General features: G+C 43.4%; 2 protein-coding genes across 10 annotated transcripts; one reads left to right on the top strand and one right to left on the bottom strand.

The window, feature by feature from the left end:
* Window positions 1–14,703: 14,703 nt before the first annotated feature.
* Window positions 14,704–80,128, top strand: cers3a (ceramide synthase 3a). Of its 7 annotated transcripts, none has more exons than XM_052040493.1 (11): window positions 14,704–14,809; window positions 31,959–32,132; window positions 35,985–36,102; window positions 40,190–40,308; window positions 43,472–43,529; window positions 46,668–46,718; window positions 51,705–51,797; window positions 56,750–56,878; window positions 59,131–59,237; window positions 63,329–63,482; window positions 74,518–80,128. In XM_052040493.1, exons 2-11 carry the CDS (start codon window positions 31,960–31,962, stop codon window positions 74,635–74,637), a joined length of 1,122 nt encoding a protein of 373 aa, XP_051896453.1. In that variant the 5' UTR covers window positions 14,704–14,809; window position 31,959; the 3' UTR covers window positions 74,638–80,128. The 7 variants fall into 7 exon arrangements, with proteins under 7 accessions (XP_051896453.1, XP_051896460.1, XP_051896459.1 ...); XM_052040500.1 differs by lacking the exon at window positions 74,518–80,128 and adding an exon at window positions 72,175–72,503; XM_052040499.1 differs by having other exon boundaries at window positions 14,749–14,820.
* A 1,999-nt stretch (window positions 80,129–82,127) lies between these two features.
* Window positions 82,128–119,196, bottom strand: spg21 (SPG21 abhydrolase domain containing, maspardin). Of its 3 annotated transcripts, none has more exons than XM_052040640.1 (10): window positions 119,157–119,196; window positions 114,742–114,922; window positions 111,353–111,450; window positions 107,702–107,863; window positions 104,417–104,497; window positions 101,965–102,110; window positions 93,126–93,234; window positions 92,121–92,228; window positions 85,648–85,788; window positions 82,128–85,381 (listed from the first exon to the last, which is right to left on the bottom strand). In XM_052040640.1, the coding sequence occupies exons 3-10, from the start codon at window positions 111,413–111,415 to the stop codon at window positions 85,262–85,264; spliced, it is 930 nt and encodes a 309-aa protein (XP_051896600.1). In that variant the 5' UTR covers window positions 111,416–111,450; window positions 114,742–114,922; window positions 119,157–119,196; the 3' UTR covers window positions 82,128–85,261. The 3 variants fall into 3 exon arrangements, with proteins under 3 accessions (XP_051896600.1, XP_051896599.1, XP_051896601.1); XM_052040639.1 differs by having other exon boundaries at window positions 114,742–114,968; window positions 119,157–119,176; XM_052040641.1 differs by having other exon boundaries at window positions 111,353–111,446; window positions 114,742–114,968; window positions 119,157–119,176.
* Between the last annotated feature and the right edge of the window lie 13,926 nt (window positions 119,197–133,122).

The raw sequence follows: 133,122 nt of genomic DNA, 5'->3' as shown, positions 1-133,122 counted from the left end.
ATTCAGAATGAGGGAATTCCATTTCAGACAGAGGTGAAGAAGAATTTCTTCTGAGGTTTGTGAATATTTGGAATCCTATACCACAGAGACCTGTGGAGGCAGTGTCATTGAATGTACTCAAGGAGAAGATTGACAGATAGTTAAACAACAAGAGAGTCAGGAATATGGGGAAGTGGTATTGAGGCCAAGGTTAGATCAGCCGTGATCTTATTGAATGGCAGTGCGGGCTCGAGGAACTGATTTTAAATATTTCCTGTGGTTCCTACCAATGTGAATTCCTGTGCCTCTCTCCACACTGTATTCCCCTTGCTTTCTTGCTCACCTTCTAACAGTTCTTTTTGTTTGCTATTGCTTTGTATTATCAGCAGATTTAGATATATTACATCTGGACATTTTATCTAAATCAGAAGATAGATCAAACATAGTTGAGGCAACCGTATTGATCTTTGCACCATTCTTAATAATAAAAACCCGTTGACCACTCTTTTTTTAAACTCTTTAACCAATCCTCCATCCATGCTAACTTTGTACCAAGTATCCCATGAACCCTTCCCTTCAATGAATGCCTTTTGAAAGTTCAATATCCTATTCACTGGATTCCCTTTAAGGTGAAGACAGATACAAAACATTTAATTACCCTTTTAGCCATTTCCTTGTACCTTTTCCTCTGTCTGCCTCTAAGGCACTGACATTTTTGCTAATCTTTTTTATTACACCCGTAGAAAAAGTATGTGTCTATATTTTTTGCTAATTTACCTGTTCAATTTTCTTACACTTTGTCAGTGTCTTGATCATCATCGTCTTGGCAAGGTTATACATTGTTAATCTTGTGCCGTCTTGAACCAGAAGTGAATTGTCTTTATTGTGGAGTTTTTCATTTGAGAATTGGAATTTAAAATGATCAGGAGTAGAAAGTTTAAAAAGAGCAGGAAGAGAGGACCAGAGAGGTTAAAAGGAGGAGGGGGAAACAGGTCCAGTAATTGGAACGTGAGAGGGCAGGAAGAAAGAGGCAAAGTCACAACTTGTTCCTGGCTGCCTGTGCCAAAGTGTGGCATCACAGGACAGCAGTAAGGTGATTGTTGGTTATTTCCTCCCAGTCTCTTCTATTTGGCCAAGAGATTTAAATCAAGGGACATTAGTACAGCTAAGAAGTGCATGTTTAAAATAAATTAAAACCAATAAATAGAACAAAGATGGCTGGGTAGTTGTGTGTTGCTGCCTCAAGTAGGAACTGCTGGACCCCATTTGTGGTTCATGAGTGAGACTGGGGAATTAATGGAAACAAGGAAATGGCAGAGAGTTTAAACCAATACATTGCATCAGTCTTCACATGGAGGGTACCACAAACATCCCTAAGACAACCAAGGGGCTGGTTTCAAATAGAAGGGAAGAACTTGTAACAATCCCTATCAAAAGGGCTAAAGTATTGGGAATACTAATGGAACAGGTTGTCAGGACCTCAAGGACTACAGCCAAGGGTTTAGGCTGCAGAGGTAATAGAGCCATTGTTTGAAGTTTTTCAAAACTCTTAGTTCTGGGAGGATATTGGCAGATAGGAAAACTACAAAAATGATGCCCTTGTTCAAGAAAGGAGGGAGACAAAAATCTGAAACTATAGGCCAGTTATCTTAACGTCTGTTATTGGACAGACATTCAGATGAGAGTAATTCAATCAAAAACAAATCAACGTAGTTTTTTTTAAATTTTATTTACAGCATGGTAACAGGCCCTTCCGGCCCAATGAGTCCGCACCGCCCATTTTAAACCCAAATTAACCTACCCATATGTCTTTGCAATGTGGGAGGAAACCGGAGCACCCGGAGGAAACCCACGCAGACACAGGAGAATGTACAAACTCCTTACAGACAGCGATGGGAATGGAACCCCGATCGCTGGTGCTGTAATACCGTCGCGCTAACCGCTACGCTACCGTGCCGCCGTTTTAAAAGAGCGAAATTATGTTTGACAAATTTGCTAGAGTTACTTGAGGAGTAACAAGCACAGGTTATAGAGAGGATCCAAAAGAATAATATATTTGTATTTCCAGACGGTATTAGATAACTTGCCACATAAAAAGCCAAATGCACCAAATAAGAGCTTGTGGTATTCAGGGAAGTGTGTAAACATGGACCGAAGATCGGTAATTATATAGAAGACAGAGTTGGAAGAAGTGGGTCTTTTTCATATTGGAAAGACGTAACCAGGAGAGTGCCCCAAGGATCAATCCTTGACCCTCAATGATTTACTATATTACTGAGTTGGAGGAGCGCTGTTGGCACAAATGTAGGTGGAAGGGCATGGTGCAATGAGGTGATTTGGACTCTGTAACCGGATATGGATAGGTTGAGTGAGTAGGTGAAAACCTGGCAGATAGAGATTAGGGTGAGAAATTGTGAAGTCATACATTTCAGAACAAGGAACAAAAAGGCAGATTTCCCAAACCGTATTAGTCAACTTGCCTCACCTGCCTGTGTAATCTAAATCAGTGCAGTATTTCTAATGTGGTATTTCCAGCATTTTCTGTTTTTACCTTACACCTACGATTATGACTCCAGTTTTGGATGTAAGTACATTAACTTCTAACTCAATGCAGTGCCCTTGCACATTAAGATCACCCTTCCTTTGAAGATTTTACCATGAAATTAATAATTAACCCTATTCCACTTCAAAAGAAAACATCTAAAATAGCCCAAAAATAAAAAAGAGCATTATTCATGCTGGAAATCTGAAGTAAAAACAGAAAATATAGGAAATACATACTAGGTCAGGCAGCATTGCATGGAGAGATATATGACATTAATATTTCAGGTCAATGTTCTGATGAACTGTAACATTAATTCTGTCTCTCTCTCCACAGAAGGCTGCCTGACCTGCTGAATATTTCCAGTGCTTCCTGTTTCATGGAAGTTCTGCAATGAATTATTCTTGGAAACTATCCCAGATATATTACATAATAGTTATACTCGAAACTACTTTTAGTCATTGTATAATGATTTATCCACAGTGTATCTACTGTTAGAGATCTATATATTACACCAATGAGTATTTTCTGTGCTTTATTATCCACACACACTTCTAGATTTTTCAGGCTTAGATTCTTCCTCACCACTCTCCTTGTGTTTTCCTTTATTACCTGTGTGTCTTCTTGGAATTTCAAAAATCCTCAGTATTTCGTTTTTAGCCCTTAATGAAGACCTGAACCATGAACTCTGTCTGTCTCTTCACAACCGTAGCTTGATTTGTTGAGCATTTTCTGCATATTACCTTTATATTTTAGTTCCCAAACTTGTTTCTCTATAATGGCTATTTATGCCCTTTAACATTAATTTGTTCATATTATTACAAACACTTGAAGCATATAGATAAAACACCTGTAACACCAACTTTTTGGCATTTTGCCTAAACTGAACGTATTGATTGGTACATGCTTATTGCTAAACTCTGTCCCTTCCTATTATACTCTGTTTACCCAAGTTGCTTCACAGACCGTGGCCTTGACTTCCCTGCCTAAATGTATACAGTTCCCTTCAACTGATTGCTACTGCTATTCCTACATTATCCAGCCTCACAACCTTCAGGTTAAAAACCCTATCCATAGCCATTGTTATTTAATATAGTGGTTCCAGCCTAGTTGTCCCATCCCATCCATAATGATGCCAATGCCCCATGAAATGAAACCCCTGTGGTAGAAGCAGACCATGTTTGTGGACATAGGAATGGAGGGTCATGGAATCAATAATTTAGCACAACAACCCAAGATACATTCTCATACAGAGTTCTCATTCTCATCTTCGTATACATAGAGTCATATAGTGTGGAGACTAGCCCTTTGGCCCACCCAGTCTGTACTAGCCATCAAACACCCACTTCAAGTTATCCTGCACTAATCACATTTTATTCTGCCCACATCCCTATCAACTCTGCCCAGATCCCACCTGCACTCCAGGGGCAATCTATGGTCTCTTTCTATACATTATGGAAAGAGGCCATTCAGCCCCTTGAGTCAATGTCAGTTCTCAGAGAGCAATCCCATTCCGTCACTTATTTCCCTGCAACCTATTCTCTCACACATGCCAATTAATACCCCTGATTCTTCTGCCACTCACCTCTAGCAGTAATTTACAGTAGCCATTTAGCCCAACCAGCACATGTTTGGGGTGTGGAAGGAATCCAGAGCGCTCCATACAGACAGCACCGGAGATAAGAATCAAACCTGGGCAGCTAGAGCTACGAGACAATGGCACTGCTCACAATGCCGCTGTGCTGTTGCAGGCTCTGGGATTCACTGCCAGAGTTACTGGTCAAGGCAGAACCTTTATCAACGTTTGTAATTATTCTGGATAGGCTGAGGAAGGAAATATTGAAGGAAAGGGAGAGAGAAATATGTGGTTAGGATTTCCACATGAAGAGTAAATGACTGGTTGGTCTTCTCTTGCAACTTTGTGTATTTCCTTCAAAATAAAAAAGACACCACAACATCAAAGGTAAATCAGAATGAACTGGTGACATCCAGACTGGAACCCGACGTAACAGTGCACACTTAGTGCCAGCGACTCACCTCAACCTCCCTGACTCAAAATGCAAAAAATAGTCTCAGTAACACTCAGTGCATGTTAAAGAATAACCCAGTAGAATTCATCACAAAATGACTGAAAAGTTTGTTCTCGAATTTGCTGTTGGCTCAACTGGGCTTTTTTGTGACGACATTTAATTGATTGAAAAAGAATTCTGGGAAATGAACCTAGCCAAGGAGATCAAGTCACAGAGTCATACAGAACAGAAACAGGCCATTCAATCCACCACGTCCATGCTGACCATCTCAGCTAATCCCATTTACCACTACTTGGTCTGTAACCTTCGATGCCTTGGCAATTCAAGTGCTCACCTAGATATTTACTAAATATTGTTAGGGTACCTGCCTCCCCTCAGGCAGTGTGTCCAAATTTCAACCACCCTCTGTGTGAAAAGTCCTTCTCAGATCCCCTCTAAATATCCTGCCTCTTATCCCAACACCAATGGCCTCTAGTTTTAGATACCTCTGCTGTGGAGAAAAGTTTCCTAGTATCTACCCGTTATAATTTTGTACACCTCTATCGGGTTCCTTCAGCTGCCTCCACTCCAAGGAAAACAAACCCAGCCTATCCGGTGTCTCCTCATATCTGAAACGCTCCATCCCTGGCAACATCCTGGTGAATCTCCTCTGCACCCTCTTTAGTGCAAACGTGCCCTTCCTGTAATATGGTGACGGGAATTGGGCGTAGTACCCCAGCTGAGGCCAAACCAATGTTTTATAAATTTGTAACATAACCTTCATGCTCTTACGTTCTGTGCTTCATGTGCCTTTTTCACCATGTCATCCATCTTCAGGAATTGTACACTGTGGTTCCTCAGTTCCTCAATAGTCCTTAAGGCTCTTCCATTCACTGTTTATATCCTATCCTTATTAATCGTCCCAAAATGCATCACCTTGCATTTATCAGAATTAAATTCCATCTGTCATTGCTCTGCCCACATTACTGGTCAATAGCATCCTTTAGCATGACACTGTCCTCCTCACTATAGGCTGTCCCCAGGTAACAAACAGGTTATGTCTTTACTAATTAAATCGATTTTGTCCATAGATCGGAAAATACACACAAATCACATGATATGGCAACCGGACCTCCACAGTATTGTAATGAATGGCATCATAAACACATAAGACTGATAAGAAAGAACAATTAATAAAAGTGGAGGGAGAGAGGAAACTAGTTTTGCCATTCGTAGGAATGAAAGTATGTAGGTATGTTGGACTTTTGAATTTAATAATATTATGGGAGCTCATTTGTATGTAGAGTGTCCTCATTACCCAGGGGTGGCCTGTATTAACAAAGACCAGCAACATTTGTGTCATCTGCAAACTTACTAATCATCCCTCCTACGTTTATATCCAAACTTCTAATGTATATAACAAACAGTAAAGGGTCCAAGTAGTACACCACTGGTCACAGGTTTCCAATCACAGAAACAACCCTCCATCTATCTGTGTACTAGCTCAAGAAGTTCTCTGGGATGCACTTTAAAAATTCCACCCCCTCTATGCCTTTCAGACTCTTTTAGTTCCTAGCTTGACCCATATGGTCTCATTCGGAAAACTTTCTGGAACATCCTCCTTCACTACTGTGGTAATGGACTCCTTAATCAATACTGCAATGCCACTTCTTCTTTTGTATCTCCTCTGCCGTGACTAAAGATTCTACACACTGGAATGTTGAGTTGTCAGTCCTGTCCTTCTTTCAACCATGTCTCAATGATAGCAGCTGATGGGAAAATATACAGAAAACAGCAGATTAGAATTATTATGGAAAAGGACACAGACACTTAAAGATAAATATGATCCATTGGAGAAGGGCCCTTTTCAATGGAATGTGAACGGATTTAGCCTGATAAATTGGAATCGAAGCTTGGCAGGAAAAACTACCTTGAAGTTCAAGGTGTTTTAGCTACAGTCTGGGTACATTTCCAGGGGGGAGAAGGGGAGGCAAATTAATACAAAAGTCCCAGAATGACCAAAAAGATAGAGAGTAAAACAGAGATGGAAAAAAAGAGTATATGACACCTGGAAACCAGGCTGATTAAAGAAAGTTCAGAGGACAAATGATAAAAGGACTGAGAGGTAAAGCAAGTTCCTGAGAAAAAGATTGGCAGCAGACATAAGTATTCTGTGGGCATGTGAAATGGGAAAGGGTTTAATGGGGAGGGGTGGGACAGACTGAAAACCAAAAGGGATACCTACTCATGGAAACGGGCATAACTGAGGTACTAAATAGGTATTTTATGTCAGTTTCTTGAAAAAAGGTGATGGAATCTCAGCAAAGGAAGATGTAGTTGAGATTCTGGATGGGCGAAGTAGTGAGAAAGAGAAGGTACTAGAATGGCTAGCAGAACTTAGAATGGATAAATCACCCCACCCAGATGGAATGCCGAGGAAAGTGAGGAAATTACAGAAGCCCCGACTGTAATCGAGATTCGGGGTGTTGCCCAAGGACAGAAAATTTTGCAGATGTTCAAAAAAGGATAAACACATTAAATATAGACTGGTCCATTTAGCTTCATATTGGGAAAGTTCTAGAAACAATAACCAGGGATAGATTTGTTAAAAGCAAAATGTGTCTAACTAATTTGATAGAATCTTTTGATGAAATAACAAGGAAAGCTGATGAGGAAAATGCAATAGATGTGGTATATACAGACTTCCAAAAGCATTTGGTAAGTTGCCACATAACCAACATCATCAAAGTGAAAACCATGGAATAAAAGTTACTGTAGCAGCATGGATAGAAAATGAGTGAAGGAACAGAGAGCAGAACAGTAGTGAAAGGTTGCTTTTCACACTGTGGTGAAGTGCACAGTGGGAATCCTTTTGCTGTTCTTAATATATGATTAATATATAGTAATGACTTGGACTTGGGTACACAGGGCACAATTTCCTAATCTAAGGTAGCACAAAATTTTGAGGAAGATAGTCATAGGAAACACAGAGCGGTTAATGCAATGAGCAGGTAGGTGGGAGATGAACATAAGTGCTGAGAAATGTAGTGTTACATTTTGGGAGAAAGAATGAAAAGAAGCCACATGAACCTAGGGTACCATTCTAAAAGTGCTGCCAGGAGAGAGGTCTGGGTTCTATGTGTGTGGTTGTTGGAAGTAAGAAGGCAGGTTGAAGAAGTAGGCAGGATCCTGGGCTTTGGTAATTGAGGCACAGAGTACAAGAGCAAAGAAATCATGATTAACCTATATAAAACCCTGTCAGGTTGTAATCATGTTTTGTATTGCCCTTACTAGACAATACATGGTGGGAGAATAACTGACAATCCAAGTGCCTGTTGGAACCAATGACATATATCTTGAAGTACAATTGAAACCGTGCAGAAGAAATTTAAGGAGATAGCATTAAATTCAAAAATAATTAATCAAGGAAGATCAATGCTGAATTAGTGCAAGAAGGAAATATTCACAGCTTTTGTGCTTTAATAGAGGTATCGAGACATCCGGCATAGAAACAGACCCCTCTGCCATCAAGTCAGTACCAACCATGGAGTACCCATTCACATTAATCCTACACAGATCCTGTTTTATTCTCCCCACATTCCCATCAACTACCCCCAAGATTCTCCCAGTCACTTACATGCTAGGAGAAATTTATAGCTGCCAATTAATTAACCAATGCATGTCTTTAGGACATGGGAGGAAACCGGAGCACTGGAGGAAACCCACGTGGTGATGGAAAACGTGCAAGCTCCACACAGACAGCACCCGAGGTCAGGATTGAACATGGGCTGCAGGTGCTGCAAGTAAGCAGCTCTACTAACTGTGCCACTGTACCTTGTAAGAGAGATTTCTAAAAGGAAAGGTTGTACCCAATGGTCAGCCATTTCCTGAGCCTCAATGGAACAACATGTAGAGGGTAACTCCAATACTAACATGCCAAAGTGGTTGATGAAGTTATTGTCTGAGACCCAATGGGGACAACAGAGTAATGAAGCTGTCAAATCAAATTGGCTGAAGTGATTGAGAAAATATTGTAAGGAGAAAAGGAATAAAATGAGATAAAATATAAGAGATAGAAGCTTTTAGAGACAAAGTATATCAAAAGAGAAAGCATGGAAAATGATTAAGGTTTGGCAATCCAAAAACTAGAATCTGGAATAAGTTTCAAAACTTTCAAGACAAAACTAGAGAGTTTAAACCATTGATAACTAGATGGTGGTGATAATGATGTTGGAAGTGTAATGTTTCTTGTTTTAATTGTTTTGAGGGAGTTGTGTTGGACAAAATGAGTGGGACGTATGGAAGGAATTTCATGAATCAATATGGATAAAGTTAAGAAATAGTAATGGCATAATGCCATGTCTACATTCTGGGCCATCAATCACTGGAGATGTGTTGGGGCATCTGCAGAAAGTTCAGAGAGATTTAACTAGAAACAAGTAATAGTGGGTGACTTTAAATATCCTGCAATGGTTTAGAATAAACACATTGTATAATGCCAAAGAGAGAACATATTTTTGAATGTACCCAGAACTGCTTCAGAGATTAATCTGTTTTTAGTCAAAAAGAGAATGAGGTATTGCTTAATTTTACTTGTCAGGCCATGTAATTGTTGTGAAAGTAGAATGATTGGGAAATATCAACCAAGTAAGGTTCAACATAAGAAAAGATAATGAAGTCAAACATAAGCAAAATACTGTGGACACTGGAAATCAAAAAAAAAATTAAACAGGAAGTTGAAGTGCTGGAAAAGATTTATCAGCATTTTCTGTTTTGATATGAATATAAGTGGGTGTGATGTAAGCACATTCTAGCCTGGTGCTTTTGCACTTACCCCAAGAACCACTGTGTTCCCAGTTTCAGACCTGGAAACGTGTTCCTAAACTCCATCACAGAAAGTTAGTCTCGGCTCCACAAATTTCTGTGCCAACCTTGGGACTGTTTGTGTTCCCAGTGTCAATCCCAGGAATCTATTCCTGATGTCGGCTACAGGAATTCAATCTTGGCTCCAGAATGGCTGTGTGACCTCACTTTGTCTCTGGAACATCTCTGTTCCTAATCTTAACCTTGGGAATGTCTGTGTTTTCAGCCTCAGCCTTGGGAATGTCTGTGTTCCCATTTTTTTAGTTCCAGTAGTATCTGCATTCCCAGTCTCAATGCATGAAACCCTGTGTTCCCAGCTTCAGCTCCAGGAATGCTTGTCTTCCTAGAGGAAGGTTAGGAATATCTGCATCACCATCTTTGCCCCAGCCCTTTCAAAGACTAAACCATCCTTGCTGTTCCATGAACTCTGATGTCTAAGTGATCCAGCTATAATGAATATACATAACAGCATTTACCAATAAGTACTGTAGAGTTTGTTCTTTCTGTGGTAATGCCCCTACTTAATACGGCAGAGAGTAGAGGTAGAGATACCTGCAGACCATCTTCTTTCGAAGGCAGTCAACCAGCTGCAGTGGCTGATAAAGCAGTGTATAGAAAGCCAAACCACATGGTACTCTCAGTTCTCGAGGGTGCACTAACCCTCAAATGAACTACAGATACCAACAAAATCACTTATTATGTTATTGTGCCCCCCACTTACATTGGCTGTCTTGTTCCTGCTTCTACTGCTGAATGGCACTGCCTGGCTGAGCTGAGGTGGAACAACGGGTGGTGTGAAGGTTTACTTGGACAGGAACCTAATGTGTCGTAGAGTCATACAACAGGGAAACAGGCCCTTTAGCCCACCAAGTCCATACTGACCATCAGTCACCCATTTACACTAACCCTACATCCATCTTATTTTTTCTTCTCCCCACATTTCTTCGGTGGTGGGCAAGCTGTTGGAAAGGATTCTTAGAGATAGGATCTATGGACATTTAGAGAATCATGGTCTGATCGGGGACAGCCAGCATGGCTTTGTGAAGGACAGATCATGTCTCACAAGCCTGATAGTGTTCTTTGAGGAGGTGACCAGACAGATTGATGAGGGTAGTGCGGTAGATGTGGTCTACATGGATTTTAGTAAGGCATTTGACAAGGTTCCACATGGTAGGCTTCTTCAGAAGGTCAGAGGGCATGGGATCCAGGGAAGCTTGGCTGTATGGATTCAGAATTGGCTTGCCTGTAGAAAGCAGAGGGTTGTGGTGGAGGGAGTCCATTCAGATTGGAGGGCTGTGACTAGAAGTGTCCCACAAGGATCGGTTCTGGGACCTCTACTTTTTGTGATTTTTATTAATGATTTGGACGAGGGGGTAGAAGGGTGGGTTGACAAGTTTGCAGACGAAACGAAGGTTGGTGGTGTTGTGGATAGTGTGGAGGACTGTCGAAGATTGCAGAGGGACATTGATAGGACGCAGAGCTGGGCTGAGAAGTGGCAGATGGAGTTCAATCTGGAGAAGTGTGAGGCGGTACACTTTGGAAGGACAAACTCCCGGGTGGAATACAGAGTCAATGGCAGGATTCTGGGCAGTGTGGAGGAGCAGAGGGATCTGGGGGTTCATATCCACAGATCATCGAAAGTTGCCACACAGGTGGATAGGGTAGTTAAGAAAGCTTATGGGATGTTAGCTTTCATAAATCATGGGATCGAGTTTAAGAGCCACGAGCTAATGATGCAGCTCTACAAAACTCTGGTTAGACCACACTTAGAGTACTGTGTCCAGTTCTGGTTGCCTCATTATAGGAAGGATGTGGAGGCGTTGAAAAGGGTGCAGAGGAGATTTACCAGGATGCTGCCTGGTTTAGAGAGTATGCATTATGAGGAGAGACTAAGGGAGCGAGGGCTTTACTCTTTGGAGAGAAGGAGGATGAGAGGAGACATGATAGAGGTGTACAAAATATTAAGAGCAATAGATAGAGTGGACAGCCAGCGCCTCTTTCTCAGGGCACCAATGCTCAATACAAGAGGGCATGGCTTTAAAGTAATGGGTGGGAAATTCAAGGGAGATATCAGAGAAATGTTTTTTACCCAGAGAGTGGTTGGGGCGTGGAATGTGCTGCCTGGGGTGGTAGTGGAGGTGGGTACATTGGTCAAGTTCAAGAGATTGCTAGATAAGTATATGGCGGAATTAAAAATAGAGGGATATGTGAGAGGAAGGGGTTAGATAGTCTTAGGGGAGGTTTTAAAGGTCGGCACAACATTGTGGGCCGAAGGGCCTGTTTTGTGCTGTATTGTTTTAGGATTCTATGATTCATTTCCATCAACTCCCCCCAGGTTCTACCACTCACCCATGCAACAGGGGCAATTTACAGCAGCCAATTAACCCATCAACCCACACCCCATTGGGATGTGGGAGGAAACCAGAGCACCCGGAGGAAACCCACACGGTCTTAGGAAGAACGTGCAAATTCCACATAGACGGCAGCCGAGGTCAGGATTGAACCTGGCTCTCTGGTCCAACTGTGCCTCTGTGCTGCCCGTCTTCACTGCAGGGAAGCCTGAAAAAGCATCACTTTCTTAAAGAAGTCAATTCTGTTGATGTAGGATATTTCTCATTTTCTCAGTTGTTCACCCAATGAAAATATCAGCTGACCCACTCGGGTGGTGCCTCGGCCGGTGAGAAGTTGACAAGGAGGTGGTGGTACTTGGCTGAGTAGATATTCACTAGCATGTCTTCCTCCAAAGCACTCCTCACAGTGAAGACTGCCTGCCTCAAGTGTCCCAGGAGCCTGTCAAAGTCATCTTCTCAGGCAGCCCCTCAGAACCAGGATGACTTCCTTCAATTCTAGCCAATGTGGAAACCACAGATGGGGCAGGAGGTGCCTGATGTTTGTGTGGCGATGCACATTGAAACTTCACAGTTCCCAAAACATTCTTAAATCCCTTCAGTAGCTTTGTGTGCCTTTCCCTTCCATATGCACTGCTTCTGACTAACCTATATCTCCTCTGGGGTAGACTTACTTTACAGATGTATCATTAAAGATCCAGTACCAAAAGATTTTGCTTTACAAGTTACAGCAAAGACTGGGGACTGACACGTTCCAGGCTGCAGGAGTATGTGCTCAGGGACACACTGAAGCTCGGTGCAGCTAACACAAAGGCCTTGCAGGGAAGGACTGCAATCTAGGGTCCTGCTGCCAGTGGACACTGAAGAGCTCTGTCCTGTGTAACAGCCGCTCAAACGCTTTTTGGGGGTATTGTTCAAAGAGGTTACATGTCAAATACCAGAGGGCATAGGTTTAAGGTGAGAGGGGGAAGATTAAAGGAGATTTATGAGGCAATTTTTTTTTATGTAGAGTGGTAGGTGCCTGGAACTATAAGACATAGGAACAGAATTAGGCCATTCAGCCCTTCGAGTCTGCTCCGCCATTCAATCATGGCTGATTTATTTTCCCCTCTCAACCCCATTCTCCTGCCTTCTCCCCATAACCTTTGACGCCCTTACTAATCAAGAACCTATTAACTTCTGCTTTAAATATACCCAATGACTTGGCCTCTACAGCCATCTGTGGCAATGAATTCCACAGATTCACCACTCTCTGGCTAAAGAAATTCCTCCTCATCTCTGTTCTAAATGGACGTCCTGTTCTGAGGCTGTGCCCTCTGGTCCTAGACTCTCCCACTACTGAAAACATCCTCTCCACGTCCACTCTATCAGGCCTTTCAATGTTCGATAGGTATCAATGAGATCTCCCCCCACCATTCTTCTAAACTCCAGCGAGTACAGGCCCAGAGCCATCAAATGCTCATCATATGTTAACCCTTTCATTCCCAGGATCATTCCTGTAAACCTCCTCTGGGCCCTCTCCAATGCCAGCACATCCTTCCTTAGATATGGGGCCCAAAATTGCTCACAATACTCCAAGTGTGGTCTGACCAACACCTTATAAAGCCTCAGTGTTACGTCCTTGTTTTTATATTCTAGTCCTCCTGAGATGAATGCTAACATTGCATTTACCTTCCTTATTACCGACTCAACCTGCAAGTTAATCATTAGGGAATCCTGCACTAGGACTCCCAAGTCCCTTTGCACCTCCAATTTCTGAATTCGCTCCCCGTTTAGAAAATAGTCTACACCTTTATTCCTTCTATCAAAGTGCATGACTGTACACTTCCCTACGCTGTATTCCGTCTGCCACTTCTTTGCCCATTCTCCCAACCTGTCCAAGTCCTTCTGCAGACTCCCTGCTTCCTCAACACTACTTGCCCCTCCACCTATCTTTGTATCATCCATAGACTTGGCCACCAAGCCATCAATTCTGCCATCCAGATCCTTAACATATAACGTGAAAAGTAGCGGACCCAACACCGACCCCTGCGGAACACCACTAGTCACCGGCAGCCAACCAGAAAAGGCCCCCTTTATTCCCACTCTTTGCCTTCTGCCAGTCAGCCAATCTTCCATCAATTGCTGTATCTTTCCTGTAATACCAGGGGCTCCCTATCTTGTTTAGCAGCCTCGTGTGCGGCACTCCTGAAAAGGCCTCCTGAAAATCCAAGTAAACAACATCCACTGACTCTCCTTTATCTATCCTGCCTGTTACTTCCTCAAAGAATTCCAACAGATTTGTCAGGCAAGATTTCCCCTTAAGGAAACCATGCTGACTTCAGCCTATTTTATCATGTGCTTTCAAGTACCCCAGAGCCTCATCCTTAATAATGGACTCTAACATCTTACCGACCACTGAAGTCAGGCTAACTGGCTGCCAAGGGAGTGGTGGAAGCAGATATGATAGTAACATTTAAGAGGCATTTAGACAGACAAATAAAATCAAGCTCATTGAAACATGCACAAGTGCGATGAGGTACAGGTACAGCGAAAAACTTGCTCGCAGCATCACAGGCACATAAATTCAGGCAACAACACACAGAACATAAGTTATACATAAATTATACGTATGACAGGTAGGGGATGGGGGGATATAGAACATGTGCAGGCATTTGGGATTAGTTAAAATTGGCATCATGGCCTGCACAGACACTGTGGGCCGAAGGGTCTGTTTCTGTGCTGTATGTGATTGGCATTGGTGCTTTGTACATAGAATTTATCAACAATGACAACACTATGAATGTTTAGACTGGACGACACCACGAATGCAAAGCAAGCCATGTATTGATTTGTTTTTCCTGTACATAGTTTATTTTAATAAAGTTGAGAAATAAAAAGTCTTGGTAAGGCGGGGTGCCTTTAAGATATTGCGAAGTGCACGCACCAGATTTGGAGTAACAGTTACAGAGGGCGTGAAAGCAAACTTCCAAGCAATCTGCCTGTTTGCTGGGCAGGACACGTGCACAAAAGGTTCAACCAACCCAGCGCTCCTGAGTTAAAATACTTGTGAAAGCGAAGTCTGAAAGGTGAGCTGCAGGTTTGTTTGTGTTTTCTGCCCAGAAACCGTGTCCTTGTGTTTAAATGGTAATTGGTGGCTGGGTTAATGTTTGATACTGTTCGGGGGAGGGGGGCAATAAGGTGGTGTATGTGGAGGCTCAGAGCCCCAGGTACAGCTCGGTCTTTGGCGAAGTGTGGCGAGCGCCGGGCTGCGGGCTCTGCGATCAGGAGTTTCTGATCGCCGGCGGAGGGGGTTACACTCGTCCTTCGGTCTCCACGCCGAAAAGGTGAAGCTACCTCAAGGTGCCTTTAAAATCCAGGGCGTGTGTTGGTTCAGGTCGTGCGATTTCGCAAGGCTGGAGGGAGCTGCAAGTTTCTCCCCCCCCCCCCCCTCCTCCTCCTCCTCCTCCTCCTCCTCCTCCTCCTCCCTCCCTCCCTCCCTCGCCGAGTGCGGAGGCAACCTGCGGATTCCGCAGCCCAGGAATGCGGTGACAACCCGCCGAACCAGTCGCGGAGCGGGGAGCGAGGCGCCGCCCTCCGCCTCGCCGGGTTCCGGGGCTCCTGGGCCGGCTGGCTGTCCCAGAATAAGCCCGGGCGTCGGTAGGTTTGGTAGGGTACGCGCAGCCCACCTGCCCCGGTCCCCAGTTGGTGATCCCGGATCGCCCTCCTGTACCCCTGGAGGTGTTTATTGATGGGACCTTGCCCGACGTTGTGGAGGACCTCCCCGGATCACTCTGGGATCATCCTGTGCAGTCCAAGGAGTCTCTGGAGCTGCGGAGGCGACCCCAGGGGTCTGCATTCCGGTCTCGGGGGTCTTGCCTCCCATAGACCCTTGGTGAGGCCATTCTGCCTTTCGAGCCCAGCCTGCTAGCAGTCGGAAAACATGGCTCATCTCTGCTGTGACTTCATTTACTCGCCACGGACTTCTAACGCTTAAACTTGCTAACATAAATCTGGAAACTGAGATTATTAGACTTTCCATTATCTTCTCAGCCCCTTAGCTGTGTGGATAAAGGAATATTTCCGGACATTGTCCTGGAATGGCCTTGCTCCTTGTTCTGAGGAAATAGTGCAGTTACCTTCTACCAACTTTTGAACTGTGTGCATCTTAATTCTCTCATCTTTTAAACTTTCTGTGGTTGTATTCAGGAGAATGAGCCATTGAATCTGGCTTGATTTAACCTTTTATCTCTGTAGCATACACTGAGGGTCTGTGCGTATGTTCATAGTGCTTCTAAGGTAAGGTGCTCATCTAAGTGGTCTGGTTTAAACACCAGCTTGTACGTACCCCTACTCCGAGCTGCAGTCTCTGAGGCTAAATTATCCCTCCTGCCCTACGTTGCTCAGAATGGAACAAAATACTCCAGATGGGGCAAAAAAACAAACTGCTGGAGGAACTCAGTGGATCAAGCAGCATCTGTGGGGGGGGGGGGGGGTGAGGTGGGAAAGAGTTATCAGTGTTCATTTCCCCTCGCAGATGCTGCCTGATCCGCTGAGTTCCTCCAGCGGTTTGTTTGTTGCTCTGGATTCCAGTATCTGCAGTCTCTTGTGTCCCCATATTCTAGAATGGGGTCTAACCAGAAATCGGCACAGTTGAGAAACAGATCCCACCTCTTTGTACTCCAGCCCTGCTAGATAAGCATCAACATTTCATTAAGCTTTTTAATATGGTTGTGTAATTGGTGGCAGAGCTGCTGCCTCAGCACCAGAGACCCAGGTTCAATCCTGACCTAGGCTGCTGACTGTGTGGACATTCTCCCTGTGATCGTGTGGGTTTCCCCAGGTGTTTCTGAGACACGTGGGTTGGTAGGTTATTTGGCTGCTGTAAGTTGCCCCTAGTGTGAGGGGTAAAATCTGAGGGAAATTGATGAGAATGTGCGGAGAATAAGAATGGGATTAATGTAGGATTAGTGTAACCAGGTGATTGATGGTAGACTTGGGGGCTGTTTCCACACAGTATGACTTTAGATCTTTTGGACCAATGCACTCGCATTTGTCTTGCTGGTTAGAACTGGTCATGGTGTGCACTCTCTGGTTTGGTTTGATCATTGCTCCCTGTTACTTGTCTTACATGTTTCTAACTACATTGTTTGACATTAAGGAGACACAGGAGACTGCAGATGCTGGAAATTTGGAGCAACACACAAATGAGCTGGAGAAACTCAGCGGGTCAGGCAGCATCTACGAAGGGAAATGGACAGTCGATGTTTTGGGTCGAGGTCCTTCATCTGGACTGATGATGGGTCCCGACCCGAAATGTTGACTGTTCATTTCCCTCCATAGATACTGCCTGACCCACTGAGTTTCTCCAGCTCATTTGTGTGTTGTTCAACATTGGCTCACCAAGCAAGGCAGCCCTAGTAGATTGAACTTTTCAGCATTTTCTTCTCCCAAAAACTCATTTCTTCCTCTTGAGTTTTTTTTTCCCCATTTACATCCACAACACCATAGACACCTGCCCTCATGTTAACAGTTTCCTGGTCCAACTGTGTTATTTTCACTACGAACGTCTCATCTCTATCCCTTCATTGCTCACACCAGCAGTTCCTGAGGCTCGCTTTGTGCCTTGAATGGACCCAGGTAGACTCCACCACCCTCCCTCACCTGGCAGAACTACTACTTGCATTGAATAGCTTCTCCTTTAACTCCAGCGTTGCTTCTTCAAATTAAAAGGTGATGCATTGGGAACCCAAATGGCGCCAAGTATTCCTGTGGGACATGTGGAATGCTTTCTACTTCTAGTACCTGAGTACCGTTTGGGTACTCTGATCCCTTTCCTTGTCTCAGTCCAGTACTTCATGGCTATTTCTTGTCTTGAATGGAAGATGTTGCCCCCTTTGGGGACAGATTCCCGCCCTGTCCTCCTCCTCTTGGACTTTTTCCTTCCTTGACTTCTCTATCTCCATGGAGAGGAATGGCTGATGACAAGAGTGCACAAAAAGCCCACACATTCCCACGGTTGCAATACACTTCTCCCCATTCCTTCTTCCTGAAAGGACTCTATTCCTTCCTCCCATTTCACTGCCTCCGTTGCATCTGTTCTGATACACCATCTTCCACACTAGGGCTTCTGAGACCAACACACTAAAATCTGCATGTGTTAGAAGTCGGAAATGAAAACAGAAAGGGGCAAAACAGAGTTAATGTTTTAGATCAACGAGCTTTCATCAGACATTCTGAAAATGTTCCCCAAGCCTGGGATTTCCTCATCTGTAGTGGCAAGGCCTCTGACCACATTTTTTTTTCTTATTTCTGGCAGTCATTCCTTGTTTTGCAACTGATTTAAGATAACTGTTCTTCACTTCCTCCAGTCTGAGCTTTTTGTTCCATTTTCACCACAGTCATTCAACTCTTGCTTTTTAAATCTATCCTGAGTGAATTCTATTCCAGAGCATCCTCTTTTCCCCCACCCTTCCCCTTTCTCTGCATTTTAAATCTTCCCTCTCTATTCCCAGTTCCAATGAAAGATCCTTGAAACGTTAACTGTTTCTCTGCACGGATTCTGGCCAACCTGCCAAGCATTCACAGACTTCTGTCTTTATTTCAGGTTTGTAGCACCTGCAGTATTTTGCTTGTGTTCAACATTAAATTGGTTTTCTTTGGATATATCCTTGGAGAGCGATGTCCTGCAGGGCTGCAGACCCAGTGCTGAAGGTGGTGCTAGACAGTAGAGTCTATTGTTGACCACGTGGACATGGTAGACTAAATGGCTTTCTGTCGCCTAAATTTTCTTTGATTGCAGCTAGGTCTTGTTCAACTTTATTCTCTGTTATCTCTGCGTGATTAATAATGTATGTTCCATGGAACTTGTCTCTGTGACACATGGTTCTTCACTTTGTGCCCTGCTGGATTTTGTAGCACCTTTGATCCTGGCTGCTTTTCCTGCTGCAGTGCTAAAGAAGTACTACACTGCCAGAGGACACAGTCTTGTGGATGAAATGTTACACTGAGTCTGTGCCTGATTTTGAGGGACGTGACACTGTTTAAATAAAAGCCAGGGGAGGTCTGACCTCCAAATGGCACCACAGGAGCAGATTTTCTGGTCATTCATCTCATTTGCTGTCAGTGGGATTCACTGTATGCATATTGGTTGCCACATTCCCCTCATTACATCAGTGAGTTCACTTCAAAAGAAGTTCTGATTTGGTTTGAAGCACGAGAAACCAGTTGTATACGCGTTAGCCTTTATCTTCCATTTGTCCTCTTTTCCATTCTGAAGGGAATAGCTGTCTCCCGATAAAATGGCACAGAATGAGATTGTTGAGCACGAGATATGGGCACCAGAGGGGAAATGGAATAGCCCAATCTCAGATTGTTTCATGAAGGTCGGGGAAAGCCAAGGCCAGGCTCCTGTTTGTTTGCATAAAGGCAGCAGTGAACATTAGTGCCGCGCAAAAGAAAGATATTCACAGTGGGTCAGTCAGTGCCCAAAGTGAATTAGAAGTCAGAGACTAATGGAACTGCTATGTGTTTCTGGCTCTTTTTTTTTCCCCCAAGTTTTTCATACTGATACCTTGCAGACTTGAGGGAGAACCTTGAGGCAAACCCATTCCGAGAGAAGGTTTTGAAATGACAGACTTGCACACACGGGATACAGTCACATTAGGTAGCAGAACATTACCTATGTATCTCACAGGACTCCCCAATGGTTCCCTGCAAAGGCCCCTTCTGGTCCCAATCCCATTGACCAGGAGATATCCTTTACCAAATTCCATTCATCTCTTGCCAACCTCCTTTGAATCTCTGAGTCACAACCTATTGCATTCCAAACCCTTGTTGTCATGTACAGATCCCTGTGTGGAGTCACACCACACAGTCTCTGAAACATCCTCCCATCTGTGTTTCCCAAGGTGTGCACTTTGCCTTCCTCTCGTCTCCTCTGCACCTTGCTCCCTCCCTTTCACCACTGATGACACATCATTCAACGTGCCTTACCCCCTGGAATTCCTTAAATTCATTTTCACACCTGTTGTTCCTAATTTTGTTACTGTACCCACTTCTGCTCTTCCTCTGCCGGGGTGATTGTGAACTGTGCTTCCATTACTCTGGCAATGACTTCTAAATCCATTCACTAAGCCAAGGTGTGCCTTGGTTTGGTCATCTTATCAGCCTGCTTTTGTAATATTCACGCAGACTGTGGTTCCCATTTGTAGATTTTCCCAGTACACAAACATCTGTATGAATTGTGGGAATTCTACTTCTAGTCAGTTGCCTTTTGTAGTACATCCTGGATTTTTTGTTGTATTGCTCACTGTAAATCTTATCTTTTACAAACTTTTCCCCCACATTTTTTTTTGTAAGAGACCTACAGCACAGAAGTGGCACTTCAGATCTACACCAAGCACCCATTGACATGAATCCTACACTACATGGAACATAGAACAGTACAGCACAGAACAGGCCCTTTGGCCCACAATGCTGTGCCGACATAGCTAATCCCTTCTACCTACAGAATGCCCATATCCCTCTATTTTCCTCTCGTTCATGTGCCCATCCAAGCCCCTCTTAAAAGCCCCCAAAGAATTTGCCTCTACCACCCTATCAATCAACACATTCCAGGCATCCACCACTCCCTCAGTAAGAAATGTGCCCCTCACGTCTGTTCTGAACCTACTCCCTCTCACTTTAAATGCATGCCCTCTGATATTGGATCGCCACTTCATTTTCCCACATTCCCATTGAGGGTCTACCATTCGCCAACACACTGGGTGCAATTTACAGCAGCCAATTAATCTACCAAACCACACATCCTTAGGATATGGGAGCGCCCAGGGGAAACCCACAGGGAGAACATGTAAACTCTACACAGGTGGCACCAGAGGTCAGGATTGAACCCACGTTACTGGAGCTGCCTAGCTGTTATTTTTCCTTCTGAATAATAGTTGCTTTAATTAGCTAGACACAGAATGTAAGAGCAGGGAGGTTATGGTGCAACTTAAGAAAACATTGTTTGGGCCACAGCTGACCACTGTGTACAGTTCTGGTCACCACACTAGAGGAAGGACACTATTTCAATGGAGAGGGTGCAGAGGAGATTCACTGTGCTGTTGATTGGGATAGAGTGTTTCAGTTAAGAGGGGAGGCTGTGCTTGTTTTCCTTGGAGTTGAGGAGGCCAAAGGGGGACCTGAGGAGGACAAAGAGGAACCTCTGCAGTCAGAGATTCCTACCTGCTTCAAAAGGGCATCAATCGCATAGGAGCCCAAAAAGAGCAGGGTGAGCTACCTCAATGACTATCGCCCCGGAGCACTCACATCTTCAGTGATGAAGTGCTTTGAGAGTTGGTCAGGGTAGTATTAAATTCTGCCTGAGCAAGGACCTGGACCTGCTGCAATTTGCCTACTACCTCAACAGCGGATGCAATCTCACTGGCTCTTCGCTCTGCTTTTGGGGCACCTAGACAACAGCAAAACATACATCAGGCTGCTGTTTATCGATTACAGCTCAGTGTTCAACACTATCGTCCCCTCAGTACTAATCAACAAGCTTCAAAACCTGGGTCTCCGTACCTCCCTCTGCAACTGGATCCTTGACTTCCTTATCGGGAGATCACAGTCAGTTCGGATCGGTAGTAAAAACTCCTCCTCGCTGACAATCAACACAGGCGCACCTCAAGGATGAGTGCTTAGCCTACTGCTCTGCTCTCTCTACACTCACGACTATGTGTCTAGGTGCAGCTCAAACGCCATCTATAAATTCGCTGATGACACCACTGTTGGCAAAAACTCATGATGATGAGGAGGCGTACAGGAGTGAGATAGATCGGCTGGTTGAGTGGTGTCACAACAACAACCTCGCACTCAACATCAGCAAGACCAAGAAACTGATTGTGGACTTCAGGAAGGGGAAGTCGGGAGAACACACACCAGTCCTCATTTGAGGGGTCAGCAGTGGAAAGGGTGAGCAGCTTCAAGTTCCTGGGTGTCAACATCTCAGAGGATCTATCCTGGGCCCAACACATTGATCCAATCACGAAGAAGGCACACCAGAGGCTCTACTTCATCAGGAGTTTGAGGAGATTTGGTATGTCAGCAAAGACTCTTGCACATTTCTATGAACGTACAGTGAAGAGCATTCCGACTGGTTGCATCACCGCCTGGTATGAAGGATCCATTGTGCAGGATCAGAAGAGGCTGCACAGGGTTGTAGGCTTCAACCAGCTCCATCACGAGCAGAACCCTCCCACCATTGAGGACATCTTCAAGGGGCGGTACCTCAAGAAGGCGGCCTCCATCATTAGGGATGTTTGCCATCTGGGACATTCCCTCTTCTCATTACTACCATCAGGGAGGAGCCTGAAGACCCACACTCAATGTTTTAGGAACATCTTCTTCCCCTCCACCATCAGATTTCTGAACAGTCCATGAACCTATGAATTCTACGTCATTATTCCTCTTTTGTACAATTTAATTTTTTTTTGGTAACTTATAGTAATTTTTACGTCTTGCACTGTACTGCTGCTACAAAACAACAAATTTCACAACATATGTCAGTGATAATAAACCTGATTCTGATGACTGAGGTGTATAAAATATGATGGATGTAGGTAGGGTATGTTGTAAGAAACTTTTGCCTATCACAGTGGTGTCTAAAATTAAAGGGTATAGGTTTTTGAGGTAAAGGATAAAAGGTGTAGAGATGATCTGGGGAAGATCTTTCTCACCTGGAGGTGGTTGGTATCTGGAATGCACTGCCTGGGTGCCGGAGTCAGGTGATGCCAGAGACTCTCAACGGTTAAGAAGCATCTGAACAAGTACCTGAATCACCAAAGCAAAGGAGGCTACAGGCCAAGTGCTGGTAAATGAGATTAGAATGGTGGGTACTTGAGAGTTGGAATGGATGTGGTGGGCAGAAGGGCCTGTTCCTGTGCTGTCTGAATCTATGACTGTCTCTCTCCCTTTCTTTGTTGGTCTAAAATGTAGTGGTGTTCAGGGGAAATGAAGCAATCCCGGTCACAATGCATGATGGGTTCTGGTTGGCCACCAGGGGAAGAAGGACAAACAGCAATAGGTTGGAGGTTGGAAGATGAGACATGCATGAGTGTATGGGAACCCTAGGCACACCAGTGGGTTGGGACGGGGTTTGCTGTGCACCTGAACTACCTTCAGTCAGTGCTTTAGTGAGATGTCGGAGGCTGTTCCCACTCGGTCATCATCTCTGAGTCAGAAGGTTGATGTTCCACACCAGCAACCTGACCACATGTCCAGCAGCAATGAGTATGTTTGGGTGGGATCTTGCTGTGTATTTATTAACTGTAAAGTCTTTCAGGGCATCCTGTCCTTGGGAAATAGGTCTGGATTTCCTGTTCTTGCTGTGTCCCTGAATGTACACCTGTGCAGCGGAGAGAATCCATTGGTGACTGACCCCTGAGAGGTTGATTCTCTTGCGCTGAGATAAAAGCCTACCCTTCCCTTTGGCAGGGAAGGGGAGGCGGAAGGAATTCAGTTTTTCTATTCTCTGTTTTTCACGAGGTACACGTACTGGCTCAATCTGATGTTGGAGTGGGCCAGGTGTGGAGGTGCCTTGTGCCATTACAGGTGCAGTGACTTGTCCTCCACCATATAAATGACCCGCATCCCTGCAATTTATAGCGGCCAGCAAAGGCAGCTGGTGCAGCTTCTGCCACATTCATTCTTCAGCTCTTTACCAAGCTGTAGAGTTCCTCCCGAGCATCAGCAAGTGTACTAAATTTTCATAGATAGGCACGTGCAATAGGGTGGGCTGAATCTGACTGGAAGGAACTGGAGTTCCTTGGCACAATAGGAAGAGAGATGGGGGTGGCACACTGGGACGTTATGTTACAGTTGTACAAGTCCTTGGTGAGGCCGTCCTTGGAGTGCTGTGTACAATTCTGGTCACCCTGTTATAGGAAAAACGTGGTTAAACTGGAAAGAGTGCAGAAAAGATTTACGAGGATGTTGCCAGGACCAGAGGGCCTGAGTTATAGGGAGAGGTTGGCCAGGCTGGGTCTTTATTCCTTGGAATGTAGGAGAATGAGGGGCGACCTTATAGAAGTGTTTAAAATTATGAGAGGCATAGATAAGGTGGATGGTAACAGTCTTTTCCCCAGGGTAGGGGAGTCCAAGACTAGGGGGCATAGGTTGAGGGTGAGAGGGGAATGATTTAAAAGCGACCTGAGGGGTAACCTTTTCACGCAGAGGGTGGTGAGTGTATGGAACGAGCTGCCAGAGGAAGTGACTGAGGCAGGTACAATGGTGTAATTTAAGAAGCACTTGGATAGGTACGTGGAGGGGCAGGGCTTAGAGGGATATGGGCCAAACGTAAGAAATTGGTTGGGACTCGTTGGGGGGCACTGTGGTCGGCATGGACTCATTGGGCCGAAGGGCCTGTATCCGTGCTGTATTGCTCTGACTCTATAGCGCAGTGGCACTACCAGTCGTACTGCTGCATCGAATTCCAGAGACCCCGGTTCAGTCCTGACCTCCAGCCCTGTCCATGTTAAATTTGCATGTTCTCCCTGTGACCTTGTGGGTTTCCTCCCACATCCCAAAGTTGTGCAGGTTGGCCACAGCAAAGTATCCCCACTGTGCCAGTAAGTGGCAGAATCTGGAGGGAATTATTGGGAATGTGGAGAGAATAAAAGGGGATTGTTGCAGGATTAATGTAAATGGATGCTTGAGAGTCGGTGGGGACTCGGCAGCTGAAGGGCCTGTTGCTATGTTACGTGACTGTGCACCTTTGCAAAATGCTTTTCAACAGTATTGCATGTTTAACTGTGGGGTGTGGCCTGTTGTAAAATCTCTCGCATCAGTTTAATGAAATCCAGCCCTGAGCATTTCTGTCAGGTTGGTAATAATCTGGTTGCGATCTTTACCCAGTGACTAATAAACCTGTCTAATGTCCTGACATGATATTTTGAAGTCAAGTGTCATATGCAAACAAAAAGTTTTTGTATGGTTCCTTTACTTCTCAGAAGTGCTTCACAATCAATGCCAGTCACTGCAACATCTGTTGAAAGACAAAGTTGAAGGCCCTTTATCAGCAGGGTTCAGACGCTGCCTGACCTGCTGAGTATTTCCGGCATTTTCTATTTTGTTCCAGATTTGCAGCATCTGCGTTTTTTTTTTAATCTTCAATTCAGTCACCGCAAGTTCCACTTGTCCTTTAAATGTAAAGATTGGTTTCTGTAAGCATGTGATTGGCTAATTTTGCCAGTTTGTACTGTGAACGGTCTGGGTGTACTGAGGAAGACGCATCATTTTGGGCTACATATTTAGCAGTGGATGTGCTGCTGCAAGGTTTACCCTGTTCATCCTTTGCTTTGCCTCAGCAGTTCTCAGCAGTAGCAGAGTGGATGAGACTTCCCCTCCTTTAACTCTTCATGGGCAATTTCCTTAGGCAGTTGCTCATTTGACATCCGGGTGATGTAGCTTGCCTGCCCCATCCGCAGATGCTTGGAATGCCTATTTGCACGAGGACCTCAGCATGTGGGACTTAACGGGCCCACTTGTCTTCATCAGTTTCCCCCAAAAGCCCGTCTGAAAGTGGGTTTGTACCCTGTTCATATTTCATGTGATCACACAGAGTTGCAACTCAATGGCTTTGTAGACCTGTTTCCAAAGAAGTACAGGTTAGGAGCTGTGGGCATGTTGGGTTGGCACCGGAAGAGTGGCGACACTTGCGGGCTGCCCTCTGCACATTCTTAGCAATGCAGAAGAAGTATTTCATTGTGTGTTTCAATGTACATGTGACTAATAAATAAATATCTTGTATCTTAAGAGAAGCTGTAGATGCCTCTGTATTTACCAAGGAACATGACTTAATAAACTTAACGTTAGAAGAAAATGGATGTCAGGAATACCTTGAGTAGAAAGGAAAAGATAATTGATAAACTAAACCTACTGGTCCTGATGCATTGCATTCTTGAATATAAGATAAAGTTGTGGAGGAGATGGCAGGGTCACTATTACATAGTGACCTGATTAGGAAATGGTGCCAGAGGACTGGAGCACAGCTTATGTCATCACTGAAGTTATCGGAGAGGACAAACCCCAGGAAGCAAGAACCAATTAACATAAGTAGCGATTAAAACAGAAAAGGTTAGAAATACTCGGTAAATCTGGGCGATGACCTTAGCAACCTGAACTGTTACCTGTTTGCCTCTGCGCAGATGCTGCCTGACCTTCTGAGTGTTTCCAACATTTTCTGGTTTTATTTCAGATTTTAAGTTTCCGTTTGATTTTTTGAGCATTGTTCCAATGTCAGTAAACATTGGAGCCTTAAATCAGAAACAGTAACGGTAATTGAAAATATAAAGAATAGTCAACATGGAAGGTCATACTAGATCAACCTAAAGGAAAAAAACTCAGAAGACAGCGTTGTTGCATTTCCTAAAGGCATTACAGATTGGACATGATTAAGGTCGGCCTGTATACATTTATAAGATCCTAGAATTGTTGCATCATAGAAGGAAGCTGTGTTGGGCCCCGAGTCCATGCTATGGAAAGCAGTGTGGGTCTAAACTAGGCCTGTCACTTTGTGGGTTATGTAGAACCGGCCTCTTCCCTTTTTTTGCTATATGATAATTGCATTAATGCTGCTTCCTGCTCTGACCCAGAACTCCAGTCTCATCACCTTTCTTGACAATTTCCACTTTGCACTCATCCAACTTTGATTCTTACCTCAACTTCTCCCCCTCAATCTTGGGCAGCCAGTATCTACAACAAACTCACAGATTTGTACAGCTGTCTCCTCCTACCCTGCTGCTTGTAAGTTCTGCAGGCCATCCTCCCAGTTTCTCCGTCCCTGTTCCAGCTTTTCTGATGATGGCGCCTTCCACACCAGTGCTTCCAAGATGTCTCCTTTCACCTTCAACTGTGCTTTCCCCTCCCCCAGAGTTGACTGGGCTCTCAACCACATCTACTCCATTTCTCTCCTGCTGCTGTCTCCTGCCCTCCCAGCAGAGTAAGGAAAAGGTTCTACTTGTCAACACCTTCTGCCCCATCAGCCTCTGCATTCTGTAATTGCTAACGTCACCAATCAATCACCACCGCCAAACACACCTTCCCTTTCCATCCCACTTTCAGGATTCTGAAGGGACCGTTCCCTCTGTAACCTCCTAGTTCATTCTTGCATCTCCAACACCTTTTCACAGAATGCTTCTACTCTGCTGCATGAGATACACCATCTGCCCTTTAACCTCTTCGCCTCCAACCATCCAAACACATCCGAGTGAAGCAGCTATCCACTTGGACTTCCAATTGAGTGCACTGCAATCAGTGCTCATGATGTGGAAGCTTCTACAATGGAGAAGGTGAACACAGGGTGTCTGCTCTGCAGTACACCTCCGTTCAGTTGTCTGTCACTTTAATTCTCCATCCCATTCAGCCCTTTCTCTGGCTTCCTGCACCAGTGAAGCCAGGTGTAAGCTCAAGGAACAGTATCTCATCTTCCAACCTGGTGCATGGCAACCTTCAGAGCTCAACACAGTGGCACAACTGGTAGAGATGCTGTCTCATGGCATCGTCGATCAGGGTTCAATCTTGACCTCGGGTTCAGTTTGTGTGGAGTTTGCGCTTTCCCCCTGTGAGCACGTGGGTTTTCTCTCGGTGTTTCAGTTTCCCCTCTCATTGGTGCCCAAGAAGAGCAGGGTGAGCTGCCTCAATGACTGTCACCCGGTAGCACTCACATCTACTGTGATGAAGTGCTTTAAGAGTTTGGTCAGGGCTAGAATTAACTCCTGCCTGAGCAAGGACCTGGACCCACTGCAATTTGCCTACTGCCACAACAGATCTTCAGCGGATGCGGTCTCACTGGCTCTTCACTCTGCTTTGGAGCACCTAGACAACTGCAAGACATGCGTCAGGCTTTTGTTTATTGGTTACAGATCAACATTTGACACCATCATCCCCTCAGTACTAATCACCAAGCTTCAAAACCTGGGCCTCTGTACCTCCCTCTACGACTGAATCCTTGACTTCCTTATCGGGAGACCACAGTCAGTGCGGATTGTGCTTAGCCCACTGCTCTACTCTCTCTACACTCATGTCTGTGTGGCTAAGCACAGCTCAGATGCCATCTATAAATTCACTGATGACACCACTGTGACTGGTAGAATCTCAGATGGTGACGAGAAGGCATACAGGAGTGAGATAGATCGGCTGGTTGAGTGGTGTCGCAACAGCAGCCTTGCACGCAACGTCAGAAAGACCAAGGAACTGATCATGGACCAGGAAGGGAAAGTTGACAGAACACACACCAGTCCTCATTTGGTGGAAAGGGTGAGCAGCATCAAGTTCCTGGGTGTCAACATCTCAGGATCTATCCTGGGCCGAACGCTTTGATGCAATCACAAAGAAGGCACGCCAGCCATTCTACTTCGTTAGGAGTTTGAGGAGATTCGGTATGTCACCAAAGACTCTTGCAGATTTCCATAGGTGGACGGTGGAGAACATTCTGACTGGTTGCATCACAGCCTGATATGGAGGCTCCAATGCACAAGATCGCAAGAGGCTGCAGAGAGTTGTAGACTCAGCCAGCTCCGTCACAGGAACAACCCTCACTGCCAACGAGGACATCTTCAAGAGGCAGTGCCTTAAGAAGGTGGCATCCATCACTAAGGATCCTCACCACTGGGGGCATGCCCTTTTCTCGTTACTACTTTCAGGGAGGAGGTACAGGAGCCTGAAGACCCACACTGAACGATTCAGGAACAGCACTCTTCATTGAGTGGGGTTGATCCTCTTGATTGACAATAATGGGAGAGTAAGGGATATGCCAGGCTCCTGTGATGGTGGTAAACATTTCTGCTGCTGCCAGTGGTCCTCAGTACCTCACAGATGCCTGGTTTTTGAGCTGCCAGCAGGCTGGGATTGTGCTGTCCTTTGCCTTGCTTTTAAAATTTTGGAACCTGTCCACTTTTCAGAAGTGGACCTGCAAATTTGTCTCCTTCTGCATGAGTAGCATGTGTCCCAGTACAGACTATCCTGTGCCTTGTGGCGGCAATGCTCCCCATTGACCAGTGCTCCTCAGTGAGGCCTGGCACTTGCTGTCTCCGTTTCCTGAGCTCTTCTCCCTGGAGCCAGATGGGTAACCTCAGGCCCAGATGGTGCTGGGTGAACATGGAGGACAGCAAGGCCTCAAACTATGTATCAGGGGATGTGGGCAGGCCAGAATGAACCCCACTTGCGTTAACCCCTCTGATGGAAGAGCCCCGCCCCAGCCTTGTCTTCTCAAAGAGTCGTAGCACTTATAGAGTTAGACAGCACGGAAATGGGCCCTTTGGCCCAACTCGTCCATGCCAACCAAGGTGCCTTCATGAGCTCATCTCATTTGCCTGCATTTGGCCCGCATCCCTCTAAACCTTTCCTATCCGTGAACCTGTCCAAATCTCTTTTGAACGTTGTAATTGTACCTGCCTCTACCACTTCTTCTGGCAGCTTGTTCCATATACCCACCACCCTCTGTGTGGAAAAACTTGCCCCTCTCATCCCCTTTAAATCTTTCCCCTCTCACCTTAAACCTACGCCCTCTAGTTTTAGACTCCCCTACCCAGGGAAAAAGATTGTGACCATTACCTTATCTATGCCCTTCATGCTTTTATAAACCTCTATAAGGTCACCCCTCAGCCTCCAGTCCCGGCAACATCCTTGTGAATCTTTTCTGCTTCCTCTCTAGCTTGATCACCTCCTTCCTATAGTATGGCAACCAGAACTGCACAGAATATTCCAGGTGCAGTCTCACCAACATCTTGTCCAGCTGTAACAAGACATCTCCACTCTTGTGCTCAATGCCCTGTCCGAAGGAGGCATATGGCACACTTGTCTTCATCACCATCCTGTCTACCTGTGTCGCCACTTTCAGGGAACTATGTACTTGTACCTCCTAGGTCTCTCTGTTCTACAACACTCCCCAGGGCCTTGTAATTGACTGTGTATGTTCTGCCCTTGTTTAACTTCCCAAAATGCGTCACTTTGCACTTGGCTGAGTTGAATTCCATCTGCTAATTCCTTTTCCCACTTTCCCAGCTGATCTAGAGCCAGTTGTAACCCTGGGGCAACCTTCTTCACTGTCCACCACACCACAAATTTTGGTGTCATCTGCAAAGTTTAAGGACGTACAAAAACTTTTAAAATAGAAGCGGTTAACGTAACGCTATTACAGCACCAGCGACCCGGGTTCAACTCTGCTGCTGCCTGTAAGGAGTTTGTACGTTCTCCCCACGTCTGCGTGGGTTTCCTCCGGGTGCTCTGGTTTCTCCCCACGTTCCAAAGATGTACAGGTTAGGGGTTGTGGGCGTGCCATGTTAGTGCCGAAAGCGTGGCGACACTTGCGGGCTGCCCCCAGCACATTCTCAGTAACGCAAAAAGACACATCTCACTGTGTTTCGATGTACATGTGACTAATAAATAAATATCTTAATTTAAGATTGTCATCTTTCATTACAGAAAATACACTGAGCAAAAGGGCTTCCCTCTAAATTATATATCTTTAGAAAGTAACTTGCCTTGCTTTTTCCCCTACAGCTCAACCTTACCCATCCAACTGCATGTGTTCATGGATTGTGTGGCATGTGCAACCTGCAGCATGATCCACAAGCAGCTCTGTGCTGTAAATGCCAGGGAATCTCAGCAAGCTTCTGCTCCACTGTTGCACTCCATGGGGAGCTCGAGCTGAAAGTTCAGGAATTCTGTATTCCCAGACACTTGTGCTGCGGAAGTGCAGCAGCTGTGTGAGGAGCTGTGAGTGAAACTTGCTCTGTTTCGAAATGTTGTCTTTGAGCTTCTGTTTAACTTGGTCACTGGACTCAGCTCAGCATGGTACCTGGTATTTATTTTCTGATTTGGGCTTGTGTTATAGTTCAGTTGTTGTCATTTTAAAATCTAAACTTTGAATCAAAGTTCGCACTGAAGGAGATTCAGTGACATTAACATTTCCTCAAGGCAATAAACTTTTATGTATTGAGGACTGTGAAGTTAAAATCTCTGAGGATGTTACACGTGGTTAGCTGTGACTCTAGTTCTTTAGTTTCACTCTAAGCAGTGCGGAATGGGACGTTCTCACTGCCTGCGTGCTACTGTGGACCAGCCTTTGTAGTTTCAATGTATGATGATTAAACAAGGTCAGTAGCAAGTCCACAAGCACAGCAATCGTTGCCCCAAGAGTCCTGAATGAATGACCCTACCAGCCAATCCTTTTGTCCTGTTGCGCAATGATCTTTGCCATTGCAGATTTATAAATGCCTGCCTTCGAATCATCTTCCTGAGCCCAGCGTCTGATTCCTCTGGGATTCTTTCACTGCTCTTATCAGCTCCATCTGCTGTTGTGATGAGCAAGCTGGGCTGCGACCCTGACATACAGCTGAGTTCGACTACTCTTTATTGCTGAATTCTTAATGTGTATTTTTTTTTAAATAAAGATTTCTGTTTTCAATTTAAAGTCTAAATCTTAGTCAAGTCAGATGTTTTCCACTTCATAGAAACAATCCTGGAATTACAGAGTTCTTGCACAAGTGAATGTGAATTCACACGAAGTTCTGTTAATTCGCTTGGGAAGGGAAATAGTCTTCACTGCTGATGGGGTTGGAAGGAACTTCATACAGCCATTCACTGCTCACATGTCTGAGACTATGGAGCAGGTTTCAGATTGGGGCAGAGAGCGAGGTTCTTTCCCATTGACTGGCATTACAGCAGGTGTGACCAGTGAAGACAAGTTGATGGGGTCCGAAGGTAACATAGGCTTGGTTTAATAATAACGCTTGGTACAATGTTAAAGTTAATTCAGATTGGTTTATTATCGTCACATGTACTGAGGTACGGTGAAAAACTTTGTTTTGCATGCCATCCGTACAGATCATTTCATCACGTCAGTACATTGAGGTGGTACAAGGGAAAAGCATTAACAGAAGGCAGAATAAAGTGTTACGGTTACAGAGAAAGTGCAGTGCAGGCAGACATTAAGGTGCAAGGCCATAACGAGGTAGTTTGTGAGGTCAAGAGTCCACCTTATTGTACAAGGGGACCATTCAGTAGTCTTATAACAGTGGGATAGAAGCTGTCATTGAGCCTGGTGGTACGTGCTTTCGGGCTTTTGTATCTTCTGCCTGATGGGAAGGGGGAAGAAGGGAGAATGTCCAGAGAGGGTGGGGTCTTTGATTATCTTGGCTGCTTTACTGAGGCTGCTTTATGAACACAGATTAATTGTTGTTTTGTTGCCAACAGGATGTTGCAAACTCTGAGCGACTGGTTTTGGTGGGATCACCTGTGGCTTCCCCGAAATCTAACCTGGGATGATCTCCAAGACAGAGAAGGCTTTGTGTATGCAAAGATTTCTCATTTGTACATCACCGTCCTCTATGCTCTTCTCCTTATGGTCGTTCGATACTTCTTTGAAAGGTAAAATCTTTTATTTGTCTGACGTTGTAGAGTTTGTGTAACGAGAATATCATGAGGCAAATGACAGTGGTAAATGGAGTCAACAGAGACTGCACATGTTGGAATCTGGAGCAAGAAACAATGTGGTGGAGGATCTTAGTGGGTTGAGCAGCATCCATTGGGGAGGGTGAAGGAATTGTTGATGTTTCATGTCGAGACCCTGCATCAGGACAGGGTTTTCTGATGCAGGCTTTCAACCCAAAACATGACAATTTCTTTCCCTCCCACAAATGCTGCTTGACCCGCTGAGTTCCTCCAGCAGATTTTTTTGTTGCTGGAAACATTAGGGACATTTAAGAAACTCTTGGATAGATGCATGAATGATAGAAAAATAGGGGGCTATGTGGGAGGGAAGGGTTAGATAGATCTTAGAGCAGGATAAAATGTCGGCACGACATTGTGGGCCGAAGGGCCTATACCGTGCTGTTATGTTCTATGAAATGATAGATCACTGGACAGAAACAGTCGCTATTGGGATGCAGAGAGTAGGGGTGGGCTGTGTGGCAGGAGTGAGGAGACCCCTTGATCAGCAAATTTCATTTCATCTGCTGTTTGCTCAGTTATGAAACCGGATGTTGACCTGGACTGATTAAACGTGCAAGTGAAATCCATAAAGGTAACGCTTAACTCCTGCAAATACAAGAAGCGCTTTAGAGTGTGAAAGGGAAATTTATGAGAAACTTCAGCGAAGAGCTTCCACACTGCCAGCCGGTCTTTTTGCTGCTGTTTACAACATGGAGCTCTGGTCCGGCAAAGGAGGAGGAAGCAAGTAAAGGGGCAGTGAGAGGGAGCGGAGTAGTTGGGGCACAGAGACCCCAACCTGAGAAACATCATTTGAGCAGGAGGAATGCTTCCAAAAAGACAAGATGTTGAAAAGATAAGGAACATTTTAATGAACTGTTTCTCTTGGAATGAGATCAGCAATCAGATGTGGAGACAGTTACACTGAGAGTGTGACTACAAAGTGGGAACGCCACTAGTTCCTCGTTTCATCCCAGACCTTGTGAAATACTGTTCACTCCCAGAGAGCAGGCTTTGTTTTTGATATGAATTATTTTATTTTTGATTTCTCAACCCCAGAGGGTTGTGAAGGCCACATCCTTGGGGTATTTAAAGAGGAAGTAAATAAATATTCGAAAGACCAGGGCCCTGGGGGAACTGGCACATAAGAGATGAGGCCTGGGACAGATCAGCCATGTTCGCGTTGAATGTTGGGGCAGGCTTGAGGGGCCGAGTGGCCTACTCCTGCTCCCATTTTCTTGTGTTTTTGTGTAGGATCCACTATAACACCACTTGTATTTCAGTACCGATTTATTAACATTACAAAGTTCTACAAAATAGTACTATTGTAATATTCGCACAATATTATGGCTGTAAACAAAATTTATAAGCCGTGTCCATAAACTGGTGGTCTTGCACCTTGGGCTGCCTGCTTCCTTTCTGTCTCTCTCTAAACCCAAACTTTGAACCCCTCCCACACACAAAGCTCAAAAACAAGTCTTATGACCTTGACCTTTCCTTAACAGACCATCCTAAATGAACTTCCATCATCAAACATGAACATTCCATCTGGTTCCAGGGAGTTTCATCACTTTACCTCTTCCTTTCTCGTTGGACTCGACAGGGACTGATGTAACTGCTATAACAATCGAAGTGTTTGTTCACTGTGGCTCCATCTCCCCCAACCCCCCTCTGAGTTAAATCTGTGTTCAGTCTGCTGACACAAAGTTTGCTTATCTTCAGAAGCAGTCACTGGTGCCAACTGCTCAGAGGTGACTGCAAGTTAATAGTTCACTAGGCACAGCTCTTCAGCACAAGTCCACCAACACTGTATGTGTTGTATTATATCTGGCCATTTACCACAGCACATGATCAGGGCCTCAAGCACCAGACTCACATCTTCAGTGGAACTTTGGCTTTCGGGTGACTAACACCAAGGGATGCGTGGACTTGACTAACATCTTGCAATAAACCATTTTATCTTTAAATTGACAGACCATCCTAAATGACCTCATTAACCCCCTGCTGCTTTTCTCTGTTACCATCTGAATTTGGAGTGTTATATCTCTGTCAATCTCGTTCAGGGATTTATCAGCGGACTTGATTACCAAGAGGGTACCTTGTTGCTCAGGATTTTCCTAACTGGGAAAAAGCTCCCTATTTGGGGCTGGTGTCTTGAGTGGATGATTTACTGTTAGTCTGACATATTGTTCTTGTCTATGGTGGACAAGTTGGGAATCCTCTATTAACGTCAGAGCCTAAAGTATTTTAAATTGAAATTTAAATCCTTTTTGTGGCAAAATTATAAAAATCCCAATTGATGGCAGTGGCTTTCAGAAGCAAACTTCGTGACCTCTGATGCTTTTTCACTAAAGTCATAAATCATTTTTGAATAAAGCAACCTTCACATCAGCGCTCTCAACGGAAGTACGGGTGATCAGTAAATCACTAAAGCAACATGCTCTGTTCAACTCTTGTGACAAGGTCATCAAATGAAATCTCATAGAAGCGTGAAGTGATACATTTTGGTTATGAGATTGATGGAGGCAAAAATGGGGTGTAAGAGACAGAATTAATTGGATGCACAGGTAGTAACCTGAGATGCAGGTCTGAGTTTTTTCACGTATGTATTTGCCTGAATTTGGAGTGTTAGATCCTCATTCAGGGATTTATCAACAGACTTGATAACCAAGAGGGTACCTTGCTGTTCAGTATCTTCCTAATGGGGAGAAGGTTCCCTGTGAGGGGGCTGGTATCTTGAAAAGGCCATTCAAACTCATAAATTTGTGCACTGTGTAGGGTGAGAAACAAAGGGATTTATGCTAAACCTTGATAAATTACTGGCTACACCCTCGCTGGGAGTAACTAGTTCCTTTACTGGGCGCTGCACTTTTGGAAGCTTGACTAAGATGATTTACTGTAATATTACTAGGGACTCTAGTACATTGGAAGGATGTCAATGCATTAGAAGCAATGCAGAAAAATTTATCAGACTAATACCAGGAATGGGCAGATTGTTTTGAGGAAAGATTGGACAGGCTCCGCTTGTATCCGCTGAAGTTCGGAAGAGTGAGCAAATGAGATCTCAAGGAGCATTGATGGGGTTGATGTGGAGAGGGTGTTTCTCATGGGAGAATCTAGAACTAAGAGTCACTGCTTAAAAATGTGGGGTTGCCCATTGAAGACACAGATGAGGCAAAATATTTTCTCTGACATCACGAGTCTTTGGGACCCTTTTGAATATTTTTATGGTAGAGGTAAATAAATTCTTAAGCAAAGGAGTGAATGGTTACTGTGGGTAGATAGGAATGTGGAGTTGTGATTACAGTCAGATCAGACATGATTTTATTAAATTTTTGGAGCAGGTTTGAGGGGCTGAGTGTTCTCCTAATTCATATGTTTGGAGGATATAGAGATATGGAGGGACTGGAGAAAATGGGATTGTTCTGTAGAGGTGAGAAATATAGATTGTGAAAGGTTTTCATGGAGTAGGTATAGCAAAGTTGTTTCCTCTGGCAAAAGAGTCTGCGACCAGAAGGTTCACATTAGAGGCAGTTTCAGTGGTTATTGACTTGCTCTGAACTAGGATGCCCTGCCTGGAAGTGGAAAGAAAATGAGTGACAACAATTTCAAATGGAAACTTGACCGGGGAAGTGTTGTAACGCTTTGGGAAAAGAGTATGGGTGACTGGGTAGCTCATTCAAAGTGCTGGTGCAGATAGAGGATGAAGAGCTCCTGTCTGCACCAGGAGAACTTATAAGCGAGTTTGATCGTGCTTCAGTGTTTTACTACAGTGCATGTTTACACCCACAGGCTCATAGCCACACCACTTGCCAAAGTCTTGGGGGTTAAGGACCAAGTCCGGTTAAAGGCCACCTATAATCCTGTTTTAGAAAACTTTTTTGTTTCGAATTCAAAACATCCAAATAAGGTAAGCTTACTTCTTGATTTGAATTTCAAAACTGTTTTTGTTCCAAAAAAGGGGGGAAACAAAACTAAAAGCAATATCTCAATGCATGTATTCAGGCAATGAAATAGTGAATAGTGAGGGTGAGTTGGTAATTGTTTAATATTTATTATTTCTGCTAAATATTAGCTATATGTGTGTGGCGACTATATCACTGCAGTTTAGGGGATTTGGGTGTGTGTGCTGCAGTCTGGGTGTGAACCATGGGGACTATAGGTGGAGTGATGAATTAGTGGATCTGAATTTGGGAAGGTTAGAGGGGGCAGCTGTTGAAAATACCTAGGGGTTCCCACAGTGTCAGATTACCTTCTTATGGAGTAGAAAACAAATCATTTTAGCTTTTTTGGGAGAGGTGGTGGGGAGATTACAAGATGCTATAATCTGCCTGAGCCAGCATTGTCCATCACAATGTCGTGAATGTGCATTGAAGAATGGGCAAATTGAGATCTGTGTCGTCACTCTTCATACACAGATAAACAGGACAGTGGGATTGGTGGTAGGATGAAGGTCAGCCCCCGAGCATTGGTCTCTGACCCATTGGATGGATGCAGGCGGGCTCCTGTCTGTACCTGTTCAGTATTTTGGTACACTACTGTACAGTACAGACTTGAGCCCACCAGTCGCTGCATAACACTGGGGTACCGTACAGGTAGGGATGGATCTGTCACTGTATAACACTATACACTGGGTTATAGTACTGGTGGGGATGGGTCTGATACTGTATAATGGTTGGCGGGGACAGGTCTGTCGCTCTATAACACTGGGGTGTGTCCCTATATAACCTTGGGGTACAGTACCAGTGAGGACAGGTCTGTCGCTGTATAAAACTGGCACACAGTACTGGTGGGGATGGGTCTGTCGCTGTGCAACTCTGGCATGCAGTACTGGTGGGGATGGGTCTGTCACTTTATAACTCTGGGGTACAGAACTGGCAGGGACGAGTCTGTCATTGTATAACCCTGGGGTACAGAACTGGCAGGGACGGGTCTGTCTCTGTATTGCATTGCGTTACAAGACTAGAGGGGATGGGTCTACAACTATGTAACAGGTGTAGTACTGGCAGAGATGGGTCTGTCACTACTCTGTCCCTATCTCTTGCTGACCGTAACTGTAATGTTAAGGAGCTCTTTCACAGAGTTGGTGCAGGCACACTGGGCTGTCAGGATCGTTGTACTACCATCCCCATTCCCACCTCCCTCCCTGGTTTTCCAGGTGTTAGAGGCTGGCACCTCCCATGAGCTTGTGGATCCACTGCTGAAATAGAAGAGGCCAGGGTTACTGGGAGTGGACAGGGAGGAAATGTTGGCTTCTTGACATGGGGCAGTGGGGAAACCTGTCCTCCCCAGAGGAAGGTGTGAACAGTCAGCTTTAAAAAAAGCTTTTGTGTGGTTTTCTGAATGGCATGGAGTGTTGCCTCTGTCTCTAGTGCTCTGCTGGGCTCCAGTGACTGTTGCCTTTTGATTGAGCATTTTATTTGAATGATTCAATCAGGGGAAAGGCAAGTGTATTCAGAAAGAGTCATGTTGAAAATAAGTCCTGTCAATGGAGCTCCATGAGGGGGCCAAAGGCAGAACACAGCCCAGAGACCTCTGATGGAGCTCCACAATGGGCCTGGCCCTAGACGACAGCCCAGAGATGGCTGATGGAGCTCCACGGTGGGCCTGGTGATGGAGTGCAGCCCAGAGATGGAGCTTGAACACTAAACTTGGGATATGTGATCATCCAGAGCTCTCAAACCTTACTGGAACTGAGAAATAATTTGAATGCATGGCAGGAAGCTCTGGGCCAGGAAATATTTCTCTGAAAGTGCGTGCCTTTATTGTGTTCTACAGAAGCTCCGAACTTTAAATGATCGTAACTGATGAATGTAGGGCATTAGATCTGGGACTTGAGGCTGGGTGAAAGATGTGACAGAGTAAAGGTCCTCCCCAAGTTACAGCAGAGTTCTGTTCCTGTGAAACTGAGCAGTTCGCAAGTCGGAACTGTGGCCGCAAACCGCGGTCCCACAAGGCAGAAGATACCTACAGCCCCACGATAGCTGGCAATTCCATCCCGTCCGACTCCCAAACGCTTGTTTGTATGTAAGGGCTGTACCTAAGTTGGGTGTTGGTAAGCTGAGGAGGACCTGTACTTTATGCACTTGTCCTGGGCAGCAGATGTAACTATTGACAGGTCAGGTGGAAGAACTTTAGTGCAGTGTAACAACTGTGACTGAGGTTCACTGCACTGACAGGATTGATAGTTTCCCAGACATGTTGATCTATCAACCACTGGGTCTTTGAGGGGGGAAAAAGTGTGGCATCTTCATCCAGATAAGGTCGGTCATTAAACAAGATTTGCAGTTCATCCTGTGTCACGGTTTCACCCACCAGTAAAGATCTTTGCACACACATATCATCTCCACTATCAATATCACAGCATCAGTTTCTTCCAGACGCATTCAAAATCAGTAGTGATCAATCTGATTTTAAGTTTTGCATTTAATTTCTCACATGGGGGTGAGGTTGTTCACCAGTGTAAAGTTGTGACTGGGCTTATGCTGACGCTGCTTTTTTGATGGCAGAAGAAAAGTGTGTGACCCACCTGAAAGGTGAGAGTCAGCTCTGATCTTCCACAGCTCATCTTGGTCCTTCTCCGGGGGAAAGAGCAGCTTGTGTTTGACCTGGCTGGCCAAATCGCATATTTTCAGAGTAAAGCAAGAGCCAGGTGACTTTTCTTTTTCCCCACCATCCCCCACCCCATTGCCACCTGCCAGCTAGGTGTCTGTGGAGGCTCGTTGTCATTCTACAACTCAAGTGTCCGTACGCTTCAGTACTCCTGAAAGCAGCAACACTGACCCATTTCCACTGAAGCCAGGAACAGTGGATTCACACAGGCGGCTTGAACTTGATTGACCTGGTTCACAATTAAAGCAAAGAAAGTCTGCTCAATATCCATAATTGCCTTGGTTTGGCACGGTCTGATAGTACTGAAAATAAAGGCTGGCGTTCCTAAATCGTTTTCCCAGAAGCAGTGCAACCTTTCACTTTAATCCTGACAAAGTATCCACTGATAACTTCAATTAAAAATGTACATTTTTACTTAATATGTAAATATTTTAAATATGTGATGAACATTAAGAGTATCTGGTTGTGCATGGTTAAAATAAAACTCATGAGTGGCCCTCAGTAAGTCACATTGGAGGTCTGACACTCCCTGTATATAAAGTTTGGTCAAATTTTCCTTGTATGTCAACCACTTCATCCCAGGAACCAACCGAGTGAACCTTCTCTAACCATAGGCGTTTCCCTCCTCAAATGAGGAGGCCAAAGTTGTGACCGTGCACCTTATTTCTTTAGCCAGGGAGTGGTAAATCTGTGGAATTTGTTGCCACGGGTGGCTGTGGAGGCCAAGTCATTGGGTGTATTTAAGGCAGAGATTGATAGGTATCTGAGTAGCCAGGGCATCAAAGGTGAGAAGGTGGGGGAGTGGGGCTTAATGGGAGAATGGATCAGCTCATGATAGAATGGTGGAGCAGACTCGATAGGCCGAATGGCCGACTTCTGCTCCTTTGTCTTATGGTCTTATTGTCTACCTGCAATGCACTTCCCTGTAGCTGTGACACTTTACTCTGTACTCTGTTTTACCTGTACTACCTCAATGCACTCTGTACTAACTCAGTGTATCTGCACTGTGTAATGAATTGATCTGTACTAACTGTATGCAAGACCACGTTTTTCACTGTACCTTGGTACAGTGACAATAATAAACCAATGCCAATACCAAAGTTCTCTATCTCTCTGCCTCTGCACCATTCTTGCACATGCAGAATAGACCATGGTTCCAACACACCACCTTCCCAGATTGTGTAACGTATCATAGTCCCAGTCCCAGCCATGAGAATTTATTTATTAAACATTTGCCTCTCATCAGCCCAAATATCCAATCTATGCAACGTGCATTGCTTTGAACGAATATGATTTGAAACGATTAACTGAGGGGAAGTGTTATATAGATTGGCACTTATTTTTTTGTTTATTGTAGTTTTTGTAATTTGCCATTATATTCGCAGTCACAGTTAGAAGGCTTGTCAAAGAAATGCAGCTATTCTGTACGGATGGTGGAGAGATGGTTTCGAAGAAGGCGAAATCAAGACAGACCGAGCTTGATGAAAAAATTCCGAGAAGCTTGGTAAGTTCCAAACGTGGTTCTGTCAGATCCTTCCTGTGTTATCTTATTGTTTGGGAATACCAGATTGGTCGGGAAATTTAAATTGCTAATTGGTGTACTGCTGTAAAGAATGGAAGTTTCTTGTGAAAAGGGATGACCTGGTTAAATAAGGTGCACTCACTAACGCCCTGAAACCCAACGTCCCAAGCTTTACACCCCATCCCCTTTACAATGAAGTCTTAGCATTCCACTAGTCTTCGTAATTACTTGCTATAACATGCAAATTTTCTGTGCTTTGTGTAAGTGGATCCCCAGATCTCTCTGTAAACCAATAGATGTTTCTGTTGGCTCGAGGGTCAGTGATCATATTGAAAGAAACCAGAGATTTCTTTCTACATGATGCTTGTTGCTGTGATCTGGAAAGCACTGGCTGGAAAGGTGGTGGAAGTAATTCACTAATTACTTTCAAAATAAAAAATCAGGGTACTGGAGAAAGTGTCAATGAATGGAATTAGGTCGAACTGGGAGTGTACGTATTGGAGAGCTCTCTTTCAGGGCTGTCCTGAATGGCATCTTCTTGTGCAGAATCATTCTAGCCTCTGCAAGGTCCCGTCCTCTTGCAGTTCTTGCTGTCTCTAACTCTGCAGCTTTATGTGACTGCTTTGTGTATTCAAAGAAATATCACTGAATGTGACAGGGAGATCAGTCACAGGGAGGGTGCACGGGGTGGGTGGAGAGGTCATTTGAGAACAGGGAGGGGAATGGAATCCATCTCGTGGGAGGGGAAGGTGTGATTACTGATCAGAGGGCAGGGAGGGGCGAGATTGAAAGGTGGACCCATTGTAGTTGGGTGGGAAAGGGGAACCAACTGCTTGGGCTAGAGAATTCCAAAGATTCATGAGCCTCTGAGAGAACTCCCTCTATCTGAAATGGGAGAGCATGTTCAGAAGCCATATCCTTTAGATCTGGATATTGCCACTAGAGGAAACTTCCTCTAAACATCCCCAGCTGAATTTACTAGGTTTCAGTAAGATCACCTCTCGTTCTTGGAAACTCCAATGTATAGGCCAATCGGCACAACTTTCTCTTCTTGACGTCTTGACTTTTCTGCTCGCCTCACCCACCCCAACTTTGCCCTTCTGACCGTTCTGCTCTCCACTTCCTCCACACAAACCCTGACATTGTCATCAAGCCAGCCGACAAAGCTGGTGCCGTGGTAGTCTGGCGTACTGACCTCTACCTTGCGGAGGCCAGACGCCAACTCTTGGACACTTCCTCTTGCCTACGCCTGAACTATGACCCCACCAAGGACCAGGACCAACACCATCACTGACCTCATCTCCTCAGGAAATCTCTCCCCTCTTCCCACCAACCCCCACCCCCCCCCCCCTCCCCACACAGCTACCAAAATGATAGTCCCACAACCTAGGACTGCCCACTCCTATCCATCCCCCGGTGGGTCTGCTCTCCCCTCCTCCCCCACACCTGCCCATCACTATCTCTTATCTGCATCCACCTTGTGCCCACCCTGCCTCCCCTCTTTTGTCCACCTATCACTGCTCTGCTTTTCCCTCCTATATATTGGGCTTCCCCTTTCCCTATCTTCAGTCCCAAAGAAGGTCCTGACCCGAAATGTTGACCGCCTGCTTTTCTCCACAGATGTTGCCTGGCCTGCTGAGTTCCTCCGGCATCATCCTGTTTTTCATCTAGATTCCAGCATCTGCAGTCCTTTGTTTCCCCAACTTTCTCTTCAAACATTAACGCTTTATCCCAGGGATCAACCTGGTGAACCTTCCCTACATCAACTCCAATGCAAGCGGACCCTCCTCTGAATATAGAGACCAAAACTGTGCCCAGTACTCCAGATCAGCTCACCAACACCCTGTAAAGTTGTATCCTAACTCACTTTCTTTGTAAGCTAATCAATAAAAGCCAACACGCATTGGCTCTCCTAATTACTTGTTGCATTAGTACACTAACTTTCAGTGTTTTGTATGCTAGGGCCCTTGTGCAACGTTTTGTAGTCTCACTCTAATTAAATAATAATCTCTTTTCTCATTCTTTGTTCTAAAGCAGATACCCACATTATGTTCCATCTGCTAACTTCCTGCCCATTCATTTAATCTATCTATATCTTTTTGCAGCCTCTTCATATCCTCCTTGCTACTCTGTTGTATTACCAGCAAATATGGCTTGAGTACACTCGATCCTTTCGCCCAAGTCATTAATATAGGTTGGTAGTAGTTGAGATGCAAGTGCTGATCCCTGTACAACCCACTAGTTACTGGTGGCAAATCCAAAAGTGATCCATTCATTCCAACTCTGGTCAGGCTCCGGCCTATCCATGCTAAACTATTACGTCCATCATCGCATGCTCTGTGTGGTAGGGGTTTGGGTGAGAGAGGCCCTTGTCGTTTTTGAAGCGTCTTGTCTTTCCCAACAGGTTCTTTTGCATAGTGGTCCTCTGAGTTGCTTCATTAGGCTCCAGTCAGGAATGCGGCTCTCTGCTCATTCAGTGGGGCATTTGGACCACACAGTGCAATCAGTTTACCATCTTGATTTTAAACTTTAATCCCAATCCATTCGGATCGCAGTTTCAAGAGTTCAGAAGATGGGACTGTTCTGAGCAAGGAGTGAAATTGCAGCTTTCAGTTGTCCTGTATTTTTTGATCGGTACCGTCTGACCCAGTGAGGGGATCGGGCACTTCTGTTGCAGGGTGTTCAGAATCCACATTTGCATCTTTAGCAACAGCAACGTTTTCTCCTTCCTTGGGGAGAAGACCAAGTTTCCCACAGTGTGTTCTGGGCTCCTGGTTCCCCTGCACCAGCTGGCACCAGCATGAGTCTGCGACGTGGATGTAACTGCCCCAGGGATAGGGCTGGAGACTGGGATTAATTCACTTTCAAAGAGCTGACATAGGACTGGTGGGCTGAATGACAGGTTAATTGGTTACCCGTAGTCAAGGTGGGTGGCAGGAGAATTGAGGGATAGTTAATGGGAATGTGAGAGCAAGTAGATTACGCAAATGGGACTGGTGGGAATGCACTGAGAACCGGCACAAACTTGACGGGCTGAGTGGCTGTTGTACGAAATGTGAAGCAGTCGCTTTTCCTTTTGTGTGTGAAAGTGACACGTGTTCCTTCGTTGCAGTCAGTGTGAGGAACAAACTCTCTTGTTTTCCAGCTGGCGGTGTACGTTTTATCTCCTGGCATTTATCGGAGGGATCGCTGTCCTCATTGATGTAAGTATTTCACTCTACACTGTAAGTACAGTAAACTTGTGTCTACCACTTCATATCAATGAGTCTTGTACAAGTTTAATTGATAGACCATTGACATTTCCATTGATTGGTGGGAATGGGATTTGAAGTGATTTATAATCCAAACAGTACATTTACCACATACTTCCTGCTATGCGGCTACATTAACTCTGCTGTTTACATGGTTGGCTGAATGATTGTCTATCTCCAGCAGGAGTTAATGAGCAGGGGTGACACAGTGTACAGCTTGGAGAATTACTGCTTTACAGCATCAGAGCCCAGATTAAATCCTGACTTCCGGTGCTGTCTGTGTGAGTTTACACGTTCTCTCTGTGACCGTGTGGGTTTCCCCTAGGTGCTCTGGTTTCCTCCCACATCCTAAAGACGTGCGGGTTGGTAGGTTAAGTAGCTGCTGTAAATTGCTCTGGGTGTGTAGGTGGGTGGTAGAATCAGGGGATAGTTGATGGGAACGTGGGGAGAATTTAAAAAAAATGGGATTTACAGAGGATTAGTGTGAATGGACAGTCGATGCAGACTCATTGGGCTGAAGAGTCTGCTTCTGTGCTGTATCTCTCTAGAACGTAGAACAGCACAGGAACAGGCCCTTCAGCCCACAATGTTGTGCTGAACTAATCACACTAATGACATCCAATCCCTTCTGCCTGCCCATGATCCATATCCCTCTATTCCCTGCATATTCATGTACCTATCTGAGAACCTACTGTATTTGCCTCCTCCACCACCACCCCTGGCTAACTCAATGTGTGAAGCAGGGTCCAATGTGGTTGCTATTTTAACCATCCAGCAATGCAGGCACCCATCAGAGCCACTCCAAACAACACCACCCTGGGCAGGACCTGCAGGGTGAGACCAGCAGAAAAAGATTCGACCACCCCACCAGCTGTAAAAATTGGGAAATTTGTGGTGTGGTTCCAACCTAAAACCGCTGATTGCAAAATGCCTGAGGTCATCTGTTCCCCTGACCTCGGTATGTTAATGCGACTGTATTGGAACAACCCCAGAATTTACACCAGCAAAGACGCACATTGACTTCACCTGATGAAAACATCCTCTAACCACATGCCACCAAACCTTAGGCTCCTACTCAGAAACAAGTCGTGACTTGCATTTTAATGTAATAGATGTCATCGTGCTCTTGCTGTTTAGTGACTGCCTGCACCATTGGTGGCTTATGGGAGCTGGCATTGCAGACTGATTCAGCTCCCACAGGTTTAACACATTCTGCTGTCTTGCAGTTTATGGGCTGTGGTTAATGGACCCTTCAGCGCCAAACATGTTAAGGCTGTCATTACCATCAGCATAATGGGTGGTTCAGAATACACCATCTGCTGTTTCTGCGTTGTAATGATTTCATCCCACAGTTAAATACTATGTTAACATAGAAAAACAGCTTGGAAAAAATTGTAGCCAAAAATTGTCTAAAGAGGTGGGTTTTATCTTTGAAGAGGTGGGTGGGGATTGGGTTGGTTCTGATATCGGTCATAGCTGGTTAAAGGTGGGGGCTGCTGGTATCAAAGAGGAATGGATGCAGAGTCTCTACTGACTACCAGCTGTGACCCTAATCTGAAACCCACACTTCCAGCAACACACACACACACTAACATTGGAACGACGCAGAGAAGACTAGCAAGGATGACGTGCACAGTCATGAATCGTTCCATGTTTTTAGTGATCTGCGGACTATTCTCGGGGACGCATTCTGAGTTAAACCCCTGCTGCTGCTGGAAGATCATCAACTTGGTCAAAGACACACTTCAGTCTGCCTGAAACTTGTTGGCCTTCCACTGTAAGGAGGTGTCCGACTGGCACGTTCCAGGGTGCAGGGATATGTGCTGAGGAACACACTCAAGTTTGGCACGGCCACTGCAGAGGTTCTGTGGGGAAGGACCACAGTCTAGGGTCCTGTCGCCAATGGACACTGAGGGGCTGGGTGCTGTGTAACAGCCCCTCAAATACTTCATGGGGACATTGTTTAAAGAGAGAAAGATGAGTGGCTTTAACACAATGTAGGAAAATGTATTAAGTTGATGGTACAATGAATGTAGAGAAAGACATGTACCAATTGTATCTCTGGTGTATATGTTATGAATCAAGTATATTTTTGAAAGAAACCCACACCTCTCTTGTGTAATAGAAACTGGATTTGGATGTCCACCAGTACTGATACTGGCTAGGGTAGGGGAAATGGACAGCCTCCAATCTGGTGGCACTCTTCCCACACAGCCTTCTGATGAAGGGTCTCGACCCGAGACGTCAACTGTCCCTTTGCCCCCACAGATGCTGTCTGACCTGCTGAGTTCCTCCAGCAATCAAGTGGCACCTTCGCCAGGCTGTGCCCCACAGAAGGGGCACCTAACAGCCCGATACTTTGGGTGACAAGCAAATCACTTCACTGTGTTGGGTTGAGTTGCTCAGTCTGAGGCTTGTGCTGGAATCACTTAAAAGATCCTTATAATAATGCTGTTTATAAAACCCTTTTGTGAAATTGAGCACATTTTCCATGAAGGACTCTTCATAAATGCAAGTTGTTGCCCAATCTAACCCAATTAAGTTGGGTCCACGTTGAAGCGATTCCAGCGGAAGTGTCGCTCATACTCTCAACCAAACACAACCTGAATGAGCCACAGACCCAGAAGGTTTGTGGTGGGTGGACACAGTGCACAAGCCCTGATACTGTGCTCGTACTGGCTACCCTTTCACCCTCCAAACCAACAGGGGTCGGGATTAAAACTCATTCATTGATCAAGAAGCCATGTGGACCACCTAGAGGAAGTGAAAGTCACTCTTGAAAAAGGGTCTTCTGATGCCACAAGAGACTGCAGATGCTGGAATCTGAAGCAAGAACAATCTGCAGGAGGAACTCCGTGTAGGTCAAGCAGCATCTGTGGGAGGGGAAGGAATCACTGACATTTTCGCAAAACGTTGACAATTCCTTTCCTCCCACAGATGCTGCTCGACCTGCTGAGTTCCTCCAGCAGATTGTTCGGTTATAAAGGGGAGGTTTGAGTTAGGTGTTTTACTTTCATGTCCACTTTGATCATTGTGTGTTGCCAGTTTCAGTTAATTAACCTGGGCTGTATTTTTCTTGCTCTGTTGCAGAAACCGTGGTTTTATGACACGTGGGAAGTCTGGGTGGGATATCCTAAACAGGTGAGTCCGTCAGAGAGCCAGTCTGCTCCTGCACCGTGTAGGTCAAGCAAGCATTCTCTTAACAGCTCCATTGCAGAGTAAACCAGTATTTGATGCAAGCAGTTGATAAATTTGTACTAATAATTGACAATAGTGAAGATTATTAAACAAGAGCAGTGCTGGTGATAGGAGAACGTTAATGTAACCTGATGCCACTACGTCAGAAAACTGTTTATTCAGTTTCATCCCTGTCTCCTGAGATCATTACTCGGTACTGACCCACACCTGATGTTTTGCCAACACAGCCACTTGCCTAGAAATTAAACATTCCTAAAGTCTCACTGCCAGTGTGTCCTTTTTAATAGAGACAAAAGAAACAGCATTCTGAGACAGCAGTATCAGTGCTGACTGACCATGTTCAGCAAAACCAGACCTTCATGAAGCCCAGCAGCAAGTCTTTAAACCTTCCAGGCTGCCCTTACGAGTGAAGTGCCTGAAATATAATTAACAGTACAGGGAAATGCACCTCATTGATACCACATGGCTGCTGCTACTGGATGCACCATCCCCATTCACCCCAACCACTGAAATTATTCCTTCCCCCATTGTGGTCTCCTCCCTCCCCAGTCACCACCAGCGTCACAGCTGGACCTCCCCCTTCAAGGACTTGGGACTGCTGCTGAAACGGTGCCTAGGCTTTGAGCCCCCTTTTGTCACTGAGCTGTCTGGAGTTACCCGATGGATGATTGCAGCTCACTTCCTCAATGATAATGGTTCGAGAGGCTAGTATCCTGGAGAATGTCCATTCTGATGTGGATTGATTGCCCACAGTGCTGTGTTTTGGAACAATCTCTCACTGATCCTGAGAAGCTACTGTCCATGTTGTCTGTAAGGTATAGGAAGGTTTAGGAAGCTAAAATCAGACTGGGCCCTTGTGGAATATAAAGATAGCAGGAAAGTGCTCATGAGCCAAAAGAGGCCATGAAATGTCCTTGGTGAGCAGGGTCAAGGGTAACCCCAAGGCATTTTATACTTGTATTAAGGAAAGGATGATAACTAAGGAGAGGGTGGGTGCACTCAAGGATAAAGGAGGGAATTTGTTTTTGGAGTTGGAGCAAGTGGCTGAAGTACTAAATGAGTACTTTGTGTCGGTATTTACCGAGGAGAAGAAATTGGAAGATAGTGAAAGCAGAATGGGGCATGCTAATGTGCTGGGGCATTTTGAGATTAAGGAGGGGGTAGTGCTGGGTATTGGTAGTGGTATTGGTTTATTATTGTCACTTGTACTGAGGTACAGTGAAAAACTTTGTTTTGCATACCGATTGTACAGGTCAATTCATTACACAGTGCAGTCTTCTGAAAAGCATTCAGGTGGATAAGTCCCCAGGGCCTGAAGGTATATATCCCAGAATATTGAAAGAAGCAAGTAAGGACATTGCTGGGGCTTTGACAAGGATCTTTGTGTCCTCACTAGCAACAGGCGAGGACTGGAGAGGAGCAAATGTTGGGCCTTTGTTTAGAAAGGGGAAATGGGGATAATCCAGTTAATTATAGGCTAGTGAGCCTTGCATCAGTGGTGGGGAAGCTATTGGAGAGGATACTGAGGGATAGGATTCATACACATTTGGAAAGGCATGGCCTGCTTAGGGACAGTCAGCATGGCTTTGTGCGGGGCAGGTCATGTCTTACAATCTTGATTGAGTTTTTTGAGGAAGTGACAAAGGAGCTTGATGAGGGTAAGGCAGTGGATGTTATCTACGTGGACTTCAGTGAGGCATTTGATGAGGTCCCTCATGGTAGGTTGGTGCAGAAGATAAAGATGCATGGGATCCAGGATGAATTGCAAGTTTGGATTTGGAACTGGCTTGCCAATAGAAGACAGAGTAGGGGTGGAAGGCTGTTATTCCGGCTGGAGGTCCGTGACCAGTGGTGTTCCGCAGGGATCAGTGCTGGGACCTCTCTTGCTCGTGATGTATATCAATGATTTGGTTGAAAATGTAGCTGCAGGATTAGCAAATTTGTGGATGATACCAAGAGTGGTGGAGTTATGGACAGTGTAAAGGGCTATCAAAGAATACAGCGGGATATAGATCAGTTACAGATATGGGCAGAGAAGTGGCAGATAGAATCCGGGCAAGTGTGAGATGTTACACTTTGGGAGGTCAAATGAAAGGAGAAAGTATACAGTTAATGGTAGGCCCCTTAATAGCATTGAGGTACAGAGGGATCTTGGGGTCCAGGTCCATAGTTCACTGAAAGTGGCTATGCAAGTGGATAAGGTGGTAAAGAAGGCCTATTGCATGCTGCCTTCATTGGTGGGGGTGCTGAGTATAAGAGTAAGGAAGTCATGCTGCAGCTATATAAAACTTTAGTCATACCGCACTTGGAATATTGTGTGCAGTTCTGGTCGCCCCATTATAGGAAGGATGTGGAGATTGTGGAAAAGCTGCATGAGAGTTTTACCAGGATGCTGCCTGGATTAAAGGGTATGAGCTATAAAGGAGAGGTTGGACAAACTTGAGTTGTTCTCCTTAGAGCATCGGAGGCTGAGGGGAGACCTGATAGAGGTTTTTAAAATTATGAGAGGCATAGATAGGGTAGACGGTCAGAATCTGTTCCCCAGGGTAGGAATGTCAAACACCAGAGGACATGCTTTTAAGGTTAGAGGGGGGAAGTTTAAAGGTGACGTGAGGGGCAAGTTTTTTGTGCAGAGTGTGGTAGGTGCCTGGAATGGGTTACCAGGGGTAGTAGTGGAATCGGGCAGTTTGGTGGAGTTTAAGAGGCTTTTAGATAGACACATGAATATGGAGGGATATGGATGATACACAGGGGGAAGACATTTCGTATAAATTGGCATCAAGGTTGGCAGAACATCAGCATGTGGGCCGAATGGCTCGTCCAATGCTGGACTGTTCTATGTATGATCTTGTGAGGACAACTATGTCGAGCTGTTGCTACCTCTGGGATGGCTCTCTTAATTTGTTCACCACTCCCAATGTTTGTGAGGAGGACATTGCAAGGGTTGGGAGCGACTTTTTACGTTTGAATTCTGTGCCAGGGTCAACAACCAGAGGTCACTTCATTTTTGGCTGCAATGCGGCAGTTATGAAACAACTGAGTGACTGCAGCCACATTGCTTAAAGTCTGGAGTCATACACAGGCCGGACCAGGTAAGGATGACAGATTTGCTCCCCTGGCAACTATTAATGAAATGGGTTTCACTAGACAGGAAGTAGTATGAAATATTAATGACAATACAGTCATTTCCTGATCATAAGGCTAATTGTTTTCCTTTAAAATTCCAGACTAATAATCAATTCAAATTCCACAGCTCCCACATTGGGACTTGACTTCACAGCTCTGGTTTCTGAGTTGCAAGTCTGGTAACAACTCTACCCTGGCTGGCTTTCACCAGAAGTTTCATTTTATCTGACAGTGTCGGGCACTGCAGACGTAATGTGGTGGCATGGAATCTCTTTGTCCTGTACTGGTTTGTTTGGGATCCTGTTACAAACAAGACGAGCAAGTGTCTGCCTCCCTGCCTCTGCAGCGCTTTGCTTACACGCTTAAAGGACATTGTCTAATTTTCCTCTCTGTTTGGATTGTCCTGTAAATTTATTAGACATATTCGGCAGCAGGGTGGGGAATAAAACCTGCGCTGATATTGATAGCTGATAAGTCAGCTGATATTGTGCTGGCTTACTTACCCTTCCCTGTGTATCTATTCCTTTTCTGCTATTCTACAATTGCCCATTGTTTGAAATGTGGGATGGTAATTCTTAAGATCAGCAACTATCATTTTACACTGGTGGATAAGCAGACACAGTGTGAGCAGCAACTGAGTGTGTCGCTGTGGCGTCTCCGCTGTGTATGAATCGGACATTGAGTTCCAAGTGCTGTTCTAGGTGACCAGAGCATTATCCACGTCTGCCACAGTTTGTGTAGGTGCAGCAGGTCACCTCGGATCCTAGCGGAAGGTCGGGTCAGGGATCTGGTGCCTTGCATCTTTCATAACCAGGTCGGCCCATGGAGTTGTGACTTTGAGGGGTGTGGTGGGATCTTACTGCAGTCAGGGTGTCAGACAGCACGGAAGTGGGCCCTTCAGCCCACTGAATCCGCACTAACCATCAAGCACCCATTTACACTAATCCCATTTTATTCTTCCCACTGTCCCATCAACTCCTCTGCATTCTACCAGTCACCTCTACACAGTAGGGACAGTTTGTAGTGACCAATTAACCTACTATCCTGCACATCTTTGGGATGTGGGAGGAAACTGGAGCATCAGGGGGAGACCCACGTGGTCACAGGGAGAACGTGCAAACTGCACACAGCACCAGAGGTCAGGATTGAACTAGCGCTGGGAGGCAGCAGCTCTACCAGCTGTGCCACTGTCTTCATCACAGGGAAGGCTGAAGAGTATCCCTTTCTTCAGAGTGGAGTAGGTTGGAATGAGTAAGGGTAAAGGGAAAAATAACACCAATGTCGTCATCACCGTTGGTAATGAATGGAGGTGGAGAGAACAGAAGGTCAGACAGGGGTGCAGGTGGACTGGGAATTCTGAAAGCGGGAGAAAGGATCCACAGTCTGGGGTGAGCAATCCACGTCGATGAAATGGGCATCTCCTTCACAGAGATCACCTTCAGCACACTCTCTCCACCAGCACCACCACTGCTTGTGACGTTCACTCTCTCTGGGTCTCCACCCTTTCACAGACCAGACAGTGTCTTTGTTCTCACCATCCCTGCAACTTCAACTATGTTTGAAGGATTGTGAGGAAATGTCCTTATTGATCACTACAAGGGCATTATTGTTGTGGGATGCAATTTTAATCCATTTCCTTACTGTTGGTCGTAATGTGTTGAAACAGCCCAGAGAATGAGTGCAGAGGTCAAGTGGGCTGTGGAGCTGGGCATATTCTTCATTCATTCATCATGTAGACTGATGGGTTTGTAACGAGATTGCAAACTAGCCTCGCTGATGGATGTCTCTTTGTTCTCTCCACAGACATTGTTACCGTCCCAATATTGGTACTATATCATTGAATTGAGTTTCTATTTGTCACTATTGTTCAGTATTGCATCGGATGTAAAAAGAAAGGTACGTATTGTATTCTAAGTGTTGGCTTAGTGTAAAGTAAGCACCACCATTTAGATTTCTGTTTTTGACCCTATGTCTTTTGAGCACGGGGTTGTGGGGTTAATTGAAAATCTCTAACCCAACGTTACTAGATGACTGTTGCGGAAGAGAATTCCATAAGGGTTAATGAAATCAAACTTGTTTGTTGAAGTTGGAATTCGTAATCTAATTTAGTGGACTGAATGGCTTCCCCTTCATCCCCTGTCCTAAGGACACCTTGCTAGTACTCAAGGGTTTACCTAGAGGATGCAAAAGGCAAACGACTGGAGGAACACAATGGGTCAGGCAGCACCTGTGGAGACAAGAGGGATGGTAGACATTTTGGGTCGGGACCCTGAAGTCTTGATGCAAGGTCCTGACCCAAAATATCAACCATCCCTTTGCTTCTACAGATGTTGCCTGACCCGCTGTGTTAGGCTCCAGGTTCCAGCAACTGCAGTCTCTTGTGTCTCCATTTATCCAGAGGATGCTGTCATAGCCAGAGTTCACTTGACGATATTGTGTCATATTCACACCTAATTAAAGATGCTTAGTAATTCGAGATTAAATCAGGCTGAAACTGGGAAGAATTCACTGTGGCAACGTGTAAGGAATGCTTTACTCTGACAGCCAATGTTTATAGGGGGACTTTGTGAACTTCCACAGTGTGGAGCCATAGTATTGGCTATAATTGGGCCAATGAGATTTTTTTGCACAAACCCTGACACACTGGAGGTAGAGTCATGAGACTAAGCATTCTGCAAAATTAACCCCTTGTAGGATCTCAGCATGCCATTTGTGTCCCTTTCTTTATATCGCTTCCAAACAGGCATGCCTGTTTATTTAAAAGAAAATCACTGCCAGGTTAGCAGGGCCAGTCTGTCCATTTGCTCTTCACTGGGTAGTGTGATGTGACATTACTGAACTCCTGAGCTTTGCTCCTCTGGAGCTTTCAAGGTATTCATGAACTGAAGCAGTTTTGCTCCATTGATATCTGTCTGGCCAATAACGGGGGGGGAAAGTTCAGCCACACCAATCAATGTGTCACTGCTCAGGTTAGTCAGTAAGCTGGACCATCCATTGATCTGAAGGAAGAATGCAAGGCCTCTGTCTTTGAATGGAGACACAAGAGATTCTGCAGATGCTGGATCTGGAGCAACACACACAAAACGCTGGAGAAACTCAGCAGGTCAGGCAGCATCTATGGAGGGGAATAAACAGTCGACGTTTCGGGTTGAGGCCCTTCATCAGGACTGGGGCAGAGGACGAAGTGTCAGAGAGGTCTGTGGCAGATCGTGGAGAGCGAGGCCCAGAGCTGTGGCAGAGACAGAGCCCGCAGGTATCTCCTCATGGTGGCGAGGGTGGTAGGTAGAATACGGCAGGAGAAGCTGAGAGAGTAGCAGTCAATGGAACGCAGGTATCTGGGATCCTTGTTGGGGCCAAACTGGGAGGCTTGGAAACGGAGCTGGAGCCATGTGGAACAAGATGGCGGCAGAGGCAAGTACCCAGGAAGGTCACGTGGCTGTGGAAGTGAGTCTGGGTGAGCACATGGTCGGAGAGCAGCAGAGATCACGGGGGGAGCAGTGAGAGAGGGTCTCACAGAGTTCCCTTCGGAGAGAGGAGGAAAACTTCTTCAGCTTGGGCATACCTCGAAGAGACTTCGCAGTGGTGCAGCAAAATGGAGAGACAAGTGATTCTGCAGATGCTGGAATCTGGAGCAACACACGCAAACTGCTGGAGGAACTCAGCAGGTCAGGCAACATCTACGGAGAACGATGAGAAGTCGATGTTTCGGATCGAGAGCCTTTATCAGGATTGGGAAGTCAGTCAGCCAGTCCTCCGCTTTAACTATACCCAATGACTTGGCCTCCACAGCTGTCTGTGGCAATGAATTCCACAGATTCACCACCCTCTGGCGAAAGAAGTTCTTCCTCGTCTCCATTCTAAAGGGACGTCCTTCTATTCTGAGGCACTCTATCCAGGCCTTTCAAAATTCGGTAGGTTTCAATGAGATCCCCTCTCATCCTTCTAAACTCCAGCGAGTACAGGCCCAGAGCCATCAAATGCTCCTCGTGCATTAACCCTTTCATCCTCGGCATCATTAAAGCAGAGATTGATAGGTTCTTGATTAGTAAGGGCATCAAAGGTTACGGGGAGAAGGCAGGAGAAAGGGGTTGAGAGAGGAATAATAAATCAGCCATGATTGAATGGCAGAGCAGACTCGATGGGCCAAGTGGTCTAATTCTGCTCCTATGTCTTGTCATTGTCATAAACCACCTCTGGACCCTCTCCAATGCTAGCATACCTTTCCTTAGATATGGGGCCCAAAATGGCTCACAGTACTCTAAATGTGGTCTGACCAACGCCTTATAAAGCCTCAGCATTACATCCTTGCTTTTATATTCTAGTCTTGGTTCTAATCAAATCATGGTTAACCCGATGTTGTCCTGGACACTCTGAAGTGCCAGTCACCAGAGCATGCTGGTTGATGAAATGCCTGATAGCTGAGATTTTACCATCTAGAACATAGAATAGTACAGCACAGAACAGGCCCTTCGGCCCACAATGTTATGCTGACATATCTATTCCCTCCTACCTACAGAATGCCCATATCCCTCTATTTTCCGCTCATTCATGTGTTCATCCAAGCCCCTCTTAAAAGCCCCCAACGAACTTGCCTCCACCACCCTATAAGGCAATGCATTCCAGACATCCATCACTCTCTCAGGAAAAAATGTACCCCTCACGTCTTCTGAACCTACCCCCTCTCACCTTAAATGTATGCCCTCTGGTATTGGATCACTCAATAATGGGAAAAAGATATTGCTTGTCCACCCTATCTATGCCCCTCATAATTTTATACACTTCCAACAGACCACCCCTCAGCCTCCACTGCTCCAGTGAGAAGAGATCTAGTGACCAGTCACCTGGTAGAAAATACAAGGCCCTGCCAACCTGCAGTTTGCCCCATCCTCAGTGTGCCCACAGAAGTGCCCTGGGACACAGACATCTGTGCCTTCACCCTTGTGTGGGATCACCACAGTTTTGAATGCCATTGTTGTGCACAGCAGGCTCTGGGAGACTATCTCTAATAACATCTCCTTATAACTCGAGCCCTCTGGTCCTGACAACAGCTTGAATTATAAAGAGAGGCTGGATAGGCTGGGACTTTTTTCCCTGGTGCGTACGACGCTGAGGTGTGACCTTACAGAGGTTTATAAAATCATGAGGGGCATAGATAAGGTGGATGGTCGCAGTCTTTTCACCAGGGAAGGGGAGGCTAGAGGGCATAGATTTAAGGTGAGAAGGGGAAGATTTAAAAGGGACCTGAGGGAAAAGTTTTTTTTCACACACAGGATGGTTCGTATATGGAGGAAATGGTAGCGGCAGGTACAATTATAATGTTTAAAAAGCATTTAGACATGTACGTGGATAGAAAAGGTTTAGAGGGATATGGGCCAAATGTAGGCAAATGGGACTCGATTTGATGGACATCTTGGTTGGCATGGATGAGTTGGGCTGAAGGGCCTGTTTCCATGCTGTATGACTTTATAACAGTGGGTTGTCTCCATGGTCTCTGATGGCTCTGGGAGGAGACCCTTTGTTTTACTGCACTCTGTACTGCTGCCGTTATTGTAACTGGACGATGTAGTGGGTGATGCTGGGGGTTGCCACTCTGCGCTGTGACCACGGCTCTTCTCCCAGACCAGGGCTGATGAGATATGTAATGAACACAGGCAGCTGCTGCAACCAGACTCTTGCCTGAAGGGACAGTCGTTGTATGGAAGTGATGTTTGTATTCCTGTATCCAGTGGCAGGAATGCTGCCGGACAGTCCGGCACCATCCGCCTGAGGAGGCATCTACCCAGGGAGCTGCCAGTGGTTCAGGTCACTAGCTCCCTGAACTGGTGCCACCGTTAACTCATGAGGTGGCACAGCCAGCAGAGCCGCTGCCTCTCAGTTCCAGTGACCCAGGTTCAATCCTGACCTCCGGTGCTGTCTGCATGGAGTTTGCACATTCTCCCTGTGACCACATGGGTTTCCCCCAATGCTCCAGTTTCCTCCACGTCCCGAATGTGTGCGGGTTGGTAGGTTAATTGACCACTATGAATTGCTCCTAATGTGTAGGTGAGTGGTAGAATCTGAGGGGCAATTGATGGGAATGTGGGGAGAATAAAAAAAAATTGGGTTTAGTGTTGGATAGTGTAAATGGATGCTTGATAGCATGGACTCAGAGGGCTGAAGAGCCTATTTCAGTCCTGTGTGAGTCTAGAACATAGAACATTACATTACAGCACAGTACAGGCCCTTCGGCCCACGATGTTGTGGCGACATTTTATCCTGCTCTAAGATCTATCTAACCCTTCCCTCCCACATAGCCCTCCATTTTTCTATCATTCATATGTCTATCTAAGAGTCTCTTAAATATCCCTAATGTATCTGCCCCCACAACCTCTGCCAGCAGTGCGTTCCATGCACCCACCACTCTCTGTGTGTAAAAAAAATAAAAAAAATAATTGCCTCTGACATCCCCCTTGTACCTTCCTCCAGTCGCCTTAAAATTATGCCCTCTCGTGTTAGCCATTTTCACTCTGGGGGAAAAAGTCTCTGACTCTCCACTCGATCTATGCCTCTTATTATCTTCTATGGTTCCATCAATGACCCATATTCTGATTTCATTTACTCACCTTGGTCTCATAAATTCCATACTCCAACCTAATAAATTTCTGACCATCTGAAGTTTTCGGATTTTTGATCAGTTCCAGCCTCAATGGCCTCTTAGGGGAGAATTTGGATGTGACTGAAGTTGATATAATCCTCGTAGGCGGGATGTTTGATGGGGCTGACATAATTATGTCCTCAGGTTCTGTTCTGAAGTTATCTCCCAGACATTAAAGATTCTTATTCAAACTAAATACCTCTTAATTTACCAGGATTTTAAGGAACAAATAATTCATCATTTGGCAACAATCATCCTGCTGAGTTTCTCCTGGTGTGCAAACTACATCCGTGTGGGGACCCTCGTGATGGTGGTGCACGACTCGTCTGACATCCTGTTGGAGGTAGGTGTGTTAGTCAGAGCTATTGGACACTCATGTCATTGGAGGTGGAATCTCCTATTTACCTCTGATTTATTTGCCTCTGATTTACTTACCTATGTTAGCTATGGTATATTAAACTGGACCAGCAGAAAATGAGCTGCTGATTTGTTGTAGTCTGCTGCTATTTTCACCCACAACCAGTGTCAGCCCTAAGGGTTCTGTGTGAGAAGTTTGGATCTGAGTTGTCACTATGAATAACCACCTCTGAAACCTAATAAATTTCTGGCCATCTGAAGTTTTCAGATTTTTGATCAGTTCCAGTCTCAACGGCCTCTTGGGGGAGAATTTGAATGTAACTGAAGCTGATATTATCCTCTTTACTTTGCTGTTAATCACCAAGCACCCAAACAATGGGAACGACAAACAATCTCCAGGAAGAATTCTGCGGGTCGAGCAGCATCTGCAGGAGAAAAGGAATTGTCTGTGTTTTGGGTCAAAACCCTGCATCAGGACTTTCCTCCCACAGATGCTGCCTGTCCCACTGAGTTCCTCCAGCAGATTGTGTGTTGCTCCAGATTCCAGCATCTGCAGTCTCTTGTGTCTTCTGTGTGCACCCAATGGGAACTCTTTATTAATCTGGATCCGTGCTCTCTGATGCTTTTCCCTTGTTGGTTTGAGGCCATGCTAATCAAACAGGACTACAGGCCACATAGGTATCTGATCATGGATGAAGTGTAATGCAGTGAGTGTGTCTGTATACCAAACTGTTTTATAATTCTCTGCCCATATCTGTGATCCCATTGTCTTGCCAACAGATTTTTGTTACATGACATCTCTCAACTTTTCCCAAGCCTCATGAAGGGGAAAAATTGAAATCAGTTATTCGCAGTTAGATGCGACTAAAATGAAATAATCGCAGAGCGAGGCCATTCGTCCCCTTTTACATTTACTACCTTTACCACGAAAGGTTTTGGCTTGGATGTTCTTCAACGATCTCTACAGTCATGGGTGGTGGAGCAGGCAACATGGCATGAAGACAGAAATAGAATTGAAATCCCATGTTTAGAACATCCAATCCCCTTGGTTCAGCTTCCAGTACATCAAGATAGAGGATGTATGGGTGTGTTAAGTTGGCGTGTACACCTCGGACATTTATGTTTGGACTGTATAGGTCAGTGCACGTACATTTAGAGTGTAGAAGCTATGGTATGTATAGTTGGAGTGTATAGGCAAGGGGATGCAGAGGTGAAGGCAGGAACGGGGGACTGAATTTGGAGGATCAGTCATGATATTGAGTGGTGGAACAGATCTGAAGGGCCAAGTGTTTTACTTCCATTTTCTGTGTTTACAGTTCTGGGATGTATGCTTGGAATGCACAGACTAGTATGTTTGGAGTGTACAGGCCAGGGGATATACAAGTTGTTTACTGTGGTGTGGGGCTGGAATGTATGGACCAGGGAGTGTACATGTTAAAGGATGTGAGTTTGGAGTGTACAGGCTGGAAGATGTAAGGTTAATAAGTACTGGCTGAGTGGTATTGGACCATCCAGGTCAGGGATGTATGATTAGAATATACAAGTTTCTTTTTAAGAAAAGAGTGTATAAACTAGAGAGCCACATGGGACTGCAGATGCTAGAATCTGGAGCAACTAACAATCTGCTGGAGGAACTTAACAGGTTGAGCATCATTTGTTGGGAGGGAAGGGAATTGTTGACATTTCGAGTCGAGACTCTGCATCAGGACTGAGTGGAGAGCAGAGATAGCCAGTATAAGGTGGAGAGGGGAGATGGTGAGACAGGCCAGTGGGTGATTTGGTGTATAAACTGGGGTGTGTATGGTTTGAATATACAAACCAGAGGGTGTACGGTTTGCATTTACAAACCAGGGGCTGTATGGTTTGAGTACAGGCCAACAGTACAGTTAGCAGGGATGCAGTTAGAGTGTACAGGTTGGCAGTGTGAATTTTAGAATGTACAGTGAGTGTGAATCTGGTTACAATGTAGAGTGATGATAGTTCATTTGTACAGAGCAGCAGGCTGTATGTTGGAGTGTAAAGGGCAGGGGAAAGGTTCCCATGAAGTAGGTGAACATCTTTAAAGACATCCACTACCCTTTAGAATAGAAGGTGAAGGTGAATGTACCCACTGAAAAGAGGTAGTTTTCAACAAAAAACTTATTATCGTTTTATTCTGTGTTCAATGAAATGTGAATGTTTGGACGTTTTGTTCCAAGGGGGTTTGTATTGTGGTCTTCATACCCTCCTTTGTTACAGTTCGCCAAGATGCTCAATTATGCCGGGTGGAAATCCATCTGTAACTCCCTCTTCGTTGTGTTCGCTGCTGTTTTTATAATTACCAGGCTTGTCATCTTCCCTTTCTGGTGAGTAAACTATGCAGAAGAGCTCCAGTATTTCATCACTCGTAAGGAAGTGGTTTTAAGGTGATGAATATTTCTGATGCTTCCTTGCTCTAATGCACTGAGACCACTCATTATTAATAACTTCACTTTAAAGAACAGTTGAAGGTTGGAAGCAGGCAAAGTATTGGAATCAATTTTAAGAGACATTATAACCCTTCATCGAGAAAGGCACAGATTACTCAGGAACAGTCAGCATGGGTTTGTTGAGGGAAAGTCGCGTCTGACTGACAAATGAATTTTTGAAGAGGCAACCGAAAGGGTTGATAAGGGAAGTGTGTCTGATGGCTTTTGGAAAAGGAAGGCTGATCAAAAAAAAGTAACAGCCCATGAGATACAAAGGAGAGTGGTGAATTCTCCAAAATTGGCTCAGGCAACAAGAAATAATGGTTGATATATGTTCTGTTACCAGCAGGGTTCCACTGGCTTTTTGAAACATATGTTAGTGATAAGGACTTAAATCCAGGTGATCAAGAGAGATATTTACGCTTGGTACAAAATTACCAGTGGAGCTGTCCGTGGAAAAACTTATGACTGCAAGAAAATACAGATGGCCTAGTTAGTGGGGCAGAGAATTTAATCCAGGGAAGTGGGAGGTACTGTATTTGGGGGCATCAGCCCACCAAGGGAATGTGGCATAAATGGATTTTATTGAGAGGTGTGAATGAGCAGAGGGGAATATATATCCACAGGTCCTTAAAGGTAGAAGGACAGGTCAATAAGGTGGTTAAAAAAGGCACATTATTTGATTTATGAATTGAGGCAAGGAATGGAACAGCGATGAGGAGGTGCTAGAACTGTACACAATAGTTAGAGTGCAGCTTGAGTACACTTGATTGCCTCTGGGCTGGAATATTTTATCCAGGAGAAAAGTTTGCATAGGCCAGGGTTGTTCTCTTTGGAATCGAGAAAGCTGAGGGGGAGGCTTAATTGAAGGGTATAAAATTATGAGGGCCTTAGATAGAGTAAATAGAAAGGAGTTATTTCCCTTAGCAGAAAGGTCAAAAATCAGAGGGCAGAGATTTAAATTAATTGGTAGAAGGACAAGGAAAGTGATTTCACCCAGAGTGTGGTCTGGGGCTGGAATTTGCTGCCCAGAAGGGTGGTTGAGGAAGAAACCCTCATCACATTTAAACAGTAGTTGGGTGCGGGGCTGCAGACTCGGTTGTGGGAGGTGAGATGAGGCTCCTCTTTGGCTAGATGGATACAGAGGGCTGAACGGAGGGCTATGTTTGTTAATTTCCATTAATATATTGTACTTAATCGCACTATCAATCCGAAGATACTACACTCAGGACACGGAGATTATGAGTGGGACATTACACCAGGTTGCGCACAGAGATGGGGGCGATGGGTGAAGCTGAGGGGGTTTGGCCCAGGGTAACTCTCCCGACAGGGCTGGTCAAGTAGTGAATCCGCTTCCTGTCTGATGGGGTGAACAGATCGCGTCTAAACATCATCAGACCCTATCTGTATAATTACATTTCCCGTCCCTCTGTCCAATGCCCGCCTCTCTGTCTCCTCCCATGTCACCCATGCTAGTTTTCACTACCAGGACCCTGCAAACTCGTACAGATCTCTGAGGTGATCCGTAGCAGGAGGGTGCTGGGAACTTTAGTGGACTTCTGATTTCCACTGCTCATTTTGAATAGGCCTCTTGATTTCTCTCTCCCCAACTTACTTAAAATAAAAAGTGGCCAGAACTATTTGGATTGCGATAGTTTACAAGAAGTGCTCAGACATTTGATACCAGAGAGTGATCTGTCCGAGCTTTAATTGCCTCTGGGCACATCTGAGGAATGCCCAGAATTATTGGAATCCTTTCCTGGATGCTTAACCTGCCCACCAGCCTCCACGTTCGACAGATTGTTCTCCGCAACCTACCGTCAAAGAGATTTCATCGCCAGGCACGTCTTCCCTTCCTCTCCCTCTTCGACATTTCACAAGGACCATTCCCTCTGTGACTCCCTGGTCTGTCCTTCTGATCCCACCAACCACCCCACTTCTTACGACACTTTCCCTTGCACCCACTGGTGATGCAACACTTGACCTTTCACCTCTTCCCTTCTCACCATCCAGGGACCCAAACGGTCTTTCTAGGTGAAAAAACTATTCGCTTGCACGTCTTCCCATCTAGTGTACAGCATTCGGTGTTCATAAAGTTATACAGCACTGAAACAGGCCCAACTCATCCATGTCAACCAAGGTGCCTTCTTGCATCATTCCTATTTGCCTGCATTTGGCCTTATTGCTCTCAACCTTCTCTATTTGTGAACCTGTCCAAATGCCTTTTAAACGTTATAATTGTACCTGCCTCTACCGCTTCCTCTGGTAGCTCGTTCCACACACCCACCACCCTCTGTGTGGAAAAACCTGCCCCTCAGGTCCCCTTTAAATCTTCCCCCTCTCACCATAAACCTATGCCCTCTAGTTTTAGACTCTCCTAACCTGGGAGAAAGATTGTGACCATCCACATTATCTATGCCCCTCATGATTTTTGTAAACCTCTGAGGTCAGCCCTCAACCGCCTCTGCTCCAGGGAAAACAGTCCCAGCTTATCCAACCTCTCCTTATAACTCAAGCCCTCCAGTTCTGGCGACATCCTTGTGCATCTTCTCTGCCCCCTCTCAAGCTAAACACATCCTTCCTATAGTATGGCGACCAGAACTGCACTCAATAATCCAGATGCGGTATCGCTAACCTCCTATGTAGCTGTGACATGACCTCTCAATTCTTGTACGCAACGAAGGTCTGATGAAAGCAAGTGTATCTTTTTCGCTACTTCCTCTCCCTGTGGTGCCACTTTCAGGGAACTATGTACTCGTACCCCTGGGTCTCTTTGTTCTACAACACTCCCTAGGGCCCTGTTGTTTACTGTGCGAGTTCTGTTCCCAAAAAGCATCGCTTCGCACTTGGCTGAGTTAAATTCTATCTGCTATTCCTTTGCCTATTTTGCTAGTTGATCTAGATCCTGTAGTAACCTTAGACAATGTTCTTCACTGTCTGCTACACCACGAACTTTGTTGTCTTCCACAAACTTACTCGTTATGCCACCTATGTTCTCATCCAAGTTGTCAATATATATGGCAAACATCAGGGGACCCAGTACCGATCCCTGCGACACATCACTAGTTAGAGGCCTCCAATCTGGAAACACACCCCTCCACTACCACCCTCTGCCTCCTTCCACCAAGCCAATTTTGTATCCAATTGGCTACCTCACCCTGGATCCCATGTGGTCTCACCTTCTAGACCAATCTACCTTGCAGGACCTTGTCAAAAGCCTTGTTAAAGTCCATGTAGACAATGTCTACTGCCCTGCCCTCATCAATCAACTTCATCACTTTTTTTTATATAAAAACAAGCTCAATTAAATTGATGAGACAATTTCCCACTGTTGATTTCACAATGTGGTCTTCACTACATTGAAGGAACCAAACACAGGGTTGGGTGATCGCTTTACATAGTACCTGAGTGCAGCCCACAGGGGCAGCCCTAAGCTCCCCGTTGCCTGTTACTTTAATTCCCCACCCCAGTCCTACTCTGACCTATCAAGCTTAAGGGACAGCACCTCATCTTCTGTCTGGGCACATTGCAGCCTTCTAGACTCAATATTGAATTCTACAAATTCAGGTAACTTGATTTCTCGTATCAATCTGTAATTTTAGCTCAGCTTGACTTGTTTGCTTTTACCTCTTCTTATTCTCCCTGGGAGTGGAGGATGTTCGGAGCCTGACCTGCCGGGCCTGTCCTCCTGCTCTATATTTCACACTCCTACGTCCTTTTGTCCATGTTCTCGCTCTCTAACTGCTCCCGTTCACTCATGGAGCAGAGCTTATTCCTATTGTCATCCCAGGTTTACCCTATCAGGGACATCTCCCTTCCCCACCCTTCCTGCAACTTTAAAAGCTTTTGTCTCCTATTCAGTTGTGACGACGTGTCTTCGAACTGAAACGTTGACTCTGTTTCTCTTCCCACAGATGCGGCCTGGCCTGCTGAGTATTTTCAGCATTTTCTGTTTTTGTTTTAGCCTAACCCATTGTTATTGTTGACAGGATCATCCACTGTACCTGGGTCTATCCAGTTCACCACTACCCTCCATTCTTTGGATATTATTTTTTCAACGTCATGCTCGTTATCCTTCAGATACTTCACATTTTCTGGGCGTACCTCATCCTGCGGATGCTCGCAAAGTTTCTCTATAGCAAGGTAAGTTGTTTTGTATCACCTTTAGGATGTGGAGGCTTTGCAATGGGTATAGAAGAGGTTCACCAGGATGCTGACTGGATTAGGGAGAAGTAGCTATAATGAGAGTTTAGGCAAACTTGGGTTGTTTTCTCCGGAGCATTGGAGGCTGAGGGGAGACCTGATAGAGGTTTATAAAATTATGAGAGGTGCAGTTAGGGTTGACGGTCAGAATCTTTCTCCCCAAGGTAGAAATGTGAAATACTGAAGGACATTCACTTAACATGAGAGGGGAAAGTTTAAAGGAAATGTGAGGGGCAAGTTTTGTTTTTACACAGTGGTAGGTTCCTAGGACAGGCTATCAGGGGTAGTGGTGGAAGCAGGTACGATAGTGGTGTTTAGAGAGGCGTATGGATCTGCAGGGATATGGATCATGTGCAGGCAGAAGGGATTTAGCTTAATTTGCAGTTGTGTTTGGCACAAACATGATGAGCCAAGTGGCCTCTTCCTGTGGTGTACTGTTCTACGTTCTATGTAATAATGTATGGAATCCACTGTATATCACCCACAAATGCTTTACACACACAGACGTGCACACACCCTCTTTTATGTGCACACTGCCTTGTTGCACGCGCGTGCGCACACAATCTTTCTCACTGGCACACAAACACAACCCAATGCACTTGGACACATTAATGCTGACTAATATACAGATTAACTTAAGTTATTTCCAGTACAACTTAAGTTATTTCCAGTTTTCTTCTAGTTGACTTCCTTGCACACTTACAGATTTCAGCCTTTTATCACAGAACATGCATGCCATGTGTCAGTCGTTGTGTGCATTTGTTTAGAGCATTGCTGGGAGTAACTGGCACACATTATTCCAATTCAAATCAGTCATTAGTCAGTGCCAGAGTCCCAGAAGAACCACGTTCTAACAGCACTGCATTTGGTGAAGCAGTGAGATAAAAAGCCACTCGCATATTGACGAGGAGCATTGTCTCTGGGGGTGGGACCAAAGTTTTCCAAGTCAATGGTGACCTTACACTTGTACCCAATCCTGTGCAGCCTCAGTTATTGTTGGGTTCCAATGGGACATTGCGCTGATATACTTTGTGCTGTTCAGAAACTTGTGGACCACCATTTGTAATACTGCCACCATTTGTAATACTTGGCACTACACAGCAGTGCGAGACAAAGCCCGTGCCAGAACCATTGGGCAAATGCAATGCAACAGGTCAGAAATGGGGTCACTGGTGAACTTGGAAACCTCATCCATCTTTACAGATGATCTTGCTCATATGGATCACACCCTGAAGTTTGAGGTTCCCCAGATAATGGCAGAGACTTTCGGGAGGCTCAGTCCAGCAGGGGGCCCATTACAATCCACCATCTCACCCCAGACTAGAGGCGTCATGCACATTCATCTGGTGGTTTGTATGAATTGATACAGATCTGCAGGTGGGAAGGGTTTCACTATGGTAGGGCCTCGCCTTTTGGGAAACTACTTATTCAGTAGGTCAGATCAAGTGTTGGAATGATAGATGAAGGTTCAGCATTGACTTGGGCTTCATCCATCAAGTCCCTCTATCTGACTTTCCAATTAGTTTGTCAGCAACAGTTCAGGGCCAAAGGGAAGGGTGTCCCTCTGGTATGAGGGAAGCGGCTGTTAAATGTACATCTTACCTGCCGGACATGGGGCCACTGACAAAACTGTACCACTTGTATAAGGGTAGTGGAAGGCTGGCTTAGCCACGGGCCACCTGTCATTTAATGGGATCATCCACGATGTCTGTGCCATCTGCAAAATTATTCAAATCAGTTAACTTAATCAGTCCCATGAGAGAGGGTGTTGCAGAATGTACTGATCCATTTACTGTTAGACTTCCCCTTCACTCTCACCAGCCAACGAATGCTCGGCACTTCAATGATAGAACTGATTAACAACGTCATTAAATAACGAATCAAAATGAAACACCGCAGCAATATTCATAACAACCTCTCACCCTCGTGCTTGTCCTTTGTGGCTGCCTTCCTTCTCAGTTTTCTTGCCCTTCTTGCTTTCACTGTACCTGGTGGAAGGCTGCTCCCTCATGTAATAGGAAGGTGAAGATGTCTTTGATGAATGATAATTATGGACAGAAAGGCCAGCTACTATTTGCTGGTGTGGGCATTTCTCCTCTTTGTTGCTGCTTTGCTTGAACAGGGCCTGAAATGTAGACTGTTCATTTCCCTCCATAGATGCTGCCTGACCTGCTGAGTTCCTCCAGCATTTTGTGTGTTGCTCCAGATTCCCAGCTTCTGCAGAACCTCTTGTGTCTTTTGTGATTTGCTCGTTCTGTGTTTACTGATTGGCCATGAAGTATTCAGGGGAGCTAGCCTGAAGTCAAATGGCCTTCTCTTCCTCACGTTGATTCATCACACAGGTCCGTAATCGGTGCAGACTTGCCTCTTCTGACTCCGGGTACTGCATACCCAATTGAAACTTTTTCAGGGAGCCATGGATATGATATTGCCCAGAGAAACAGGAGGATGGCTATGTACATCAGCACCTGCAGAGCTATTTGCAAACTCTTTTCCAAGAATTCTCTCACCTCTTGTGTGTCTGGGATCCAGGCTGTGTCACAGCAGTCTGAGTGTTCACCAGAGATAATCTGACTGGTTTTAGGACCTGCAGTTTTCAGGATACTGTTGCATAATCCCTTGGAATTGTTTTTGCTCAGCTATAGGAAGGACATGCATAAATGCAAGCACAGTGGATATCTGACAGACAGGGAGTGTCCTAAAACATCAAAGACAAAAGAAGTGACAAAATATATTAGAATAATATTCAAAACGGAATCAAATCTAACACACAAAAATTAAATGTGTTAAGAAAAACGGAATGGGAAAAGTTAATTTTATCCCATGGATGTAGCTGAGCCCATAATGAATTCTGAGTGAATAGTAGATGTTAACCAGACATTTTAACTCTTTTTTTTACACCAACAAGGCTGAGGTACCTGGTTCAGTCCCTTCTTCATTCAGAACCTTTCAAGCTTTCTGCCTTTAACTGTGTATTTATGGGGTTTGTACTTGGAGGATATACTCCCTAAAACCACTACAAGATAAATACCCCAATAACACATGTTAGGAGTATCCCATGTGCTGCTGGGTATATGCCCCAATAATACGCTACATATTAAAGGGTACACTTCTGTTATTAAATGTTTTTGCCTTAACTAAACATGGAAGTTCCACTAGCGTCAAACATGCTTGTGTTGGATGTTTCCATATTCTTTACAACATAGGAGCCATTTTGGCCCGTCAAGTCTATTCTTCCACATTCCCATCAACTCCCCTCAGATTCTACCACTCACCTACACATTAGGGACAATTTACAGTGGCCAAATAATTTACCAACCCTCATGTATTGTGGATGTGTGAGGAGACCAGGGTACCCAGGGGAAGCCTCCCAGGGTCACAGGGAGAATGTGCAAACTCTGTGTACACACACACACACACACACACACACACACACACACACACACACACACACACACACACACACACACACACACACACACACACACACACACACAGTTGGTGCTCTATCAGCTATGCCACTGTGTTGCTGACTCACCCCAAGCAATGTCAGAAGATGTTTGCTAGTGTGTTGCATAGCACACATGCCAATTGGTATAAAGTCACACCAGCTCACCATAGACATACCCAATAAGAAGTTTACCTGTGAACAGTCAGCAAAAACTCAGGGTCAACTTTTGAATTTCTAAACTCCACCTGCAGCAGGTTGAGAAATTTGCTGTTTGATTAGTGAAGCTGATATGATTACATCTGCAAACCCTTCAAATATTAGGAATCCATAGCTCCAGCAGATTCAAAGAATTTTTTTTTTTTTTTTTTTTTTTTTTACTGCCTTTCCTGACCTCAAAGAAACCCCAAAGCAATTTTCAGCCAGTGGAATACTTCAACACGTATCGTCATGGTTATACTTGGGGAGCAAAGGAACGCAGCAAGAAACTCTTAGTGTGGATCTAGTTGTCTGGACCAGTAAGGAGTTGATGAACTCAGTGGTTGGAATTGCTTCTGTACATTTTATTCTCATTCCTTTTTTTATTTCTTGGTCTTGTCAGGAAGTATGGACTAGAAATGTCTAATTTTCTTTTAAGACAGGGTTTTGTGTAGAATGCAGTATTGTACAGTGCTATTTCCAGCAATGCAAGACCCCTGGACAGTGAACTCTGAGAATCTTACAACTCCGTAAATTCTTCTGATGATTTCATTCACACATACAAAATAGGAACAGGGTAGACCACTCTGCCCTTTGAACCCACTGCATCACTTAATAAGATCACCGCTGTGCTGCTTAACGTCAACTCCCCATCTTGTCCAATCACCTTGACCTTCCACCCTCCTTGTTTATCAAGAATCCATCTCCCTCTGCCTTAAACAAAAACAAAGGCTTTACTTCCGCCGCCCTTTAAGGAAGAGAGTTGAAAGAGTTAGGACTAGGGAAAATATTTTGCCTCTTCTCCTCCTCAAATGGACCCTTATGTCAAATAATGACCCCTCATTTTCCCATAAGAGGAAATATCCTCTCCATACCCACCCGGTCAAGATCCCTCAGGATCTTGAGGGGATCATTGAAGTTGCCTCTCACTCTTTTACAAGCCTAGCTTGTCCAGTCTTTCCTCGTGAGGCAACCAACCCATCCCAGGCATGAATGTATTAAACCTTTTCTTAGTTGGTTTGAACACATGAACCTCATTCCTGAAATAAGGAAACACAGTAGTCCAGATATGTCCTCACCATAACTGAAGCATAACCTCCCTGCTCTTGTATTTAATCCCCCATCAATAAGCCCTGACATTCTGTTAATTTTCCAAAATACTTGCTGTACCCAGACATTAGACCTTTGTGAATCATGCACTTTGAACCCTCAACATCTCAGAGCTGTGCAATCTCTCATCACTTACGTAATATGTTTTCATTTTTATTGTCAAAATGGGCAATTTCACAATATCCCATATTACTAGATCCTTGTCCACTCACTTAAGCTGTCTGTGTTTGTAGACTCTTTCTATATTCCTCACAACTTACTTTCCTACTTGCTATTTAACAACAACACTTCCAGTGCCTTCATCCAAGTCATTTATATGAATTGTAAAAAGTCAAAGGTCTCTTTGGCATACCACTTCTTGCATCCTGCCAACCAGTATAAGGTCCATTTGTGCCCACTCTGTTTCCTATAAGCCAACCTATCTTGTGTCTACACTGAAATGTTACCCCCTACACCGTGAGCTTTTATTTTCCACAGTCACCTGATAGGTGACACCTTATCAAATGCCATATGGAAGTCCAAGTATAGTACATCCAGTACCCCTTTATCCACAGCATATCACTCTTCAAAGAATTAATCAAACATGATTTCCCTTTCTCTAAACTGTGTTGACTTTGCCTGATTACCCTCAGTTTTTCTAAGTGTCCACTGCATCATCTTTACTAATGACTTCTAACATTTTCCCTCTGACAGATGTTAAGCTAATTGAGAAAAGATAACCTGCTGTTGCTTGTGTTCAGGAGGTGTGGACATCAGTGAAAATATACATTTGTTGTCCATTCTAATTACCCCTGAACTAAGGAGAGGTTAAAGAGTCAACTACTCGGTGGGGCTGGGCTCACGTACAAGACAGCAGATTTCCTTCCATGAAGGACGTCAGTGAATCACGTGAACTTTTACATTTCTGAGATTTGTTCTGTACAAATTTCACCTTTTTGCTTAATTACTCAATTTTAAATTCGCAGCTGCGGTGGGAGAAGTTGAACTCGTGTCTTTGGATCAATAGTCCAGGCCTCTGACTGCTAGTCCAGTAACTTAACCATGATCCCTGCAAACAATATTCAGCTGTATTAGCTGGTCCCCACTCCTGACTTGAACAGAACACAGAGAAGTATGTTCTGTGTCTAAGTAAGACAGAGCTCTGATCCCTAACTCTTACCCATACCCTTCACATTCAGGTGATCAATGGAGCAGAAACCTTATTATGCATTGTCTTTCTATAGGAATAAGGGGCCTTCGACTGACAAAGCTAAACAGTGGTGCAACTCTTGCCTTGACCTTGTATATGTTGATGATCTTATGTTCACTGCTAGTTCAGGATATCTACCAGACAGATAAACAAGTGTATTAGCTCAGTGACCGGCAGTGCAGACAGCGAAGAGGTAAAATTCCACAGTAAGGGCATCATTACACAAGAAGGACTTGGACAGCGGTTCCTGCTCGTGAGCTGAACACAGACTGGGATCAGCCCATATTGTGAAGGAAGCCCTCCTGGTTTTCCTTCACTGTGCCCAGCTGATACAATTAGGGTATATTAATGGATTAGGCATGTTATTGGACTCGTATACAGATCTCACCAAGACAGATTAGGAATTCAGAAATAAAAGGCTTGTACCATTGAGAGTGACTGTGATGCTGTTGGATTTTTGTAAAAACCTATTTGGTTCAATAATAGGTTTTTACAAAAACTTATTCACAAAAACATCCTTAGGGGAGCAAACCTCTCTCCTCGCCTGATCTGGCCTTCACATGACTCCAGTCATGCACCAAGCTGTTGACTCATACGCCTGAAATAGCCCAGTTGTACCAAGCTTCAAACCTATACCCCAAGAATGAACTTAACAAAATCTTCTAACTTTTTTTTCATTGCAACCACTCTAAGCCTGAGGCAGATTGTTAGAAAAATCAACGAACATCCCAAACTGACAGCTGTTGCCATCAAATCTCAGAAAACCTCTGAGAATTTTATTCTTTAAAACTTTATAAAACTTTAAAAAGTTTATTTATACAGCACAGTAACAGGCTCTTCTGGCCCAACGAGTCCACGCCACCCAATTACACCCACATTAACCTACTAATGTGTACGTCTTGGAATGTGGGAGGAATATCCAGAGGAAACCCATGCAGTCACAGGGAGAACGTACAAACTCCTAATAGGCAGCGGCCAGAATTGAACCCCGATTGCCTGCGCTGTTATAGCGTTACGCTAACTGCTACACTTCCGTGCCACCCTAAACATTCATCACTTAACATTTAGTACCAACCTTTAAATGTGTCCTTCATTTTATCTTGTGCACCTCTCTTGGATATGTGTTGATTCCATTTGGGGTAAAGTTCCATGCAAGCTCAGTAACCAGGGTACAATTCCAAGGACATAAGATCTTGGTCTTTCACCCAATCTGATACTTTTCAATGAAAGCAAAACCTTGTAGATTCTAGAAGTGTGATATAGAATAGGAAATACTCACAGTTAGTAGCAGAGGGAGAAATTCTGGGAAGAGAGTCACAGAAGGATGCAGCATGGAAACTGGCCCTTTTTGGCACTGAGAACACACCAACCATCAAGCACCATGTTTACACTAAACCTGTCTAACCTGTTTTATTCTTTCCCCCATTCCCATCAACTTCCCTGTCTCAACCACCCAAAAGTCTACCACTCATCCACACATGAAGGACAATTTAGACTATCCAATAACTTCCCACCCTTGCATATCTTTGGATGTGGGCGTAAACTGGAGCACCCGGTGGAAACCCACACAATTACAGGAAGAATGTGCAAATTCCACACACCAGAGGTCGGAATTGAATGCGGGCAGCTGGAGCCATGAGTCAGTGGCTCTGTACCAGTGTACTGTCCAGCTTTCAGGTTATTTGGAGTTTAGGAGAACAAGACAAAGGATTCTGACGGGGATTGAGGGCCAGGTTCTAGCAGGCTGTTTCAGTGAGGTGTATAGCCCAGAACCTCATTCCACAGTCTCGGGATAAGGGATCATCAGGCTGGGGTGAGAAAACATTTCTTAATGCGGAGAGTTGTAAGCTTGGAATTTCTACTTCATAATGCTTAAGATGCAGAGATGTTGAGTATATTTAAAGCCTGATTTATTTGCTTTAAACTTTTGACTCCTTTTAGTACTTGAGCTTTTATTAGTATTCATCAGAATTGTGTAAGAGGAGGAAGAAAGGGGGAGGACCCTTCAGCTGGACATGAAGGGTCTCGATCCGGAACGTCAACTATCCATTTCCCTCCGCGGATGCTGCCTGACCCGCTGAGTTCCTCCAGCATCTTGTTTGTTGCTCCTTCTTTCCACATCTCTGCTGTCGAAGTCCCTCGTGATCTTGTATCTTTCAGTAAAGTCCCCTCTTGCTGTTCTGAGCTCCAGCAGATACAAGCCTTTGGGTTTGGGGTGTTGGTCGCTGTGCTGCACAGGCATATTTACTGCCTTTTAGTCTGTGTGGGACTGGAACTCTCAATCTGACTTGTGAGGGATGTATTTACTAAACTGGACAACACCTTACACATTCCAGCTCTGGATGGGTGATGGCAGTCACAAGGGCATCATCTTTATGGCTGGCTTTTCCTTAATACTGACAGCTCTCTTGCTGCTTTTGGCAGCTGGCACTAGTTTCATCAGCTGAGACTAGTTTGTAGCCTCAACACAGCAGATCAGGTGGTGATTCTAACCACAAGGCAGAGTTCTGAGACAAGTCATTAATCCAAATGTTCATTATCAAAATAAACCCATGTTAGTGATGTACAGTGATCTTGGATTATCAGAGTCGGGCTCTATTTACTTATATCCTGGACAGGATACTTATATACATTGTTGACTTGAGTTCTGCTTTATTATTGGAACTGTCATAATCTGCTGGTTTCAGAAAGCAAGGACACACCGAAGAGGGAGAGCACAAGGACCAACCGCTTGGTCTTGGCATAAGCAGCAGTCCATCATCTGCCCATGGTCAATGTAAAGCAATCAATATTTGGATAAAGGGCCAGAAGAGCAATGATGTTGCATCATCCATGGATAAATTCTTGATGTACAATTACAATGCCAAAGACCAAATCGCACTTCATCTCCCCAGCTTCTCTCGGCCATGGTTCAAACTGTCACGGCTTGGTGGATTTCAGACGGTCAAGCATAAGGCAAACCTCTCTGATCACTGCAGCCCTACATTTACACAATCCTTAGTGCACCATTTGGAAATAAATACCTAACTGGATGAACTGTTTCCTCCAAGTTCAATTATTTTTCAAAACTTAAAATGTTCACATAGATGAAAAGAAAATGTAATGTGCTGTAGATTTTTCACAGAACCATAATCTTGGTGTGGCACAGAAGGAGGCCATTCAGCTCTGTCTCTCTCTCTGAGTGGAGCAATTCCATCAGTGATGTCCCTCGCTCTTTCTCCATGACCCTGCAACTTATCCCTCCTCAAGAGCCGATACAGTTCCTTTTGAAGACACTGATAGATTCTGTTTCCACCTGCACCAAGGCAGTGAATTCCAGATTCTAACTTCTCTCTGACTAAAATAGCATTTCTCTTCTTGTATCTTTCATCCAAGATTTTAAATCCATCTCCGCTGAAGTTTGAACCCTTCACTAGTGGGAACAACTTCTCCCATTTACCCTTTGTAAATCAGTCATAATCTTCTCTGCCTTTTGTCAAATCTCCTCTCAACCTTTACCCCAGGGGCACTGTCCCCAGCTTTTCCAGTCTAAACTCGTAGCTGAAATCTCTTAACCATGGAACCATTAATGAGTCCTTTCCGTGCCCCTTCTCGGACCTTCACGACCTCCCTGAAGAGTGGTGACTATACTGGGATGCAATACTCCAGTTGTGACCTATCTGGTAATTTGTACAGATCCAGCAAAACTCTACCCCACCACCGTCCCCTTTACTTTGTATCCCACACCCATGTGCTTCTCTAGCCACTCTCTCAATGTGCCCTGTCACTTTGGAAGATTAATGCAGATGTATACCCAGACCCCTGTACCAGTTACTTCATGTTATCTCTGCTTGTTCTTTCTGTCACCTGCCAGTCTATTACAATCTCCTCACTGAGTGACACATGCCCAAGCTTTATGTCATCTGCAAATTTTGAAATTTTACCTGACCCACTATAGTCCTACATGTGTAAATGTGAGACTACAATGATGGTGTAAATGTGGTGTGATAGTAATTGTGTAAATGTGGGCCTATGGTGATATGTTGAAAGAGTCAATGGTACCAGTGTTGATCCCTCGGGCACCAGGGGTCTACCAGCCTGAAAAACAATGATATATCTGCTCTTAAACTTAGTTGGTGAGCTATTAATCCATGGGCCTCAGTTTTGCGAACCAGTCCTTTCTGTGGAACTTTATCAAACGCCTGAAAGTCCATGTTGACAATATCTACTGCATTCCCTTCAACCTCTTCTGTTACCTCATTGTAGAATTCAATAGGTTACTCAGACCTTTTACAAATCCCTGCTGCCTCTCCTTTATCAACTCTGATTTCTCCAAGTGTCCATTATCACTTCCCTTCCGAGGATGCTGGCAGCAGTGTCTTGGAGAGGAATCTCCTTACATTAAGCAAGCAGGTCTGTTGATGGTATTCCTACAGAAAGCAACCACCATGCGGAAGGACCAGAGAACCAAGAAAGGAGTATTGTGTACAGTTATGAGTTTTGCAGAGATTTAAGAGTTTCAAGATGCAGGGAAGTTACCCCGCCTACTCATGCTCAATGGTTGCGGGATGTTACATCATACCTGAATCTCGAGAAGATTCGTTGTTCAGTTTTTGAATCTAAGTTAGACTTCCAAACCTTGTGGGGACCTTCTTCGAATTATTTGCAAAATCTCTGATTTGGTGACTAAAACACAGATATTGGCTGACACCGTTACGTTTTTAAGGGTTTTTCCTTTTTTTTTCCATCAAACAGCTTCGGTTTTTGGTAGTGGGAGTAGATTTTTTTATAATAAAATATTTCAATTTTTTTCCTTTATTAACTAACTATTACATGTGATTATTAAGTTAGAGTATTGTGATCTTAAGTATGAATGAATACACTGTATTCAGTAGTATTTTTACTCTTTCTTGATGCATGTACTTTTATCATGGATTTAATAAAAATATTGTAAAGAAAGAATTTCAAGATGCAATGTGATATCATGTTGTTTAGAAATGTGCTGTCTTGTAGTTGGTCCATTAAACAGAGCAACATTGTTTGTCTTTCAGCTGGATGGAGACGATCGCAGTGACAAGGAGGAGTGTGAGGAGAGCGATGAAGATGAGGGCATGAAGAATGGCACTGGTGCCAGAGGCAGTCTGTCAGTTAACAGCCAGCACGCTCACTGAGGCTGGGAGAGCTCAGCCCTGGCCGGACAGTGTGGACATGTTCAGAACTGGGAGTGGCACCTGTGGAGCAGTCTTTGGCAATAAGTCTCACACTGTCAGTGGACCTAAGGGAAAGCAAGTGTTACCTTCTGTCATTTTTGAGGACCACCAGCTTCGGAGCTACACGAGAAGCTGCTCTGAGTGGAAAATCTACAAGTATTTACCTTTAATACCAGGGTCAAGGACCAATGTTGGCAGGCAGAATCCACTAGCACCTGCCTGTTGGCAAGGTGTAACTCACAGGGAATTGTGAGCCAGGCTTTCTAAGAGTTGAACCCATTCACAAAATTGGCCCTTCTATCCAATTTCTTTCTGTTCTATATGAAATAGAGTAATAACGCACAGAAACAAGCCCTTCGGCCCACTGAATCCATACCGACCATCTGCACTACCGACCCATTTACACTAATCCTACACTAATTCTATTTTATTCTGCCAACAATCCCTTCAACCTCCACCATGCTCCCACCCCCTGATTCACTAACATTGTGCTCATCAGATGCTCAAGACATTTTACAGTATTCTAGAGTAATTCACGTCCTATTCATTCACCTCCCAACACACCCAGAGACCATGGCCTCTCGCACTTGTAACCTACCAATAGAGGATAATGAGTTTGCCAGCTTTTTAAAAAGTGATTAGTCCTTTCTTATTGTAAGTCATTACTTGTACCAGTAACCACCCCTCTTCCAGTCTCTAAGCTTTACAGCAAGTGGACTGTGAGAATAAGCCCATCAATTTTCATCCACTCATTGTAGTCTTAGAAATGGCCTTGTTGTGCAATATTTATGCTGACATTTCAAACAGGAGCTGGGTTCTGAGTCAAATAACAATGCCAAGTATAAAAATATTAAATACTTCTCACCTCTTAAGGTAGCATTTCTGAATCAAGACTTGCATTTATGTAGCACCTTTCACAACCTCAGGGCATCCCAAAGAGTGTTACAGTCAATGCAGTATTCTAAAATATACTTGCTGTTGTAACCTAGGAAAATACGCACAGCGATATGTGCCTGGCATTCTGTATTTGTTGGTTGGAAGAGGAATGTTCCCAAGGGCTTCATAATTAGATAGTATAATTAATCTATTAAACACAAATAATTCCTCAGGAAATTGGAGCTTTGGCTCATTAAGCCGATGAACCTGTTATGGAGATGTTAATTTGCGATTTAAAGCTCATTTAGATACTCTCCAGTATTATAGCAATCACTGTATTTCAAAATTACTTCTCTGATTATAGACTGTTTTAAGAAGAAAAGGAGGAGGGGAGCATTCAGCTCCTCACCCCTGCGCCACCATTCGATAGATCATGACTGATTTTTTACCTCAGTGCCACCTTTCTCCACTAACACCATGTCCTTTGCTTTCCTTACTATATGTACATAAATTTATTGATCTTTTTCTTGAGTATACTCAGCAACTGAGCTTCCACAGCTCCCCAAGGAGAATTCCAAAAGTTCACTACCCTCTAGGTGAAGAAATTTCTTCTCATCTCAGTCCTGAATGATTGAACTCTTATTATGAGACTGTGACCTGGGGTTCTGCATTTCCCAGTCAAGTGAAACCTCATCTCTGCTTCTACCACGTAAAACCCTGTAAGAATTACATACGTTTTAATGAGATCACCTCTCATTCTTCTAAAAGGCTACCCTGCTTACTCTTTCCTCATAGGACAATGCCCATCCCAGGAATCAATCTGGTGGGCCTCCATTTCTCTCCCTCTATTACAAATACATCCTTCCTTGGACAGGAAGACCAAAACTGTAAACTGTATTCCACATGTGGTCTCACCAGGAGTTGAGATAATTGCAATAAAATATCATTATTCTTGTCCTCTAATCCTCTTGCAATGAAGGCCAACACATTGTTTGCCTTCCTGATTGCTGTATCTGCAAGCTAATTTTTGGTGATGTGTTCCAGGACACAGAGGCCCTTCTGAACATCAACACCTTGCAAACTCTCACCGCAGAAAGAAAAGCCTGCCTTTCTATTTTACCCATCAAGTGGATGACCTCTTTTTTTCCCCACATTATATTTGATCTGTCATGCCCTCACCTCTTCACTTAACCTGTCTATATTCTCCTGTAGCCCTTCTGCCAACCCACGCTGCCATCCAGCTTAATATCATAGCAAACTTGGATATATTACTCTTGATCCCCTCACCAAATTATTGCTGTAGATTGTGAAGAACCAGGAACCCAGTGGCACACCACTAGTCATAGCCTCCCAACTCAAATGACCCCTTTCATCCTACTTTCTACTTCTTGTGCATTAACCAACCCTTAACCCAAGTCAGTTTCCTCCCCCAATCCCATATGCTCTAATTTTGTTCAGTAATCTTTTGTTGGGTACAGTATTGACCATCTTCTGAAAATCCAAATAAACCACATGCATTAATTTCCCCTCTTCTATGTTGCTAGCCACAGCTTCAAAAAAGCTCGGGATTTGTCAAAGTCCATATCGATTCTACTAGGGGCCACGTTACCACTTCTGTAGTAATTGATACCAGTATTTGCCCTACTACTGATGTCAGGGAAACAAGTTTGTATTTCCCTGTTTGGTCTCCCTCCTTTCTTAAATTAGTTCATATTTGCTACTTCCAAACTGACAGACACTGGCTATTGTTACCCTTCTTGCATTATCATATTTGACTTTTGCCTTAACTTTCTAAATTTCCCCTCACCAGAAACTCCTTCCCACTCCATCCTCCATCGCCCTATTACTTTGTTTCAAGCCACTTCAACAGCTCTAACTAGATTTGCCAACCAGATTCAAGTGAAGTCCGCTCCAATGGAACAGATCCCTCTTTCTCCAGTACAGTGTCAGTGTCCAATCAATTCAAATCCAGTTGACCGATCTCAATCTTTAAGATGCACATTCAACCCTCTGATTTTATTTGCCTTATGCAAATTAGGACATGATATAGGTAGTAATCCAGATATTAGCATCTTTGTAGTTATATATTTTAATTTGGATTCTAGCTGTCGCTCCTTCAGCAGAACTTCCTCCTTTATCCCATCAATGCCAATATCGATGACAACAACTTCCTGGGCAAACTGAGGAGCAATCCTTATCCCTGGCACCAGCCAGGCAGCACAGCCTCTGGGACTCACACTTGTGGCTGTAGAGAGTGGTATCCTTTCCCCTCACTACCACCCCCATCACAACTACAATTCTTCTCACTCCCCCAATATGAAAAGCCCCGTGTAACACAGTGCTCTGGTCAGTTTGCTTATCCTCCCTGCGTTCCCTGTTTTTGTCCACAGAGATCGCATGAACCTCATATCTGTCAGAATTTTGCAAGCTCTTCCAATTCTGCCTTCTGAATCCTCATGCCTACATCACTTGTAGTCACACCCTTCTGAGCCTCTTGACTGACCAATTCTGTAGACACAATCTAACGAGTGTGACTGCCTCCTCGAACAAAGTGCCCAGGTCACCCTCTCTCCCTCCACTCTGATGTAGTTGTTGTCCCCAAATCTCACTCTAGCTCATCAACTAGTTTGTCGAGCTGCAGACACGGTTGCCAGCACAGTCCTTTCTGTCACCTCCCACAATACATCACCTGCTGTGCCATACCTGTATAAATTTAATTAACCTTCCTCTAATTCTTTAGGTACAAGTTATGTCATTACCTTTAGCTCACTGAAGTCTCTCTTTCATCAAAATCATTTGTAGACTCTGCTAAATCAGTGCTAAAAAACTTAGCAGAACCCACAGAGTTTTTGGGATTTCCTAAAGTACCATTTTAAATGTCAAACCCGCATTCCCTTGCTGAGGATATAAAGTGCTGTCAGGCTTGAGATGAGGCTCGTTTAGAACAACCCACAGAGGGAGCAGAAAAAAACAATGTTTCACACACAGACTCAATATCTAGTTCCAATTGTATGAAACTGGGATTATTTACTAAACCAGTTGAGTGATTCCCAGTAGCTGCGCTAGTCAGTGTGTGGTGACTGGTGATCTGTTGATTATCAGACAGTGCTGCCATGTGAAATACTTCTGCCACATTTTATTCCTTTGAGTAATCCCATTTTATTTATCATGGCTGTCGTTACATCTGATCTCAGTGTTGCCCTGCATCAACCAACAGTACTGACACCTGTAGGAAGACGTCTCTATGTCCACATCCTGACCCGGAATCTCAGCAGAGCCCAGTCTCCCAAAATCCAAGCCAAACAATTCTGTACTTTTATCATTTTTCAAACCTAAAACTTGGTTACAATGAAATTCTGAGCAGCATTCAGTCAGGAATAATCCAGGCGGATTGTTAATTGTTCTGGTGGCTGTTCTGTGTAAATCCTTAGATGAAGGGTCATTGATCTGAAATGCTGACTCTGTTTCTCGGTATATAGACACTTACTGACCTGCTGAGCAGTTCCAGCATTCTCTGTTTTGACTCCTCAGACACATTTCTTCTGATTTCTTGAGGGTCTTTACACCGTTTCAGTAGGACAGCTCCTGCATACAGCTGCTGTGTCTGCACTGCTGAGTGTCAAGGCATAGTATCTGGTTAACACTAGGATTAGAGACATTGCTGCTTCAATTGGTTAATTACCATTACCAGGAATTCTGCTCTGGCATCTGACTCAGAATCCCTAATATAAACACATTAACAATTATGGGCAGCATTTATATGATCGAACAAGGCATCAAATATTTATTTAAAAAAGACATTTGGAAGCCATAATGGAGTAGAAAATATGAGCTATCAAGTTGCAACTGAGAGACTGGGATTTGACAGGAAGAGATGCTTTGAACAGCTATCCTTCATTCTGTCACCTCTCAGTTTCAACCCACAGCACTGCTATTCCAACTCTTAAGTCTGATCTCACCTGTTCCCAGTAGCAACAGTATGCATGATTTGAGCTGTCACACAGTGAGCCAATGAGTTCAACAGTTGAATGATGGCCGTGTTGACTGGTCTGATCTGAGCCTTGTCCATCATATGCAGTTAGAGGATAGCCAAGCTGTGGCTGGATAAGGAATGAAGTTCTGACCAGTGGCTTTTCCAACAGCCATTGCCCCCACTTCTGGCATGGAGGACTGTGAGGGAATTTAAATTGTCCGAGTTTTGGAGGACCATTCGTAATATTACGCAGTGAGAGCTTCTATATCTCATCCTTTGTTAGATGATTACTTGGGGACTGTGCCCCTACTTGGTTCCCCCTTGTACATGTTCCATCAGGCATGTACTCTGGGTGAGTGAAGCCCTTGTATTACCTATTGGGTTAACCCATTATACAGTAAAACACCACTGCCTAATATTTTCATATTTTGCTGACTCTGCACTTTTTTTGCATTACCTTGTCATACTGTAAATGTTCAGTTAAATATGTGCTCTCATGCATTAAGGTCAGTTGAGAATATTCTGTGTATAGGAATGTGAGAACTAAAATGACTGTTGTTATGAATCTTGTTTACAATAAAAACATTTGATTGTTGAAAAGTAGCTGGAAATCTGAAATTAAAGTGGAATGTGCTGGAAACACTCGGCATATCAGGCAGCATCTAGAGAGAAAAACTGAGCTAATGTTTTAACCCAGTTACCCTTTAACAGTTGCATTAATTGGTCATTGAGCATGTATGTCAATGTGAGTGTTAGACTGCATGTGAAAATGTGTAGACAAATATATGTACAAGAGAGGGTGTTTCAGTGTGTGAGAGTAGATGTACTGTATGTGTATTTGAGAGGTGTGTATATGAACATGTGTGACTCAGGAAAGTGTGTGTGTGTGTATAAAATGCATGATCATGTGCAGGAGGGAGGTTGAGATTAGACAGCATGGTGCTATTTTAGTCTGTGTAACGGGTGCTTGCTTGGTTGCAATACTATAATGTGGGGGCCAGATCTGACCTACTCTCACTGTTTGCTGCTGGAGTCCACGAATGTTGTCATCCCGTAAATGCTCTTATAGTTTGCCAACCCAGCCTGTCCCTCAGGCACTTCCCTCCAATCTTCATTCCTGACCCTGGTCACCTCTTCACCTGGTCCTCAATCCCCCTTCCAAGCCACCCTGGCCCTGTTGTCCATCAGACCCATCCCCACCTACTGACCCAATCCAATGGCATGATCTACCACCCCTCTGCCTCACCACCTACACCCCAGCTGATGTCCTGCACCCTGGTTATTTCCTCTGTTGGCTTCCTTCAATCAAATTTGGTTTCTTTCACCCCAAACTGATTTTTCCCCATCTTGATTTCTCCACCTCTCACCTTTTCTCAACCGTTGGACGTTCTCTGCTTCTCTTTCACTTTGTCCAGTTTCTTTCCCTATTGGCTTGCAGACACAGCAGTAACTCAATGGACCAAACCAGTGTAGGGATACCATAGTAAAACTCCAGAACTTTGGAAAATCTGCCAGTCTGGCACTGCCAGACTATTGGACGCTAGTCCTGTTAATACATCAACATACTTTTATTTCGCTTTTGTTTTAAATAGATTTTACATAGTATAAATTTTCCAGTGAACCAGCATTGAAAAGGAGTGCAGAAAATAGGATGCCAGCAAGTTTAAAGGGAGCTTAGGAAATAGAATCAGACAAGTTTAGAGGGAGCAAGGGATCAGGACCAAGTCAGTTTAAAGTGGGAACAGGAACAGAACCCCTGTGAATTTAAAGGGTGTAAGGGAATTTAAAGGGAGCCTGGGAAATGGAACCAGGTGAGCCAGATACTGGAGCACCTGGATTTCCAAAATAACAGACAAGAGATTATTGGAGTTTTACTGTACATCAAATGCAGGATACATTGTAGTGTAAAAAGCACAATTGTAGGCTCCATTAGAGTATAGAAAGCAGTATGTAGGTATAAGTTGGAAAGGCCGTGTGCAAACAAACTCTGTGGGGAACATACAAGTGTAAAACTCATCCAGATCAAGTTTTTGCTCAGCTTTCTTGGTTTGGACCTAAATTTCCATCTTTATATATTTCAAATATGAATTGGTTTTAATCAGCTGCATCAGTGTGTACAAATACTCTCAGGTATTCTTGAACCCTTTTCAAAATGTACCATGTAGTTTATGTAGGCATGCAAAAAGCATTAAGAATGCAAATACATTATTTACTAGTGTGCAAGAATTAGATGAGTTTGACAGTTGTTTAATACAAGTCTTCAATTGCTAGTACAGGTAACACTGGAGTGAAAAATAAGTTATATTGCTTGTTGTTTCATTAATTGTTTTGTAGAAAAGTATCTGAAGAGCAAGTGCTGACAGCCTTTCTCCCAGGACATTATCTGAAGCCATGGCTTCCCTGCAGAATTTTATTACCAAGAACAATTTTAACCCATGCCAAAACTTGGGTACAGATTGGTACTGTAGAAAGCACCGAGTGTGAATCAGCTATGTTTGCTGGGATCTTTGATGGTTTGTAAGAATTCCATATGTAGCAACAAGAGGTGGCAATCTCACCTTCCCCTTCCACAAGAGCTCAGTCAAAAAAATTCAAGGCTATATTTGGAAAGCCAAAACAAATACTGTATTTTATTTAGAATACTATTTGATTTATACTAAGAGAGCATCGTCGCTGCTCCTTCTGTCCAGCATTTACAGAATAAAAACAAAGTAGAGGTTTCTAATTTTATTGCACATATTCCTGGTGTACAATAAGCTGTGAATTGCCAAAAGCAGTTCTGACACTAAATGTACAAATTAAAGAGTTTCCTCAGGAAACCAGCAGAAGATATAAAATGAATTTCCTGCAAGAATCCCTTGTACATTAGAATGAAAAGTATTTTCAATCTGAAATACAAACACTTCAATATTATTTTCTTGGAATTAATCTATGCAGCATAGTAGTAAATGTCATTTCTCAGTCATTTCATAAAATTACACAGTCATAATTTACAACAAAGCCTACAAGTCTAAGTTAATAACCTATGTATCACAACGCCAGGCTACTTTCTCATAGAACAAGCATTCCAGAGTATTAACACTTGCTTCGGCTTCAAAGTTCAGTTTACTAAGCTATCATTTAAACTATCCCATTTTGGTTACCTTGGTAGCTAGAATGTCAACAAAGCTGTGACTGAGATAGAGAGAGGTTTAAAAAAAAAATCACCTGATTTATCAAAAACTAAAGCCTGTTGAAAATTAACCCATAGTGAACTAAATTTAAATTCATAGCAAACTCCTGACGACAAATTAGCAACAAATTGTTCTCTGGTACATTCTTCATAAAATGGCAGAATTTACAATGGTACCTTCCATCTTGGACAAAGGCTCTCAAAGATTCACTTTGGGCAATGCCCTGAGCTTGGCCACATTGGGTGATGTCTGAGTCCAACTCAAATTTCAATCTCCAGCTGATGGTCTAAGGACAGTGATAGTTTCCTGAGGATAATGACAATGCACCTTTGATGGATCAAAGGACAAGAAGGAATTTCAATGCTGCTCCTGAGAACATAACTATTGCTACGAAGGCCTTGAGGACAATGGATTTGGTTTGTCAATGGCCAAGTAAAATCAATGCACAAGTTTTGAGAACAATAACCTAATGATAAGATAGCCCCATGGAAAATGAGCAGGATCCTACGACAATCCCAAGGGTAATAAGCCAACTTCTACAACGGCTCAGAGAGTATTTTAGCTAATGCTACATCTGAAACAATTGGGGAAAATGTATTTGGCACTTTAAGAATTGTGAATTAATAAAGGAAGGCCGTCATGAATGAGATAGAGGTAAATCAGGTTTCAACTTTTGATTGAACTTTTAAAGAGGTAATAGATAAGGTTGGTAAAGGGAATGGAAGCGATGCTGACTACAGCAATTTTCAGAAATCGCTTGAAAAGCTAGTAAGAAAAGAAAACTTTTTATCAGTCTCTGCTCATGTGGCAGTTTTTTGTTGGGTCATAAATTCAAGTCTGATGTCTGGATCAGCTGATTTCCCTGGCAACACTTGGTACTTCCACTGCATCTGCCACCCAAGAACTAGCAAGACCCAAGTTTGTTTAACAGGGCATTCATAGGGGGCGCAGCGAGACAACTGATTCATTGCTCCCCATTAGCAAACTTGATGCCCATGATGTAAAAAGAACAAATCTTGGTGCCTGGAACGCTCTGCCAGGGGTGGTGGTAGATGCAGACACAATAGTGGCATTTAAGAGGCATTTAGACAGGCACATGAACATGCAGGGGCTGGAGAAATATGGACCATGAGCAGGCAGATCGGTTTAGTTTATTTTGGTATCACAGTCAGCACAGACATTGTGGGCCAAAGGGCCTGTTCCTGTGCTGCACAATGGTCTCAAGAAAATATACATTAGACCATTATGTTATTGCAAAGAATTCTAGCTACACACTTTAGGAAAGACGTGAAAGACTGAGAAAGGATGCAGTAAATATCTACTAAATTGGTGCGAGGGATTCAGCTAAACAGTTATATTGAAGCTGGATCTTTACAGTCAGATTATTAACAAATCCTGGTTCATTACTCAACACGAAATCCTGCAAAGCAGGGAAGAGGATGCTGGGGATGGAGAACTTACTGATGGATGGAAAGCAGTCCAGCTTCTTCAAGAAGGTCACTTAAATTTAAAAAATATTCTCAAGTCAGGCTGAAGTGGAGTAATGGAGAGAGAATCAGGTATCAAATTATATTTGACTACGAACATTTACCAAAACAATGTAATTTGTCAACTATCACAACACATTAATGCAAAGTTGCCAGTGAGAGGGCTCAGCAATGAATGACCATCTTAAAAGTAGCTTTGGACTTTATCCATTACTGTTTGCAGTTAGCTTACAGAATGCAGCAAACACACCAGTGGCATTATGACATCACAATATATTATGGAAAAGTGTATCCTTCCTCTAAGGAACTCTTTTCTTCCAATAAAAATAATTAAAGCCAAACAAGTTTAGTTATGGGTAACACAAAATTGTTTACAGCTAAACTATTAGCTTATAAATAACCAAAGTTACACACTTAAGCTTTCAAATCCTGGCTTTATATTTGGAACTGTAAACAGAACCAGTAGCAAATCAAAAGTTAATAACTATACAAAGTAATGTGCACATTTAATAGTTTTGTAATAACTTCAAAATAGTGGCAAAATTTTAAATAAATGATTTAAAATATTTTCAATTAAAGATATCATATCAAGTACAAAAAGAAACAGCCCTATATAACAATTTCACATACCTTAGTAAAATACAAGCCCAGTATCAAGAACTAGAATGTATCTGGACCACAGACAAGATGGAGATGAGGCATTTAACTGGTCCAATGTCATATCAAAGAATGAGTTGAAGTAAAATTGGGTTGACCTAAATAGAATTGATGCAAGAGCTAAATCAAGGAATACTTGCATTCTCAGTTGGTTATTTATGCATGGCTTGGAGTGTACATCATTAACTAGGTTGAAGATTGTCCAACATTGCCCACAAACCACGGCTGTTAAGCACATACCTTCTGGGGATTGAATTCATTAGTAATAAACAAATATAAACTGACATCTCAACATCTGTACTATAAAGAAACACCTTCCTTTAAAAAAAAGGCACCACTGACACTTCTTCAAAAAAAAAATCAAGAGTTCTCAGCGCAGTGCCTTCATGTGGAAAATTACTTTTCTTCGAGGGCAACGGTTACAACTGCTCTTCATTCACATTGTCAACTCTGGCTCTGTGCACTTCAAGTTCCTCAGCACTCACCATGGCCGGGTCGATTGCAGCATAACGTGTACCATGGAACTGCCGCAAGTGGATCTGAAAACAGAGGCCAAACTTTACAGATGCTGAAGTTAAACACCTGGATACATTCTATCTTTACTGGCTGAAATTACTGTGGTGTTCAACATGTAATAATGTTTTTAGAATATTAAACAAATTACACCAAATCCAAATCTAATACAAATAAATGCAATGCTGCTCCTGGGTTTAGGAGTAGCTATTAAAGTAGCGCCAAAATATCTTGCAGATAGTAGATACTGTGCCATATTGTGATGGTGGTGGAGGTAACTTTTGACACTTACCTGTACATAAAGGTTAACTTCAGCACTCCGACACAAATAGGGAAAGTTACCACCGGTTTTAAGATGTGCCCGCCTTGCATTTGGATATAGTTTATACATTTCTTCTTTGGCATCTTGAGAAAGTGCACTATGGTCAAAGACCTAAAATAGGCGATAGAACACACACCTTGAATTGCCCACATAAAGTATTCCTCTAGAAGTATTCATTGGGCATATGAAAGTGATGATTGTTGAGGGAAGGGTAGGACTAATTAGGGGCCAAAGACTTGGCTCAAGTTCCAAATAAATTTTGCACTTACCTTTGTTGGGAAAAAAGACACAAGGGAATTATTAGTGAATAAATGACACTTGATCGCTAACCTTCCATCACTTCACTGATGACAGAGAGACTGTTGGGTGCTTACTACCTAGATCTGATGCATATTGCTTTTTATAGGTCATTTCTGATATATTGCCCAGTAGATTAGTGTTGCAGCTATACTACAACAGCTTTGGTTAAGATCCAGCTACTTGTGGGGCACAAGTCCTCAGCACTACACCTGGAGTGGTGTCAATGCCCACAGGATATGTTGTGTCCAGTGCATTCAGCCTCTTCTCAATATCAAATACAGTGAATGAAACTGATTGATGACTAGCCTTTATGATGCTAAGGTCTTCCAATCAGCCCTTGCGGCTGAGGATGCTTGCAAGCACTCCAGTCTTGCGTTCTGCACAGACATGATGGTCTGGTCATTGTTAAGAATGGGGAATGTCATGGAGACATTGCTTTCTGAAAATTATTTATTTTTCCAACTGTTTAACTGGATGTTACAATATGACAGAGCTTAGACCTGACGTATCACTTCCGCATTCCACTTCTTGGACTTTAAATGCCCTGAAGTTATTAAAACCTCCAAATAATGTATGTTTTGTTTTCTCCTTTTCCAAAATAATGGCAATGGAGATAATGGAGGTATGAAGATAGGCTTTCAGGTGGAGTGTGATAGAAGTCCCACAGAAAACAAAAACTGGCCCACATTCAATCATACGAATTAAGAGCACAATTAAGCTCATCAGCTTGCTCTGCCATTTAGTAAGATCACATCTGACCTCACTGAAAACTCAACTTTGCATTCCCGGCTATCTGCAGCAATATTTCACCCCACCCTTGCTCATCAAGAATTGACCTACATCTGCCTTAAAAATATTTAAACACTGTGCTTTCAACACCTTTTGAAGAGAGTTACAAAGACACAACCTAATGAGAGAAAAATGTGCATCTGTCTTAATTGGGCAACCCCGTATTTTCAAAGAATAACACCTAACTCTAGATTCTCTCATGATAGGAAATAGCCTCTCCACATCCTCAGTATCCTTAAATGTTTCAGTCATGTGCCCTCTTATTCTAAAGATCAGCAGACATAAGCCTAGCCTGACCAACAGTCTGCCCATTCCAGATATTAGTCTGGTAAACCTTGTCTGATCTGCTTCCATCAGATCAATATACTTCCTTAAAAATAGGAGTCCAATATTGTACATAGGATACTGATGGGACCATATCTAGACTATTATGTAACGGAAGCACAAGTTCCTTATTTCTGTATTCATTCCCCCCGCAATAAATAACATTCTGTTAGCTTTTCTAATTACTTGCTGAATCCACATACTAACCTGTACACATATGAGGAATGGCAAATGGAGTTTAATGCAGATTGGTATGAGGTGTTGCATTTTAGAAAGGTAGGACTATCAAATTAAACAGATGGGCCCTAGGGAGTGTTGTAGAATGGAGGGACCTTGGAGTTCAGGTGAATGGTTCCTTGAAAGTGGTGTCACAGGTAGACAGGGTGGGACGCTAGTGTTCATCAGTTAGGGCACTAAGTATAGAAGTTGGGAGGTTATGTTGCAGGTGTTCAGGATGCCGATGAGGCTGCACTTTTTGAGTTTTGTATTCAGTTTTAGTAACCCTGTTACAAGAAAGGTGTTATTAAGCTGGAAAAAGTGCAGAAAAGATTTACAAGGATGTTGCCAGGAATCAAGGGATTGAATTATAAGGAGAGGCTGGACAGGCTAGGACTGTCTTCCGTGGAGCACAGGAGACCAAGGGGTGATCTTATAAAGCTGTATAAAATCATGAGGGGCATAGATAGGGTGAATGCACTCAGACTTTTTCCCCAGGGTTGGGGAATCAAGAGCTATTGGGCGTACGTTTAAGGTGAGAGGGGAAAGACTTATTAGGAACTTGAGGGGCAATTTTTTCTTTCGCTGAAACACAGCGGGTGGTATGTATATGGAATGAGCTGCCATAAAAATGTTTGAGAGGGGTACAATAACAACTTAAAAAGACAGTTGCATAGGTACATGGATAGGAAAGCTTTAGAAGGATATGGGCCAAACACTGGCAAATAGGACTAGCTTGAATAGGCATTTGGTCCGCATGGACCAGTTGGGCCAAAGGGCCTGTTTCCATGCTCGTTGACTAACCTTTTATAAATCATTCAGTGGGACACTCAGATCCTTCTGCATTTCAGAACTCTGCAGTCTCTCACCATTTATTTTTCCTGCTAAAATGGACAACGACAAATTTTCCCAGATTATACTTCATTTACCAGATCCTTGCATTCAATCTACCCTTACACCTTTGTAGACTCGGTCCTTTTCACAACTTCTTTTCCTACCTACCTGAGTGTCATCAGCAAATTTAACATCTATACTTTCGGAGTCTTTATCCAAGTCATTTATACAAAATGTAAAAAGTTGTTGCTCCATCAGCAACCTGTGGCACTGTATTTGTTGCATCTTGCTGAACAGAAAAAGGCCCACTTATGCCTATTGTTTACTGTTGGCCAATCAACCTTCTGTACACAGCGATATCTTACCTCCCACACCATGAACTTTATTTTCTGAAATAAACTTTGACATGGTACCTTACCAAATGCTTTGGAAATCTAACTATATTATATGAATTACTTCCTCTTTATCCTCTGAACATTGCTCCTTTGAAGAATTCTAATAAATTGGTCAACAGATTTCTCTTTCACAAAACCCATGCTGATTTTGCCTGATTACTTTCAATTTTCTACGTCCCCTATCATATCATCTTTAACCTCAGCTTCTAACATTTTCCCCCTTGGCAAATGTAATCTTAACTGGCCTGCATTTTCCTCCTCGGCAAATGTAATCTTAACTGGCCTGCATTTTCCTCCTCTCTGCTTCCCTCCCTTTTTGAATAAAGAACTTACACTTGCTATTTTCCAATCTAATGGAATCTTCCCCAATTTCTAAATTAAAACCAACACATTAACCATCTCACTGGCGATTCTTTTAGGACCATAGGATGAAGTCCATCAGGACAGCAGTCAGTCCACAGCTCCTACAGTTTGCCACGCACCACTACCCAGTTGACTGTAATTTTTCTAAGTTCTTCTTTACCTCCCTATTCCTGATTTACAGCCAGTTTTAAGATGCATCTTCTGATGCAAAATGCCTAATTCATTTGCCATCTGCTTATTTTCCATTAATAATTCTCCATTTTTTTTCTTTTAAATCCAATACTATCTTTAACTTCTTTAGTTAATCACAGGTCTCCTTGGAATTTCTCTTTCTTCCTGGCATGATCTATTCTGTGTATTCTGAAGGATCGTCTTAAATGCCCAAGAGCGCATCTCAATTGACCAATCCCTTAATCTAATTTACCAGTTCACTCTAGCTAGTTCTGCTTTGAACAAAATTGAATTCCATGATTTAAAAAAAAGGGACTGGCAGCCTGGATACTGGCTGAGGGGCAAAGTGGAGACCAAAATAGGCTGCTTGTTTTTCAAAATGGACGGAAGTATACAATGGTGTTCCTGTAAAGTTAGTAATCAGTGCATTAATCCTTTAGATTAATTAATGACCCATACTTAGGTACACAGGTCACAATTCCAAAATGAAATCTGGGAAATATAATAGTAGCAAACTTCAGGAGTACAGAGACAGACTGCTGAAATGGCAGAAAACATTTAATGCTCTGATATAATTCTAGTGCCCATGTTGGCCTGTACTTTTAGAAGTTTTATCCATTCAGGTGTTCACCAAGGTACTGTTTAAATGTGGTTAGGGTTTCTGTCTACATTCCCCTTTCATGCATTGAACTCCATTCATTGTTATTGACCTCTCCGCTAAGGGAAATAGACCATTTTTGTTTACCCTATCAAGGCCTCTCATAATTTTATACACAACATTTAAGTTTCCCCAGAGCTTAGGTGTTGTCTCCTCACAACTAATTCTCTGCACTCCTCCTCATGCTATCACATCCTTCCTGCAGTGCGGTGGCCAGAAAGGTACACAATATTCAAGCTGCTGGCTAGCTGGTGTTGCTTCTATTTCTGGTACAACCTCCCTGATCTTGTATTCTATGCTTCAGCCATTACAGGCAGGTATGCTGCATGGCTTAACAGTCTTATGACCGCCCTGCCACCATTAGAGCATGTGTGCTCAAATCTCTGAAGTCCTTCCATCCCTCTAAACTTCTACCATTACTTGCATTTCCCTTGCTCTCCCCAAGTACATTAGCTCACAGCTCGCTGGGGTAAACTCTATTTGCCACTTTGGTACCCCCTTAATCTGTCCACTGGTATTTTCCTGTATACAAGTTCCTCGCTACCAACCACAATACCAATTTTGTTATTAGCAATTTTTTTTTAAATGTCTCCTACAGTTTAAAGCATAAGGGATCTAGTAATGAGCCCTGCAGAACACCACTGCATACATCCCTAAAATTCCAACCAAACATTACCCTTTGCTTTCTGACATGAAGTCACGTTTAATCCAACCTTTCCCTTGGATCCCAAGAACTTCTATTTTCTTGCTATTGATGCTTGGCATGTGACATCTTAGAAAAATGAGCCAGCAAGTACAAAATTTAAAAAAATGCAGGTTTAAAAGGGATACTCAGGGACACAAACTTGATAAGAAATTGGTAGGACAAATTATTAAAACTATTGAGTCTGGCTTTTTTTTTGTAACAGAGGCAAATAGTGCACAGACAAGGAAGTTGTAGTTAATCTTAAACAACAGTAGAATATTTTCTCTCTCTAGGAACTCCAGGGGTTCAAAGCCATGGAGAGGGTGAAAAAAATTGTTAGAATGCGAGCAAGGATGAAAGCCTTAAGTAGAAAAGGCGAAAAACTGGGACTGTTTTCATTAGAACAAGGAAAGTTGAGTGGAAGTTTAAGTTCTTAAAATTACAAGTAGCTTTGATCACCTTGAAAGAGAAAAACTGTTCCACTTGCAGGAGGAGAACATAGAATACTGATTGATAAAAACCTGAGGGCAAAACGGATTTTTGTTTACATAAGTTGTGATCTGGATGCACCATCTGACAGACTGATAGAAGCATCACCCCAACCCATCTACTACATGTGATTTAATTATACAATCTAATTTTAAAGAGGAACATGGTAAACACAAAAGAGGAAATTTGCAGGGCAACCAGGAAGAACACATGGCTCTTTCAACAGTGGTGACATGACAGCTGAAGATATTGTTCTGTGCTGTCTGGTTAAGTAAATGCACTTAAATAAAGAGGACATCTGAAAATACTACAGATATCTAGCAAGTTTAGAAGAGCTTGAAATAAAAATAGAAAATGCTGAAAACACTCAATAGGTTAGGCAGTATATGGAGAGAGATAAATAGAGTTAACATTTCAATTTGATAACCTTTCACCAAAACTAGGAAATTAGAAATAAAACATCTTTTAAGTTTAAAAAAGCAGTACTGGTAGAGAGGATCAAGGTAATGCATTTGGTGCTCATGATGTGGTCTCCTCTACCTTGGAGAAAGCAAGGGCAAACAGGGGTGACTGCTTTGCAGAACGCTCAGTATGCAGGGGTGATCCTGCACCTCCAACTGTCTGTCACCTTACTTCTCCATTTCCATCAGTAGTGATAACTCTGTTTTCTCTCTCCACTGAAGTTGCCTGATGTGCTGAGTATTTCTGTTTCATTTTGAAGGTCCAGCATTTGCAAAGTTCCAGCATTGATTTTTTTTTCCTCCCTCCTCTTTTCCCATCCATCTCATCCAGACAGATCTGCTTCCTAAGTTCTTTCTCAGCTGGCACCACAGACATTCACTGTCTCCACCCTATCAGTCTTTGTTCCTTTACACTTCCCAATTTAAAACTTCATTTCTAACGTTTCCGAGTTCCAATGAAGGGCTTTCTTCTGATGACTTTGTTTAGTTGTGTACAGATGCCGCCTGACCTGCTGAATACTTCCAGCATTTTCTGTTCTTATTTCAGATTTCCAACATCTGCAGTTTTTTTGTTTTTCCAGTAAAAGTATGAAGCATCTTTAACTGGGTTGGGGGGGGGGTGGGGTGGGGAAGAAAACCATGAAACTACTAAAAGGGAAGTAACACCAAATGAACCAGTTAATCCACCAAATGTGAGACTACATGGGGCTGTGAGATAATTCAAGCATCCCTGTATATTAGAAATCAAACATACTTACATCCATTATTGTTACAGGAACATCTTTAATCTTGTGAGGTTCTACATAGGAGTTCTGACAATTAAGAGTGAGACGAGAGGCCAACTCACCCTGTCCCAAACTTTCCAACTGTTTTGAATAAAATGAGAGAGAGAGGTGGGAAATGTTCATGAAACAAACATTAAGTAGTAAGGCTACAACAACTCCAAGTTAAACATTTCGATCCATTGTTAAAATCCTGGTACTGAAAGTCTACTTGCTGTCACCACAGCTGTTATCCAAGAACATGATGAGTATTCCGTCACACACGTGTTCGTGCACAGTAGCTGGTTGAAAGCAGGGGAAGGTGACATAGCAGGGACGGAAAGGAAAGAGAAGCAACAAGAAAGGGGAGTGAGGGAGGACGGACAAGCAACAAGGAGAATGGCACTGAAACTGCCCACCTTCCCAAATAACTGATGTGAACACCCAACCTACTAAGATGTAGTGACAGGCAAATCCAGAATGGAGTGACTCTGGACACTACGTCTGAATGTAACCAACAGTCACAAGGGTCCATGATTTTGCAACCACCAGCAAACACTGAATTACTGAAACTTACCTTGGAATGACCTATTCCTTGTACTTGAAAGACAATATTGGCAACCTTATCAACAACTGCTCGGCCACTGCACTGAGCTCAAATCCTGTTCAGTACAGTAACTGAACTGGAACCGCTGCACGAAATCGCTTGGGCATCATCTGCTACCTGTTCTGGTTATAAGATGCATTACTGGTGGTCTTATTACTTTTGGTCTTTTCTGTGTTGTTGCTTACTGGCTGCTGGATTTTAACTGGATGTCTCTCAGAAATCTCTGCACTTAGAGAGTGAACTTCATTGAAGTATTAAATAGAGTGCAGTAGTCTTATAATTAAGGTATTATACCAGCAGCCAAAGCACTAGACTATTGATCCAGAGACTCGAGTTCAAATCCCATCTTGGAAAATCCCATCATGAACTAATAAGAAACAACAAAAACTGCTTACCCGATCAACCATGAAATCTATTGCATCTGCCATTTTTGAATCCACGGGACCAGATGTAAAGTTTCCAAGAACAATCTTTTTCAGCATAAATCCAGGCATCAGCCAAAAGCTGGAGAAAAGTTTGAGTAAAATTGATATTCATTGACAGAGAAACTTGAAGAAAATTAGCATAATTAACAAACAAATCTGAATGGGAAAAAAATTAAATTCTTTTACAAATAACTCAATGATAGGAAAGACATCAAGAAGGATCCAAAGTGAGTAATCTGATCATAAGAAAAAGATTTGATAAAACAAATGGAAAATATTGAAGATGCTGGAAATCTTAAATGAAAATAGAAAATTCTGCAGAAACGTGACAGGTCACCAAGTATCCGTGGAGAGAGGAGGTAACTCAACGAGTTGATAACTTTTCATCAAACTGATGAAGGATCACAGACTTCAACCTTTAGCTCTTCACATATGCTGTCTGAACTGCTGAGGATTTATGGCATTTTTAAAATGTTATTGAAAATATTATTAAATTTTATTATAACAAACTCAAATTGCAAAAAAAATTGTATGATATATCAGGTAAAAAAAAGAATTTTACACTTTATTGAATGGTGTGGACAGTAGGCAGAGTTGGGTTAAATTGGATAGCTGAGATGTGGCCTATTCCTGTGCTCGAACATTTGATTCTCTAATTAAAACCACTCACAAAATAAACATTAAGAGGCAAATATGACAATGCTTTGCCTCTATATTGATCATCTACTGTTGGTCGCAGGAATTTAACTTCCATATCCTTCAGTTCACATCCGCATTCCTTTAAAAATTACCTAATGGAAACATCTTCTACATCTTTCAGGAACAACATTCTAGATCCTGACAACCAAATGAAAAAAAAAATCATCAGCCCTCTAAATTGTTTGACAATGATTTTGAATCTTTCACCTATAGTCACTGATTCACTTGCTGGGGGAAAAAAATCCTTTTCTTGTGTGAAAAATCTCTGTATAAGCCTCTCTCTCCCTTCAAAAACCAAGTGGCTAACCCCTAGTAACATTCAGGTACACCTCCTGTTATCTTTGAGGCTCTTAATTTTCCTGACATGGTGCTCAAAATTGTACACAATACCCCAGCCAAGTCCTAAAATTAAAGCACGACCTCTTTATCTTTACAATCTATTCCTCTACTTAGTAAACAATACCCTGACATTTTTAATGATATACATGTTACAAAAAAACTTCTGCTCACATACACTCATTGAAATCATGGAATGCTGTTTTTCCACTAAAAGTGCATACTTCTCCACAGAGTGGTCTGCCTGCAAGACTTCTGCCCATTTCATGTCTGAGGGACATAACTATCTACTTTGCTATTATCTATGTTGCTAAGTTTTGAATAACATGCAAATTCTATCAGGTTATTTCCCAAGCCACATACAAGCTGTTTAATAACAACTTGTATGTGTAATTAACATAAAGCTGGCCCAGGGACCATCACTCCTAACTACTGCCCAGTCTGGAAAACATGCACCCTAACCGATCTTTTGACTTCTCGCACTGAGATAATTCCATACCTATACCACCACTTTTCTCCACCAAAGTTCACAGATTCTATCTGTGAAATACCTTCCAGAAAACACCATCACTTCCTTGATCAACCTTCTTTATTACCCTCAAGGAATTCAGACATCAGAAACAATGTGTCTTAGACAAAGCTACGTTGGCTGTTTTCGATGCTTTCTCCTTAAAGTTTATTTTGCCCCCGATGATTTCTACACATTTCCTTTTAGTGACGTTAGCCTAACTAACCTGTGGTTTCCCAGTTTCACTGTTCTCTACCCCCACCACTCACCAGTTTAACACTACCAATTTTTTTACTATTTCGCAACCAAAGGATTGAAGATGATTTAGACCAGTTCCAATGTTATTTATATCTTGCTTCTTTTAGCAAACTATGATATATTCCAGGTGAACTGTCAACTTCCATTAACACTAATCCTGTTAGTCCCTTGTTATCTATTACTATAGCTGGTTCTCTTCTTTTAGTGTAACTTTACGAAATTTTGCTGCATTTCAAAATACACACAGAATACTTTAGTCATCTCCTCTACCACACTGGAATGAAAAAGTAGAGAATTCAAAACTTTCCACCAGAAGGCTAGTAGTCTGAAAAATTGACACTACACTTTTCACTACGTAGATGTAGCCAAACCTGCCCAGTGTATCACCATTTATTCTTTTAAGATTTCAATTACCATTCTGAGAGAGATAATCTGAGTGCCCTGATCCCTCAGTTCCATTCACCCAATAGTGACTGCCAAAGGTATTCTCGTCAGTTTCATACATCCCGTGAGATTGTTATAAGGAAGGCAGTTTGGAAGTTTCAATTATGCAGTACAAATTGTGTTTTGAATCTTCTGACATCCTGATCAGGTCTTCAGATTTTGTTTTCCAGTTTGCATCAATTTTTAATTCCCATTGGAATATTTTAGATTAAAATCTGGATTCCCATTCGGCAGCACTACAAGAAATTAATGAGATTCAGAAAACTAACTGTTTTGGTTTCAACACAGCAGCCTATTACATACTGCTGTACTTCAAGGGTCAATGGCAAACACAGTGGAAACAAAACATTAACAAACCAGTCAGCAAAGCACGTGGAACTCTTAATAAAAGTAGAATGCAAAGCCAAAAAGCTATAGTCAACCTATATAAAATAATAGTTCAAATTGTGGGCACCATGTTTTGGGAAGGACATCAAGACTCTGCAGAACAAATTCATCATATCTTGTTATCACACCAAAGGAGGCCATTTGGCCCATCAGTTACATCCCAGGGGAGCAATCCCATGAGCCCCATTCTCTCCATCATTTCCTTGTAATCCTGCAACTTTTTCAAACTTACACATGCCCCTTTGATTCTTTGTGCCATTAACCTACACTAAGGGGCAGTTTACACTGGCCAATTAACCTACTATCATGTCACTGGGATGTGGGAGGAAACCTGTGGAGAGAATGTACGAACTCTGCACAGACAGCACCCAAGTTAAGGATTGAGCCTAGGTCTCTGGAATTGTGAGGCAGCAGCTCCAACTGCTATACAACTGTTTTAGGGATGAGAGATTAGAAGAAAGATGGTTCAAAGACCAGGGAGGCATAGGTTTAATTTTTTTGCCAAAAGATACCTCTTCTTTGTTGAGAGAATGGCTATGATCTGGAATTCACTGGCCTGCAGAGTGGTGTAAATAAAATCAGTGCAATCAAAGCTGTATGGGTAGGAGAGAGAATAACGTAGAGATAAGGGAAAAGAACAGGGAAATGGGACTGACAGAATTGCTCTTTTAGGAGTTGGCAAATTCCCTTTTACTGATGTTGGCCTAAATGACCTGCAGTTTCACATTCCTCAACCCCTCCCCCCCCACCCCCACCCCCCCTCCACATGTTCAACATTACCAGTTTTCTACTATTTTACAACCAAAGGACTGAGCCTAAACTGAGGTTGTTCTTGTTAGAGTTGAGAAGGAGAGGAAGAAAAGAGATCTTATAGAAGTGTTTCAAATCACGAAGTGAGAAAAGAAAAACTGCTGGCTGAAGAGTCAACAAACACAAGGCAGGCACTTAAAATTATTGGTGAAAGAATGAGAGGGAAAAGGAGAAAAACTTTTATTAAAAACTTAAGTGGTTAGGTTTGGCACAGACTGCTCTAAACGTGGTGGATAAAGATACAGTAGTAACCTTCAAAAGGAATTGGTATATCGATTAGCATCCCATCATCCACCCTAAACATTAATTCCCTCCTCCACCAGCTGACATTGGCTCCAGTGTGTGCCACCTACAAAATATACTACAGTTACTTGTCCAGGCTACACCAACAGCACCTCCCAAACCAGTGACATTTACCTTCAAGGACATGGGTAGCAGGCAAATGGAACCACCACCCCCTGCTGGCTTCTCTCCAAAATGCACACAATCCAGCATTCTTCAGATGTTAGCCTGTCTGCAGTCCCCAGGTCTTTTTTTTTAAGTCTCTGTCAGGAGCAGTCCCATAATCTATAGCATTTTGGAGGATGAAAACTAATGCATCAACTAATTCCATGACCACCTCATTTACTGTCCTGAGATGTAGATCATCAGGGCCTGAGGATTTATCAGCTCAGTCCCATTAATTTCTCCACTACCTTTATTTTACTATTACTATGTTCCTTTGATTCTTCCTTTTCATTAGTCATGGCTCGCTAGCATGTCTGATTTATGTTATTTTCTGTGAAGGAAGAACCAGAGTATTTGTTTAATTATTCTGCCAATTTTTTGTTCCGTGTTATAAATTCCTGTTTCTGACTTCAACGATATTTTTGTTTTTACCTACTTGTGGCAGCTTCTGCAGTCCACTTCTTAGTTCTTTGCAAGTTTTCTCTCACACTGTTTTCTGATTCTTAGTCAATCTCATCTTTGTTTTTGCTGAATTCGAAATTGCTCCTAATCCTCAAGCTTACTACTTTCTGACGACTATAACTGACTCCTCTTTGGATCGAACCTATCCTTAACTTATTTTGTTGACCATGGATTGCTTTTCCTTTTCTATTATTACATTAAGCAGGAATGTGTAACTGTCACAGTCCTGCATTCATTCCTTAAATGTCAGCCATTGTCTGTCCACCGTCGTGCCTTTCAATGAAATTTCCCAATCTACCACAGTCAGCTTACGCCTCATACCATCGTAGTTTCCTTTGTTTAGATTTAGGACCCTAGTTCCAAACTGAACTACTTCACTTTCCTTCTTAATGAAGAATTCCATCACGAGTCATTCACACAATAAGATCATCAATTAACCCTTTCTCATTGTCCAAAAAGGGGTCAACTTTCCTCAACAGGTTGTTCTAAAAACCATCTATGAATTGATCCTCCATCTTATTAATGCAAATTTGACTTGTCTATTAAGTCTTCCATGGCTACCGTATTACTCCTGTTATATGCACTGCTGATTTATGTCATGCCCGATATTACAATTATTATTTGGTAACGTATAAATAACATTCTTCATATTTTGCTTTTTTTTTAAGCTCAACACAAATTGATTCTAATTCTACGTTGTGATCTGTTGAGCCAAGATCACTTCTTGCTACTGCACCTCGACCTGAAACATCAACTATTTATTTCCCTCCCCACCACCAACACCACCCCACCCCTCCCCCCCAAGATGCTGCCTGACCCGAGTTCTTCCAGCACTATGTTAAACCACCTCCTGTTCCTTTTGCCAGGCCTTTCTAAATGTCAAATATGTTTGTATATTCAGCTGCCAGCTTTGCTCACTGTAAACATATTTATAATTTAGCAAGAAGATCATACCCATTTACTTCTATTTGTGCCATTAATTTATTCACCTTTTGTGAATGTGATTTACCAACTTTAACTTGCCACTTTAACATTTTTCCAGACTTGGGCTCTATTTACTGATCACCTTGGTTTGTGCTGTTTATTTTACTTATACTTTTCTAATTTCCCCTTCCTGTTTTGTTTCTCTTCTTCCTGAATTCCTTTCAGGGTTCCCACACTCTGTCAAGCTTGTTAAAATCTCCCTCAATGGTACTAGCAACTCCACCCAACTCCCCACAAGGATTTGTTTCAGGCCCTACAAAGGTACAAGCTGTTTAATTTGCATATATCCAGCCTGCCCCAGAAATGGTCCCAATGCCTCAGAAAACTAAATCCCTCCCTCTTGCACCTTCACTCCAGCCACATATTCATTTGCTCCACATCCCGATTTCTGGGAGTAATCCTTTGAGGTCCTGCTTTTTAACCATTTTCCTAGCTCCCTAATCCCTGCCTGCAGAACCACATCCCATTTTCTACTTGTCATCTCCTTTTACTTTGAAAGATTCAGTGCAAGTTGCGGTATGCATAACATTTCAAAACAAAGGAAGATGCTTACAAATTGATCCTGACAAGAATATCAGAGGCGTTAGAATGAACACATTTAGGTTCACAAGATCTCAATTTTGGAAGGTCAAATGCAAGAGGAAAGCATACAGTAAATGGTAGGACTATTAGGAGCATTGATGTATAGAGGGATCTTGGGTGCAAGTCCACAGCTCCACAAAAGTGGCAACACAAGTGGATAGGGTGGGAGAGAACGCGTATGGCATGCTTTCCTTCATAGGTCGAGGCACAGAGTATAAAAGTTGGCAAGTTATGTTGCAGATGTATAAAAATTTGGTTAGGATGCATTTGGAGTACTGGGCGCAATTCTGGTCGCCACACTATAGGAAAGATATGGAGGCTTTGGAGAGGGTGCAGAAGTAGTTCACCAGGATGTTGCCTGGATTCCAGTGTATGAGCTATAAAGAGAGGGTGGACGAACTTGGATTGTTTTCTCTGGAGCATCAGAGGCTGAGGGACAACCTGATACAAGTATATATAATTTTGAGAGGCATAGATAAGGGAGATAGCCAGAGTATTTTTCCCCAGGGTGGAAATGTTAAACACCAGAGAGCATAGGTTTAAAGTGAGAGGGGAAAAGTTTAAAGGAGATGTGCAAGGCAAGTTGTTTATTTTTTTTATATATGTATAGATACACACACACACACACACACACACACACACACACACACAGAGTGGTAGGTGCCTGGAACGCACTGCCAGGGGAGGTGGTAGAAGTAATGCTCAAGAGGTATTTAGACAGACACATGAACAGGCAAGGAGTGATATGGACCACGTGAAGGCAGATGGGATCAGTTACATTGGCATCGTGGTCGGTGCAGACTTAGTGAGCCGAAGGGCCTGTTCCTGTACTGTCCTGTTCAATGTTCAACCAAAATGAAAATCAAAAAACTACAGATGCTGGAAGTCTAAAATAAAAACACAAGCTTTTTAATCACTCAGCATTATCAGCAGATAGAAAAACATCTGTAGAAAAAGAAAGTGAATTAATGTTTCAGGTCAGAAACCCTTAGTCGGAACTCCTTCGTCAGAAAGTTCTGATGAAGGGTCTCTGACCAGAAATGCTACACGTCTTTCTCCAATGCTGCCTGACCTGCTGGGTGCTTCCAGCAATTTCTGTTCATGTGTCAGGTAACTAGCAAAACAATTCCCAAGTATCAATTTAGACGACCTAAAATAGGTAGATTGGAACAGTCACTGTACTGGTTGCAGAATTTTGCATTACTGCAGAACAATTTTGACCTGAAGTTGTAGGGTAATGACAGGTAAGAAAGATACGCAGCGGTAAGGAGTAATTCCAGAGTTGTGTGTACCGATAGCCACCTTCGCAGTTACTACCAGGCATCTCAACAGGTGTGGTGACTTTAGAGTAAAGGTCACCACGGAATCAGATTTAAAATTCATATTAGAAAAAAAATAACAGAATTATGTCACTGCCCAACTACTCAACTGCCAGCAAGCAACCCATTCAGATTTTAATGAGATGACAGACAACCAACACACAGTTAAATGCAGTCCATGTAGTTCTGCTCTTCCAGAAGCTGTGCAGTAACAGTATCTCACCATGTAGTTAAGTGTATTTATGGACATGTGCACTAAACTAACCAAAAAATAGTTAAGGGGATTCCATCTCAATACTAGCTCACTCAGTGAATGGTGACAGCAGGATCAGCAGTTAGAAAGATTCCCAGTGTTTGTCAGTTGGTCTATCTGATCCAAAACCGATGGGTATACTATGATCTTTATATTACTTGTGGAGAAATACAAATCACTTGCAATGCAGCTGTATACTCCAACAAAATGTACTGGCACCTCTATTCCCTAACACTAACAAGACCAATCAATGCATCCAAAGACATGGCATTATCGAAACAATGACCTGAGGGGCAAGGGCTACATCCAGGCCGAGCACTTTATTACACATGCACCAGCTGGGTTGACTGGAGGTCATAGCCATCAATGATGGAACCTCTTGCACCCATCCTATGTAACTTCTGTGATGAGAATGCACCCCATTAAGGGAACATTCCAACTATGCAAAACCAAAACGGATTCGGTTCTGAATGACCTGCATCATCACAGGCTGCCTTAAGCAAATGAATTTCAACAGCTTTTCTATCCTTTCTGAAATACCTCCTTCCTGAAATACAGCCACATTCCACAGAACTGAACAGCCAAGGAGATGGGAAACTGCAAATAAGTGGCAGTTACACATCCATTACACTATCCCATGCTTGCAGAAAAATGGCTAAAGTTATGTAGAAGCTTCCTCATAAAAACAAAGGTAGAAACACTATCGTTCAGACCAGATCCCATTACCTGTGGCAGGCACAACTTCCAGACCGTGGCTATGGGGTCAGCAATGGCATTAGAGTACTTCCTGAAGGATAACAGTCCAATTGGAACGTCCTAAGTTACCTTCGTACCCGAGTCAGCCGTTTGAGAGCCAACACACAGAAATGGGGCTTCACTACAATTAAGGTTTGAGGCAGACCATGCAACATCTTTTGGTCTACCCACTGATCGAGGACAGGCAATCTACAATACAGGATCTTAGCAAGATCAACACATAAGCTTGGTATAATACCTGCTGATGGAAAGATCTATGATTTAGGTGGATGGACACAAGAGGAGTTTCAATATATGCATTGTTAACACATGACTGAGTTTTAGTTACTTAAGAACCTCTCTTATACCAAAATACTATTACATATATGAACTTGCTTTCCTTGGGTTGTAGATTTATTAAGATTTGTTAAGAGTCAAAAGGGATATTGGAATAAGAGGGGAAAAAACAGCAGGAGAAAATTCAAGATTCTACAATCCTATCAAATTCAAATGGGTTCCTTTCGATGATATGAAGTGAATAATTGTACCATCAAAAATGAAACATTGATCTTTTTAACATCTTACCTATTGGCAGTCCAAGACTGGTTGAAGATAGATGTATCACTGAATGAATTACACAAGACAAGGGAATGAACTCTGGGTGATTTGTGCGCATATTCTGCAAACTTCTGTGCCAAAAATCCTCCCAAGGAAGCACCAAAAATGTGAACCTACACAAATGAGATTTGACTAGTGTTAGTTTATCCAGGAGTTGTGGATATTATGGCATTGAAAATCTCAGTAAATTCTAAAACCTACCATTTGAAAAAAAAATTTCATTTTATTACATCAGATTATATGTCATAGCCATTCAGCTTATCTGGTCTGTTCTGGTGTTCATCTATTCTGGTGTTGCTAATAAAAGCCTTCTCCTATCCCTCTTATCTCAAACAATTAGCATACCCTCCAATTTCTTTCTATCGTATGTTATCTAGCTTTCTCTTATACACATTCATTCTATTTATTTGAATCATGCTATTCAGTTGAACATTCCTTCTTCTCGAACAGATAATGGATTTTATTTTTATGGCCCCACTTCTCGTATTCTCCAAGAAGGGAAGTATTTTCTTTGAGTCATCAAAATTTCACTGCCTTAAAAATCTATCAAGTCACTCCTCAGAAAAGAGTCAGCTTTTCTGGATATGCAAAACCTCTCAGCTCTGATATCAAATGGCAAACCTTTTTCAAACCCTCTTCATAGCTACCATATCCTTTTATTAGAGATCAAAATTGTGCATACTGCTCCAAGTATGATCAAACAAATCTTCTCGGCAGGTTCAAATTACATCACTACCTTTGAATTCTACATCCAAGTAGTGAATTAGCATTTCTGAGTTGTTGACCTGCACTGCAACTTTTAATGAATTGTTCACTCGTTTTCCTAAATCCTTTAGTCTACTACCCTGTTCTACTTTTTTCCCTACCAAAGTGATTTTTTTCCCCAATTGCATTCCTTAGCAAATAAATCCTAGTACTTTGCATTTGCATTTTGAAGTTGTTTTATTAAACCAAGCCACAACCTTTAGTGACTTTGTTGGAAATTTACAACGTAGGAGGAGTCCATTCAATCCATCACATTGAAGTTGGTTGAAAATGAGCTATCCAACCTGATCTCATCTTCCTGGCACGATCCACAATCCTACAGGTCACTGCACCTCAAGTATACATTCAGGCCTTTATAAACACAGTGAGGTTTCTGCCTCTACCGGCCTTTAAGTCAGTGAGCTGCAATCCAATGAAAGATCAGAAACATTAATTTCTCTCTCTATACAAATGCTGGCTGACCTATTGAACATTTCCCAGCACTTTTTTTTTCCCCATTTTATATCGGTGAGTTCTGGACCTCTATCCTGACAGTACTTTCTCATTTCCCCTCAAATCCCTCTATCAGTTCCATTAAATCTCTGCTGCCAGGTTTCTGACTTTGCTCAGAGTAAACTGGATGCAATCCTCTGTCTAGGTCCCATACAATTTTATATAGCTCAATTGAGCAGCATCCTTGTTTACAAAGAAAATGCTACCAGCCTTTCGTCATTGTTGAAATGTACCATATTCTACCAACATTCTCGTAAATCTCCTCTGAACTCACTCTAGTGCAATCACATCTTCCCTTAATGTGGTGACCAGAACTGTACACAACATGCAACCTGTGGCCTAACAAGAGTTGTAAACAATTCTATCATAATCTTCCCACTCTCATATTCTGTTCCTCAGCTAATAAAATTCCCACATATATTTAACCACCTTATTTACCCACACTGCTACCATTAAGGATCTGTGGACATACGGCCCAAGGTTCCCCGTCCCTACATATTTTGAATACCCTTCCATTTACTGTATATTTCCTTCCCTTGTCCAAATATCGCACCTCACACTTTTCCTGATTAAATTCTATTTGCTACTTTTCTGCACAACTGACCGTGTATCCTCCTGAAGTCAGAAGCTATCCTCCTCCCTATCAGCTACAAGATCAACATTTGCGTCATCTGCAAACTTTTTTTTAAATCATGCCCTCAAAGTCTGAATCATTAGCATACACAGCAAAAGATACTGAGGACTGAGCTTGTGAAATTCTACTGGAAACAGTTTTCCGGTGAAAAAAAAATCCATCAATCATTACTCTCTGCTTCCTGCCACTGAGCTAATTTTTGATCCAATTTACCACTCCCCTTTAAATCCTTTACTTTAATCTGTACATCAATGCTCAGATTACTTTACTCAATTAGATTTTAATTATCCAAGTATACAATATCCTTATACTCAAAGTATTTAGAGACACTGCAATTCATTTGTCAGTTATATACTTATTCCCCAATTCTCCAAATCTACTGTACTGTCATATTCTTCCTTTGTATTAACTACAGCTACAATTTGATGTCAACAAATTTTTTAAAAATGTACTGCAATTTCTTATTTCAAATCATTAAAATATCCAACTAAATGTATCTTGTAACAAATCCAGTAGTCATGCACTGACCTTATCCAGCTGCAGATGATCTAAAAGTTTCCTGAATCCATCACAAAATTCAAGGAGGTCCCAATAAACAGGATACTGTAACTACAAGAATTTGAAAACAGTAAAAAGAGTGTGTGCAATTAATACTGTGCATATTATAAAATTTAAAGTACAAAAGGTTGCCATGCCCTTCTCTTCCCAAACCTCCAATGACGCTGGCTTTTTAAAAATTTCTCTGCATTCACTTATCTATCTTTTTAGACACCTATCCAAAATATATCAAGAGTTCTGCATGAACAGCAGAGACACCCAAACTATAAGAGCAAGTCAGATCTAGCTCTTGGTAATTATTGGTTTAACCAGCTAAAGGAAAGCCCAATATTCTGTTGTGCAGGTGTGTGCAGAAGAGTAGGCCTTTACCCTGAATTTTCTTGTCAATGCAGAGTAGGAGTCACTGAGGAAGTGGGTTGGGAAGAGGATGATAGCAGGTAGCTCAGGTCATTGATGAGAGGTTCAGGTTGTGGCAATGATCAGAGGATTAGGCTGAGGACATCAAGAGGATGTCAGCATCAGTAACAATGGGAAAATAAAGACAACTCTACCCGCAGTCACCTCAAATTCTCTGACATGGCCCAGGTTGGGTGAGTCATTAAAAGCCAAAGCAGGCCTCAATCCTCTGGTTAAGAACTGCTTCAGTGCTCTTATGGACCTCTTGTGCACAGTGGAACATTTCATAGTGACATCAAATGAGTATCAGGATCACTTGACACTTTTTACACATCATGGGTACGGAAATACCAGCAATAATTTTAGCCTGCAATCTTCTGTTCTGATCTAAAAACCACAGAAGCCCAAGAGCTTGGCATCTCTCTCTGTTTTGTGCTCAAAGAACAATCAAAATTAAAGAGCAGAGTCCATAAAGCTATGTTGCTCTGTGCCAAGATTCAGGTTATCTGCTCAGGGCTGGTGAGAGGCTTGCACTAAAGGGAGAAGATCCAGCCATTGCGGTACATTAGATATCAATAATTCAGACAAAGATAGATGGTCGGTATGAGGTGCAGAAGCTCAAAGGTTATAAACATGGTATTATTACCTGGATCAAGTGCAAACTGGCAAAGGGCAAGTATGATTAGAGAAATAAATGAGTGGCTCAAAGGTCGGTGTGGTAGAGTGGGTCTGGTTCATGGAACAATGGCAGAAGTACTGTTAAAAAGTGCCAGCTATTTCCATGGAACTGTCTACGGTGATGGAACTGGTGCTCCAACGAGCCACATAACTAGAGAAGTAGGGAGGACTTTTAAACCAAAGCATGGGGAGGCAAGGGATCAAAATTGCAGGGATGTGGCAAAAAGGCTGCACGAAAGGAATTAGTATGGGAAATAAAAATTTAACTCTGGCAAAGGTATAGAAGAGTAAGTCAGCCGATAAGTCTACAAAGTTACAAAAATAACGAAAGTGACAAAATTAAAGGCTCTGCATCTGAATGTATATAGAATTTGAAACCAAAAAATGAACTGATAGTGAAGGTAGAAATGAATGCACATGATCCGATAGCCATTATAAAAACTTGCCTGCCAGACGACATAGGCTGAGACCTCAATAGTGGCAGGTACACAATATTTAGGAGAGACGAGAAGCTAAGAAAAGGTGAAGGAGTGGCTCTGTTAATTAATAATGATCTTAGGGCATCATGCCCTGTTGCACTATGTTTAAGAATCCAGAATGTAAGCAGCTTGGCTGGAGATGAGATTTAATAAAGGCACTTGTACAAATGGTACACAAGCCCCTCAACAGTCACCACATGGAGCACAAAAGAAAGAAATAATGGGAGCTTGATAGAAAGGTACAGTGATAATCATGGGAGATTTTAAACTAAATATAGACTGGGGAAAAAAAAAATCAGATGGGCAAAGGTGGTTAAATGAGGCATTTTCTGGATAGTTTCCTAGGACAGCGTGTTCTGGAGCTAACCAGAAAGCAGACCATAGCAAACCTGGTATTGCGCATAAAGGATTAATTAACAACCTCAAAGTTAAGGCACTCATAGGTAGCAACAATTGTAATACAACTGAATTTTACATTCAGTTTGAGAAAGAGAAGAGTGACCCAAGACTAATATTTCAATTTGGAAAATTACGAGAAATCAAGAGCAGAGCTAGTTTACATGAAGTGAAATATTAAGTTAAGGCATTGGTCAAACAAGACACAGTAACTGATATTTAAGGGGATCCTTCAGAACACACAGAATAGATAAAAAAGGTAAAGATAGCATGAAACGTTAAGGAAAAAAGCAATTGCACAAAGATAGTTGGTTGGTCAGCAGATTAGGCATAATATTAAAAAAACACAGCAAGCAGTGACTAACAAACAAGTTGATAAGGAGGGGAAAATTGGAGTTTGAGACAAAGCCAGGAAGAGGCATAAAAAGAGATAGTAAGAGTTTTATAGACATTTTAAAGAAGTGAGCATTGGTCCTACATAAAGTGAGCAATGGCATCTGACCTGCAACACAAGTGAAGAACTCAAAAACAAGCTGGCCTGGGCTCTGCAACAAGCTGGCAAGTCCTCCACAGAACTGTCGGCTCGACAGCTGTACAATCCCGCCCCAAATGTCTGGCACAGAAAGAAGCCAGTCAGCTCAAAGTTCCAGTGCACTGGTCTTTCCCTTTATCCCTGCAATTCTTCTCTTCAACGTGTTCCCCTTATTCCCTTTTGCAGATTACCATTAAATCTGTTTCTACTACTTTATCAGTCCATGCCATTCAATCTTAATTACAATGAATAAAAATAATTACTGGAGTGTTTTCTAGAGCATCACTTTAGCAGTGTGCTGAAAATTTCAGTCCTTGAAGCTGAAGGCTTTTGTATTTGAGAAGCAACTGGCTCTATTCCACAGCAGAGTGGGGTAGGGGATCTTGCATGATACTCTACAAAACATGGCCTCCCATGGTATTGTGATACACGGTTAGGGCAAAGTGTTAATGAAGAGAGAGAAGCAACTGAACATTTATCAGTAGTAAAACCACTGTGGTAGGGAAACTGTTGTTTCATAGATATGGATTAGGATCAGAGTGACGCGAAGACAAAAGGCAAGCATGTGAACCATTTTAATCTCAAGAGCTTTACCAACAGAGGGTAATACATTAACAACTTGTTACATTAGTTCAACTATTAAATGCAGAATATATACACCGAGAATATGAAACGGTGGCAAAATGATCATTTAGAGAAAGCAACTAAATTTCTAATATGATTACACTTCAAAGAATGATACATCACAGGAGCTTGCTATTTAGTCATACTTACAGAAATAACTCTGTAACCCCATCCAGTTAGGGCTAAAATCTGCTGGAAAAACACATCTGCAGTTCCACTGACCGGGGGAAGAAATATAATTGGGCATCTTATATTTCTGGGCCCAGCATCATAAAGAGACCACACTTTACTGTCATCATCATCCACTATTATCTGTAACAAGTAAAATTAAAAGCAAGTTAATTCAAAACAAACTAGAACAAACTTGAAATATCCAAAAATAATGCTTGGTTCCTGTTTGGGGGACTGCCCCAAAATTCACAGTTGAGGAATAAAAGGAGAAAAATCAGATCTAATCATGCAGAAGTACTGTATACTATTTGACTTCACTAAGCATGCTGAGTAACCTCTTTGAATTATGTTACGAGCGTGAAAGTGCTGGCAACAATTCTGGCACCTGGTGGCTTAACACTGGTTCAGAGAGAGGCCACTGGATTGATAGTTAAAAAGCTTGATACCTTACTTAGGTTTCAAGCTTTTTGTTGTCATAATTACCATTACACAAGCACAGACCAAGAAAAGATTCAATCATAGGCCGATAAAAGGCAAGTAACATTTGCGTCACACGTGCCAAACAGCAACCATCTCCAACAATTCTAACCTTTGACAAACAGTATCCCACCCTCAATGTGCGTGACTTACCAGTCAGTGAGTGACTTACCTCCAGACTTCCCTAAAGCCTTTCCACCACCTACCAGGGAAAGGCAGGTGGTTGTACAGTCTTCACTTGCGTGGATCAGTGCAGCTCCTACAACGCTGAAGAAGCTCGACACCATCCAAGACAAAGAAGTCTGCTTATCACCCAACCACTGTCTTGACTGTGGCAACAGTGGGTACCTTCTAGAAAATGAACTACAACTATTCACCAATTCTACCTCAACAGCATCTCCCAAACTAGTATTATCACTACAGAAAAGACAGCAGACACATGAGAACACCATCAACATTAGTCCCTTTTCAAGTCACACACTATACTACCATTCCTTCAGAGTCACCAAATCAGACATCCAGATTCAGATTGAAACCTGAGGCACAGTGTCTTTTGTGACCTGGTCTCCAGCCACTGACTCAGGGTAGCTCCAGGCAATTAAGATTATGATATCTTTATTAGTCACTTGTACATCGAAACACAGTGAAATACATACTTTTGTGTAGAGTGTTCTGGGTGCAGCCCGCAAGTGTCGCAATGCTTCCAGCACCAACATAGCATGCCCACAACTTCCTAACCCGTAAGTCTTTGGAATGTGGGAGGAAACCGGAGCACCCAGAGGAAACCCACAGAGACACGGAGAATGTACAAACTCCTTACAGACAGCAGCCGGAATTGAACCCGGGTCGCTGGCACTGTAGCGTGTTATGCTAACCGCTACACTACCGTGCCTGGCCTCTTGCCCTGGCACTGGTAAGCCATTTCACTGTGTTCGTTTTCACTTGGATCTGGGTCAAATCTGGTGTTGACTTAGGTTGCCTGGAAAACAACTCTGGTCCATCTTAGTCCACTCAATAACCAAAAACTGTGTGTTTTGATATACAAGTGACTCAAAGATATCTTAAGTTGCCGTTATTCTTGGCTGGGATCAGACTGATCTACTTAGGCATGATACTCCTTTCTTCTTTAAGAACTCATCCAATAATCTATTTTTAGCAGTGAATTTAACCAGACTATTTGATGATAGTCACTAATTGTTGGGTGAAGAAGACTGGGGGGCGTGCAGGTAGCTGGGACTAGAGAAGCCGATCCAAGGACCATATTACTGAGAGGGTACTAAGGTAAGCCCAAACCCAGAGGGATTTGAACACAATGAAAATTTTAAATTATATCATTAGAATTATAAAGGCCCAATGTTTCCCATAATTCAAGAACATGAGTGGACAACTATTATGTGACAGTGTAATTTATGTTTTAATCAACCTGTTAACTGGTTTAATTGTTCACAACAGCCCTAGAAAAATATTAGACTTCAGGAGGAGTTGTTAAACATAAAAAGCCATTGACCTCTCGAAAAAAATTGACAGATTGTGTAGCAATACAAATTTAATGCAAATATTCAGAGGTACAAGTTTATAACTGAAGCTTATATCTATACACACAGAAGATGGCAGGATATTGAATAATTAGACCCTCAATTATTAAGGTCTCCTGATGAATTGCCTTTGATTGTTGGAAGAGTTTTAGCCAGAAGTCCCAATGTTTCCTCACTAATTCCAATACAAGGGGAATAGGATGGACAAACATCCTACAATACAACAGAAAGGAATGTGACAATACCCAATCAAAAGCCCACAAGGTGATGCTTTTATTTTTCTCTCCCACACCAGCAGTTCTATTTTTAAAGTAACCAGCCAAAAGAAGTTACATTGAGATGTTCTGAAGGCATGAGATTTGCCAATTTCAAATTCTTAGACACTGCATCTGAAATTACCCAAGAGACTTTTTTGTTTAAAGAGAAATTCTCCTCTAATTCAGAAAGAATTTTACACACCACTGCCATTAGTACTTTTTGCCCTCAACTAAATTAGGAATTAAAGTTATATATTCCTATTTTTCCATTGCACTGTTCATTTTATATTTTTCTCTGTGATGCACCAGACTGATTCCTGAGGGAGCTACACTTATCATGAGATGAGTAGGATTGGTCTTTAACAATTGAGAACAGAGATCGAGGGCAAGTGTTATGGCTGATATCAATGGATTTTCGGGGATTCAAGGGATAAGGAAGTCAGTGGATGTAAGACATTAGATTTGCACAGATTTCTGACATTTGTTTTTATTCAAACTTTTTCAGAATAAGCTCTAAAAACCTATTTGTCTCTTTAACAACTCCACCCAAAATCCTGTGTTTGTATATCCACCACTGATCTCTGCTCCAGTGTACAAAGAACTTCAGATTGAATATTTCCACAATGTCTTGTTCCTATCTCAGTCTTCTGCATTAAATTTCATCTGTCATTTACCTGTCCATTCTCAGAGCCTATATATAAAATTCGGCTTGTCTGTTTTTTGGGATCCTTAAAGAGCATTCATTTGCATCATATACACCTACATTCACTTAACAATGAGAATAAGAGTGATACCAGCATCCATTGCTGAGCATTCCTCCCATCAATACCTCTCAGTCTGATCTGAGTGACCCTTTGACCAACAATTACCGGAGGTCCAGGACATGTTTCTCCAAGTTGGAGCACTGAGGTTAACCCTCACCAAACGTAGACTTGGATCGTAGGAACAATCTTGAGCAAACAACATGAAGCACTTAAGGCATTCCAGAATACAGACACCCTCTAAGCAGCAGCATTGGAGTCAATTCAGAGCATAGACAGCACTCTCAAACTGGAGCCTTAATAACCTTGCCATCCCATCTCCAATCCCCACCACACACATGCAGCAATTCCATCACTATCACACATCACTCATCCAACCAGTCTACTACCAAGGCCCAACTCTACCACCATCAACCTCCTCCCTCCATCACTACCCATTTCTTACCAATGCCTGTGCCTCTTTCACCACTAATAACTATACTCCACCAACTTGTAGAGCAATTACTTGAATAGTTTAGATTTAAAACTTTTGCAGAGAAACACTTTCTAAAAAAATTCTCTTCAATCCCAACATACTGAATGGAAACAAACAGTACTTGCCTTTTTCAGTGGAACTGTACTCCGGAACCAATTATAATCAGGGGAGACTTTTATCTCACCCATTGCGAATGGAACACCTAACGTTGTAAAAAGTCTGCCTAAAGCAAACAAACACATGTTATTGAGATACTTAGAAATATTCTTTGAATTACCACTATTTTTTGCAAAATCTTTTAGGGACAGCAAACTAGCAAAAAACTTTTTCTATGCAAAAGAGTCAGTACCTGTGCAAAAGTGGAGGGACATAAAGATGGAAATTCACTAACCCTTAGGGGAGATGGGGCAAGTTTATATGGTTGTTACTGAAGAATAAGGAAATTTTCATAATAGGAGAGTATGCTAGATTCCTTTTTATCACTGGTCAGGCCCTCAGCTGAAGTACTGTGCAAAAGACTTTTATGATAAAAACAGAAGAAATAGCAGGAATCAGTCATTCAGAGACTTGTGCCTGCTCTACCATCCAATAAAATCCCAAAATCTATTGATGCCTGTCTTGAATATACTTAAAAACTGAACCTTCATGGACCTCAAAGGTAGGGAATTCCAAAAGACTCACCACCCTAGAGGTGAAGAATTTTTTTTCATCTCTGTCCCGAAGGCCGACACCTCATTTGAGACTGTGACCCCAAGTTCTAGACACCCCACTTTGCACCAGTGCTGCCAAACAAGTTTTGTGGGCTTCAGAGAAATAAATTCTCAATCTTCTAAACTCTAGGCTGAATCTACTTGATATTTCCTCACAGGAGAAAACATTCTCCCTCTCCCCGATCCCAGGAACATCAAAGTCTTGGACGAATTCCATGAGGTTTATCAGGATGATATCAAAGATGGCAAATATTAGTTGTGTGGAGAGTGGAAAAGTTGCAATTGTTAGCCTCAGAAGATTACTGGGAGATCTGTTAGAAGTATACAAAATTATGGGGGGTTATTAATTGAAGTCATAAGAAACTGTTGCCACTGGAAAGTGAGTTGCTATAAAATAATTGGCAAAATAATGGAAAATAAATCACTTCACTCAAATGGCCATTTACATCTAGAATGCACTACTTGAAGGAGCAATTATATCAGATTCCAGAGGGACTTTCAAAAGAATTAGACATTTACTTTGAGAACTAATTTACAGGGTTGTAGGAAAAGGGTTAAATTGTGACCAAATTGAAGAGCTTCTACAAAGAGCCAACATCCACATGACAGATCAAATGGTCTCTTGTAATACTGATTCTGTAAACATAAGAACTAGGAAGAGTAAACCATACAGTCCTACGAGCCTGTTCCATCATTCAATAACATCACAGCTAATCTGACTTTTAGCCTCAACTCCACCCTGATCCTGATACAGTATCCGCAACTCTTTGAAGCAGAGAAATCCAAATTCACAACCCTCCTCATTGCAGTTTTGAATGGTTGCCTCTTTGTCCTGAGACTTTAACACAATTCCCCTAACAGCAGAGTATCCACCCTCAGGATCATAAATGGAACAATGGCAGAAGTGCAAAAAGCCCTAAAAACAGTGACCAAACTGCACTCTTCCAAGGCTCGACTGTCCTTCATCTCATTCAACTCCAGTTTTAGCCTGTTCATTACTTACCTACTGGAAAGCATAGGGAAGTAGAAGTCATTTACAGTGAAAATAACTTTAAGATTGTTTTGCAGGGGTTGAGAAACAAATTTGTTTCAGGTAACTTGATAAGTATCCATAAGGAATTGTAAAAATATTTTCTACCCTTGGTAACTCCCATTACCAAACTCCTCCATTCCACTGCTGCCTGTTTCTGCTTGATGTCTTATCTAAGTGAACATTCTTCAAACACAAGCACAGATATAGGGTCAAAATAGCACTACTGTCCTTTCTAACCCATCAACCATAATGTCATGAACTTGTCAGTAGCAGTCCCTTCAACTACTTTCTTCAGCATTTAATGGTGTATACCAGTCAGAGTATGATGCATTCAGGGACTCCAGCACTAACCAGCTGGCCTTCCTGGTCTATCTAGAAGTTTTCAATGTTAAGTAGACGACATGTTCCAGGAGATGCTAATCCCACAGCATTTTCAGGCAGAGAAGGAATAGAGTAACTTCAGATCTTAAAGATTTTCTTGTTAACAATGCTTCCTGTGCATGCGATTGTCCAGAATGCAGACAGCATCCTGGTTATTGGTAAGTGTGGTTAGATGGCAATGTCAATGACACCTCCCAATATCCTGCTGAAGATTAACACTGATAGGATGGCAATTAGCAGGATTTGATTTTTCCTTTTTGAAGAGGAACATACCTGCTCAATTTGTCATATTGATGGATTATCTTGGCTGGAGATGCAGAAAGTTTGAGGATGCAAGAATATTACCTGCTCCCATCCCTTTCTCTATCCATTTATCTTAATCTGGGGATCTCAAGGGGAGGCTATGGTGCAGCTATTTGTCTGCCACCATTCATATCTGGAAGTGGCAGGACTTGACATGGTGCATTGGTTGTGGGATTATTCAGCTGTTTTGTGTGCAGGTACTTTGTGTAGCAGCTTTGCACTTCTGCGCTCCTCTGAGCTGGAGGTGATGCCCTGCCTTGATTGTAATGGTAAAGTGACGGATTTGTCAGGTTATGAGGTTACAGATTGACGCAATTCTGCTGCTAATGGCCCACCACACCTCATGAAAAACACAGGTAGCTACTCAAGCACATCAAAATCCACTGGACTTCCTTTCAATGGTACTATTTAATTTCTTTATTCAATTTCCAGCTATTCACTGTCCCTGTTAAACCATGCAGTAAAAAGAACTTGTTATTCATTAACACTAAGAGATCTGACCACTGATAACTTTGACGCAATAGTGGTGCTGAAATGTCACATGAACCATTTCTATACAATGGAAATAACTAATGACTGGATTACTAAATATCTGTTAAACAATAGCTGCAAAAGAACTATATCACCTTTTTAACTAATGTAAAAGCTACTAAAAAAAGCATAAATTGTATAAGGTTAAATACCAAGGAAGATTTTAAACATTTTATTTTAGAAACAGCAGTTAGCATGCATTCTTGGAAAGACAGGAAATAATTTTATCACCGCTGGAGAGTTGTTACTTTTGTGTCACACACAGAATTAAACATTTCAAGGGGTATACAAAAATGATATAAAATACCTACTCGTCGGGTATGGGCAGAATCAGTTCCCAGACACTGGCAAGAATCTGTATACTTCAATAGTCAACTGCATGCAACACATTAATAAGGATTGCTACTACAGTGCACAACCCTGAAGCACCACAGAGGCGTGGAACACCAGTTGGGTACAATTCTAGCCTGACCAACATTGAATTTGGTTTTACTAGGTCTCCTTGGCACCATACATACTCAAATGTTGCTATCTAAACAAGGAGAGTTACTCTCACCTATGTCTTAGGCAGGTTGATCATTGATGGTTTTACTGGCCATGTTTGGTGATGGACCTGAAAATCCCAACTCTGCCCATGCTACCTCTTCCAACGGGTATGCAACGTGGAAGAGCACAGATACATCGGCTGAGGGAAGGCCAGTAGGTATCAGTCAGGAGGCTTCTTTACTACGCTCGACCTGAAGCCAGGAGGTTTTATAAAAATGTATGTCAAAATATTACACTCTGAAAGAAATCAAATTTGGATTTAAATGAATCAACATTATTTTCTTCTATCTCCTTAGGGAAGCTCTTCCATACATCACTGTATACTCATTGAAATAATAATTACAGATTGATTTTAAATTTACTCTCCTTCAAGTCAGATGACATAACACTTAACCATGAACACCAGAACAGAAAACACACAACTCAGTCACGACTGAACCAGACAAAACCCGGGTCCAGATGGACGGCACCCATGGATAACCAAATTAAATCATGATGAAGAAAATACAGGATTATTTTCCATTCATAAAAATTCAATTGTTTTAAGTGCCAGAGGCTTTCCAAATGCACTTATTATTAAAAAAAAAGAGCAAAGGGAACACCGGTCAAAGTCACCATGTCTGATAGATGCCAGTACTTCTGGTAAACGATCATGTAAGATAGAACAATTCGTCAGAATTGATTCATAGGGTATAATTAACCCAGGTTATTGTATTCTTTGTGGTAGTAACTGAAAGAGTAAATCAGAGTACTGCAGTGAATGAGGTTCCCGTATACTTTTATAAGGCCTATGAGTAGGTGCTTTCTGGAGACTGACGATAAAGAACAGAAACTCTGGAGTCAGGGTCAGTAAGCTTAAAGGAGCTGCAAAACAGAAAAATGATGGCAGGGATTAAGAGCAACTTTTTAGATTGGCTGAAAGTAAAAAGTGGGGTTCCACAGAGATCTGTGCCAAAGCCATTTTTCTTTCCTCATGTGTTGGTATAATGTCAAGATGTGAAATGAGTGCAGTTGGGTAGCATACTTGCAGCCCGAGCAGATAAATGGCAAGTTTTAATTTGATATGGCGAAATGCAACAAATCTCATTATGATGGGAGTCACTTTCTTAGAAGAGAAAAAAATCTAAATGGGAATAAAAATTCATAATCACAAAAAAATACAAGGTCATAATGAATACATTAAATATACTGAACATAGAACAGCACAGTAACAGCCCTTCGGCCCACCACGTTGTGCTGAACTAATTAGTAATCAAATGCCCAAATAAACTAATCCCTTCTGCCTACGCAATGTCCATATCCCTCTATTTCCTGCACATTCAAGTGCCTATCTCAGAGCTTCTTGAATGCCTCAATTATATTTACTTCCACCACCACACCTGGCAGCACATTCTAGCACCCACCACTGTGTAAAAAAAACTGGCCCGACACATCTCCTTTGAACTTACCCCCTCTCACCTTAAATACATGCCTTCCGGTATTAGACATTTCAACCCTGGGGAAAAGATGCCGGCTGTCTACTTTATCTATGCCTCTCATAATATTATAAACCTCTATCAGATCTCCCCTAAGCCTCTGCTGCTCCAGAGAAAACAACCCAAGTTTATCCAACTTCTCCTTATAGCACATGCCCTCATACAACATCCTGGTAAACCTCCTCTGCACCCCCTCCAAAACCTCCACATCCTTCCTGTAATTGGGCAATCAGAATTGGATGCAATACTCTAGATGCAGCCTAACTCAAGTTTTATAAAGCTGCAACATAACTTCCCAGCTCTTGAACTCATTTCCTCAACTAATAAAGATAAGCATGTCATACGCCTTCTTTATCACCCTATCAACCTGTGCAGCCACTTTCAGGGAGCTATGGACTTGGACCCCAAGATTCGTCTACACATTAACACTGTTAAGGGTCTTGCCATTAACAGTGTCCTGTCCCTACTGAGTTTCATTTCAAGAGGAATAGGATATAGAAGCAGCGTTATAATGTTCAATTTTTATAGAACTTTGGTTAAACCACACTTAGGAATGTTGTGCACACTTCTAGTCTCAATACTAGAGCAGCTAGAGGTACTAGAGGAAACAGACAGAATGGGAAATACATTCATTCTTTGGACAAATGTGCTCGAAGAAAAAAAAACTGTAGATACCATAAATCTGAAATTAAAACAGAGAATTTTGGATATAATCACTAAGTTACATAGCATCTGTGGAGAGAACCAAAAATTCTGATGAAAGGTCACTATCTCTTTTCACAGATGATGCCTATCCTATTGAGTATCTCCAATATTTTCAGTTTATATTTATATAAATATATTAATCACTAGATCAATAAGAAAATGTAGACATATTTAAAGCTAGACGATACATACACGAGGTAGAGTGACATGCAACTTGTGTGCAGTATGGACATCAGTTAGCATCAAATGAACCATTTACATGGAATAATGCACATTCATTGCCTTTAAAATTGTAAAATGTCCCAATGCTTTTCAGTAAAAATACAAAATCTGATACAGGGCCAAAGGAAGAAGCATTTCTACTGGTGACCAAATGCTCAGTCATATTACATTGTTTAAAATTCATCTTCAAAATAGAAAGGGTTTCATGGAGTGACCTCTACAGCTTAAAGCCTGGCAGCTGGGTGGCACAGTGAGTAGAACCACTGCCTCATATTGCCAGAGACCTTGGTTCAATCCTGACAGGTGCTGTTTGTGAAGTCTGCACATTTTCTCTGTGACAGCATGGGTTTCCTCCTGACATGCAGGCTGGTGGGTTAATTGGCCATTGTAAATTGTCCCTGGTGTGTAGGTGAGTGGTAGAATCTGGGTGGAGTTGATGAGAAAGTTTGGAGAATAAAAATGGGACTAATGCAAATGAGTGATTGATGGCTGGCATGGATTCAGAGGGCCTGTTTCTCCACTGTGGGAGTAAACAAAGCGGGTTGCACATGAAGCCAGAACTGGAGTACAGAGATGGAAGGATTAGAGGTGGTTTTAAAGAAAGCAGCAAACCCAAAAGAAAATGTGAATGACTATTTTAAAAACACAAATTTTACTGAATCAGACATGGATGTAAAATCATGGGTATACAAGATGACACATAAGGCAGCAGAATTTTGAATAAGGTGATATTTCTAATGGACAGTTAGGATACTATTTAAAGCAGCATCCCTAACTTCTCGCCCATTCCCCAGTTTTACCACACCTCTCAATGCCTTTCACTTCCTGTTCCCTCCCTCTTACTATATGTCCCAAGCCCCCCCACCCCAATTTTCCTATCTCCTTTTAAATACCTTTATTCTCTCATCCCTGTCTTTAGCTCCTCCCAAACCCCCTTAATCTCTCCACTTTAGTCCCTCCCCTAACCTTTCAACCCTTCTGCTTCCAACGATGCAAATTGCACCATCTCGTGAGCTCACGTTTACAAACCCACATATCCAGCACTTACACACCATCCCTACTGTAAACCTTTCATCTAAAATCTTTCCCTAACCTCTATTTCCTTCTAATTCCTCCCACTCTCCTTAACACCCCCTACTCTTTCCTTACCCCACCTCCACGCCTTACTGTGTCACTCAGCTTCTCCCCTTACCTTCAGTTAAACCCCTCAAACCCTCCTCACTTTACTATCCCTTCTCCTCACCTTCCACATGCACAACCACTCCCCTTTCTCCCTCACTTAACACACCTCCTCTTCGCCTTATCCTTACCCTTAATCATTTCCCAGCACCTTGTTACCCCCTACCCCTTTACCAACATCTCCCTTCACCTCAACTAAACCCACGCACATCTCTCCCTCACACCAGTGCTTCCTCCCTCACCTGCTTCCGCCTCCTCAGTCCCACACCTCCTACTCCACCTCCAACCCCCACACCTTCACCTCAACCCCCATGCAACCACTCCACCCACTATCCCCCCCATACCACCCCGACACCCCCAACACACCTCCACCCCCTAGCCCCCCCACACACCTCCACCCCCTACCCCCCCACACACCTCCACCCCCTAGCCCCCCCCCACACACCTCCACCCCCTAGCCCCCCCCCACACACCTCCACCCCCTAGCCCCCCCCCACACACCTCCCCCCCCCAGCCCCCCCCACACCCCTCCACCCCCTAGCCCCCCCCCACACACCTCCACCCCCTAGCCCCCCCCCACACACCTCCACCCCCTAGCCCCCCCCCACACACCTCCACCCCCTACCCCCCCCACACACCCCCCGTTCCCCCTCACGGACTCTCACCTAACGCCCAGGTCGTGTTGTCACTCACGCCCCCGGACCACCAGCTCCTCTCCTCTCCTCCCCCCCCGTCTCCCGTCTCCAGCCCCTCTCTGCTATCTGCTATCTGCTATCTGCTGTCTCCCGTCTCCCGTCTCCCGTCTCCCGTCTCCCGTCCCGCAGCCCCCGGCCCCTCCGCTCACCTCCACAGACACCATCTCCGACCGGAAACAGCCGGCTCGTGACCAATCAACGTTCAGCCCATCCGGGCACAGCCAGGGGGCGGTCCTTCCGGCGGGGTAGCGAGAGGGTGGTGATGAGAGGGAGGAGGGGGGAGATGAGAGAGAGGGGGAGGGGGGAGATGAGAGAGAGGGGGAGGGGGGAGATGAGAGAGAGGGGGAGGGGGGAGATGAGAGAGAGGGGGAGGGGGGAGATGAGAGAGAGGGGGAGGGGGGAGATGAGAGAGAGGGGGAGGGGGGAGATGAGAGAGAGGGGGAGGGGGGAGATGAGAGAGAGGGGGAGGGGGGAGATGAGAGAGAGGGGGAGGGGGGAGATGAGAGAGAGGGGGAGGGGGGAGATGAGAGAGAGGGGGAGGGGGGAGATGAGAGAGAGGGGGAGGGGGGAGATGAGAGAGAGGGGGAGGGGGGAGATGAGGAGGGAGAGGGGGGATGAGGGAAGGAGAGGGGGGATGAGGGAAGGAGGGAGAGGGGGGATGAGGGAAGGAGGGAGAGGGGGGATGAGGGAAGGAGGGAGAGGGGGGATGAGGGAAGGAGAGGGGGGATGAGGGAAGGAGAGGGGGGATGAGGGAAGGAGAGGGGGGATGAGGGAAGGAGGGAGAGGGGGGATGAGGGAGAGGGGGGATGAGGGGAGGGAGGGAGGAGGGGGGAGATGAGAGAGAGGGGGAGGAGGAGAGAGAGAGGGGGATGAGGAGGGAGAGGGGGGATGAGGAGGGAGAGGGGGGATGAGGGAAGGAGAGGGGGGATGAGGGAAGGAGGGAGAGGGGGGATGAGGGAAGGAGAGGGGGGATGAGGGAAGGAGGGAGAGGGGGGATGAGGGAGAGGGGGGATGAGGGGAGGGAGGGAGGAGGGGGAGATGAGAGAGAGGGGGAGGAGGAGAGAGAGAGGGGGATGAGGAGGGAGAGGGGGGATGAGGAGGGAGAGGGGGGATGAGGGAAGGAGGGAGAGGGGGGATGAGGGAAGGAGGGAGAGGGGGGATGAGGGAGAGGGGGGATGAGGGGAGGGAGGGAGGAGGGGGGGAGATGAGAGAGAGGGGGAGGAGGAGAGAGAGAGAGGGGGATGAGTGGAGGAGGGAGAGGGGGGATGAGGGGGGAGGGAGGATGAGGGGAGGGAGGGAGGATGAGGGGAGGGAGGGAGGGGGGATGAGGGGAGGGAGGGAGGGGGGATGAGGGGAGGGAGGGGGGATGAGGGGAGGGAGGGAGGGGGGGATGAGGGGAGGGAGGGAGGGGAGGGAGGGGGGGATGAGGGGAGGGAGGGGGGGAGAGAGGGGGGGGGAGGGGGGGAGGGGGAGAGGGGGGGGAGGGGGAGAGGGGGGGGAGGGGGAGAGAGGGGAGGGGAGGAGAGAGAGAGGGGGATGAGGAGGGAGAGGGGGGATGAGGGATGAGGGGAGGGAGGGAGGGGGGATGAGGGGAGGGAGGGAGGGGGGGATGAGTGGAGGGAGGGGGGAGAGAGGGAGGGAGAGGGGAGAGGGGGGAGAGAGGGAGGGAGGGAGAGAGGGGGAGAGAGGAGGGAGAGGGGAGGGAGGGAGGGGGAGAGGGAGGGAGGGGGGGAGAGAGGGAGGGAGAGAGAGGGGAGGGAGGGGGGGAGGGAGGGAGAGAGAGGGGGGAGGGGGGATGAGGGGGGAGGGGAGGGGGGATGAGGGGGGAGGGGAGGGGGATGAGGGGGGGAGGGGAGGGGGGATGAGGGAGATGAGGGAGGGGAGGAGGGGAGGGTGGGGTAAGGAGGACAGAGAAGGGTGGGTGGGGGGAAGGAGGAGGATGGGGGTGAGAAGGAAGGTGGGAGGAGGGGCGGAAAAGGTGGGGAGGGGACAGGGAGCAGGAGCTGCGATACTTGGGGAAACTGGGTGGAGGGAGGGTGTCGGTTGGGATAGAAGGAAGAAGGCGGGGATGGGGGAAAGTGGAGGGCATCAGGGAAATGGGGAGATGGTGAAGGCAGAGAGTCAAGAGTGGAGGATTGGAGTTGGGATGGGAGAATGGCAGGGAAAAAAAATGTCAAAACTGAGACGGAATCTTTGGGTCACTTTCCTGCACTAATCCCTATAACTTGATTCCCTTAATATCTATTGATCTCTCTCTTGAATGCACTGAGTGACTGAGTCACCATAACACACTTTGATAGTGAATTCCAAAGAATCAGTACTCTCTGGGTGAAGACATTTCTCTTCATCCCTCTCCTGAAAGGCCAAACTCTTATTTTGAGACCATGGCCAGTGGCTCTAGATATCCTAAATTGGAAACACAACTCCGCATCAACACTGTTCAAGCCCAATAAGAGTTTCATGTCCTTAAATGAAAGCACCTCTCGTTCTTCTAAACCGGAGAATAAAGGTCGAGTCTACTTTGATTGCTTTTCTAATGACAAACCCACCATTCTACAAATCAATCACATTCACTGGTTCCTCCTTATTTATTCCGCGAGTTACAATGTCAAAAAAATCCAACAGATCTGTAAAACATGATTTTCCTCAATCTGATTATTTTCCAATTAAAGATTAACCACAGACATTGGAAATCAGAAATATCACTGGAAAATACCGGAAACGCTCAGTAGGTCGGACACCATTGTGGAGAGAGAAACAGAGTTGTCATTGCAGGTGGAAAAACAGTTCTGATGTCAGGTCTTTGACTTGAAACTTTAACTGTTTCTGTTTCCACAGATGCTGCCTGACCTGCTGAGTGTTTCCAACATGTTCTGTTTTTATTTACAAGTGTTACTACTTCCTTAATTGATTCCAGCATTTTCCTGCTGCTGATTTTGGGCTAACTGGACTACCCTATTCTCTCTCCCTGGTTTCTGAAATAAGGTGGCACAATTGCCACTCTCCAATCTGTGGGAATTATTTCTAGAATCCATGGAATTGTGAAAGACCACAACTTGTACATCCACAAGCTGTAGCCACCTATCTAAAACTTAAAGGGGCAGGTCATCAGGTCCTGGGGATCTATCAACATTCAAACTCTTTAATTTTATCAATAGACTTTTTTTTAACTGAAGCTAATTTCTTCAATATCCACTGTTTCCAGAACATTTTCTGCACCTTCAGTGAAAATGGACACAAAATATTTGTTTAATTTCCTTATTCCCCATTTTGAATTCCCCCACGTCTGTTTGTAAGGGACCCTTTTGATAATCCCTTCCTTTTCCTACTCTTGAACTCTACTTTCCATTCTCTTATCAACCCCTTAGTCTTCCTTTGCTGTAAGAGGGGGAAGAAAGCTGAGGTGACACTTGGAGCGTGGAAGGGATGGGGAAGGGCAGAGTGGAGGGTGAGAGGAGAGCAGGGTAGAGGAGGAGTGACGGAGAAATGAAAAGAGAGGGTGAGGTTAAGGGGGTTGCAGGGTGGTGGGGGCAAAGGGAGGTTTGCAGGAGGAGATGGGGTACAGAGCAGGGATTAGGGGCAAGGGTGGGAAAGAGTGGATGTGGGGAGAGGAGTGGGAGGTTGGTATGAGGGGAGGGAGAGAAAGTGGGGCAGGGGCTAGGTGGGGAGTGGTGCTAAGAGGGGAGAGGGGAGGCAAAGAGGGGAGGGGTTGTGAAAAAGAAGAGGGAGTGGGAAAACAGATAGCTAGTGGTGGAGGGGAATGGAGGGGGAGTGGGGGAAAGGTGGGGAGCAGAATAGGAGCGTATGAAGGGGGATAATGAGAAGAGGGGGAGTGAGAGAGAAAACAGAACAAGATGGAAAGGGAGCTTGGTTACGTGTCTGGACCCCAAAATTCCAGCTTGTGTGCATGCAAATGAATGACTGTACCAGAACTCAGGGCGGTGTGTTGCGTCACCTATGGGAAATACAGGTCTGGACCCCCGTGAGCACACCCTAAGGCAAACTGCAACATGGTCCTTACCAACACTCCAGCAGTTTAGCTGCTAGATTCCAGAATGCCATGGTGAGGACCAGATCTTGGTGCAGTTAATAAAGATATAAACATCAAGAAGTTACATTATGATTATGATTGGAATAATTCTGCAATTTAGAATTCTTCTTGCTCTATGAGATCAACTGAGTTGCACCTGCAATGCAATAAAACAGTGATCAGCATTCAATGGAAGCATAATCAAGCAGAACTTAAACCAAACTACAGAGACAAGAATTAGGAGAGCAAAAAGCTGGAACGAGTGCAGAAATTGCTGGAAGTATCTAGCATTCCTGACGAATATCTGACACGTTAATTGTTTCTCTCTTCTGCCTAACCCACTGGCATTTTTTTGTTTTGGTAAGAAAATACTAGCAAAGTTAGTTCTTTTATTCACTTTTTTGAGCCGTATGCTTCAATGGATTGTCCCTCCAAAAATGCCCTGGAGAAGGTGGTTGTGAGCCACTTTCTTGAACCTTGGCAGTCCTTCTGGCGAAGATGCTCCCACAGTTCTGTTATGTAGGGAATTCTAGGAGTTAGATTCAGCCACACAATGGTGTTCTGGCAATGTATTTTCAATTCAGGATGGTGTACGACTTGCAGTGGTCAGTGTTCTCATGTGCCTGCTGTCCTTGACGAGAGGTCACACATTTGGGAGGTGCTATCAGAACAGCCTGGGCAAGTAACAGCAGTACATTTTATTAATGATCCAAGTTGTGCCAGTGGTCAATGGGTTGTTAATGAAGTAGGCTGCCTTATTCTGGTTTGGAGCAAGCTTGAATGCTGTTGGAACATGAGTCTTCAGTACCAAAGCTGGGATGTTGTCTTATCCAATGCTCTCAACCATTTCTTCTTATCGTGTGAGATACATTGAACTGGCCGAAGACTGGTTTCTGTGATCGTGTGAACTCAGAAGGAAACTGAGTTAGATAATCCACCTGACATTTCTGACTGAACATGGATGCAAATGCTTCAGCCGTATCCTAAGCACTCACATTGTTGAGGACAGGGATATCCTTGGAGCATACTCCTTCTATTAGCTGTTTAATTGTCCACCACCATTTGTGATTGGATGTGGCAGGACTGTGGAGCTTTGATCCGTCAGTCGTGGGATTGCCTGGCTCTGTCTGTTGCAGTGGAAAGCAAAAAACTGGATGCCGAAGATCTGAAATATAAACAGAAAATGCTCAGGCAGTGTCTTTGGGAGGAAAAACATAGTTAATGTTTCACATCTTTCTACAGAACTGCTGAAAAGTCATCGACCTGAAATCTTAGCTTTTCCTCATATGTGACCTCTGACCTGAAGCGTATTTCAAGAGTATACATAAATCTCCATCCACCAACTCGCCCATTTGCCTGGCTGAACTTGCTGCCGCATTGAACAACTTCTTCAACTGCACTCCCTTCCTCCTGATCCAGGGTGTATCAATGGGAACTTGCACAGGTCCAAGCAATGCGGTCCTTTTGTGAGCAAACCTACTTTCGGTCATACTCAAGCCCCATCCTTGAGCTCTTTCCCAAGAAGGTTGACAAACGTACTGGTGCTGCTTCCAGCATTCACTGAGGCACAAAAGTTTCATCAATTTTACTGCAAATTTCCAGCCTGCTGTTACTTTCACATGGTTCCCTTTCTGGATCTCTATCTCCATCTCAGAAGATAAGCTAGTGACAAATATCCATACATGCCCACCAACTCCAACAGCTATCTTGATTATACTTCATCTGAACTTGCCTCTGTTGGGACTCCATTCCATTCTCCCGGTTCCTCTGTCCTCAATGTATTTGCTCCAATGAAGAGACTTTCCACACAAATGCCTCTGAGGTATCTTCCTGAACCATGGTTTCCCCTCTTGTCATATTTGAGAGAGCCCTTTACCACATTCCATCTATTTCCTATACATCTGCTTTCACCTGCCTCTCCTGGACACAGCAAGGATAGAGTTCTGTGAACCTCACATTCCACCCACCAGCCTTTGCATTCAATGTAATTTCTGCTGTCTTCAATGAGATTCCATCACCAGGCACAACTTCTCCTCCCCTTTCAGTACTTTGAAGGGCCCACACCCTTTGCAACTCCCTAGTCCACTCTTCCATCTCGGCCAACCACTCCCCTTCTTACTGTGCTTTTCCATGTAACCACAGGAGATGTAACATTTCTCCTTTTACCTCTTCCCTTCCCACCATTCAGGGACTAGGATTTAACTTCTCAGCAAACTTATTAACCCACTGGGTCACTTGAATGGAAGTAGTCAGAATACATGTGAGGGTTATGACCGGGGAGGATGAGATCCATTTAGAACAATGGGAAAAGCACCCGAATAACAGGTAAGGGAAGGGAGCAAGTTCGTGCTTTTAACTTGAGCGTCCCAGGGGCAGTTTAAATGAATGAAGGATGGGTTAGGGTCTAATGAGGGAGCGAATGTCTCCCTATAAGAGAAGATCCTTGTGGAAGGATGTGACTTCTGTCTGCAAGTGTAGAGCTCTCCTATGGCAGCTGCAGGGAATACAGTCAGATATGTTACCTGATTATCTCAGTCCCCAGAATGCCCATAGCACCGCCATCAGGACAAAATGCACGATTGGCACCCCTATCACTGATCCCAGTACGGCTGTTGTAGCAAGACCTAATCGGGATGATTGACACTAGAAGGCTTCAGTTGAATGGGTTCATAAAGGGGGGTGGGACTTGATCATTGGTAAATTGATTTATTATTTTCACACGTACTGAGATACAGTGAAAAACTTGTCTTGCATACCATTCATACAGATCAATTCATTACAACGGTGCATTGAGATAGTACAAGGTAAATCAATAACAGAACGCAGAATAAAGTTTTAAAGTTACAGAGAAAGTGCAGTGCAGGCAGATAATAAGGTGCAAGGCCACAATGAGGTAGATTGTGAGGTCAAGAGTCCATCTTATCATACAAGGGGATCATTCAATAGTCTTATAACAGCGGGATAGAAACTGTCCTTGAGCCTGGTGGTACATGCTTTCAGACTTTTGTATCTTCTGCTGGATGGGAGGGGGGGAGAGAGGGAATGTCCGGGGTGGGTGGGGTCTTTGGTTATGCTGGTTGCTTTATGGAGCCAGCGAGAAGTGTAGACAGAGTCCATGGAGGGGAGGCTGGTTTCTGTGATGTGCCGAGCTGTGTCCACAACTCTCTGCAGTTTCTTGCGGTCATGGGCAGAGCAGTAGCCGTACCAAGCCATGATTCATCCAGATAGAATGCTTTCTATGGTGCATCAATACAAATTGGTGAGAGTCATGCCACTTCAGGCACCCATTTCTGTACTTCTTAGCTCATAGCATTGGGAATAATTCTGAGGTTGCTACCTTTGAGATCCTGCTTTTTAATTTCTTTATCTACTTACGTTGTTGATACTGATGTGGACCATAACTGTGTAGAGAGTGAGGTGGGAGGTGGCCTTACTGTGTTTTATGGGATACCAGGGTCTCCTGAATGGTTTTAAATCAGAATAAAAAAAATAGAGCCCTTGTGGCAAACCCTAAATGAAATAACTCAGCAGTTTTTCTGGTCACTCACAGACTGGAATGGAAATTCAACCCTGTTATTCAAACTTGGGAAGTTCAGCTTTAAACAATCCTATATGGTTGTTCTGACAGGAAAAACTGGAGATAACAATTTTGTTTCAGACATAATGAGGAAACAGGGTTTATCTTTTAACTCAGTGAATCATTCCACGTGGTGAGACTAATTTGCCTGACGTTGTGCATATGCAGAACGGATTTGTACTGTGGCTGGATTATGGTTAGAACAGAGGAAGTGTCTGTAAATATGGAAACACAGCAGCTTATTAAGCATTTCAGACCGTTCCTGCTACTTCTAAGCATGATTGGGGTAGAATCTTGGAGGATGTGTTCATTAAAGGACCAAATCAGTGGCCCCAGATGCAGCATGGATTTTCTAAGCAGGCAGAAGCTGAGAGCTGACAGGTGATTGACAGCCTCTTACAGCAAGGGGGGTTAAGACCTGCAGCTTCCACTAACAATTCCCCCCTATGGTATGTCCAAAGACCTGATGTCTTCTAGAGACTGACTATAGATTACCAGAATTAAATAAACTGACTCCCTTAACAGTAGCCAATAGTCCCAAGATGACAGCAAAACAACTTCCCCAGGCCAAGTGGTTTGTGGTATTATATGTTAGCAATGGATCTTGGTCTATACTATTAACTCAGGAAACCTAGAGCAGTATGACCTTTCACCAGTTGTCAGTGGAGTGTCTCAAATATAAGTGTGAATTTGGCATAACAACAGGACCTCATCTTCTGTCTGGGCACTTTGAAGCCTTTTGGATTTAATATAAAAGCTTAAATTTCAGGTGACTTGCTTTCTCTGTTTGTATCAGTACTGGCCATTTATGCTGTGGGTCATCCATCCATAACATTGGCTCAGTCTTTCTCTCTCCATTAGCACCACTTACTTGGGCATTTACTACAGTTCTGCATCTCACAGCTTTTATGTTCCCAGGGTGATGTTTTATTTCCCTCTCTCTTTCTCTAACTACCCTCATTTCAAAGCTTTTATTTTCCTTTGTTTATGTTCTCTCTCTTTATCTTTCCTCGTTCGCCAATCAACTGGATGACTTCACCTACAAGTTATGGCAACCCTACCTCATCCTATCAATGATATTCCTTTTATCCTATCCCTCCCTCCCCACCCTCGCTACAACTTAAAACTAACTTGTTTTCTTTCTTTCCCAGTTATGACAAAGGGTCTTGACCTGAAACGTTAAGTTTGCTTCTCCATTTTTCACAGGTGCCTCCTGATGTATTTTCGACATTTTCTGTTTTTATTTCAGATTCCCAGCATCTGCAGGTTTTTCATTTTCACATGCTGTTTTTATTAGGAGATTGAAAACATCTGGCCCTGATAGTCTTCCTGGCCATGTGCTCAGATCTTGTGCTGATCAGCTGGTTTAATTTATAATCAAATGCCACTTTCACAAAGCTGTAAACTGCAAGCACAAATGAACTAAAGACTATATTCCAATCCCAATTATGGGAGCAAACAGCAAAATGGTGGGTCAGGCAGTAGCTGTGGAGGGAAATGGATAGTTGACCTTTCGGGTCCAGAGGAAGGGTCTTTAACATCGACTGTCCATTTCCCTCCACCGATGCTGCCTGGCCTGCTGAGTTCCTCCGGTAGTTTGTTTTTTGCTCCAGATTCCAGCATCCCAATTGGATTCAATACAAGCAACCAGGTGATATATTCATATAAAAATTTGATGTAAGCAGAAAAGGGAATCATAGAAACGTACAGCACAGAAACAGGGCCCTTTGGCCCACCTTGTCCATACTAACTGTGATCCTTGTCTCCACTAATCCTATTTGCTCCCATTAGGCCCTTATCCCTCTACTCCTTCCCTATCCAAGTACCTGTCCAAATGTCTTTTAAATGCTGTCATTGCATCTGCCTCCACCACCTCCTCTGGCAGCTTGTTCCTGATAACCACTACCCTCTGTGTGGAAAAACTTACCACTCAGATCTCCTTTAAATGTTTTCCCTCTCACCTTAAACCTGTGCCCACTAGCTCTTGACTTCCTTGCCCTGGGAAAAGATACTGATGATCTATTCTGTCTATGCCACTCAATAGTTTTATAAACCTTGGTAATGTCACCCCTCAGCCTCCTATGATCCAGTGAGAATAAACCCAGCCTATCCAATTTCTCCTTACTATAGCCCTCCATTCCAGGCAATGTCCTGGTGAACATCTTCTGCACTCTCTCGATTACTACCACATCCTTCCTGTAGTGTGGCGACCAGAACGCTACATAATACTCCAAGTGCTTTCTAACCAATGTTTTCTATAAGTGCCACATGACGTCCCAATCCTTATACTCAGTGCCTCAGCCTACGAAGGCAGGCATACCAAATGCCTTCTTCACTAACACACAAAACATTGGAGGAACTCAGCAGGTCAGGAAGCATCTGTGGATGGAAATGGACAGTTGATGTTTCAGGTCGAGACCCTTGTTCGGGATGAAGGGTCTCAACTCGAAACTTCGAGTGTCCATTTCCTTCTATAGATGCTGCTTGACCTGCTGAGTTCCTCCAGCGTTTTGTGTGTTACTCCAGATTCCAGCATCTGCAATCTCTTGTGTCTGCTGTCTTCACTACCCTATCCACCTATGTCACCAGCTATGGACTTCCACCCCAAGCTCTCTCTATACATAAATAAAAAAGATCCCTGTCATTTACTTTATATGCCCCATGAGAATTTGACTTCCCAAAGTGCATCACCTCACACTTGTCTAGATTAAATTCCATCTGCCAACACTCCGCTCAATTTTCCAACAGATCTATGTCCCTCTGCATCCATAGACAACATTCTTTGCTATCTACAACTCCACTAATATGCAAGTGGTCTGCAGACTTACTAATCATAGCATCTACGTTCTCATCCAAGTCATTCATCTAACAAACAACAAAGGGGCCAGCACTGATCCCTGGGGTACATCACTGTTACAGACTTCCAGTCAGGAAAACAACCCTCCATCACAACCCCTGCCTCCTATCACCAAGCCAATTTTGGATGCAGTCTGCCAACATCCTTTGGATCCCATCCCTTCTGGACCAGCCTACCACGTTGGCCCTTGTCAAATGCCTTAAAGTCCATGTGAACCACATGTACCACACCGCCTTCATCAATTTCTTAGGTACTTCCTCAAAAAACTCAATCAGATTTGTGAAACATGATCTCCCTTGGACAAAACCATGCTGACTCCTCCTAACAGAACCTGCCTTTCCAAGTGTCCCTCAGAATCTTCAACAACTTCCCTACCACTGATGTAAGGCTCATTAGCCTATAGTTTTTAAAATCTTTTTTAGAAGAGATTTAAACCTTCCATTCTTTTGCAGTGGACCTGTGATTTTAAATGCCTAACCTATCATTAAAAGGAGTGGTTCTACAACATTCTAAACTAGTTCGAAAAAATTGCCCCAGAGTTGTACAGAGTGCTTAGCCATATCGCCCAAAGGGAGAACCTTTGATTTTTGGGGAAAGCTTTTCTTTCAGTGAGAATATTCAAACCCTGCTCCTGATGGTGGTAATGAATGGAAAATTATTGCTTGGTATCTAGCAGGACCTTCATGCCATCTTCATGAACATCTCATGAATCCATTAAGTCTGTTCCAACATTTAGAATTAATCTCTATTGGTTACAGCCTCAAGGTGGTTTGTCAGGTTGTTAATCAGCCTGTGAAAACTTCCATAACTTCACACTGTTCTACAAGAAAAGTGTGATATTATAAAAAACAGCACCTACAGAGCATTAAAATTAGGCTAATCGTGTTGTGAGGATGCAGAGTACCCAACAGGTTACTGTGGTTAGGCTTGGAATTTGCCATGAAACTAATGGTGAATCTCATGGTACTTACTGTGATTTATGTACTTATCTATCAGTCACTCCTTCATTGACTGCAAAACTGGCACCTTGCTCCAGTATAATAAAAAGCCTGAAATTTCTCCCACTTTCTGTTGTTATTCTGGAAAATGTTTATCAAAGAAAGTCAAGGTTTGTTTCTGACAATCTAAATACTATTTTTGTAACAGCAATACAACTCTGAATTATCACCAAACTCTCTGGATCTGAAAATTGACCTTCGCCAACATGAAGTGTCATTATTTGAGCTTTAATCAATCTTAACAGTTTCAATTAAAAATATATATTTTCCTTCTCTCACTACTCTCTAGAACAGTACAGTACAGGAACAGGCTCTTTCGCTCATGATGTTGTGCCAAACTAATTAAACAGGTAATTAAATGCCTAACTAAACTCATCCCTTCTGCCGACACAACGTCCATATCCCTCCATTCTCTGCACATTCATGTGCCTATCTAAGAGCCTCTTGAACGCCTCTATCACATTTGCCTCCACCGCCATCCCGACAGCACATTCCAGGCACTCACCACTCTCTGTATAAATAGCTTGCCCCGCACATCTCCTTTAAACTTTCCAACTCTCACCTTAAATGCATGCCCTCTAGTATTAGACATTTCAACCCTGGGAAAAAGATAGTGGCTGTCTACTCTATCTATGCCTCTCATAATCTTATAAACCTCCATCAGGTCTCCCCTCAGCCTCTACCGCTCCAGAGAAAACAATCCAAGTTTGTCCAATCTCTCTTTATATCACATGCCCTCTAATCCAGGCAGCATCCTGAATAAACCTCTTCTGCACCCTCTCTTAATCAAATCTTTCTTTCGCACTATTTTTCAGTTTCGGCCTTGATTTGAAATTTAATTTATGTTCTAATTGCTATTTCTGATCAGATTCTACTATGCTCATTAAAAATTCTTTGATTTGATCAGTTAAGGAGAGACACAGTTTGCACAGTGTTCCATATTTAGATGTCTTAGTGCCTGTAACTTGCCATGCATATCCCATAGAAAGCTTTTAGTTAAGGGCAATTCTAAAACACCTCAGAACAACATATGGTCCAAATCCTGGCAGCAGAGTGGTACAATTAGTAGACCAGTGACCTGGGTTCCATTTCAACCTCAGGTGCTGTCTGTGTGGAGTTCGCACGTTCTCCCTGTGGGTTCCTTCAGGGCGCTCTGGTTTCTTCCCACATACCAAAGACGAGTGGATTGGTGGATTAATTGGGTGCTGTAAATTGCCCCTGGTGTAGGTAAGCGGTAGAATCTGGGAGAGTTGATGGGAATGTGGGGAGAATAAAATGGGATCAATACAGGATGAGCGTAAATAGATGATAGGTGGTCACCACAGACTCAGAGAGCGGGGGGCTTGTTTCTATGTTATAAGACTATATTTTTCATTCAAAGTGCAATAAATCTAAAACTTTTTATATCACTCTATAAAGAAAGGAAATACTTTTGTGGCCCTAGGGTAGTCCAGTCTACTTTAAATCAATGAAATGCATTTCAAAATGTGATCACTGCTGCAATGTATGCAAAAGAAGGAAAAATAATGCACAGCAAAATCCCTCAACACCAATGAGATTATGATCAAATAATTTTTTATTGATGAAACGTAGATATGTATTGGTCAGACCACCAGAGCTGCTCTTCTTCAGTATACATGTGTGGAGTCTTTTATGGCCTCCCAAGGGCTCAGAGCAGGCCTTGTCATCTCTGACAGTTCAGCTCACCATCAGGACTGTAATGAAAACCTCAGCACATTGTGACACCATGGACACAAGTGGCGGGAGTTCCCAGTCGATGAGGAAGGATTAACAGAACAGAATGAAAATCAACAGAACGAGAACAGAACCCAGGAAGGGTCCCAGACCTGAAACACTAACTGTTTCTCTTTCTACGGACGCTGCCTGGGTCTTTCCAGCAATTTCTGCTTTTATAACAGAACCGAATGTCTGTTTAGCAATAGAACATCACGCTTAAGGCGTCTACATTAATCTACAAGAAAGTTACTGCTGAACATATCAGGATAAATGCAACAACTGAATTCCCAGTGAATCAAGATTTCCATGCTGTTGGTCTCCAACCTGTGATGCCCTCTGAGTATGTAATCCCTGCTGGGTTGGTGTGTGGGGGTGCTGAAGTTATATTATAATAAACACATATTGGTTTCACACTAATTCTGTTGCTGGAAGGAACAGCAATTAAATAAACCAGAATAGTTGATACAAAAATATATCACGTCAGTCGGCCATTGGGTAACAAATTATTCCAGTTACTTTGTTTTATTCACTTGCAGGCTGTGGATCTCACTGGCAAGGCCAGTATTTATCATGCGTTCATAATTGTTCCCTGAACTGAGTGCTTGCTGACCATTTCAGAGGACAATTAACTGCAGTTGTGTACCCGAAGTCACATACAGACCAGAGGTGATAAAGGACAGCAGATTTTCTTCCCTGAATTACGTCAGTGAACTAGAAAGCATTAGTGGTGACTACCAGTCTGTTGCAAAGATCTGTTCCTAGTTTTTAATTTCAGATTTATTTACTTACTTGAGTTTAAATTCCCCGGCATCAGTGGTGGGATTCCAACTAAGTTCTCAGGATCAACAGTCAGTTTATCCATTATGCTACCACATCCTTAAAAAATGTTAGCAATGAGTATCTTTGCGCTTCAATT

This window comes from Pristis pectinata, chromosome 28 (genome assembly GCF_009764475.1).
Source record: "Pristis pectinata isolate sPriPec2 chromosome 28, sPriPec2.1.pri, whole genome shotgun sequence".
NCBI classification, from domain to species: domain Eukaryota; kingdom Metazoa; phylum Chordata; class Chondrichthyes; order Rhinopristiformes; family Pristidae; genus Pristis; species Pristis pectinata.
This window is presented reverse-complemented; position numbering and strand designations above follow the sequence as displayed.

Excerpts from the sequence above, each read along its gene's own strand:
- cers3a (XM_052040493.1), top strand. The coding sequence starts at position 31,960 with ATGTTGCAAACTCTGAGCGACTGGTTTTGGTGGGATCACCTGTGGCTT. Across the intron at positions 36,103-40,189 it reads ATTCAAAACATCCAAATAAG|TCACAGTTAGAAGGCTTGTC; the intron begins GTAAGCTTACTT and ends TTATATTCGCAG. Across the intron at positions 43,530-46,667 it reads GGATCGCTGTCCTCATTGAT|AAACCGTGGTTTTATGACAC; the intron begins GTAAGTATTTCA and ends GCTCTGTTGCAG.
- spg21 (XM_052040640.1), bottom strand. The coding sequence starts at position 111,415 with ATGGGTGAGATAAAAGTCTCCCCTGATTATAATTGGTTCCGGAGTACA. Across the intron at positions 104,498-107,701 it reads GGGGTTACAGAGTTATTTCT|TTACAGTATCCTGTTTATTG; the intron begins GTAAGTATGACT and ends AAATTCTTGTAG. Across the intron at positions 85,789-92,120 it reads TTCCTGTAACAATAATGGAT|GTCTTTGACCATAGTGCACT; the intron begins GTAAGTATGTTT and ends CGCCTATTTTAG.